The sequence below is a fragment of the Stomoxys calcitrans genome, chromosome 1, assembly GCF_963082655.1.
Source record: "Stomoxys calcitrans chromosome 1, idStoCalc2.1, whole genome shotgun sequence".
NCBI lineage: Eukaryota > Metazoa > Arthropoda > Insecta > Diptera > Muscidae > Stomoxys > Stomoxys calcitrans.
In genome coordinates, this window is record NC_081552.1 from 189,231,316 (window position 1) to 189,360,124 (window position 128,809).

Consider the following 128,809-nt stretch of genomic DNA (forward strand, 5'->3'; position numbering starts at 1 on the left):
AAAGTGAAATGAAAGGCATTCGCGAGTAAATTACGAATATGGTCAGGAAGGAGGTATAGGCTATGTAATTTGTTGATGTTCGAAGGGGGCGAATCCTCCCCCGTTAAAACAAAAACGCCACCCAAAATCAAAAGTTTACCGATGGGGACAATATGGGTATCAAATGAAAGATATTGGAGAGTAGAAAGCGAATGTTGTATAAAAACTTCGGTTCAAGTATCCAAGGGGTAGCCCAAGCCCGAAAACTGCTCCAAATAGACATATTGGACGTATATATCAATATAGGACTCAAATGAAAAGGTATATAGACTACCAATCTTATATATAAAAATCAATTTATGTTTGTTTGTTTGTATGTTTGTGTGTTCCTTATAGACTCAGAAACAGCTGAGCCGATTTTCTTGAAATTTTCACAGATGGTGCATAATGATCCCGTGGTGAAAAACCTTACCCCAATTTTCAGAAACGCCAGATCTCAGAGATGGGTGGTGCGATTTAAGCGAAATTTTATTTGCTCTCATATAGTACCCTAAAAATAAAAATTTGGTATCCAAATTTCGGATGGGGTACCTAGGGGGGCTGCCCCACCTTAAAACCTACCAATCATATATTTAGACCAATCACGACAATATGGGACTCCAATGAAAGGTATTAAAGATAAGAAAACGTATCTGATATCCAATTGTCGGACCAAGTACTAGGGGCACCACCCAAGCCCCAAAACACCCCTAAATCGGACATATTTACCGACCATGGCAATATGGGACTCAAATGAAAGGTATTTGCGAGTAGAATACGATTCTGATATCCGAATGTGGGACCACGTTTCCGGGGGTCCACCCCTTTCCCAAAACACCCCCCAAACAGGACTTATCTACTGACCATTGGAATATGGGGCTTAAATAAAAGGTATTTGAATGCAGAATACGAATCTGATATCCAAATATGGGACCAAGAGTTTGGGGACCGCCTCTCACCAAAAACATCCCCAAAAGGGGACAAATGTACGACCATAGCAATATGGGGCTCAAATGAAAGGTCTTTGGGAGTAAAGCACGAATTTTATATCAATATTCGGGAAAAGTGTCTATGGGGCCACCCCACCCCCACAACACCACCCAAATAGTAAGTATTTTCTGACTATTGCAACATGAGGCTCAAATAAGAGGTATTTTAAAGTGGAACACGAATCCGATATATATTTTCAAGGCCAACTCACTGATGGGCCCACCATCTCCCAAAACACCTCCCAAACCGGTCATGTTTGCCGAGTAAGGAAATATGGGGCTCAAATTAAAGGTATTTGGGAGTAGACCACGTATCTGATATCAACATTAGGAGCCAACTGTCTAGTGGACGTCCCACCACCATAACAACCCCCAAATAGGACGTATTTGCTCACCAAGACAATTTGGGTCTTAAAGAGAGTGGAACTAAATATTTATAGTTTCTAGGGTCAATACCCCAAACCGGACATATTTGCTGACTTTTGCAATGAGGAGTGTAAATGAGATTTAAAAACGAATTTGATATCAAATTTTGAGGCCAATGGCAATATGGGGTTCAAATAAATGATATATAGATATATGAGAATAGAGCACGTTGCTAATATATTTTCAGGGCATAGAATTTGGGGGACCACCCCACTACCCAAAACACCCCTAAATCGGGCATATTTACCGACCATGACAATGTGGGGCTTAAATGAAAGGTGTTGGGGGGTAGAGTAAGAATTGATACCCATTTTCGGGACCAATTTTCTGGGGGTCTACCCCTTTCACAAAATACCCCATAAACAGCAACTTTTTAGGGACCATCGCAATATGGGGCTCAAATAAAGGTATTTGGGAGTAGAATACGAATTGAAATCCCGGGCCCGGTTCAGCTAGTACTTACTATAATCGAACGACGATAGGAAACCTGTAAGGAAGGGAAGAGGTTTCCGATCGGATACTTGTGACGACACTTGCGGTCGTGTGCGAGGCACTGCTGCCATTGGCACAGTCTTGGATTGACGGAGTATTGCCATCTGGAAGATCATGTTACACGGATGGATCAAGGCTAGAGGACAGAGTGGGCAGGGGGGTTTACATTGAGAACCCAGGAACTGAGATCTGTTTTAGACTGCCTGACCATAATACGGTCCTGCAGGCGGAGATCCGAGCGAACACGAAATGCGTGAAGTGGTGTTGTGCTATCGCGAGGACGTCGAGTGTGAACATCTGTACCGACAGTAAAATTGCCATAAGGGCAATAACAACCTGGACGGTAAGGTCACGAACAGTCTTGCAGTGTTAGGATCCGCATCGTTTGGGTGCCGGGCCATAACGGTGTAAGGGGAAATGAAAGTGCAGACGATTGTGGTGAAGGCCAGAGGACTGCCGTCAATAAACTTGGTTAACCCGAAGCCTTTTGGGTCGACGCAGACTGTGTTAAGGGTGTGTGCGACGAATGCGCATGCAACATTGTGGGTCCAGATCGTGAAAAGACGGGGCTATTACTGAAAGGAAACAAAAAGCAGGTCAATATAGCTATTGGTATGATAACGTGATACATAGGACTACGAGCTCACTTATGTAAAATCGGTGCGGCAAGTGATAGCATGTGTAGGGCATGCGGGGAAGATGATGAGATGTTGGAGCATTTCCTTTGTCATTGCCCGGCTTTCCTTCTTTTGATGTAGTTCGATGGAGATTGCAATGGGCCATATAGGTTCAGATTTTAATATAGCTCCAATATAAACCGATCTCCCGATTTCACTTATTACGCCCCTGCAAGCCGCAATTTTCGTCCGATTTGGCTGAAATTGTGCCAAAAACTGTGCCAATTACGGTCCAAATCGGTCTATAACCTGATATAGCTCCCTTATAAACCGATCTGGCGATTTGACTTCTTGAGTCTTTACAAGCCGCAATTTTTCTCCGATTTGGCTAAAACTTGCACATATTGTTCTCTTATGACTTTTAATAACTGTGCTAAGTACGGTGCAAATCGATCAATAACCTAATATAGCTTCCATAAAACCGATCTCCCGATTTGACTTCATGAGTCCTTGCACGTCGCCATTTTTGTCCGATTTAGGTACAATTTTGTATATAGTTTTGTGGTATGACTTTCAACCGCTCTGCCTGGTACAGTCCAAATCAGTATTTAACTTGATATAGCTCCCATATAAACCGATCTCCCGCTTTGACTTCGTGAGTCATTACAAGCCTCAATTTTTGTTCGATTTGGCTAAAATTTTGCATGCGGTGCTCTGTTACGACTTTCAACAACTGTGCCAAGTTCGGTCTAAATCGGTCTATTATCTGATATAGCTCCCATATAAACCGATCTCCCGCTTTGATTTCTTGAGTCCTTACAAGCCGCAATTTTTGTCCAATTTGGCTAACATTTGGCATGCAGTGTTCTGTTACGACTTCCAACAACTGTGCCAAGTACGAGTTAAATCAGTCCATAACCTGATATAGCTCCCACATAAACCTGTCTCTCAGTTACCCTTGTTCGGTTCCTAGGAGCTTTAATATTTGCGGGTTTGACAAAAGTTTGGTATGTACAATAGAATAAAATTATGCCATTCAACTAAACATAGATTGTATACATTTTTAACATAATCCATTGTAGTGGTTTCCCAAGATTCGGCCCGGACGAACTTTGCACGCTTTTACTTGCCTGTGTATAACATTTTATAATGATTGTATTGTTGCCCTAAAACTAGAAATTCTTTCCCACTGTGCAGCCATTATTTAATCCAATAAGAAAGAAAACAATCCATTTAACCAACCTCACTTAGCACACACACACACAGAAGAAATTCAAACACAAATAAAATAAGAGAATATCATACACCAAATGTGAATACAGTAAGTCAAGGATATTTGTACTACGATAAACACAATGCTGAAGCCTGACCCGTCTGGCCCAAAAACAAAAAAACAAAAGATAAAAAGAAACGCTCATCCTGGGCGAAAGGTACACGAAAATTAAAATTTTATTGTTTTAGCAACCTCACACAAAAGCTTTCAACAAAAAAAAATATGTAAATAAAATCAAATAAAATAATTGAAAAAAGGAACTGAGGGACAGATGCGAAGGAAAAGCAAAAAAAAAAAAACAAAGAAAAAACTCCAAGAAAAATATTAAGTTGTCAGAAAAACGAGGGGAAAATGCGATAAAGGAAATAATAGAAAACAATGAATGCATTACCGTCGACATTCACTTCGCAATTATAGCGCACCGGTGGCATGGGGCCAAAGCTGTTGGGTATATAAGGATCATCACGTGCCACACACACAAGCAAACACATACACACACACATGGGCACATATAAAAACAAATTGGATGCCATTACCAACAATGGCAACAACAATAAAAATAAAGGAAATAAGAATGTGCGAAATATGGGCAGGAGAAACAGACCAACCACCGCCAAGCAACCCTTAAACGAAGGAGCTCTCCGAACACCAACACCAAAACACCAACACTGCTGCAATATGCCAGCATAACTGCTCAAACACACACCATGGCAGTAACACAAATGCGCAGCCACCTAATGCAGTGCTACATTCAAACACACACACACACTCAACACATCCTTCATTCGTTGAGAATATTCGCAATGAACTGAAACGGGTGGCCAAGTTCAGTTCGATTTTTGAACGATACGCGTCTACAAGTCACGCATTGCGGTCACATGTAAAGAAAGGACGAATTTTCAAGGATAACGTTTAGGTGGAAATAATATTGAGTGAATTGTAGAAAAAAAAACTAATTTAGTGAAAAAAAAATAGAAAGGAAGAAAGATAAAGCATCCAAATTAGTGTAGAAATTGTATTTGCAAATACTCTCCAAACTGTGATTAAAAAAAGTTCTTTTTTTTTGCTTAAAAATAAACAAAGAAAACCAAGCCCTTTAAGTCCATGATTCAGAATGCTTTTGAGTCGTAACTCCTCAATGACTTCTCATGAAGATGCGGCCAATGCCTTTGCCAATAGCGTAGCAGCGGCAGCCACACAAGCAGGTTCGAACTCCAGCAACACAGAACAACAGCACTTGACCTACGATAATCACAGCCACAACAATCAGCAACTGCATCAAAATCTCAGTCAGAGTCATCATCACCATCATCTGCATCATCATCACCATTTGAATCTGGCAGGACGTTTAAGTGAACAGCAGCAGCAACAACAGCAACAACAGCAACAGCAGCAGCAGCAGCTCCAGCAACGGCAACAACATACGGAAATGTGTTGCCAACAGTGTGGTGGTTATGTGCAAACTCTCAATGCCAAACGAAAATTCGCCAATATTGGCGATTCGAACTTTAAGTGTGATAAGTGCAAAAACATGAATCGAAAATCGCGGAAATCCAATTTAGTGAAAAATTCAAACACAAATCAATTGAATAGTGGTGGCCGCAATAAATGTAAAGTAACGCAGAATAAAGTCGCTGCCGCTGCTGCTGCTGCTTGTGCTGATGAAGATGCCGAAGTTGTTGAGGATGACAATGAATTGCATGACAACGACGATGGCGATATGGATTTAGAGGCTGATGGTCTTGCAAATAATAACGACGAGGATTTCGATGAGGATGACGATGACGAGGAAGAGGCTGATATTGGCATAGACGATGACATGGACATGGATGAGGAAATTATCGATCATGAGGATGAGGATGATGAAGTGGATTTAGTGCATGACGATGATGACGAATTGACGCGTATACCCAAAGTCGAGAATATATCTCCGGTGCCCAGCGCCACAACCCTCCTAAAGGACAGTAGTACCAAGCCCATTTTGAAATTTAGTGTTTCTGCGATATTGGGTGATACCCGAGAAGGTGTACGAGTGCGTAATGGTAAGTCTGTTGGTTATTTGAATACTGTTTTTTATGAGAGAATTTGTTAAGTTTAGAAATCTTTAGAAAGCAACAGATTTGGCATTAAAACAGGTCAAATATATTTGCCGCACGTCTAGTTTGGTGTTCTGATATGGGCAGTAGTTATCATCCTCCTACAAATCACATCTGGGAATTTCTGCGGAAATGTGTTAAAAACAAGTATTTCGTTATATTTCTCGGAGGCCAACCCTAGCGCAGAGGTTAGCATGTCAGCCTTTGACGCTGAACGCCTGGGTTCGAATCGTGGTGAGACCATCAGAAAAAAATGTCAGCGATGGTTTTCCCCTCCAAATGCTGGCAACTTCTCTCCGAAGAGAGGTCGCACTGCGGCACGCCGTTCGGACTCGGCTATAAAAGGGAGGGCCATTATCATTGAGGGAGGCCACCGTAGCGCAGAGGTTAGCATGTCCGCCTATGACGCTGAACGCCTGGGTTCGAATTCTGGCGAGACTATCAGAAAAAATTTTCAGCGGTGGTTTCCCCTCCTAATGCTGGCAATATTTGTGAGGTACTATGCCATGTAAAACTTCTCTCTTAAAGACATGTCGCACAGCGCCACGCCGTTCCGACCCCGGGTCACAAAAAATCTTTCCTGTCAAATTTACAGAGAATCAGTTAAGAAATGAGCACTTTATTCCAATATTTCAGCTATATCTAAATCTGAACCGATTTTTTCTAATTTCAAGGGGCTTTGCCTCAAAGCCAAAAAAAGTGTCTAAATTCGAAGACTATCGGATGAAAAATGCAAGCTGTACTTTGTGCACAATTTAACATGGACAGACAGACAGACGGACATAGAAAAATCGAATCAGAAAGTGATTCTGAGTCGATCGGTATACTTATCAATGGGTCTATCTCTATTACACAGTGGTTGAGTAGGGTATAATGGGTAGTAAAAATCAGGAGATGGATTTATATAAAAGGGTGATTTTTTAGCTATTATCTTTTTGGCAACACTGGTTTAAACAGCTCACGCACGTTTCATGTTTTATTTCACTGTCAAACATCTTCTGTTTGGTTTATAATTTAACCATTAATCGTCTAACAAACGAACAACGCATGCAAATTATTGAATTTTATTATCAAAATGCGTGCTCTGTTAAGAAAGTTTATCGCGCGCTTCTTCCATTTTATGGCCCACTGAAGCATCTATTCGGGCTATTTTCGCACCACATTTACATTGTTGGATATTAAACCACCAACACGCTTACGAAGAGTGCGAACTGATGAAAATATCGCAGCTGTATTGGCCAGTGTTAATGATGACCATCAATTATCGATTAGTTCCCGTTCGCAGCAATTTGGCCACTGTTACTCAACAACGTGGAAAATATTGCGGAAGGATTTAGGAGTGAAGGATTTACAGCTGGTGCAATAATTGAAGCTAAAGGACATACCGAAACGCAGAATTTTTGGTAAATGGGCTCTTGGAAAGTTGGTCGAAGATCCACTTTTTTATCGAAAGCTGTGTTCATTTTTGGCTCAATGGGTATGTAAATAAGCTGAATTGTCAATTTTGAAGTGAATATCAGCCAGAAGCATTGCCAGAGCTACCAATGCATCCAGAAAAAATCACAGCTATGTGCGGTTTATGGGCTGGTGGCGTTATTGGACCGTACTTCTTCAAAGATGATGCGAATCGTAACGTTACTACGGTGAGATAATATCCAACTTTGTTTTTTCCCAAAATCCAACAGCTTGACTTGCATGTGGTTTCAACAAGACAGTGCCACACGTCACATAGCACGCCTAACAATGGACTTTTTGAGAGGCGAGTTCGGTGAACATTTTATTTCACGTTCGGGACTGACCAATTGGCCGCTGAGATCGTGCGATTTAGCGCCTTAAAACTATATATTGTGGGGCCATGTTAAAGATCATGTCTATACAGACAAGTCCGCATCAATTGACGCACTGGAAAATAACATTGAACTATTTATTCGTAAGATAATGGCCGAAATGTTGGAAAGAGTATGCCAATATTGGCCTAAGCGGATGGATCATTTGAGGCGCATTCACGGTCAACATTTGCATAAAATAATCTTCAAATATTAAATTATATGGACCGTTCTATCGATTCAAATTAAGATTTCATGCATTTCTCTGAGTTTGATGTGCTTTTTTTTAACTTCCTATAGCTCTTAAAAAATTACCCTTTATGTATACTTCGTAGGGTCGGAAATGGATATTTCGATGTGTTGCAAACGGAAGGACTAAATGAATATACCCGATATCCTATGGTGGTGGATTTAATAAAGTCAGTTGGAATGCATGAGAGAAACCATTGTTCAAAAGTTTGGGCCAATCGGATGAAAATTGCGCCCTCTATAGGCCCAGTGTATATTAAAGGATATATTCAGTGCATATCTATGTTAAATTTTGCAAAAAATTTAACTTTGCCTATTTGCGCAAGGACAATCTATTAAGGAACAGGGGCAAACGCCTCACATATCTATGAGTGCTGTCCGATTCAAGTTTAAGCTCAATGCTAAGGGCCTTCTGATGATACCCGAGACTGAACAGCGTGCCACTTTTGCGGCACTTTTTTTACATGGCATAGTAAATCACAAATGTCGCCTGCATTAGGAGGGAATAACCAAAGCCAAAAATTCTTTTTTTTAGATGTTCTCGCCAGGATTCGAACCCAGGCGTTCTTCGTCATAGGCGGACATGCTAAACTCTGCGTTGCATCGGCCTCCTACGGATAGTATCGGTATGAAAATATATAAATATTTTGCTTGCTCTATTAACCCCCCTTCAACCCAAACAAAAAATTAGCTCCCCTAGAATTTTCAACCCAACTTAAACTTTTTTTTCTACCCATCACTATAGGATGGGGGGTAAACAATCCAAGTCATTCCGATTGTTATACCCACCACCATATATAAATATTGGGTTGCCCAAAAAGTAATTGCGGTTTTTTTTAAAACTTAGAATGAACTTTAATCAAATATACTTTTTTACACTTTTTTTTCTATAGCAAGCTAAAAGTAACAGCTGATAACTGACAGAAGAAAGAATACAATTACCGAGTCACAAGCTGTGAAAAAATTTGTCAACGACGACTATATGAAATATCCGCAATTACTTTTTGGGCAACCCAATATATTCTTGATCGACTGGACATTTTGAGTCGATTTAACCGGTCCAACTCATAAAGATAGTCCCTTGAAATTTTGCTCAGATTCATTTTATAGATGTAGGCCGTTGGGAATTGCAAATGGGCCATATGGGTTCAGATTTGGATATATCTCCCATATAAACCGATGATATGGAGTGCAATTTGGAAATTTTGTGATATGACATTTTCTATGACATTCAATATATGTGCCAAATATGGTACGAAACGGTTCAAAATCTGATATAGCGCAATCCTAATACGATTTGGTTGAACTTTTGCACACTGGCATCTAATTTGCTATCCAACATCCAATCCAAGTGTGGCCCGAATCGGTTCATAACCCGATATACAGAACATATATGCGCCTCCCGACATCCGACCTGAATATGATTTAAGACCGGATATAGACCGATCTGCCCATAAAGGATCTAAAGCCTATAGAAGCTTTATTTTTTTATCCAATTTCTCTAAAATTTGAAATAGTGAGTTTTTTTTAAGCCTCCCGGTTCAGATCGGACCATATTTAGATATAGCTGTCATATAGACCGATTTGCCGATAAAGGATCTAAAGCATGTAGAAGCTTTATTTCTTTCCAATTTCACTGAAACTTAAGACAGTGAGAGTTTCTAAGCCTCCCGACATCAGACCTAAATATGGTTCAGATGGAACTATATTTAGATATAGCTGCTATATAGACCGATCTACCGATAAAGGGTCTGGAAACCATAAAAGCTGCATTTATTACCTAATTTCGCTGATATTTTAAGCAGTGAGTTGTTTTAAGCCTTCCGACATCCGACCCAAATATGGTTCAGATAAGACTATATTTAGATATAGCTGTCACATAAACCGATATGCCGATTAACCTAAGACAAGCTTTACTTATTACCTTAAAAGCTCTATTTAATAACCGATTTCGCTGAAATGTGAATCAGTGAGATGTTTTAAACCTCCCGCCATCTGACCCAAATATGGTAAAAATCGAAAAATATTTAGATATAGCTGTCACATAGACTGATATTCCGATTAAGGGTCTGAGGCTCATAAAAGCTTTATTTATCACCCGATTTCGTAGAGATTTGAAATAGTGAGTTGTTTCAAGCCTCCCGAACCAAATATGAATCAGATCAGACTCTATAAGGCGGCCATATAAATCGTTCTTCCAGTTAAGGGTCTTAATCCCATATAAAATATTATCGAGACCAGCCTCTATTTAGATAAAATTATGGATATACAATAGTAGTAGAGTTACAATAAAATAGGATGATTATTATATCTTTAGTGGTGGGTATCCAAAGTTCGGCACGGCTGAACTTAACACACTTTTACTTGTTATACCCACCACCATAGGATGTGGGCATACTAATCTAGTTATTCCGTTTATAACACCTCGAAATATTCGTCTAAGACCATACAAAGTATATATGTTCTTAATCGTCTTGTCGTTCTGAATCGATTTAGCCATGTCCGTCTGTCGAAATCAAGATAGAGGTCGAACGCGCAGAGTTAGCCGCTTGAAATTTTGCACAGATACTTAATATCGATGTAGGTTGTTGGGAATCGCAAATGGGGCATATCGGTTCAGATTTAGATATATCTCCCATATAAAACCATCCCCGATTTGACTTCTTGAGCCCATGGAAGACGCAATTTTTGTCCGATTTAGCTTAAAATTTGCAAATCCTGATATAGCTCCTATGTAAACCGGTCTTTCGATCATCTTGGTTCGGTTCCTAGAAGTTTTAATTTTTACTGGTTTGATAGAAGTTTGGTATGTAGAATTAAATTATGCCCTACAACTTAAATTATAAAATATAAATTTTTAGCAGAATCCATGGTGTTGGGTTCTCATGATTCGGCCTGGCCGATCTTAGAACGCTCCACCATGAATCGCATTTGTCGCGGTATCTCTTTTAAGGCAAACAAAGAATATTGAATAAGAATATGCTATTGTGTATTATTTCAGTTCATTCGGATTAGAATTGCGAGAGATCGGTTTACATGGGAGCAGTATCAAGCTATTGATCGATTCAGACCATATTAGACACGGATATTGAGAAGGTCATGAGAGAAGTCGCTGTATAAAATTCTTCCAAATCGTTTGAGAATTGCGCCCTCTCGAGGCTCAAGAAATCAAGATCCCACATGGGTTTATATGGCAGCTGTATCAGGTTATGTACCGATTTGCGCCATACTTAACACAGTTATTCGAAGTCATAACAAAACACCTCATGCAAAATTTCACCCAAATCGGATGAGAATGGCGCTCTCTAGTGACTCAAGAAATCAAGATCCAAGATCGGTTTATATGATAGCTATACCAGATTATAAACCGGTTTGAATCATACTTAACACAGTTATTGAAAAAGATACCAAAACACCACGTGCAAAATTTCAGTCAAATCGGACAAAAATTGCTCCCTCTAAAGGATCAAGAAGTCAAGATCCAAGATCGGTTTATATAACTATGACTGAACAAGGCCTTTTTGTCCCGAATGAGACCACGTAAAACCAGCCAGTCATGGTGTTCAACGGGACTGAAGGTGCTCAGGAGGGAGAGCACAAGACTTTGTAATAAGCCCAAGAGGGAGAACGCGGCAGAGGGCTGGGACGAGTATCGTGACACCTTTGGCAAGTCCAAGAAGGAGACGAGGATGGCGAAATTTTGTGGGGAATTGGAAAGCACTAGTGAGGCATCTAAGTTGCGCAAAGTGCTCTCGAAGGATCCCAGCACACCTAGCTCCCTGAGGAGGGAGGGAGGGACTTACACTGAGAGTAGACCGGAGACGTGGAACTTTTGATGGAGGCTCATTTCTTAGGTGGCCAGGAAGAGGTCGGCGATCAAGACATCGCAATACCTACACATGTGGCCTATACGGATGACCTCATCAGGGACATCGTTGACGAGGAAAGGATAGCGTGGGCGGCCCGCACTTTTCGGCCATTTAAGTCGGCCGGACCTGACAGAATTATCCCGGCACTGCTGCAGGAGTCCCTTGGAGTCACCCTGCTTGAGCGGATCTTCCGAGCGAGCCTGACATGGTCCTTCATACCGAGGGCACGGAGGGAAGTCAAGTCGCTCTTTATCCCCAAGGCGGGAAGAATAAACCACATTACGACAAAGGATTATAGACCTATAAGTCTGTCATCAGTCTTTCGACTGATTGACCTGAAGGTGAGAGGGGGACTGACGCCGGAAAACTTTAGTGGGACACAATACGCATACCTCAAAGGCAGGTCGGTGGAAATGGCCCTTCACGAAGTGGTGCAGGAGGTCAAGACGTCTCACCGACAGAAGGAGAACACTTTGGCGGCCATCTTGGATATTGAAGGGACCATCAATAATGTGGAGATAGGGGCGATAGTCGCCGCATTGGACCGCTCGGGGTTCACCCCTAAATCTCCCAGTGGACCAATAGTTTGCTTTATGGCAGGATTATTAATGCGAACCTGGGAGATAGTGTGGATAGAACGCGGGTGCCCAGAGGAAAGCCCCAAGGAAAAGTGTTTTCGCCAATTCTATGGAACCTCGTGAAATCCTGATGGATCTCAGTGGGGACGGCACGAGGATTATCGCTTATGCGGACGACGTCGTGCTGCTGCTCCGCGGCAGGTTTCTGTCGACGATCAGCGAGATCATGGAAGGGTCACTGAGAAGGTTGTCGCGATGGGCTACCAGAAATGGGTTGAGGACCAACCCAAGGAAGACGGAGCTGGTGCTCTTCACGCGTAGGTATAAAATACCGGATTTCAGATTCCCGTCCTTGGAATCGAAGAAGTCGAAGTACCTACACCGAGGAAAGAAGCCGTTAGGCACTGTGCCCTTTTTACTAGTGCAGGAGGATGTTCGGTAGGAAGTGGGGGGTAACTACCGAGATGGTTTATTGGATATATACGGCCATCGTGAGCCTATGGGGCACTGGTATGGTGGAATTCCGTAGGGAAAAGGAAGCGTGCGAGGGAGTTCGAAAAGGTCCAGAGACTGGCCTGCTTCGGGATCACAGGGGCACTGAGATCCGGAGGCGATGCTGGATATGCAGCCCATTGGGACCTATATTTGGAAGTGCGCCGCCAGAGACGCGCTTAGGCTGAGGGAGCTCGGCATGCTGAAGGAGGATGGTTGCGGCCACAGTTCGATTCTAGGTGTTATGGATGCGAAGGGTAGACTGAGGAGGATCTCCGACCACCTGGCACCAGTGCCGACTGGAGTGAGGGCATTCGCTATTCGATTTCCTGAGAGGGGCAAATGGTGTACTTAAGGAGGATGAGACCTCGATCTACACAGATGGCTTCAAGATGGAATCAGGGACTGGATTGGGGGTCTGCTCTGATGCACTCAATATCAGTATGTCTCTGAGAGTGCCGGGCGAGTGCACGGTCTGTCAGGCAGAGGTCTGTGCAATTGCAGGGGCCACAAGAGAAATTCTGGTAAGGGACTTACCGCCCTAGAAACTCAGAATTGATGTGGATAGTATGGCGGCGCTCAAGGCCTTAGGGTCGAGGATGCTGAGGTCAAGATGCGTGGCGAATTGTTTGGAGTCCCTGGGTAGCTCCGGGCCCACTATGTGACGCTGAGGGGATTCCAGGAAATGAGAGAGCGGACGAGTGCTCCAGGAGGGGTTCGTCTGCGCCAGGCGAACCAGTCATCGGTCTTGCCTACGTGCGATTTGTCGAGCAACGAACACAGTATGGCCAAGAATGGCTAGGGCGGCGTCGGTGGCGAGGTGGGGCTTGATGGATGGTTCCCGGACTGCAAAGGCGCTATGGCCAGTCATCGACCTGAGGAGGACAAGGGACTTGCTGGCGTTCGATAGGAGGTCAATGAGTACCAAGGGTCATAACCCTAGGCAGCAAGGCGGCACGCATGGTGATGCCACACAATAACTTCTGTAGGAGTTGCCTCTATGAGGATAAGCACTTGCTGTGTTCTTGCCCGAGTCTGCAGAGACGTAGGCTCTCCTGTCTGGAGAGCCGTTTCTTCTGTGATCTGGGTGAACTTGCGAACGTACCGAACGTGCCATAAGCTCCGGCGTAGGTACATTCGTACTTGCGTGGGGACGGGCGTTTCTTCAGCCAAACTTAGCATGTTTCCACTTGGTTTTATATTCTCCACCATAGAATGGGAGTGTACTAATTTCGTCATTCCGTTTGTAACACAAAGTATTTATAGTCTTGATTGACATTCTTAGTCGATTTAGCCATGTCCGTCCGTCCGTCTGTCTGTTGAAAGCACGCTTACTTTCGAATGAGTAAAGCTAGGTGCTTAAAATTTTGCAGGCCGATTGGGATTGTAAAAAGGCCAAATCGGTTCATGTTTTGGTATAGCTGCTATATAAACCGATCTCAGATCTCGATTTCTTGAACCTCTAGAGGGCGCAATTCTTATCCGATTTGGCTGAAAATTTGACTTCCAACGATTCTGCCAAGTATGGTCAAAATCGGTGCATAACCTGATATAGCTCCCATATAAACCGATCTCGGATCTTGAAATTTTGAGCCTCTAGAGAGCGCAAATATTTTCGATTTGACTGAAATTTTGCATGAAGTGTTTTGGTTTGACAATCAACAACTGCGCCAAGTATGGTCCAAATCGGTTCATAACCTGATATAGCTCCCATTAAAACCGATCTTTCGATTATACTTCTTGAGCTTCTGAAGGGATCAATTCTTATCCGATTTGCTTGAACTTTTGCAGAACTACTTCTTGTATGACCTTTCACATTCGTATTAAATAAGGCCTGAATCGGCCCATAACCTGATATAGCTCCCATATAAAAAGATCTTCCAATTTTATTTCTTGAGCCACCATAGGGCATAATTCTTATCCGATTTAGCTGAAATTTTGCACAATGATTTCCACTTTGGACACCAACAGGTAAACCAAATACGGTCGCAATCGGTTTATAATTTGGTATAGCTGAGAGAGCATAGCAAATCTTATCCATTATCCTTTGTTTGTCTTTAAAGAGATATCGGTCAACGAACTTGACAAATGCGATCCATGGTGGAGGGTATTTAAGATTCGGCCCTGCCGAACTTGGCACGCTTTTACTTGTTTCTATATACGGGATGATTATGAGCGATACGGGATGACTATGAGCACCACACAGGCTGGAACTTTGAGCTCCGACTTGTGTGGTGTCCATCGTTATCACGGGAAGCTTAGCTGAAAGCTACCGGGCGCGTCCACAGGTTGCGGATGGTGGAAAGCTCCGTTTTTATGCGGAGTAGCTGCAAATGCGTCCGCGGGCAGTCAGCGATTTTCGAGAGGAGAGTCACAGTGAGGAGTCAGGTGCCACTGGCTCTTAACTAAATATTGAGTGACAAGGCGAGTTATTGGCGCCTTCAAATAACTAATGGCCAATATCAGCGTCTGTTCCCAGGTTAGGGGCGGCTGGCGGCGAGCGTCGGATCTTGGAGCAAGCGGCTCGCAATCCCATGCAATCCCACAAACCCATGCGGTTGGGGCGCTGGGCCAGTAACCCGCCCCCGGAAAACTGAGAACTACTATGAAAAACAAAGAAATAGTAAAAACGGACCCCCCCAACGTTGACGACCCACGCAAATGAAAAAAGGACCATGATTTGCGGATCTGCACCTGGAATGTCCGTACTCTTTATAGAGAAGGTGCAGTATACGCGCTGGCGGATGTATTAGAGAAGTACAAGGCAGACATAACCGCCTTACAGGAAGTGCGATGAACTGGGAATGGCGTCACTACAACACCAAACGGTGACGAACTATACTTTAGCTGCCATAACACGGGGCATGAATTTGGCTGCGGATTTGTGGTTAGTCGAAAACTGAAACACCTAGTCTCCAGCTTTACTCCGGTGGATGAGAGGCTAGCCACAATCCGCATAAAAGCCAAATTCTTCAACATCAGTCTTATTTGTGCCCATGCCCCGACGGAAGACAAAGACGAGCAGACCAAAGATATTTTCTACGAGCGCCTAGAGGGAGAATATGACCGCTGCCCCGCCCATGATATTAAAATCGTTCTGGGAGATTTTAATGCGAAAATAGGGAAGGAAGAAATTTTTGGTCCAACAGTCGGAAAGTTTGGCCTCCACGAGATAACGTCCAGTAGTGGGTTGAGGCTGATAGATTTCGCCGCGGCAAAAAACATGGTAGTTAGTAGCACCAGATTTCAACAAAAAAATATCCACAAAGCCACATGGCTGTCACCCGATCAAAACACGAGAAACCAAATTGATCACGTTGTGATAGATGGAAGGCATTGCTCCAGCGTGTTAGATGTACGATCGATCCGTGGAGCGAATATAGATTCGGATCATTACCTTGTTGCAGCAAAGGCTCGCACCCGTTTGAACATGGCGAGGAAAGTATGATCTGACACTGCACGGAAGCTGGACATTGAAAAGCTGCAAACACAACAAATGGCAGCGGCATACTCCACTCGACTAACCCAACTGCTTCATGGAAGCACTCCTTGTTCCGATGATATAATGGCGCAGTGGCAAACTATTGCCCACTCCATGGAAAATGCCGCGAAATCCGTACTTGGGTACCGAAAGCCTCCTACGACCAAGAAACCCATGGTACGACCAAGAGTGTCGAGATGCTACTGAAGCCAAGAATGCGGCATATAGAGCAACCCTGCAATCAGTAGCAACGCGCCAGATGAAGGAGAGGTATCGGGAGAAAAGGAGAGAGGAGAAACGTTTATTCCGCAGAAAGAAAAAGGAAATGGAAAGACGTGAGTGCGAGCGAATTGAGATGTACAGGAGTCAGAATGAAGTTCGGAAATTCTACCAAAGAATTAAACACCAAACCGATGGCTTTTGGTGCAGGCACATCCTCCTTCAGAGACAAAGAAGGAAATCTGGTAACTGACACAGACAACATGCTGAGGATATGGAAAGAACATTTTACCCAACTGCAAGTGTCCGATGTTGGCGGCGAAGAGGATACCGCAGAACCAATCCCTGATGATAGTATAGAATGTTTACCTCCTAGTCAGAATGAGGTCCAAGTAGCAGTAACCCGACTAAAGAACAACAAGGCAGCAGGAGCCGACGGGTTACACGCTAAACTATTTAAGACCGGAGGCGACACGCTGATAAGGCGTATGCATCAGCTTATCTGCGCAATCTGGCTAGAAGAACGCATACCCGATGATTGGAACCTCAGCATACTATGTCCCGTACACAAGAAAGGAGACAAGACGGAATGTGCCAACTACAGAGGAATAAGTCTCCTCCCCATCGCATACAAGATACTCTCGAGCGTACTGTGTGAAAGATTAAAACATAAAGTCAATGAGATAATTGGGACCTATCAATGCGGCTTTAGACCTGGTAAATCCACCCTAGACCAGATATTCACACTGCGCCAAATCCTGGAAAAGACCCGAGAAGGACAAATCAACACCTACCACCTCTTTATTGACTACAAAGAAGCCTTCGATACTCCTTTACGTTCAAAGGTATTTCAAGCCATGTCTGAGTTTGGTATCCCTGCAAAATTAATAAGACTCTGCAGGATGACACTTGCTGATACGCGTTCCTCAGTAAGAATAGGAAAGAATCTCTCCGAACCATTTAATACCAAACGAGGTTTCAGACAAGGAGACAGCCTCTCGTGTGATCTCTTTAATATCCTGCTGGAGAAGATTATACGAGATGCAGAAGTGAATAGATATGGCACACTAATCACAAGAGAGCACATGCTACTCGCCTATGCCGACGATATCGATATCATAGGTCGGTCGCCGGAAGTAGTAACTGCAGCCTTTGAAAGAATCGAAAGAGAGTCAGTGAAAATGGGTCTGGCAGTAAATGGAGATAAGACGAAATGGATGGTCTCCACTCCCAAAAAGCCTTGTACAACCGAGCAGATAAAGAACATGGAGAAAGTTGGGAACCACAACTTTGAGATAGTCAGTAACTTTATCTACCTCGGCACCGCCGTAACCGAAACGAATGACACCAGTTTTGAGATAAAGCGAAGAATAATACTGGCAAACAGATGCTACTTTGGACTAAGTAAGCAGTTTAGAAACAAGGCCATCTCTCGACAGACGAAGACTACACTTTACAAGACACTGAAACTACCCGTGCTGTTTTATGGTTCTGAAGCATGGGTACTTGTGAAAGCAGATGAGGCAGTGCTACGAGTATTTGAGAGAAAGATTCTTCGCAAAATATATGCACCAGTTTGTGTTAACGGGGAATATAGGCGACGTATGAACCACGAGCTGTATGACGACGATAGCATAGTTACACGCATCAAAATACAACGGCTGCGTTGGCTAGGTCATGTTGTCAGAATGGATGAAGAAGCTCCAGCAAAGAAATCTTTTGAAGCCAAACACGGTGGTACACGCAAACCGGGAAGACCAAAAGCCCGATGGAAAGATCAAGTTGTGGGAGACACCTCGAAACTTGGTGTCAGAGATTTTAAAATGAGCACAGAAGATCGAGGCGCTTGGAACGCTATTCTACGTTCGGCTAGTGTAAGAAATATTCTGTCATAGCCAATTAAAGTAATGTAATATGAGTTTTATTAGTCATCATCAAATGAAACCGTTTTTCGTGAGTTGAAAAAGTAGCCAAATAGCTTATACTTACACCAATACACACAATAAAAAAAAAAAAAAAAAAAAAACTAAAAAGACGTTATCGTATATAAAGCACCACCCACAGATTTTTTTGGCAACACCTTGAAAAACAATTCCCATTACAATGTAGTGAAATTAGCACGTGCCCTATACCATTACATAAATCACAAAAAAAAATCAAGTCGCTCGCAAAAAAACTACCATAAAATAACCCAAAATTGCTTTAATAAAAATCCACCAGAAAACTGGCCATTAATCCAATAATGCCGACGGCCCAATCTATTCAAAGGGACAAGAACAATGACAATCGATAGCATAGAAAAATAGGAAAAGGACTTCCTACTCATAAAAAATTGTAGCTGAAACTTCTAACATACCACAAGCACACATAGTGGCAGTGCAAAATGACAATGGAATGAATGACGGAATGAAGGTCTGCTGCTGCTGTTGTGTTGTGGTTCTGTTTCCAAGTGACGGATGGGCTATTTAGCTACGCCTCCTGCATGCATGTGTGCCTCCTTCGATCGGTAGCAGAAGACATAGGGGCGAAGCATAGTAGGTTTTCAATATAGCCCGGCTTGTTGATCCTTTGCCAGCAATTGGCAGTCAAATGCCCATTAAACTCACCCCCCTTACGATGAGCGAAAATTACAAGGAAACAATTTCCTAGCTCCTAGTGCTTAGCTCTGAAACTGGTTGGTCCCATTCTTTTTGGTTATTGTGTTATTCTTTATGGGATTTAGGGGATCTGTTTTGTTAAAAAGAAGCAAAAAAATTGAGTGGAACTCACCGCATCCAATAATTTAAACATGATTAAATTGAAAAAATTTTAAAAACACAGTGTGTCTGCTCACAAGGCGCTATTGCTTCACTCTTTGTTTTTACAGCAGCCTTTTAGGCCTGAAGGCTTAAAATTTTATTATGTTTTTTTTTTTTTTTTATTTCCAAACAGTTCCTCTCATTCTCTCTCCTTCTTTGCTAGTGTTTTGAAAAGCATTACAATAGCCAGAACAATGAAGGAAGGGTATTAACCTTCATTTTCCACCGTGGTACAAAACAAAGCAACTGATCTAAATCATCGGCTGATCCTGAGACCAAAACTAAAGTGAGCTTACTATGGGAGGGGTGTGATGCCCTACAAGGATGCAGCATAATGCTGTACTGTGGTGCCAGATTAAATGTTGCCAATTATTCCAAAAGTCTTAAATGATGTTTATCCTTAGAGTTGTTATTTTTATCATATTTTTATTCATCTTTTATTGTCTGCTATTAATTGATGGGGGGAGGGGAGGGCTATATGTATATTTGTGAATTGTCAATGGTTTGTCCTATTTTCATTACCATAATGATCCTCATACCATAATTTTAAAAGCAAATTTTCAATAAATAGCCTAGGGAAAACCTCCTTTATGTGCTATTGAAAGTAAAACTTGGAAAATTAATACATATGGAGGGTGTACCAGTACATAGGCCAATGTCACCCATATGTAGTTTTAACCTATCTAAACTTCAAGCTTCAAAAACTTTTTATGGTTGCCCAAAAAGTAATTGCGGATTTTTCATATAGTCGGCGTTGACGAATTTTTTCACAGCTTGTGACTCTGTAATTGCATTTTTCCTTCTGTCAGTTATCAGCTGTTACTTTTAGCTTGCTTTAGAAAAAAAGTGTAAAAAAAGCATATTTGATTAAAGTTCATTCTAAGTTTTATTAAAAATGCATTTACTTTCTTTTAAAAAATCCGCAATTACTTTTTGGCAACCCAATAGATCACTTGTTATGGGTTAGGTTGAGACTTACGTCCTTTCCACTCGAAACCATGGGATACCATGATACAGAGTAGGACACCCAGCAAACGGCTCCAATACAAACAGCAAGCGTATGTCCGGGTAAGGTTGGTGGAGATGCCCTGCACAAGGTTGTGCATAAAATAGAAGAATCCTTCGATGCCAAGTCGTACACATTGGCGGTATGCATTGACATCGAGGCGCTTTTAGCAATGTGCGGACCGACACACTAATACTGTCCTTACACCAGTACCGGTTGAACTGGGTCTTAGAGACTGGTTAAACCATATTCTAAAGAATAAACGCATAAATTGTGGGTCCCATGACATAAAGAAAATGGAGAAATGGCACAGGTGGGCATTTTATAGCCACTCTTATGAATGGCCACCATATATAACCTATTACCGATGCTGACTGAGGAGGGATTTGAGGATTTATTGTACTTCTTAGGGGTAAGGAACCGAATCAGCTGTACAGAAGGCCCGAAAGGGTCTTGGAGATGACTTATGACTAGGCTATTCCCAAAGTTCTCAATGTTAACGAGAAGAGAAGACTTAAAGTTCACGAGGAAGACGAAGATGAGCCAATTTGACGCACCACGATTAATAGAACGATTTCGATATCTGACAAGGTCAAATACTTAGGAGAGATTTTGGTCAGGAAACTGAATTCAAAGTGTCACATTTAGGAGCGTGCCTCGAAGGCTCACAGATGTTTGGCAGGGTCGTAGGTTCAAAATGGGGCCGCAATCGGAGGATATTCACAAACTCTACAGCTCCAATATTAGACCAATATTTACTTATGCCTCAGTAGTTTAGTGTACTGCGACGGAGAAAAAGAGCAAAGCAAAGTGGGATAGATTGGAAAAAAATTAGTAAAAGATATACCGTTTGAGAACAGTTTGAAATAAGTCTTTGAAATGGTTGAAGCTGAGGTGTTAACGAGATCATGGCCTTAGCTGGTGCGGGCTCCTCTGGGCAGGGCTCCAAAGTTGGGAACCTCGACATATCGAAAAATTGTTTGGGCTGCCAAATTTTTATTTGTGGTCCGAATTTCGATATCTTTTTTTTGCTGATAGTGCTCTTAAGTCCCCAAAAAAAGTCAGCTTGATTAATGCGATATCTCCACTTGTTCCACTAATTTCGTCATTCTGTTTGTAACACCTCGAAATATGCATCTAAGACCCCATAAAGTATACATATTCTTGATCGTCATGTCATTTAAGTCGATCTAGCCATGTCCGTCCGTCTGCCCGTCCATCCGTCTGTCAAAGCACGCTAACTTTCGAGGGAGTAAAGCTAGGCGCTTGAAATTTTGCACAAATTCTTTTTATTAGTGTAGGTCAGTGTGGATTGTAAATGGGCCAAATCGGTCCATGATTTGGTATAGCTGCCATCTAAACCAATCTTGGGTCTTGACTTCTTGAGCCTCTAGAGGGCGCAATTCTAATCCGATATGACTGAAATTTTGCAGATAGACTTCTGTTATGACTCCCAACTACTGTGCATAGTACGGTCGAAATTGCGCTATAACCTGATATAGCTTCCATGTAAACCGATCTCCCGATTTGACTTTTTGAGCCCTTACAAGCCGCAGTTTCCTTTCGATTTGGCTGAAATTTTGCACGTACCGTTCTGTTATGACTCCCAACAACTTTAAAAAGGAGGAGACCCCTTATCATTGAGCTTAAACTTGAATCGGACTGCACTCATTGATATGTGAGAAGTTTGTTCATGAGCAAAATTTGAAATTTGCCCGGACCACATGAGCCTGGAATAACACCATTTCAAATTTCAAAAGTTATCTCTTTACGTTCTTAAATGGGATATTCTTTAGTAGTTTTTATCGATTCTATCCCACATATGAATAAAACAACAAGTTCACAGAGAGCGGGCGATCAGGACCACGCTTTGGGCACGGTACTCAGGGCTTTTCTAGATATGCAACGCATATAAATCCATACAGATAAAGTCTGAGGCAGTCATTGCGGCTATGAGACTTAGGGCACTTGTCCCACTACCGCCGAGAACAACCAATTTACAGGGTTGGGCCTCAAACCGCACTTGCTCCCCACGAGCATGTGATACAAATACAATGCCGCGAAGTCATTTCTAATCCTCGAAAAACTTTAAAGTCACCTCCTAAGAGAGGGTAGCCTAAACAGACCAGTTCCGTTTTCCCCACATTCACGCCCAGCACAGTAAACTGGCCATCAGAGCAATAACAATTACGATGCTAAGACAACGAACAGTTTTGCAGTGTAAAAAGGTTATTAAAGCCTTCTCTGAGGATGGCACGATCCGCAACGCAAAACACATCAAGCAAAATTTCAGCAAAATCGGATAAGAATTGCGCTCAAGAACTCAAGATCCAAGATCAGAGTAAATGGGAGCTATATCAGGTTATAGACCGATTTGAACTATACTTGGCCCGACTGTTGGAAGTCATAGCAAAACCCTGCGTGCAAAATTTTAGCCAAATTGAATGAAAATTGCGCCCTCAAGAGGCTCAAGTAGTCCCAATCTGATGATCGGTATGTACCCAACGAGTTCATACTTGGGACTGCTTTCAGAAGTTAAGACAAAACACCTGATGCAAAACTTCAGTTAAATCGAGTAATAATCGCACCCTCTAGAGGCTCAATTTCAGCTAAATCGGATAAGAATTGCGCCCTCTAGAGGCTCAAGAAATCAAGATCCGAAATCGGTTTAAATGAGAGGTATATCAGGTTATAGACTGATTTGGACTATACTTTGCCCGGCTGTCGGAAGTCACAGTAAAACTCTGCAAGTCTAATTTTAGCTAAATCAGATGAAAATTGCGCCCTCTAGAGGTTCAAGTAGTCTAATCTGTAGATAGGTTTATATGGCAGCCATATCAGCTTACAGACCGATTTAGACCATATTTGGCATTAGTTTTAGAAGTCGAGACAAAACACTTCATACAAAATTTCAGCTTAATTGGATAAGAGTTGCGCCCTCTAGAGGCTCAATTTTAGCTAAATCGGGTAAGACTTGCGCCCTCTAGAGGCTCAAGAAGTCAAGAGGTCAGATTTGGATCATACTTGGCGCTGTTTTTAGTCAAGACAAAACACGCAAAATTTCACCTAAAGCGAATAAGAATTGCGCCATGTAGAACCTCCAACCGCCAAGAGATCAAAGATCGGTTTAAATTGGAACTATATCAGATTATAAAACGATTTGAATCATACTTAGCTCTAACAGCAGAGCTAAGGCATAGAAAGACGCTGCGTGCAAAATTTTAACCAAATCGGACGAAATTTGCGTCCTCTAGAGGCTCAATCTGAAAATCGGTATAGGCTCTAGTAGTCCAAACTAAAGAAAGGTTTATATGGCAGCTGAATTAGGTTATGGACCGATTAAGACTATATTTGGCTTTGTTTTAGAAGTCAAGACAAAACATGCAAAGTTTCAGCTATATCGAATATGAGCTTTGTAATGGACTTGTTGTACTTGAATGTGCATTTTGAACTGCAACGGTTTCTGCTTTGTTTACTTGTCATTTTTACCGCATGCGATTCTTTTGTGTCATATGGTGTGACAGCAATTGGGCTATAACAACAAGCAAAATGCTTGCTGAAAAGGCCATGTGTTTCATTAAGTAATCCATATTTGTGACTACTTGGTAGCTAGTACAGACTTCCTATACTCGAGGAATAGAGAAGACTTCCTCTTACGATTCGACCAGCCAAGTGAAGAAGATCTAAGTGGAAAAGATATCTCCCTTAATCTCATCAATCCACGAAATATTTTGAAGTGAAGGTGGAGATTATTTATTCTGGCTCAATTGGTTTTGATAAGGTTTTATAAGTGTTTCGAAAGTATAAAGCCACGTTATAGGATAATATTTTATTCAGACGTACTCTGAAAGACGTGTTCACCCAAAACTTCTAAAGTCCCAGGTAAGGGAATTATTCCAGAATTGGTTGTAGATATGCAAAGTGCTAGAAAATGTATTTGTCTTTTTGCAGACGGTGCTTAAATCTTACGCACAAGATTTCTGGGGTGAATCTCGTCACCCATGGAATACCTTGAACGCATGGTAGGCTTGGCTTAAAGTTCCGTCTGGCAACGAATTTTTGGGAATCAACACGGGAATCTGCTTTAGCCGTGTCCATTCTCTTTGAGACCCAAAAGAAATATTGGCATCGCAATATTTTCCGTGGAGAGCATAAACGTTTAATTTCATCTAGAGGGCTGAAACCCTCGTATATTACAGTGCTTTGGAAGTCTCAAAGATTGACTATTTTTACCCCGCCACTGTCCATTGGTCTACTTGGAAACAGAGAAAATAAAATAAAGAGGACGAAAACACAACCAGTTTGGGTCATTTCATAAATGTAGTTTTGCCGTTTTATGTCATAGTCCCATACACGAGCCTATGTCTAATCACCATACGGTACTCAGGCAAAACATCGAAAGACAGATGGGAAACGACATCAATGAAGATCAAGTCGCAGCTCGTTTAAGAATTAAAAGTTAAAAGAGTAAAATTTATTTTGAAATTTAATTAATTTTATCGTAAAGGAATTTTTGCGACACATCCAGCCGAAACGGAGAAAACAATGTGTATATGATAAAAAGTGTGTGAATTAAACATAAGTTACCAAAAATAAACAAAGAAAAAAAAATTTTTTTTCTATAGTTTAATCGAATGAGATCTTTTAAAATTAAAAAAAAAAAACTAGTAAAGAAATGTGCTACATTATTATTAAACTTTCGAAACCCCATAAAAAATAAAAAAAAAGAATAATTTAAAAATTAGTTCCAGTATAAAAAATTGTTTTTGATTTGCGAGTTAATAATAGAAATCCTCACTTTCTATCATATTCACCATGTTATTCTAAATTAACTGATTAAATTTTTCGAGTGTATATATACCATAGCAGATATTACCATTAAGCTAGATGCCCAATTGAAATTGACATAGCTCATATAAAAGCCCCGATAATGGATAAGACGAGAGTGGGTACAAAATCGCACCCATAAATTTATTTTAGTTTGCAGCATGAACCAACGGAGCTGATATTGAAAAGGCCTTCTCAACATCATCACGTTCGGTAAGTCTCTTGATTTTCTCTTTATTTTTTGTACTCTTGTCTCTTAAATCTCTTAAAGAAAGAGAATACAGCTAGGAAGAGTTTGCGTGGGCGGTAAAGCTGCTCTCATAATTTTTTTTTGTCTCTTTGATCGCCGTACTTGATTGCTTTATGCAGTTTTGATGTTGTGAGCTCTGTCATTTTTCATTCAGATTCAGAGAAACTCTTCTCACCCGAAGATGAAAGAAAAAGAATCTATTTTATTTTTGTTTTGATTATAAGATGCAATGGTAAAGTCTTTTACTTTTGTTTTGGTATACCCATGTACATAGTAATTTTTTGTTATTCCTTTATAGATATCTTAATTATTAATGGGTAACATCATTATCAAGTGCTAATTAAGTTTTTATTTATTTCATATAAGGCACCCTACACGCCTACTATGCTACATGCATCATTTATCATTATATCAAGTAATTTGTTTTCATATATTTATTTTTATCACGCGTTAGCATTAGTTTAAGATATTGAAATTTTTGTATTAGATTGAGACATTTTTCTCATATGAATATCAAAAGAAATTCTTGTTTATGAATACAAATACATAGAGATGGAATAAACGAAATCTTTAGAGTTTCTCTATGATGACGACAGAACTGATGGTATAATGGGGTAATTAAAGGTTTCGTTATGGGGTCCTATAATCTAATTAACGGCCATAAGGACATCGGAAAGGGAAGGGTAACGAGGCGTGACTCTCCCATTAACATCCTGGAGTAGTCAGAATATTTTCGTGACCAAGGCCAAACCAATATAGCTTGTGTTAGATTTCAATTCGAGTCGTTAATATCTGGGGCTTGTTTTTTTTTTTTTTTGTTTTGTTTGACGACTTGGTTTTAATAATTTTGTGGATAAAGTAATGCATTTTTCTTAAAAAAAAAAAAAAAAAAAAAAGGGAGTTAATTTATTATTGTAGTGGTTATCCGTATATAGGAAGGAAAGGACACGAACCCCCCCAGCCGACTGCTTTTGCTAGCTGACCAGAACTCCCACGTCCTACTCCGTTCTATTGAACAATATTCTACTGGAAATGAAAACATGATAATTTTAATAAAAATTATGCATTCCTAACCAAGGCTCATTACAATAATTGGCGCCCAACGTGGGGCCCGAGAAGGATATAAAAGTCCTTTGTTGGCTCAAAATTTGTTTATAGTTTTTAGAGTTCACATATAGAAAACAAAGTGTAGTCATCTTGGATTTAGCGAAGTCGCCAGAAGAACATTTGTAGCCACGACCTAGGAATATTAGCTATTTGAGGTTCCAAGTTCGAATAGGCTAACCATCTTGTAGGTTACACTTGATTCAATGGTAGGCTGATGAGTTTGAGGGAAACTTATCTTTGTTTTAACTTTTGGAGCTTGTTCGATTTTGTATCTATTGAACTGAGCTATCAGCATCTAATCGATTTATGGAATTACAGAGATTTTGCAGGCCGCAAGTTTCTGTCCTACTTCGTGTAGAGAATCTCAAGGATGAGAGGGTTCAGCTGATTTGTAAGATAGATATGACTGTATAACATCCCCCAAAGGTTCCATAGAATGGTCTTGTTATGCCTATATTGGTTGCTATGGTCCCAAATCCCCATTTCGGTTCTGTCGTCAGAGAGAGAACTCTTATAATGAATTGTATTGATTGAATTTTTGATAGTTTCTAAGTTACCACTTATATTTTATAGTACCTAATCCAAATTCAGGATTTGGTTGCCCAATTTGCGAATAATTTTGCAAATATTTTGCTATTGTTGAGATTTCACTAGTTTGAGAAGATGTCACTTGGAAGGACTCCACCTAGGGCAACCGCAGGTGCCACTGCGTCTGGTGTGGATTCCGTGAATCTATGTTCCATCTGCGTTGAAAATTTATTAGAGGATCAGAACTGTGTGATCCTACAGGAATGTGGTCACATTTTTCATAAGCCTTGTATAGAGAATTTTTTGTCTTCTAGTTCGCAATGTCCGATCTGCAAAAGGTCTTGCCAACTGTCAGAGTTACGCGGATATAATTTTAATATTTCTAGTGTTATAGCGCATAGTTTTGACTCTCCGAATGTCGATTCAGTTCCACCAGATGGACAAATAAGGAAACCTGGTGGTAAAGGGAAACCTAGGGGGGCAAGGGCGTATGCAACCCGCAGTTATAGTCGTGGCTTATTTAACGAAGGCCAGCTGCCCCGTGATGCGGCTCAGGAGCTGAGTAACCCCGAGAGTGGTTCGAGGCCTAAGGAAGCGATTGACCAGGAGGTTGCTCCGAATAGTAGCTCACATGACCATCAGACTAATAGGGCTGGTGTTGACTACAATTATATTAATCGTATGATAGAGGAGACTATGTCTAGGTTGTTAAATTCCCTTAATATATCTTCTGCATGGGGTGGTGGTTTGCATGCTAATGGACAACCACAAGCATCGAACATAAGGCATAGTTTTATGGCAGGTCGCCGTTTTAATCATAGTAATTCAGGAGATAGGCCGACTGAGAATAGAGGACGTGCAGGCTCGTCTGCTGCAGATCAGGTCCCGGATCATAACTCGAATATATCTTCCAATTATCGATTGCCTTATACCGTTGACAAGATATCCTCAATTATTCAGGGATGGAATCTTCGCTTCGATGGGACTCAAAATGGACTTAACGTCGAAGAGTTCTTATACAGAGTGAGAGCGCTTACATTGGATTATTTCGAAGGAGATTTGTCTGTTATATGTAGGAATTTGCAAATATTACTTTCAGGTCGAGCTAGAGATTGGTTGTGGCGATATCGGAAGCAAGTCCCCATTATTCAATGGGAGGATTTCTGTCATGCCCTGCGGTCGCAATATGCTGACTTTAAAACTTCGTCGGATCTTAGGGAGGAAATCCGCAATAGGAAACAAAGGCCTGGAGAGACTTTCGATATGTTTTTTGATTCGATTTCTGGTATAATAGATCGTCTAGATACGCCTATGTTAGAGACAGAGGTCGTCGAAACTTTGACCCGGAACTTGCGCCCCGAAATTCGGCAGGAACTCCTATATATCCAAATTCGATCAGTGTCCCATTTACGTCAATTAGTACACAGACGCGAGAATTTCCTCAACGACGAGCACGTGCGCAGGAATATGGCCATTCGGCATAACAATAACTTGACTGGCAGGAGACAGATATCGGAGATTGACCACGAAGGGGACGATTTAGGGCTTGAATCGGAGGGTGAGGTTAATGCCTTGCGAGGACCGTTGTCTTTGTCCCAATGCTGGAACTGCGATTGTAAAGGTCACCACTGGCAGGACTGTCTCGAGGATAGGCAGGTATTTTGTTATGGCTGTGGTGCCAAAGGGACGTATAAACCGAACTGTGCGAAGTGCAGGTCTAACTCTGGTACACCTTCAAAAAACTACCAACCCCTAGCTCCGACAAAGGAGCAATTATAGTTGTAGGCTCGACTCAACCAGACCATAGGGGGACGAATGAGAGAATTTCAGAGACAAGACGTTATTCCCCTGACATTCAGCAAACTATCACGATTTTACAAAGACCTTCCCAGACGGACTCTGGTAATTTACCCGCTCGGAATCTTTTATTTCCCCGTTTACCTTACCATAGAAGGTTAGCGAATTACATACGGAAACGTGATGAAATTTTCAACGTTGATTCTGTGGTGCGGCTGGATATTAAACACAGACGTTCGACTTTGCGACTGCGACAATATTTTAAATTGAGAAGACTTTCGAAGAAATTCCTTGTCTCTGCCATAATATCTAACCCTAAGGACATGCGTTATTACGCAAAAATATCGTTTTTAAATTTCACTGAGTATGGACTGATAGACACTGGGGCCAATATCAGTTGTTTAGGTTCAGATTTAGCTTTGTTCGATTTCCCGCATTATGCCAAATGTAAATCATCTGTTCGGACCGCGGATGGGACTCCACAGACTGTACTGGGTTGGATTGATGTTGAAGTTAGATTCAGGAATCGGTCGCATTGCATAAAACTATTCTTAATTCCATCGATTTCGCAAAGGCTCATATTAGGTGTCGATTTTTGTAAGTCCTTCCATTTGTTCGACAGTATTCTTGGGTCTGTGGATGTACTTAGTTGTGACAATTCATCGGGGGAGCCCCCGAGATTTACTGAGATTCCAGAACCGACTCCATTGCCTTTGAATGATGGTGACCAAGAGGAGATATCTTTTCCTTTGGTGGGGCAGGAAAGGGCTCAACTGGATGCGGTAATATCATTGTTTCCAAGCTTCGAGAGGCAGGGTCTGGGTCGCACAGGTTTGATTGACCATAAAATTGATGTTGGCGGGGCTACCCCCATCAAACAACGACATTACCCTGTCTCCCCGGCTATCGAAAAATTGATTTTCAAGGAGATAGACCGAATGCTTTCTCTTGGGGTAATTGAACCGTCATTTTCGCCTTGGAGTTCTCCAATGAGACTCGTGGTTAAACCCGACAAGATCCGATTATGCCTGGACGCGCGGAGATTGAATAGCGTGACGAGGAAAGATGCATATCCTCTCCCCTCGATTGAAGGAATCTTTTCTAGGCTGCCAAAGGCAAATGTGATATCGAAGCTGGATCTTAAGGACGCCTATTGGCAGATTGCCCTAGATGAGTCCTCTAAGCCCTTGACAGCTTTCACTATACCTGGGAGACCCCTTTATCAGTTCGTCGTGATGCCCTTCGGATTATGCAACGCGCCTCAGACGATGTGTAGGTTGATGGACCAGATCATACCACCGGATCTGCGTCATTGCGTGTTTGGGTATCTCGACGATCTGATAATTGTCACGGCCGACTTTGCGACTCATATTGAGGTGCTGATTCGTATTGCTTCTCAGTTTAGGAAGGCTAACCTGACGCTTAACATCAACAAGAGCAGGTTTTGTGTCACAAAGGTGAACTACCTTGGTTATGTAATAGGCAATGGAGGGATTACCACCGACGAGGACAAGGTTAGTGCCATTAATAATTGGCCAGTACCCAAAAACCTGAAGCAGGTTCGCGGCTTCTTGGGTTTGGCGGGGTGGTACCGCCGATTTATTAGTAATTTTGCTACAGTTGTTTTCCCCATTACCGAGCTAGTATCCACTAAGAGGAAATTCACCTGGACCGCAGAGGCACAAGATGCTTTTGACAAGATCAAACGACTTCTTACTACTGCTCCTGTTCTCATAAACCCCGATTTTGACAAAAAATTCTTCCTTCATTGCGATGCCAGTGATTATGGCATAGGGGCAGTACTGGTGCAATTGGACGAGGAAGACCAAGAGAGACCTGTGGCCTATATGAGTCGGAAGCTCAACTCCGCTCAGAGGAATTACAGTGTCACCGAGCGTGAATGCTTGGCGGCGCTGGAGGCAATCAAAAGATTTCGATGCTATTTAGAGATGCAAGAGTTCGAAGTCATTACTGATCATAGTAGTCTGGTGTGGCTTATGCGTCAACCTAACCTCACCGGTAGACTGGCCCGTTGGGCACTTCAACTTCAGGGTTATAGATTTACGGTTAGCCATCGGAAGGGTAGGGATAACGTTGTCCCGGACGCATTATCCAGAATTCCCGATGAGGAAATTGCATCTCTAGAGGCTGTAGCACCCGAAATTGATTTGGATTCCCCCCATTTTCGTGATGGTGATTATCAGGAATTGAAGGATAGGATTGTTAGTGACGGAAGTAAATTCCCTGATATTAAGGTAGTCGACGACTTTGTTTATATACGGACAGAACATTATTCTGGTGACGAGCTACAAGAGCAAAACGCTTGGAAGCTCTGGGTACCGAGTAATCTCCGACAGCAGATCATTTCTCGGGCACACGATTCGCCAGTTACGGCTCACGGTGGAATATATAAGACCTTGGATTTGATAAGGAGGAATCTCTATTGGCCTGGTTTGGTGCGGGATGTCAAGAGATATATACAGGGCTGCGATGTCTGTAAAACGACAAAAGCACCCAATTTTGTGATGAGACCGCCAATGGGAAACCACAGTTTTTCCACCCGCCCTTTTCAGCGCCTCTATGTAGATATTCTTGGTCCTTACCCACGCAGTAGGAGTGGTCACACGGGGATATTGGTCGTTCTCGACCACTTGACCAAATTTCACTGGGTCTGTCCGCTTCGGAAGTTTACAGCCAGCGCTATTCAGAAGTTTTTGGAAAGCCAGATATTTCACGTGTATGGAGTGCCGGAGATTGTGGTGAGCGACAATGGCAGTCAATTTAAGGCAAACGAGTTCAACGCCTTCTTGACCAAGTATGGGATTACTCATACCTACACTGCCATATATTCACCACAATCAAATGCCTCCGAGAGAGTGAATAGGTCGCTTATAGCGGGAATCCGAGCCTATTTGAAGAAAGACCATAAGATGTGGGACGAGAACTTGAGTAGTATTTGTTGTGCGTTGAGAAATTCGTACCATCAGTCATTGGATGTTTCGCCATATAGGGCAGTTTTTGGGTTCAACATGATTACCCATGGTAGTTCATATTCCCTTTTACGTAGACTTCAGATGCTAGATGAACCCATTGCGAATGTTTCCAGAGAGGACCAATTGCAGAATTTACGACAGGATATCCGAAAACAAATTAGGGATGCCTATGAGAGGAATAGGGAGACTTACAACCTGCGTAGTCGAGTTCCGAACTTTGATATTGGTGACGAGGTTTTCCGCCGCAACTTTGCGCAGAGCAACATGGAGAAGAACTTTAATGCCAAGCTGGCACCGATGTTTCTTAAAGCCAAGGTTGCACAGAAACTTGGTAGTCATTATTACGTCCTTCAGGATCCTGAGGGTAAGGTAATTGGAACTTTTCACGCGAAGGATATTCGTAAATAAGTCCTTTTTCCAACTAATTCTTTGGCTCAAAGAGCAAGAATTGTTTGGTTTTGTAATGGACTTGTTGTACTTGAATGTGCATTTTGAACTGCAACGGTTTCTGCTTTGTTTACTTGTCATTTTTACCGCATGCGATTCTTTTATGTCATATGGTGTGACAGCAATTGGGCTATAACAACAAGCAAAATGCTTGCTGAAAAGGCCATGTGTTTCATTAAGTAATCCATATTTGTGACTACTTGGTAGCTAGTACAGACTTCCTATACTCGAGGAATAGAGAAGACTTCCTCTTACGATTCGACCAGCCAAGTGAAGAAGATCTAAGTGGAAAAGATATCTCCCTTAATCTCATCAATCCACGAAATATTTTGAAGTGAAGGTGGAGATTATTTATTCTGGCTCAATTGGTTTTGATAAGGTTTTATAAGTGTTTCGAAAGTATAAAGCCACGTTATAGGATAATATTTTATTCAGACGTACTCTGAAAGACGTGTTCACCCAAAACTTCTAAAGTCCCAGGTAAGGGAATTATTCCAGAATTGGTTGTAGATATGCAAAGTGCTAGAAAATGTATTTGTCTTTTTGCAAACGGTGCTTAAATCTTACGCACAAGATTTCTGGGGTGAATCTCGTCACCCATGGAATACCTTGAACGCATGGTAGGCTTGGCTTAAAGTTCCGTCTGGCAACGAATTTTTGGGAATCAACACGGGAATCTGCTTTAGCAGTGTCCATTCTCTTTGAGACCCAAAAGAAATATTGGCATCGCAATATTTTCCGTGGAGAGCATAAACGTTTAATTTCATCTAGAGGGCTGAAACCCTCGTATATTACAGTGCTTTGGAAGTCTCAAAGATTGACTATTTTTACCCCGCCACTGTCCATTGGTCTACTTGGAAACAGAGAAAATAAAATAAAGAGGACGAAAACACAACCAGTTTGGGTCATTTCATAAATGTAGTTTTGCCGTTTTATGTCATAGTCCCATACACGAGCCTATGTCTAATCACCATACGGTACTCAGGCAAAACATCGAAAGACAGATGGGAAACGACATCAATGAAGATCAAGTCGCAGCTCGTTTAAGAATTAAAAGTTAAAAGAGTAAAATTTATTTTGAAATTTAATTAATTTTATCGTAAAGGAATTTTTGCGACACATCCAGCCGAAACGGAGAAAACAATGTGTATATGATAAAAAGTGTGTGAATTAAACATAAGTTACCAAAAATAAACAAAGAAAAAAAATTTTTTTTCTATAGTTTAATCGAATGAGATCTTTTAAAATTAAAAAAAAAAACTAGTAAAGAAATGTGCTACATTATTATTAAACTTTCGAAACCCCATAAAAAATAAAAAAAAAGAATAATTTAAAAATTAGTTCCAGTATAAAAAATTGTTTTTGATTTGCGAGTTAATAATAGAAATCCTCACTTTCTATCATATTCACCATGTTATTCTAAATTAACTGATTAAATTTTTCGAGTGTATATATACCATAGCAGATATTACCATTAAGCTAGATGCCCAATTGAAATTGACATAGCTCATATAAAAGCCCCGATAATGGATAAGACGAGAGTGGGTACAAAATCGCACCCATAAATTTATTTTAGTTTGCAGCATGAACCAACGGAGCTGATATTGAAAAGGCCTTCTCAACATCATCACGTTCGGTAAGTCTCTTGATTTTCTCTTTATTTTTTGTACTCTTGTCTCTTAAATCTCTTAAAGAAAGAGAATACAGCTAGGAAGAGTTTGCGTGGGCGGTAAAGCTGCTCTCATAATTTTTTTTTGTCTCTTTGATCGCCGTACTTGATTGCTTTATGCAGTTTTGATGTTGTGAGCTCTGTCATTTTTCATTCAGATTCAGAGAAACTCTTCTCACCCGAAGATGAAAGAAAAAGAATCTATTTTATTTTTGTTTTGATTATAAGATGCAATGGTAAAGTCTTTTACTTTTGTTTTGGTATACCCATGTACATAGTAATTTTTTGTTATTCCTTTATAGATATCTTAATTATTAATGGGTAACATCATTATCAAGTGCTAATTAAGTTTTTATTTATTTCATATAAGGCACCCTACACGCCTACTATGCTACTATGCTACATGCATCATTTATCATTATATCAAGTAATTTGTTTTCATATATTTATTTTTATCACGCGTTAGCATTAGTTTAAGATATTGAAATTTTTGTATTAGATTGAGACATTTTTCTCATATGAATATCAAAAGAAATTCTTGTTTATGAATACAAATACATAGAGATGGAATAAACGAAATCTTTAGAGTTTCTCTATGATGACGACAGAACTGATGGTATAATGGGGTAATTAAAGGTTTCGTTATGGGGTCCTATAATCTAATTAACGGCCATAAGGACATCGGAAAGGGAAGGGTAACGAGGCGTGACTCTCCCATTAACATCCTGGAGTAGTCAGAATATTTTCGTGACCAAGGCCAAACCAATATAGCTTGTGTTAGATTTCAATTCGAGTCGTTAATATCTGGGGCTTGTTTTTTTTTTTTTGTTTTGTTTGACGACTTGGTTTTAATAATTTTGTGGATAAAGTAATGCATTTTTCTTAAAAAAAAAAAAAAAAAAAAAGGGAGTTAATTTATTATTGTAGTGGTTATCCGTATATAGGAAGGAAAGGACACGAACCCCCCCAGCCGACTGCTTTTGCTAGCTGACCAGAACTCCCACGTCCTACTCCGTTCTATTGAACAATATTCTACTGGAAATGAAAACATGATAATTTTAATAAAAATTATGCATTCCTAACCAAGGCTCATTACAACTTGGCCCCCTAGAGGCAAAAAAAACTCAAGATGCAAATAGTGATCGGTTTATATGGAAGCTATAGCAGGTTATATACCGATTTGAACCATACATGGCACGGCAGTTAGTAGTCAAAACAAAACATCTAAAGCAAAATTTTAGCCAAATCGAATAAAGGATGCACCCTTTTGGGGCTCAAGATGCCAGGATCTGAGATCGGTATATATAGGCCGATTTGGACCAATTACAAACCCAACCGACACTAAAAGGTAGCATTTTTGCAACATTACAAGCGCTTAGCTTTGCTTTGAAGGTTCTCTTGCTTTCGGCAGACAAACAGACGGACAGACAGACAGACGAACGGACATGGCTTAGTTGACATTCTAAGACAATTTAGCCATGTCCGACCGTCTGTCTGTCTGCCAACACCTAGAATATATAGACTTTGTTGGGTCTCAGGTCAATAATTCGTTGAGTTACTAACGTAATGACGAAATTAGTATGGTAGAGGGTATAAAAGTATGCTAGTATGAATGCGCTGAAAAAAGTCATTGTACGTGAATGAGGCAAAATACCGGCAGATTACATTGGTGCATCTTGCAACTCGTTTTTCGACGGACTCAGAGCAACAGTCAAAACAAAAGGTGGTCGCCATATCGAGCAACAGTGAATGACTTTTAAAATTAAGATTATTTCAACACATATTAATATAATTTTACTTCCTTTCTTAATTAGAAAAGTCTGCGCATTTCAAAATGTCTGCAAGTGAGTGTTTATGTAAAAACTTTATTTTTCCCCATACACCAACCCACAGGCGAAAACTCAGACATATTCGCAAGAAAATTGTACGCATTTGAATAAAGTGAAATAATCCACACTTTGAAGTGTCAAAAGATTCACAATCATACGAATGTGAAGTTGAGTACTGTGTGCTGTTAGCTGCCATAACACATATAATTATTATAACAATTTAAGCAAAACCAACAAACAAAAGCAACACCATTAGCCATAATAATAGCAGTATTTAACCATCATCCAAACGATATAATCGCATACACACACAATAACACCCATACCCACACACTCCCACACTGAGTTATATTTAATTATTAAAATTCTTTTGAAGTCAAAAGTTCGCTTCCGGCAGATATGGGATATGCAAGAATGCTTAAATATGGCAAAGATTCATAAGTAAGTGCCAACAAAGGGAAGGGGGTATAAATAGATGGGTTGGTGGGTGGTTTTTACACTTCCCTATAACGGAGGTATATGCTTTTGTCCCTGTGTATGTGTTTGTCTCTGCTACTATGCATGTTTGTGTTTCCTTTTAGCTGTGGTGAAAAGTTTGCCAGTACCAGATTTTTGAATTTTCTAATTAAGGCACATCCGAAAATGGTTGGTTTCAGTTTCATTGTTCTTCTTCTTTATCGGAGCATTTACATCCTCCATGATTGTTATGTAGTTGAGTATTAAACAAATCTGTTTACATACACACACGTTGAAGCCGACATTTAACTAAAATGAACCGGATATTTGGTTTGATAACTTTATGCTCACACACTCCAATTGAAGAATAGGTTTTGGACATTCTTGTATATTTGCCTTTTGAACTGAATATCTGGGTTCAAAGCCTGTACGCGGGTAATGCCATCATTAATGCCGGCGCCAATTGTGACGTCTTCAACCATGTAAAACTGCTCTACTAAGCAGTGTCGCACTGCGGCAATAAGAAGGTGATCCCTTATCATTACACATAAAACTTGAATCGGACAGCACTCATTGATATGAGAGAATTGTCCCATGGAATGTTCATGTTCCAGTTCCTTTAAGCTAGAGATATTCTTGAAGTCATCAGACATGTTAGACTTTTCTACTACATGTATCTGCGGCATGGCATTACGACGAGACCATGAAAAAGAAGCCCCTTATCATCAAGCGATAAGGGATGTAAGGCCGCTTCGGCGAAACTTAAGGTCCTTCTGAAGGCAGGAGGTATTGATGAGGTTTTTATCTCGGAACCAAGGGTGTGTGGCGGAATGGTTCGTGGACTAAAAATTCGTGGATTTAAACTACTCAAGGGTTGAGAGAATGGAAGACACAGAGAGAAGTAGAAATTATAGAGTACTTAGACATAATGGTCAACCGGATCACTAAGACTTTAGAACCAAGACAGAAGGCAAACAACGACCCCCATGGTGGACGACCCCCATGGTGGACCTGGTTTGTTTAAGGAAGGGCTGCAGAAACTCTTCAAGAGGGTGAAAGCCACAAGGGTACCGCCCGATTGGGACGTCTATAAGGCCGAGCTAAGAAATTACAAGGCCGAGTAGAGAAAGACTCATAAAAAAAACCTGGATCGAATTCTGCAACTCCGTGGAGGATGCTCCAAAGGCCTCAAGGCTAGGGAAGATCCCATCCTCCTAACATATTACGGAGGGATATATTCAGAAGTCAAAGAATGTATGGACAATGCCTAGTGAGTAAACATTCCCGGGAAACTCTCCAGCGGACCGTGCGGCGCCAGAAAAGGTTGGTATGCATTTTTCGGAGATTATTAGGGAAATTGTGTGTCAGTTGAATACCTTTTGGGAGATAACAAGTAAAAAGCCGTTAAGTTCGGCGGGGCCGAACTTTGGTTACCCACCACCTCGGAAATATATGTAAACTACCTTTCGTCATAATCCGGTAATTTATGCCCCCATAGCAACTATATCGAATTATGATCCGATTTGGACCATATTTGACACGGACATTGAGTGGTCTAAAAAGGACAAGTCATTGCTCAATTTTGTAGAACCAAATATTGGTCTTTGTGGTAGCCATATCCAAGTATAGACCGATCTGAACCATAAACCACACTAATGTCGGAAAGTTTAACATAAGACACTGTATCAAATTTCAGCGAAATCGGATTACCAATGTGCCTTTTACAAGACCAAGACTTTAAATCTAGAGATCGGTTTATATGGCAGCTATATCAAAATCTGAACTGATCTGGGGCAAATTGAAGTGGGCTGACGAAGGGTCTAACACAACTCACTGTCCCAAAAGTAGACGAAATCGGACAATAAATGTGCCTCTTATGGGCTCAAAACCTAAAATCGAGAGATTGGTCTTTATAACAGCTATATCCAAATCTGGACCGATCTCGGCCAAATTGCAGAATGCTGTCGAAGAACCTAACACAACTCACTGCCCAAATATATCCAAAACTGGCCTTACATAACCCACAGTCCCAAATTTCAGCAAAATGGGATAATAAATATGGATTTTATGGCCTTACATAACCCACAGTCCAAAATTTCAGCAAAATGGGATAATAAATATGGATTTTATGGGCCTTAGACCCTAAATCGGCGGATCGGTCTATATGGGGGGCTATATCAAGATATAGTCCGATATAACCCATCTTCGATCTTAACCAGCTTATGGACAAAAAACAGAATCTGTGCAAAGTTTCAGCTCAATATCTCTATTTTTAAAGAAGAATGAATTTTATTACCAAAATCAGTGTTCGGTTCGAAATGTGTTCATTCACCGTAACGTTGCGTCCAACAGCATCTTTGAAAAAATACGGTCCAATGATTCCACCAGCGTACAAACCACACCAAACAGTGCATTTTTCGGGATGCATGGGCAGTTCTTGAACGGCTTCTGGTTGCTCTTCACTCCAAATGCGGCAATTTTGCTTATTTACGTAGCCATTCAACCAGAAATGAGCCTCATCGCTGAACAAATTTTGTCAAAATTTGAACACATTTCGAACCGAACACTGATTTTGGTAATAAAATTCAATGATTTGCAAGCGTTGCTCGTTAGTAAGTCTATTCATGATGAAATGTCAAAGCATACTGAGCATCTTTCTCTTTGACACCATGTCTGAAATCCCACGTGATCTGTCAAATACTAATGCATGAAAATCCTAACCTCAAAAAAATCACTCTTTATTTCTGAATTCAGAAACTGCCCTCGACTGTCGCAGATCTCTCAGCGAGATGGCAGAACAGCTTAAAATTCACCTGTTCTGGGTGCCGGGCCACTGAGATATTCCAAGGAATTGTAAAGCGGATGAGCTTGCGAGATTAGGAACTACCATACACATTCCATGGATACTGTAATCTGTGGGTTTGCCTCTAGCGGTAGCTAAGTTTTCAGGACCAGGCCCGAAGGACAACGAATGGCAGATGGTCACAAAGAGGGAGCAGTGAGCATTCCAAAATTGTATGGTCAAATCTAGACTTGGAGAGGTCTACCACTTTGCTGTCATTGGCTAGAACAGACGTGTAAGTCAGGTGACTGTCTAATCGGAAAACATGCAAAATTTCATACAAATCGGATAAGAATTCCACCCTCCAAAGGGTCAAGAAGTCAAGATCCAGGATCGGTTTATATGACATGGACCGATATAGTTCAGTTACATACCCAACTAACTTGTACTACTAAAACGTAGTTGTGCAAAATCAAGCGCCTAGCTTTATTCCTTCGAAATTTAGCGTGCTTTCGACAGACAGACGGGCGGAGAGACGAATAAACGAAGGGAATAGGCTAAATCGACTTAGAAATGCAAGGCGATCAAGAATATATATTGTTTGTTGGGTCTCAGATCAATATTTTGATGTGTCACAAATGGAATTACGAAATTAGTATACCCCCTCCCTAGGTGCAGGGTATAGAAAAAATCTCAATCTATGGTGTTGCCTTTAAAAATCCAATTTTAAATCATCTACTAATTCCTCACATTTGCTTTTTGTGTTATTTTTACAGAATTTATGCAACCACAACATATCTGGCCTTATTTACAACAAAATTTCATACATCATCCGCATTTTCCGCATCCAGCAGCGTTTCTAACGCAACATCACCATCCACATCACCATCATCATCATAATCAGCAGCAGCAACAACACAATGGCAGCAATAGTTGTCAACCGCAAACCACATCATCGTCGTCACCTGGCAGCACGTTTAGTGATAGTGACAATCATTCCACCTGCACCACAAACAGCATCAGCACAAATACCAGTAGTAACAATAATAGCAACAACAACAATGGCAACACTTCATCCGCCAACACTTTGGGCTCGAACAATAACAATGGCCCAAATGACAAGGATAACAGCAATGGCAGCAGTCAAACCCATCCAGAGACTGAGGATAACAATCGAAGACATATGATGCCGGCGGCGGTAACGGGTCAAGAAAAACAGACAATGCCTTTGCATAATCCTGGAGGTGGTGGTGGTGGTGGCGGCAATGGCATTGGACCTCCATTACACTCCCAACAACAGCAGCAGCAACCACAACATCCACAAGCCGTTATAGCCAAACCCCTGCCCAGTAGACCAACACCATTTCTGCCGCATAGTCTTCAGCATCCACACTTGCATTCACTGTTGGCACATTGTCGGAATCCCTACATGAGTGGTGAGTGGAGATACAATTTAATAGACGTACACTATAACAAATAACTGCAAATTTGCAAAATTTGATCATGAACATTCCCTTAAGGAACAGGGGCAACTTTCTCACATATCAGTGAGTGCAGTCCGCCTCCTTTTTATAGCCAAGTCCGAAAGGAGTGCGACACCTCTTTTGAGGAGAAGTTTTTCACATGCCGCCAGCACTAGGAGGGGATAACCACCGCTGATAATTTTATGATGGTCTCGCCAGGATTCGAACCCAGGCATTCAGCGTCATAGGCGGACATGGTAACCTCTGCGCTACGGTGGCCTCCAATAGGAGTTATTTGTTACTTTGATTTTGAACAGATTCAAGTCTATACAAAAAGGAGGTCCTTATCATTGAGCTAAACCCTCTTTCCATCTTCTATACCCTCCAGCATAGAACGGTTTTTTTTTTTTTTTTTTTTTTTTAAGTTCGTTTATTTATTTATTTCAAAATATTACATTAGATCTACAATAAACAATAGAATTTTATATATATGTATATATATTTATACAACGACCCAAGTATGGGTAACTCTAGTATAGTTTAATATAAGGGATTTCAGCTATTATTAGTCTTTAATAAATTTTCTTCATCCGTTGACGAATTATATAGAAATTGTTTGTAATGAAAATATTAAAAAAAACATTACACATATTATTTGGCGCTTAAAAACTGGTTGTCATGTGTTAAAAGAAAGAAAGACGGCTATTGTGGTTCGAGCCACCAAAATTTATGAATGCTTACAAGTTTAGCAATATTCTTATCTTTCTCAGATATAGCCATATCAAATCGAACATTCTGCAGATCATTTCTGTCATAATCAATTATCTTATCGGTTGCCCTTCTGTAGAGATGGTAAAATATGGGAATGCCATCTGTATTTTGGATATATTTATATCTGTCAAGGAATACAAAAGACTCCGGAGGGACATTTCCTTTTACGATCGAACGCTTTATATAGTTTTCATCAGTGTAAAATGGAGCCATAATAAGATTGTACTCTGTACATTGACTGCATCTATCAATATGTTTCCTGATTAAGCCTATGACAAAGTTGTCTATTCTAATTATATCTGCAGCCTTATAAAGCCTTTGGTTGGAATAAAATTTTCTGAAGTCGCTTCTCGGGTTCTTATACATTGATGTACAAGCTCTTAAGCATTTACGCTCAAATAAGCGAACTTTCTCCATGTAAGAAGGAGACACATTAAACCAAATTGGGCATCCGTATGTCAGTATTGGCCTAACAAACGACTGATACATTAAAATTTTTACACTGGCGTCTAAATGCCTTGAGTAAAACAATCTCCTGTAGGCGTAAAAAGCCCTTCTGGCCTTTTCTATTGAGTTGGTTACATGTTGATTATAGTACAGGAATTTATCCAAATGAATGCCTAGGTACTTAATGATCGAAACGTTGGGTATCTCTTTATTCTCAGAGTATGACCTCACTTTGAATGATTTCCAGTTCCTTCTTATGTCGGTGTTACATTTGCTCACTGTCGGCCGGAAAAGAATTGTCTCACACTTTCCCGCATTTATCCTCATGTGCCAGTCTCTAGCATAGTCTTCTATCAGATTAAAAGAGCACTGTAAACCATTGTTTATACATTCTATCGTCTGTCCAGGTTGATAGATCAATATATCATCTGCGAATGAGATCACATTTTCTATGTCCGAAATGAGGTCTAAGAGATAAAGGTTAAAAAGTAAAGGTGCATTAACAGTACCCTGCTGTAACCCATTGGACATCCTAAATTCCCTGCTTAACTTGTTCTTATGCGTAATGACAAATGATTTATTAAATATCATGTTATAGATTAATATGACGAGATGTAATGGAAAGTTATAGTTCATCAATTTGTAGACAAGTCCCTGTAGCCAAATAGTATCAAATGCCTTTTCCATATCTACTGAGCATGCCCCTGTGCACAACCTCCTGTTCCAATTCCAATTTATGTCAGACACTAGAACATTTATAGCATTTATAGTGGAGTGCTTGTATTTAAATCCAAATTGCCTTTCAGATACTAGGTTAAGTCTCTCACAATTTTGTCTTAAAATATTGTTCACACACATCTCAAATACCTTACTAATATTTGGCAATAAACTTATAGGGCGTAAATTCCTCGGATTGGTCGAGTCTTTGTCCTTTTTGGGTATCATAACAACCTTCGCCTTCTTCCACCCATACGGAAAATAAGAATTGTTGATGCTATTGTTAAAAATTGTACAATAGTGAAGTTTTATTTTGTCTGGCAAATTCTTCAATACAAGATTAGGGATATTATCCAGACCAGAAGATAGCTTTCCCCTTAAACTCCCGAAAATTCCTAAGATATTTTCCCGAGTAACAAAAATGTCATTTGCTTGCTCTTCAGTAAGAGCGTTAGCATTTTTGGCTTCCGTGAAAGTCGTAATTCTCATGTCATCACCCTCATATGCATTTTTAGCATCTAAAAATTCGTTGAACGCAAATGTAACATGGGTTTGCACATCATTATTATAGTCCACACTCTTCACAGAGTGAATCGATTCCAGATATGACCCGATAACATTGACTATGTCGTCATTATCTTTTATGATAAAATTCCGGTCAGCGTCAACTACCAATGATTGGCTATCTATTCCGGCGTTACTAATAATGTGTGAAAGGCTATTGGGAATTTTCAGGGTATCTATGTCTAAATCCTCAATTTTCTTGAAATTTTTCCTTATCTTCCTAAACATATCGGCAGAATTCCGAACTTTTATTGCACGTATACTCTTCTCATAATGCTTGTTCATGGCTATAACTAGATTGTCACTGATTAATTTCTTTATTCTTTTAAGAATAGCTTTAAGTAGAGCCAATCTGCTCTCAGAAATAGGATTCGTAAGCCGGTTGTTTTTCTTTATAATCGTTAGTACACGACTTTTCTCTCTGTGTAATCTCTCTATCACAGAGTTTGTCAGTATTGAGAATCGGGTTCTCCTAAATTTTGGAACTACTTCCTTTGTTGTCTCCTCTATTAAATCATGTAGTTGATTTAGGTAGTGATCAATCTCCTCATTTGCTAAGTTATAGCTATTCGGAACAGTCAAGTTGTCATTGGCTTTCTGAGTCATTCTCATTCTAAACTTTTCCCAATTAGTCGACCTGTAATCGAATATCATGTCTGGTAAGGCTTTCAAAAGATTAAATAACTCATTGTTGGTGTTCATCGATGCCGTAAAGATGAGGGCATTGTGGTCACTATCGTATGGGATAGTCTTAATACAGTTTATAGCAGTATTCTCAGCATGAACTTTTATCCTATTGTCGACTATAAATACATCCAAATATGATTCGGTTCTGGGGTATGAAGGTCTAATTGAAGGATAATACGCTGATATTATGAATAATATTTTGCGTTCCTTTAAGGGAACCTTAATTATAGTTACTTCTAAATATTTAAAATTTCTTATTATATTGTCACTATATACATTGTACTTAATATCGCTTTTTATCAAAATTGCGGTACCTCCGCCTCTGCTAGAGTTAGGTCTGTCAGTTCTGATCATATCATATGATTCAAAGGACACTTTATGCTTTTTATTTAGTTTAGTTTCGTTTAAAAGTACAATATCTGGTTTGTGATACTGAAGAAATTTGCTCAAATTGTATCTTCTGCTTATAAATATTATAGAATTTACATTTATTTCGACAATTTTTAATGTTTTTGATATGATTTCATCAGACATGTCCATCATATCTACACTCCTAACATAGAGAAAATTGTTTCGATCTGTGCAGATTGCATCTGCAGCTGTTGTTGCATATTAATAAGTTGACTTGATAAATTTGACATCATGTTTTTAATTTCTAAAAGGAATGAATTGGTTGGAATATTATTTACAGGTAAATGTTCATTATTTCTCAAAACTTTTGAGAAAGTTATGTTTTGATTAGTGTAATTCTTATACATATGACTATTATTTTGAGCTTCTTTTATGTTTTCTTTCTTATTTCGTAGTTTCTGCTGTAGATCTTTATAAACTTGACAGCCCTTGTAAGATGCTGGGTGCCCAAAAGACTTGCATAAAACACAGTAAAGGTTTTCTTTGGGAACATCTTTAGTCTCGCATTTGCCTTTCTCATGGCTGTTGTTGCATTTGACGCATTTGTGGGGCAGGAAGCAGTTTGAGGAACTATGGTTGAACCCCTGGCAGTTCCTGCACTGAGTTATCTCTGGTCGCTTTAAATGCTCCCAAGTAACAATTCTGTAATCAACAGATCGTATTGATTTCAGTTTATTAATATCACTTTCGGGGCTGATTTGCACTATAAAAATTGGTAGTTTATATCCGTCTGAAACAGACTTTTTTGTAGTGAATTGCCCCACTTTTATAAACTTTAAATCATCGGATTCGTGTATGCGTAATTCATTCAGAAGATCTGTAGGATTTGAGTCGGCTTCCAATCCTTTCAGAAGAAAAGTTTTATTCTTAAGGCTCTTAGGTGTGAAGGTAACGAAGTTTGATTTAGTTTTCTCTAGATATGTTTTTACTCTTATGTGGTCATTGAGAGAATTTAGATATAATGCTTTTTTACTCCGGAATTGTTTAATTTGGAAGTCTACTATTTTCAGACCATTTTTCAAAAAGTTTATCAGCTGTTTTGTATCAGTGTCAAAGATGTTAATTGGAGGTATTTTTTTATTGTTGTTTTCTTTATTATGGGGCACACTCCCATTAGATTGTCGGTTGTTGTTTTGGATTTGAGGTGTTTTAGTTGTTTTGTTTTGATCACCTTCATTTGGCGAATCAATTTTGTTGTTTTTGTAACCACTCACATGTTCCGCGAAACTCAGCAGAACTTCTCTGTCACAGTCATCTTCGCACTCAAGAGCAGCGAATCTGTTGCTTCGCATTACTTTGGGATCGACTCCCTCATCCATGTTGTTGCTTTGCCTTTTTCTTTGGTCTAACGATGAATATTCACCACGTGTAGTAATTTTTTCATTGTCTTTTGAAATGTGAGCTTTCTGCTCATGCATTTCGTGAATGTTTTAATCAATAATTATTGATTTTTAAGATGAAATTAACACTTTTCGAGTGAAAGAAAATAAGCCTCACTACTGGTGAGGTATAAGGCGGGGTATGTTTCCCGAATACCCAGATATTTATTAACTCGTTCTTTTTGCGATGCTTGATTTCTTCGACACGTCTATCACTCATCACAGTTGTGAACGAACTCCCAGCATAGAACGGGGGATATAACATGTGATTCCGTTTCGAACTCATCGAAGTATTTATCAAGGAACATGCATAGTTTATATATTCAATTGATCGCCTTGACATTCTAGGTCAATTTAGACATGTCCGTCCGTCCATCTATATGTCAAAATCTCTTTTGAAGGAGTAAAGCTAGACACTTCTTCTTTTTGGGGCAGACCGGTTAGGATTAACAAACTAAATTCAAGTTCTTTTCCCAGTATCTGTTTATAGAAAAACCAAGGATAATGAATAAGAATTGCTATGCCATTAAAGCTAAATCAGGTTATAGGCCGATTTTGGCCATACTCTTTCTTAGATGTTGGAGTAAAGTCGGAAGTAAAATCGGTTTATATGGGAGTTATATCAGGTTATAGACCAATTTAAACAATAATTGGCACGTATGCTGTAGATAAAAGTCGTTGTGTAAAATTTCAGCAATTTAGTGCAATCGGTTCAGATCGGTTTATATGGGAGCTATATCAGGTTTTAGACCGTTTCAAACTATAGCAGGCACGCATATTAGAGATTAGTAGAGAAGCCAACCAATTCGGATAAGAATTGCAGCCTCGAGAGTTCAAGTTGTCAAATCTGGAGATCGGTTTATATGGGAGCTATATCAGATTTTGACCCGATTCGGACCCTACTTGGCAATTGTGCTAGAAGTCATGAAAAACCTCATAAAACAAAATTTCAGCCCAATCAGAAAAGAAAAGCGCTCTATAGAGGTTCAAGAAGTATAATCGGAAGATCGATTTATATGGAAGCTATATCAAAACATTGACCGATAGGGCCCATGTACAATCCGAACCGGCATACACTAACAGGAACTATTTCTGCAATATTTCAAGCCGCTAGCTTTAATCCTACGAAAGTTAGAGTGCTGGCGACAGATTGGTCGAACGCGTAAAGCTAGCCGCTTGAAATTTTACACAGATACTTCTTATTGATGTAGGTCGTTGGGGATTATAAATGGACTATATCGGTTCAGATTTGGACATGAACACCATATAAACCTATCCCCGGATTTAACTTCTTGAGCCCTAAGAAGCCGCAATTTTCATCCGAATTGGCTAATACTTGGAAAAAAAACTTGTACTATGACTTCCAAAATCCATGCCATGTATGATCCGAATCGGTCTATAAACAGATATAGCCCCCATATAAACCGACCGCTGGATTTGAATTCTTGAGCCCTTAGAAGCCTCAATTTTCATCCGATTTGGCTGATATTTGAAACAAAGACTAAAGTTATGACTTCCAACATCATTGTCAAGTACGATCCGAATCGGTCAATAAACAGATATAGCCCCCATATAATCCGATCCCCGGACTTGGCTTCTTGCGCCCTTAGAAGCCCCAATTTTCATCCGATTTGGCTGAAATTTGGAACAAAGACTAAAGTTATGACTTCCAACATCCTTGCCAGGTATGATCCGAATTGGTCAATAAACAGATATAGCCCCCATATAAACCGATCCCCGGATTTGAGTTCTTCAGCCCTTAGAAGCCTAAATATTCACCTGATTTTACAGAAATTTGGCCCAAAACCACATCTTCTGACTTAGGACGTCAGTGACAAGTTTAATCTGATTCGGTCAATATGGTGATATATGCCCCTCTAAGTACCGTTATTCCGAGATATAGTGCACATTAACAATTGTCTTAAATTTGTGAATGTCATAGTTGGTGGAAAAAACATTAGCCGGAAGTCGATTCCATACACGAACGGTCCGGGAGAAATAAGAATTCTCTCTGTAATGCATTGTCCGGTCCGCTGGTCAATCAATTACAAACGATTGTGAGTTCCTGGAATTTCTAATTTTTCTGACAAACATCCTTACATCAGGAATAAGAAAACGAATCATGCACACCTTGAAAGTATCGATGGAACAGCGCCATTTAACTCACATTACGACGACGTTTAAGGCAGGCAATAGAGTTGGATACCCTACTGTCTCTTATCAACGCCATCGCTCTCCTCTGTACACGGTCCAGTAGCTCCAGGTGTGATTTTGAAGCTCCAGCCTATACATAAGAGTTGTACTTCATTTTCGGTCTTATGAAAGGAGGATAGATGTTAAGACGTTACACTGTTTAAGAAAGCCTAAGCACTTGAATGCTTTTTTCGACACTTCAAAAACATGTTTAGCCCAACGCACATCACTTTGTATTTTCATGATGAAAAATTTTTTTCTCGGTGTACACACGCACAACGCCTATCTAAACATGGGTTTAAACATTTGGTCATACATAGTTAGAATAGGACTAGAGAAACTAGAGTTAGAGGCCTCCGGATGTGCGTGAGTGTTCTAATTGTTGTCAACAACGACACTATGCACATTTGCACTGCATGACATGATTTCGTTTAGAGACTGCATGTGAGGTATGCAACAATTAAATGCAACCTCAATGGGCAATGGATGTGCGTACTGTGTTTTCTCTCTCACACACTCTCATTTAGAAGCTCTATTACCCGCTCCTTTCAATTCTCCTACTTTCAATTAATTGCAATTTTCCCACGCATTTCTCACTTCATTTACAGTTGGTGCACAAGTGTTCCCTCTGCCTCCAGGCCAAGGTTTCCCCTGGGCACATTCAACACGTGGCAAACCACGTAGGGGTATGATGCGTCGTGCTGTATTCTCTGGTAAGTGCTACTGCTGTGCTCGTTGTGGTCTGTGACCCACACCAATACACAAGTCTTTTAATTTATTGCTGTGGTTTGTGTGTGTACTACACATGCACATTCCATATCCATAGTGGATACAGTTTAACTTACTACATTGCAGTATTGATGTTGCTGCAACTGCAGTTAGTAACTCTGCTGTTGCTCCAATACATTGCCTTGAGTTCATTTTTGTTGCAATTAATTTTAATTAATCTTCTTGTAATGGGGTTGCGGATTAACGTTGTGGTTTCTCGCCCTGTTTTCATTTCGCTCGTTGTAGATTCCCAGCGTAAAGGTTTGGAAAAACGTTTTCAACAACAAAAGTACATCAGTAAACCAGATCGCAAGAAGTTGGCCGAACGTTTGGGTCTTAAAGATTCTCAGGTAAGTTTTACACATTAAAGTAATCACTTCACTGTTAATTTCGATCAATAAGAGTAATGGTAAATGTTTTTTATAATGCAATAAAACGCCGAGCCTCAACAAAAAGTATACATGTCCTTAAAATTTAAACTCGATCGCTTTTCTGAGAAAATCTTCAGAATTTTGTCATAGCCCCATGACTAGCAATTTTAAAGAAGTAAAAGCGTGCTAAGTTCACCCGAGCCAAATCTCGTGTACCCTCCGCCATAGTCCTGGTTATGGACCAATTCGGACAGTGCTTCGTTTGGATGCTGAATACCATAGTAAAAGTCATTGCGCAAAATTTCAGCCGAATCGGATGAGAATTGCGCCCTATAGGGGCTCAATTTTTATCGCCCTATAGGGGCTCAAGAAATGAAATCGGGCGATCGGCTTTTTTGGGAGCAATGCCAGTTTATGCACCGATTTATAGAATACTTGGCATAGTTGTTGTCAAAGCGAAACATTTTATCAGCCAAATCCGATAAAAATTGCGCACTCTTTAGCAGACAAGATTCGAGGTCGGTTTATATGACAGCTTTGTCAAGTATTGCGCCCTCTAGAGACTCAAGCAGTCAAGATTCGAGATCGGTTTATGTGGCAGCTATATCAAAACATGGACTTATATGGCACATTTACAATGCCAACCGACCTACACTAATAGGTAGTACTTGTACAAAATTTCAACGGCCTAGCCTAATCCCTTCGAATGTTAGTGTGCTTTCGACAATGTCTTATCGAATAAATGAAATCAGCATCGCATTTCAAAAGAAATACAAACAAGTAAAAGCGTGCTAAGTTCGGCCGGGCCGAATCTTGGGTACCCGCTTCCACAGATTCCGCCAAAAACTGTAACCTTATTAACTGAGTTTGTATTTGAATTATTTTGGTTTCAATAGGTCATATCGGGACATCAGTATTTAGGGGTCCTATATCACCATATTGACCGATTTGGATAAAACTTGGCACTGATGTTGTTAGTCATAAGGCCAAATTTTAGCCAAATCGGATAAAAATGAAATCTTCTAAGGGCTCAAGAATTCAAATCAAGGGATCGGTTTATATGGGAGCTATAACTGTATACAGACCAATTCAGATCTTACTTGGCAAGGATGTTGGAAGTCATAACTCCAGTCTTTGTTCCAAATTGTAGCTTAATCTATATTGATATGGACGTTCAATTTGTCTGCTTTTAGACATTTTGGGGTTAGGGCGACTTTCTTTCTGGGTTCTTGGACCCAATTTTTAATACCATATTCGTATTCTGCATTTCAATACTTTTCATTTGATATCTATGTTGACTTTATCGGTCCACTTGTGATTTTGGTTGGTATATTTGGGGTAACGGGGGAGGGCCCCCTCCTTCCGATATCAGCAAATTATAAAGCATATTTCTTCTTCCTGACCATATTCGTAATTAACTCCCGAATACCTTTCATTTGAGTCCCATATTGTCAAGTTCATCCAATGAACTTATTTTAGGCGGTTTTAGAGTTGGGGCGACCCCCCCAGTTATTTAGACCCAATTTTTAGTATGAAATTCGTATTCTACACCTGAATACCTTTCATTTGAATCCTATATTGTCCTGATCGGTACATTTTTATTTTTGGGTGGTACTTTTGGGGGGGGGGAGTGTCCGCGCCCTTCCGATATCAAAAAATTATATAGCCTATGTTTCCTTCCAGACCAACCAACACAATCTGTGAAAATTTCAAGGTAATCGGTTGAGTCTATACGGAACAACAAACAAACACAAATTGATTTGTATACATAAGATTTAGCGAAGAAACGTGGCCAATTCAGACAAAACTTGCGGCTTGTAAGGGCTCAAGAAACCAAATCTTGAGATCGGTTTACATGGAATCTATATCAGGTTATAGACTGATTTATTGGATAACGTAACAGAATACAGCATGCAAAATTTCAGCCAAATCGAAAAAAAATTGCAGCTTGTTACGACTCAAGAAGTCAAATCGGGAGATCTGTTTATTTGGGAGCAATATCTGGTTTTAGATCGTACTTGGTACAGTATTGGAAGTTAAAACGGAACACACCATTTTAAAATTTCAGCCAAATCGGAGAAATATTGCGTTTTCCAGAGCTCACGAAGCCAAATCGGAAGATCAGGTTATAGACCGATTTAGACCATACTAGGCACAGTTATTGAAAGTCGTAACAGAACACTACATCCAAAATTTCAGTCAAATCGGACAAAAATAGCAGCTTGTTGCGACTCAAGAAGTCAAATCGGGAGATCGGTTTATACGGAAGCTATATCAGGTTTAATACCGATTTGGACCGTACTACTACTACACTAAAGTTTCAGCCATAAAGGACAAAAATTGCGTCATTCAGGGGCTCAAGAAGTCAAATCGGGAGATATCTAAATCTGAACCAATATTGCGAAATATTCTTCTAAGACCCATAAAGAATATATATATATATTCTTTATCGTCTGAACATTCTGAGTCGACCTTGCCATGTCTGTCCGTCCGTCTATCGAAATCGCGATAGCGGTCGACCGCTTAAAGCTATCCGCTTGAAATTTTTCACAGATTCTTAATGTTGACGGGGCGCTACGGTAGCCAAGTTGGTAGCGTGCTTGGATTACCAGTGCAGGGGTCGTGTGTTCGATTCCCGCGAGAATCGTGGGTCTGTCGCTACTATAGTATCACAATGGACTTAAAAAAATTGTCTAAGTGAGTCTATAAAAGACCGCCACTCTAACCTAACCTAACCTAATATTGACGTAGGTCTTTGGGGATTCCAAATAGGCTATATCGGTTGAGAATTAGATATTGCCATTTGAGACGCTGAAGGCCGCAATTTTTGTCCGATTTGGCGTAAATTTTGCACATAATGTTCTATTATGACTTTCAAAAAATTGTGCTAAGTATGGTCCAAATCGGTCTATAACCTGATATTGCTCCCAGATGAACCGATCTCCCGATTTGACTTATTGAGCCCCTGGAAGCCGCAATATGTGTCCGATTTGGCTTAAATTTGGCATATAGTGTTCTGTTATGACTTGAAACTACTATGCAAAGTACGGTCCGAATCGGTCTATAACCTGATATAGCTCCCATATAAACCGATCTCCCGACTTGATTTCCTGAGCCTTTACAAGCCCAATTTTTGTCCGATTTGGCTGAAATTTTGCATGCGGTGTTCTGTTATGACTTTCAATAACTGTGTCAAGTCAGTCCATAACCTGATATAGCTCCCATGTAAACCATTCTCTCGATCATCATTGTTCGGCTTTAATTTTTGCAGGTTTGATAGCAATTTGGTAAGTAGAATAAAATGATGTCCTTCAACTAAATTTATTTTGTATACCTTTAAGGAGAATCCTTGGATTCTGCCCCACCGCACATAGCATGCTTTTGCTTGTTCAATATAGAAGCCATCGAAACCAGAAGCCAATATAGAAATACAACAAGACACTAAAACGGTTACCAGGATTCTCACTCCTAAGCATTTTTAGAAAAATGTTTGTTAGAATTTTTTCTATATAAAAAATTGCTGACTTTCGACAAGGCAGTTTTCCCCCAAAACATGACCTAATATGATGAGAAAAATTTTTTTAACTAGTTTCAGTCGTCCACTTTACTCCAATCCAAATTTCATTAGATTGCCTTTTTCCTTACTCGAGCTAGAATTTTTCTCTATTTTCTTCAGCACTATTTCTGGGTATTTTTCTACATATTCGTCGTTAATGGGTTAATATGGTCCCCATACACATCTAACTCCCGATTCATGATTTGTTTCACTCTCAAACGTCTTCAGTTTGGTCTATCATTTAATCACGAATCGTCTTATGCCATGTCAATATTGACTCGTTTTGCTTTTGTCGTTTTGAAACACATCTCAACCCTTCATACCAGTTTAGATGTTTTGGAAATTGCACTTTTTTACACTTCATCATAAATGTTATGATGCACTGTTGTTAATATTCATTTTTCTTGATTTTACAAATACTTTTTGGAAAAAAAAAATAATTTTAATTTTTTGACATTAAATACAGCCCCGATGTGCTTATTTACCACAATTTAGGCATTTATTTGGGCTCACACGCTTTGAATGACTCGTTTTTGCGGCAAACGAGTCGTTTTTCCCTTATCATTTGTAAAGGAAAAACGAGTCGTTTTCAGAGCATTATAAAGGGAAAACGAGTCGTTTACTCAAAACAGCTTTGGTCTGAACATAGTATTACAAACAAATAACGCCTGCAAATTATTCAATTTTATTATCAAAATGCGTGCTCTGTTAAGAAAGTTCATCGCGCGCTTCTTCCATTTTGCGACAAAGCTCGTTTTTGGGTCAAAGGGTACGTAAATGAGCAGAATTGTCGATTTCGGAGTGAATATCAGCCAGAAGCACTGCAAGACCTACCAATGCATCCAAAAAAAGTCACAGTTTGGTGCGGTTTATGAGCTGGTGGCATCATTGGGCCGTACTTCCTCAAAGATGATGCCAATCGTAACATAACTGCGAATGGTGAGCCCTATCGTAAGATTATATCCAACTTTTCTTTCCCAAAAATGCAAGAGCTTGACTTGCATGACATGTGGCTTCAACGAGACGGTGCCACATACCACACAGTACGCGTAACAAGCTACTTATTGAGAGGCGAGTTCGGCGAACATTTTATTTCTAGTTCGGGACCGGTCAATTGGTCGCCTAGATTGTGCGATTTAACAACTTAAGACCATTTTTGTGAGGCTATGTTAAAGCTCATGTTTATACAGACAAGCCCGCTGCGATTGAAGCATTGAAAGATAACATTAATTCCTGAGATACCGGCCGAAATGTTGGAAGTATGCCAAAATTGGACTAAACGGATGGACCATTTGAGGCGCAGCCACGGTTAACATTTGCAAGAAATAGTCTTCAAACATTAAGTCATATGCACCGTACTATCGATTAAAATAAAGATTTCATGCATTTTTCTGAATTTTATGTGTTTTTTTTTTTGTAAAACTTTTCTATAGCTCTTAAAAAAGCACCCTTTATGTATAGTATTTCTATGGTATTTTTATTTATATCTGTTCTCAGGGTTTTCAATATCGAATTACTATATACTCGCATGATTCAGCTTTTGAAGCCTTATTTCTGAAGTTATCTGCCAAATTTTCTTTCCTCATAACTGTGCAAAGTCATCTTATACGAGCTGTATAGAAACAACTTTTTGAGATATTCCAATTTTATGATTTACAAAAACAAGGATATCTCAACTTGTCTACAATCCCCATCTACTTAAAGGCTACAAAAAAAAAGCTCATCATATTCAATGGCTTGTGAGATAAAATAAAAGCAAAATATATGGCCATCGCATAAAGGACTCCGCCCATTGTTTTGCGGCTGTATTCTTCCCATTAATGAAATAAATAAAGAATCCAACCACTCTCAAGCACAGAGGACAAAAAGAAGAAAAAACAATGCCACAATAAAACAGCAATAAACACTGCACAAAAACAATTCAAGGGAATGGTCATTCGTTGGTAAATTTGAATGCCGACGGTAAAACAAGGACCTCTTAGTAAACACACACTTATACGCTCATACAACAAAAACACACAAGGGGTATTCGATAACCGAATACACACACACACATTCACATTGATACGATTACAAAAACGACTCACATTCTTTTTGTTGTACATAAAACAGACCCATTGTTGCGGAATGTTGTTGAGACTCCACTTGAGTTTTGGCCAGGACTCTCCATAAGAATAAGTTTACCTACACAACAACGAATATGAGCATGTATTTGTATGTGTATATAAACTTACACAATGCCCCATGAAAACACAAAAACAAACAACCAGAGCTGTATTGTTAACACCCCAGACTTAAGTGCGCAGTCTCCAGAGTTGAAGCAAACCAAACAAACAAAATAAACGAAAAGCGACTTCCAAAACATTCTTGTGGTTCAGAACCATTTTCTTTGGATTTACAGTCACATTAACATCAGCAACAGCAACCAACTTCACAACAATTCACTTTACATATTTTATTGGTATTGCTGAAAGAAAATTTCACAAAATACGAAAAAAGAGGAAATAACAAAAAAAAAAAAATAAATAAATAAATAAAATCTGGAGAAAATTTATGCATAGTCCTGTGGTGAATACAAAACACGCACACACAGTCACCTATGGTAATGCCTAGCTATGTGCTATAAGAGACATTTCAATTATTTTCATTGAACATTGTCCTCTAGCGAAGAGAGGAATGATTATGAAAGATTTCAATTGCCTTCAAGAGTAGACCTCTATGGGAGCCAATGATAAAATTTTAAATTTATTCATTCGCATGAAAAATTCGTTATACTGGAAATCAACATTTCCATTTATTTATTGGAAAATCGTTCAAGTCAACATAGAAAATCAATTTAATTAAGCCCTACACCACTACAGTAGTATAAGGTACTATAACTTATGGTGATTTCGATAGTAGAAAATAATTGTTACACTCATAGGAAATAACATTTTGCAAATTACGCCGCAATGATTTCAAAAGTGTTGCTTTTTCAAGCTTTCAATCGAGTAAATCAACAAATATAAAAGTAAACAAGTAAAAAGGCGTTAAGATCGACCGGACCGAACTTTGGATACCCGCCACCTCGGGTATATATGGAAACCACCTTTGTGCCCCCATAGAAGCTTTATCGAAATATGGTCCGATTTGGAACCAAATTCTAACGGATATTGTGTGGTCTAATAAGTACAAGTCGTTGTTAAATTTTGTACAACAAAATATTGGTCTTTTTGGTAGCCATGTCCAAATATAGACCGATCTAAACCATATACGACACGGATGTCGAAAAGCCTAACATATGTCACTGTGTCAAGTTTGAGCGAAATCGGATTATAAATATGCTTTTTATGGGGCCAAGACTTTATATGACAGCTATATCCAAATCTGGACCGATCGAACCAAATTGAAGAGGAATATTGAAGGGCCTAACACAACGAACTGTCCGAAATTTTGGCGACATCGAACAATCAATACGCCTTTTATGGGCCCAAAACCTTAAATCGAGATATCGGTCTATATGGCAGCTATATCCAAATCTGGACCGATCTTAGCCACATTGAAGAAGGAAGGGCCTAACACAACTCACTGTCCCAAATTTTGGCAAAATCGGTCAATAGAGGCTCAATAAGACAAATCGGGAGATCGTTTAATATGGGAGCTATATCAGGTTATAGACCGATTTGGACCGTACTTGACACAGTTATTGGAAGTCATAACAGAATACTACATGTAAAATTTCAGCCCAATCGGACGAAAATTGCGTCTTGTAAGGGCTCAAGAGTTAAATCGGGAGATCAGTTTATATGGGAGCTATATCAGACTATAGACCGATTTGAACTGTACTTGGCACAGTTGTTGGAAATTACAACACTATGTGCAAAAGTGAAGCTAAAACTTACAAAAATAGCGGAGTCCTAGGGCTCAAGAAGTCAAATTGGGAGATTGGTTTACATGGGAGCTATAACAGATTATAGACCGATTTGGACCGTACTTGGCACAGTGGTTGGAAGTCACAACAGAACACCACGTCCAAAATTTGAGCCAAATCGGACGAAACTTGCGTCTTGTAAGGATTCAATAAGTTAAATCCGGAGATCGGTTCATATGGGAGCTATATCAGGTTATACACCGATTTGGATCGCACTTGGCACAGTTATTGGAAGTCATAACAGAACACTATGTGCAAAATGGCAGCCATTGCGGCTTTCAGGGGCTCAAGAAGTCAAATCGGGAGATCGGTTCATATGGGAGCTATACCAGGTTATAGACCGATTTGGACTTTAACACAATTGTTGTAAATCATAAATGAACACCACATGGCATATTTCAGCCAAATCGGATTTCAGCCAATGCGGCTTCCGTGGCTCAAGAAGTCAAATCGGGAGATCGGTTTATATGGGAGCTATAACTAAAACTGAATCGATATAACCCATTTGCAATCCCCAACGACCTACATCAATATTAAGTATTTGTGCAAAATTTCAAGCGGCTAGCTTTACGCATTCGATCGCTATTGTGATTTTGACAGACGGACGGACATGGCGAGACGATCCAGAATATATATACTTTGTGGGGTCCCAGATCAATAGTTCGAGGTGTTACCACAACACATTGTATTAAACATTAACCCTTTAAAAACTGCACCATTTATGGGGCTAAGACCTTAATTCGGGCGATCGGTATATATGTGTATGACAGCGATATCCATATATGGACCGATCTGAACCATTTGAATACGAATGTCGAGGAGCCTTATACAGCCCCCATGACTTGTCCTGAAGAGCTTAAATCGGTACATATGGCAGCCATATTCATATATAGCCCGATCTTGACCATACTCGGTACAAATTTCGAGGGGCCTAACGCAACTCATTTTGTCCAAATTCAACCTAATCCTTTAATAAATTCACCTTTTATGGTTCTAAAACCATAAATCGGGAGATCGGTATATATGGCAGCTATAATCAAATCTGAATCAATATGGGCCGTATTGAACTGGTATTTCGAGGAGCCTAACACAACTCACGGTCCCAAATTTCGGCAAAATCGAATATGCACCTTTTATGGGCCCAAAACCTTAAATCTTCCTTTTTTTTTTTTTTTGGAACAAATCAGTCCATATTTTTATAATCTGCCATATAAACCGATATTGAGTCTTGATTTCTTGAGCCTCTAGAGGGAGCAATTCTTATCCGATTTGGCTGAAATTTTGCATGGCGTGTTTTGTTTTGATTTCCAACAACTGTGCCAAATATGGTTCAAAACGGTTTTTAACCTGATATAGCTGCCATATAAACCGATCTTGAAACTTAACTTCTTGAGCCACTAGAGTTCGCAATTCTTATCTGAATTAGCTGAAATTTTGCATGACGTGTTTCATTTTGATTTCCAACAACTGTGGCAAATATGGTTCAAATCGGTCTTTAACCTGATATAGCTGGTATAATAACAGATCTGGGATCATGAGCCTATAGTGGGCGCAATTATTATCGAATTTGGCTGAAATTTTTTGCAACGGCTGCTGCCATGACCTTCAATATAAATCTCAAATTTGGTCTACAGCTCCCCTATAAACCAATCTCCCTATTTTACTTCTTGAGCCCCTAAAGGACCCAATTCTTATACGAATTGGCTGAAATTTAACACAATGACTTCTAGTATGGTCTTCAACATTCAATGCAATTCCTTTTTTTATCCTTTGTTTCCCTAAAAAGAGATACCGGGAAAAGAACTCGACAGATGCGATCCATGGTGAAGGGTATATAAGATTTGGCCCGACCGAATTTAGCACGCATTTACATGTTTTATAAAGGCCGATTTTTAAGCTACTATCTATTCGGCAATACTGGTTTAAACATCTCACGCACGTTCCGTGTTTTGTTTAACTGTCAAACATGAATCGTCTTACAAACGAACAACGCTTGCAAATTATTGAATTTTCTTATCAAAATGCGTGATCTGTTAAAAAGTTCATCGCGCGTTTCTTCCATTCAGCGACGAAGCCCATTTTTGACTCAATGGGTACGTAAATAAGCAGAATTGTCGATTTTGGAGTGAAGATCAGCCTGAAGCATTGCAAGAGATACCAATGCATCCAAAAAAAGTTACAGCTTGGTGCGCTTTATGGGCTGGTGGCATCATTGGACCGTACTTCTTCAAAGATGATGCGAATTGTAACGTAGCTGTGAATGGTGAGCGCTACCGTTTCTTGTGCCCAAAATTCAAGAGTTTGACTTGCATGACATGAGGTTTTGACATGTCCTTGCCACATGCCCTACAGCATGCGTAACAATGACGAGTTATTGAAAGGCGAGTTCGGTGAACATTATATTTCACGTTCGGGATCGGTCAATTTGCGGCCTAGATCGTGCGATTTAACGCCTTTAGACTGTATTTTGTGGGGCTATCATCACATCACATCGAAGAGTTTTTTCGCCAGATAACGGCCGAAAAGTTGTAAAGATCATGCCAAAATTAGACTAAGCGGATGGACCATTGGAGGCGCAGTTATGGTCAACATTTGCATGAAATTATATTCAAACATTAGATTATAGGGACCGTACTATTGATTCAAATAATGATTTCATGCAATTCTGAATTCTATGTGTTTTTCTTTAAATTTCCTATAGCTCTTAAAAAATAAGTCTTTATATGCAAAACTGAGCCGATTTTCTTGAAATTCACCATGTCTTCTCCAAAGTATCGGCAACATCTGAGACAACATCATCGCAATCGGTTGTTTATTGTAGGTGTTATAGCGTTAAAGAAGTAAAAGCATGCTAAGTTCTGCCGGGCCGAATCTTGGGAACCCACCACCACGCAGGTAAAAATAATTTTGAAAAACAACAACTTTGGTCGAGAGAACAACTTCGAAATTTGTTAATTTTCCTGCAACAGTATTGAATTTTAACGACCCAAAGTAAAAATTTGTTGTTGAAAGGTACTCTTTGCAAGCCATCATTTAACAATAACAACAATGTATATAAGCTATAAGCAAGGCTAAAAACCATCTAACCAGCCAACGCATGTGCTTTGCTTCGGGTGGTGGTGATTTTGTTTTCTTTGTTCGGCTCGTGCTGCTTTGTCTCGTTCGTTCCAAACTTCTGTCAAACCAGCAAAAAATAAAGCTTCTAGGAACCAAGCAAGGATGATCGAGAGACCGCTTTACATGGGAGCTATATCAAGTTATAGACTGATTTGAACCAAATTTGGCACAGTTGTTTGAAGTTGTAACAGAACACCTCAGAACATGTCATGCCGAATTTTAGCCAATTCTGATAGGAATTGCGGCCTCTAGAGGCTCATGAAGTCAAGACCCCAGATTGGTTTCTACGACAGCTATATCAGGTTATGGACAGTTTTTAACCATACTTAGCACAATTGTTGCAAATTATAACAAAACGCCTCATCAAAAATTTCAGCGAATCCGGATGAGAATTGCGCCCTCTAGAGGCTCAATAAGTCAAGATCCTAGAACGGTTTATATGGCATCTATATCAGCTTAGGGACCGATTTAAACCATACCTAGCACAGTTGTTAGAAATCATAACGAAACACATCATGCCAAATTTCCACTGCCTATTCGGAAAGGAATTGCGCCCTCTAGAGGCTCAAGAAGTCAAAACCCTAGATCGGTTTATAAGGGAGCTATTTTAGGTTATTGACCGATTTAAACATTGCTTGACACAGCTGTTGGGAGTCATAACAGAACACTATGTGCAAAATTGGATGAAAATAAAGGCTTCCTGGAGCTCAAGAAGTTATATCGGGAGATCGGTTTCTATGGGAGCTATATTAGGTTATAGACCGATTCGGACCGTACTTAACACAGTTGTTGGATGTCATAAAGAAACACGTCATGCCAAATTTCATCCAATTCGAATAGGAATTGCGCCCTCTAGAGGCTCAAGAAGTCAAATCTGGAGATCGGTTTATATGGGAGCTATATCAGGTTAAAGACCGATGCGGACCGTACTTTGTACAGTGTTCATAACGGAACACCACATGTAAAATTTCAGCCAAATCGGATGAAAATTGCGGCTTCCAGGGGCTCAAGAAGTTTAATCGTGAGATCGGTTTATATGGGCTCTATCCATATCTGAACCGATATGGCCCATTTGTGCTCTCCAATGATCTACATCGATTATTTATTGCCATTTATTACGCAAGGTCTTAATTTGCATTGGCCTGATAACGTGGCTGTCACTGTTGAGTCTTCCAATTCAGATAAGTGCTACCTTTAAAAGCCCCAAAATTCTGGATTACTACCAGGTATTGGGAGATATAGCAATAGATCGCTATTTTCCTAGATTAGTTGGAATTTAGCTGCAGTTTAGGAAATAAAGGACATTATTGTTACACGCCCATTATGTTATGCCTTAGAACCTAACAGATCTAACTACATATATGTCACAAAATTTAATTAGGAAGCCATATAAAGCATTGTTCACTCCACTCAACTGATAGTTGGTGGTTTTATTCTAAACGACCAGTGTTGGCAAAATTTGTATCTATGACATTATCAATATTCATTGCTTTCAATTAAATGAATTCTAATGCAGTGCATTGACCAAAATTCTGGAAGCAATGAATATAGAAATGAAAGAATAATCTGCATATTTATTTGCCTTGTTATAAATGCAACCACAGAAATGTATGATATTTCATACATTTTAAACAACGTATGCGTTTTGTGCACAAAATGCATGCTACAAATGCTGGCTGCAGCCTTTCGGATGAATGGTTTCGATAATTGTTCTAAATTTTTAACTCACATACAACACATCGTTACACAAAATTATAACTTCATTAGTCAAAAAATAAGTGAGCAGCAGAAAAACGGGATTTGAAAGAGAAGTTTTTTTTTTCTTGATCGATTGCTGTCAAAAACTAATTAGTTACACTTTCTGCGTAATTATGGTTAGCGCATATTGGCCTTTTGCGAGAAAAAAAATGGTGGATGAGAACTCAAAAAACAAAGCATATCTACATTTGTATAAATGTAGTGCTCATAAACAAAGAATTGTACTAATTTGGCGTAACATCAGTGACATCACATCAGTTGCTGATAAAATGGAAATATCAGGATATCATGTGGTACCACAACGTGTGTGTGTGTGTGTATCTGTGTATGTGTGCTTGTATCCCATCATTCATGCAAACCAACATATGTTGCTGATGATGCCTTTATGATCCTGGCAAACGCCTTCGAATGGCTGTTTGCCTGTGTGAGAGAGTCTTTGTGGTGGTAATTGAATACTTTTCAGAAAACAAAAAAACCGTTTGTGGCAACTGCTGCTATTAAGCAGTGATTTCAATTTCAAGTCAGTTGTGTGAGTTTTTCTATGATTGCCACAAATGATAATGATGTTGGCAAATATTCGATGACTGTTTTGTTGTTAGTCACTGCTCTATGCTATGTAATTGAGCTGTGATCGATTACATTTTGACTTTTGTTAATTTGTTACGCAAATTTTCCTAAAATTACACATTTGGTGCTGCTGTTTCGAGCATGTCATGCCTTAAAGAATGTAGCGTAGGATATTTTTGTCAACAATTTTCAAAACGTAATTTTGAACATAATAATTACAGCCACGATTACATCGAAGATGATTTTAAACATGAGTTAATTGTGAGAGTAAAATGTATAGACATACGAAAACGAGATACTTCGAAGATGGTTGAAGTGATTTTTACAAAATTTTGAGCTATGACTCTAAAAGTACACGGTGCGCTTGAACAAACTTTAAATAAATAGGTCTTACACATGGAAAATTATTTGCGATTCTGAAACTTTAATGCTCATAGGCAAGAAAAACAAAAAAATAAAAAAAAAAATCTGTGGAGAGATTTTTAAATAAATTTACTCAAGCTCAAACTCAAATTGAAAGACGAATAAATATATTTTAACGATTTTTTCTGCGTTTTGCACACATAAACATAAAAGTGTTCTTAAACAAGTAAAAAGGTGTTAAGTTCGGCCGGACCGAACTTTGGATACCCACCACTTCGGGTGTATATGTAAACCACCTTACGTCATAGTAACAAATACAAGTGATTGTTCAAGTTTGTAGAACGAAATATTGGTTTTTGGTAGCTATATCCAAATATAGATCGATCTGAACTATATACGACACGGATGTCGAAAAGCCTAAGATAAATCAGTGTGTCCAATTTTAGCGAATTTGGATTATAAATGCGCCTTTTATGGGGCCAAGACTTTAAGTCGATAGATCAGTCTATATGACAGCTATATCCAAATCTAAACCGATCTGGGCCAAATCGAAAGGTGATGTCGAAGTGCCTAACACAACTCACTGTTCCAAATTTCTGCCAAATTGGACAATAAATGCCAATTTTAAGGGCCCAAGTGCCTAAATCGAGAGATCGGTCTATATGGCAACTATATTCAAATCTGGATCGATCTGGCCCAAATTAAAGACGGATGTCGAAAGCCCTAACACAAATCACTGTCCCAAATTTCGGCGACATCGGAGAATAAATGTGCCTTTTATGGACCTAAGACCATAAATCGGCGGATCGGTCTATATGGCAGCTACAATATATCCAAATATGGACCGACCTTAACGCTTAACGCAACTCATTATCCCATATTTCGGCGAAATTGAACAATAAATGCGTCTGTTATAGGCCCAAGACCTTTATTCGAGAGATCGGTCTATATGGCAGCTATATCCATATCTGGAACGATCAGGGCCAAATTAAAGAAGGAGTGGCCTAACACAACTCACTGTTTCAAATTTCCTCAAAATCAGATTATAAATGTTGCTTTTATTGGCCTAAGACCTTGAATCGGCTGACCGATCTATATGGAGGATACCTCAAGATATAGTCCGATATAGCCCATCTTCGAACTTAATCTACTTATAGATAAAAAGAAAGTATCCGTTCAAAGTTTCAGCTTAATACTTCTATTTTTAAAGACTGTAGCGTGATTTCAAAGGCAGACGGACCGACATGTGTCGGTAATGGATATTTCGATGTGTTGCAAACGGAATAACAAAATGGATATACCCCCATCCTTCGGTGGGTATAAAAATAAAAAACAAACTAAATCATGCTAAATTCGGCTGGGTCGAATTTTATGTAACCTCCGACATGGATCAAATGTGTCAAGTTTTTTGAATGTCTTTTTCAATATATAAAGGATCTATATCAAGTTATTGACCGTTCTTACCATGTCTGTTAGAAGTTATAGAAAAATACCAACTCCAAAATTTCAGGCAAATCCAGTAAGAATTGTTCCCTCCAGTGGCTCGAGTATCAAGTTGGAAGATAGGTTTATATGACAGCTATATAAGGTTATGAACCGATTTAGACCATACAAATTTTCAGCCAAATCCGATAACAATTGCGCCCACTATAGTCTCAAGAATCAAATTTCAAGATCGGTTTATATGGTATCTATATCAGGTTATGAACTGATTTGAACCAAATTTGGCACAGTTATTGGAAGTCATAACGAAGCACGTCATGTAAAATTTCAAAAAAATTGCCAATTCGGATATGAATTGCGCCCTCTACAGGCTCAAGAAGTCAAGGATCCAGATCGGTTTATATGGGAGTTATATCAAAACATGGACCGATATTGTCCATTTACAATCCCAACCGACCTACACTAATAGGAAGTATTTGTTCAAAAATTCAAGAACCTGGCTTACTGCTTCGAAAGTTAGCTTGCTTTCGACAGACAGGCGGACACACAGACAGACATGGCTAGATCGACATAAATGTCAGGACGATCATGAATATATTGGGTTGCCCAAAAAGTAATTGCGGATTTTTCATATAGTCGGCGTTGACAAATTTGTTCACAGCTTGTGACTCTGTAATTGCATTCTTTCTTGTGTCAGTTATCAGCTGTTACTTTTAGCTTGCTTTAGAAAAAAGTGTAAAAAAGTATATTTGATTAAAGTTCATTCTAAGTTTTATTAAAAATGCATTTAAAGGGTGATTTTTTTGAGGTTAGGATTTTCATGCATTAGTATTTGACAGATCACGTGGGATTTCAGACATGGTGTCAAAGAGAAAGATGCTCAGTATGCTTTGACATTTCATCATGAATAGACTTACTAACGAGCAACGCTTGCAAATCATTTTCAGTGAATGGGCCCTAGAAAAGTTGGCAGAAAATCCGCTTTTTTATCGACAAATTTTGTTCAGCGATGAGGCTCATTTCTGGTTGAATGGCTACGTAAATAAGCAAAATTGCCGCATTTGGAGTGAAGAGCAACCAGAAGCCGTTCAAGAACTGCCCATGCATCCCGAAAAATGCACTGTTTGGTGTGGTTTGTACGCTGGTGGAATCATTGGACCGTATTTTTTCAAAGATGCTGTTGGACGCAACGTTACGGTGAATGAACACATTTCGAACCGAACACTGATTTTGGTAATAAAATCCAATGATTTGCAAGCGTTGCTCGTTAGTAAGTCTATTCATGATGAAATGTCAAAGCATACTGAGCATCTTTCTCTTTGAAACCATGTCTGAAATCCCACGTGATCTGTCAAATACTAACGCATGAAAATCCTAACCTCAAAAAAATCACCCTTTACTTTCTTTTAAAAAATCCGCAATTACTTTTTGGGCAACCCATTATATACTTGGGTATTTGTTGGGTAAATACCCAATAAATTTAATCGAAATAGGATGAAAATGCTCCTTTTATAGGCTCATTACACCATATCGGGAGATCGGTCTATATGGTAACTATATTTAAACATGGTCTGATCTGGACCACATTTGACAGGAATGGGTAGGTAGCGTTAGAATACACTGTGCCAAATTTTATCGAATTCGGATAATAAATGGATCTTTTATGGCCTCAATACCCTATATTGGGAGATCGAGTGGTCGTTCTATAGGGCAGCTAAATCCAAATATAGTCCAATCTGAACCACTCCTCAAAAATGAGTAGGGGTCTACCAGAACTCATTGTGCCAAATTTCAACGAAATCGGATGAAAAATGATCAATTTCTTGTCTCAAGTCTTTAAGTCTGGAGATCGGTCTATATAGCGGCTATATATAAATCCGATTTTATGAGGTCAGAAGATCAGGTATATATACAAATCATCAAAAATTGTTTGGCATAAAACATCTGCGAAATTATGTATACCCAGCTTTTGGGTATAAATGAGAAAATACTCGGGTATTTACCCAATTTACCGGGTAAATACCTTTGGGTATTTACCCATCTCTAGTCATGACGATCAAGAATACGAGGGTTGCCTTTCATATTTGGGGATTGGACAATCCCTATGTTAAAATCCGCCAACTGACAGTTCTATCGTAAAGCTTGACATTTTTGAGGTTATACGTATTCAGAACATTTTGACATACGAGCGCTATTTGTATTGTTTACAGTAACTCAAAAGATTCATCTCGCCCAAAAAATGGAATTAATTCGTCAAATTTTTTATAACTTTCGACGTGGATTGACTCAACAACAGTGCATCGGTGAACTTAATTCAATTTTTGGCGATGAAGCTCCATCAAGGACCAGTATTTATCGATGGTATAGTGAATTCAACAGAGATCGTAGTTCACTCCAAGACGAATTTCGTAAAGGTCATCCGAAATCAGTTGTTGTTCCAAAAACCATTGATGCTATGCGCCAACTGATATTGCAAGATCGTTATATGACCTATTGTGAGATTCAGATAACCTTAGGCATTAGTGGGACCAGCATATATTCAATATTACATTTGACCGTAAAAAAAAGTTCGCCTGGGATCCCACTCAATTTGTCAATCGCTCAAAAAAAGGCTCGTGTCGATTGGTGAAAGAAATGCTCCAATAGAAAGACCGCGGTGCTTCGAAGCACGTCTATGCCATCGTGACAGGTGATGAATCGTGAAATTTTCGCGTATTAGCCCGAAAGTAAACAGCAGTTGACAGCAAGGGTGTTTAAAGACAAGCCAAATCCAACAAAACTAGTTCGCGCACGAAGCACTTCTAAGCACAAATGATCGCCTATTTTTTCGGAAAAACTGGGCATGTCGCATCATTTGAACAGTCAATTCTGGGTGGTACACAACCATTTGTTTGCACGTTGTCTTCCCAGAAATCAAGAAAACCAACCGCAGAAGACGGGCCACTCTTCACTACGACAATGCAAGCTCTCACACATCGGCTCAAACAACAGCAATTTTTCAACACTCAAAACATCGATGTGATGAGTCATCCGCCGTATTATCCCGACTTGGCACCGAATACGCAAAAAATAAAATGAGAGGTCAACGTGTTTCGACACCTTAAGACGCTGTTGATGCATTCAGAATGCACTTTTATACCCACCACCGAAGGGTGAGGGTTTATTCATTTTGTCATTCCGTTTGCAACTCATCGAAATATCCATTTCGGACCCTATAAAGTATATATATTCTTGATCAGCGTAAAAATCTAAGACGATCTAGACATGTCCGTCCGTCTGTCTGTTGAAATCACGCTACAGTCTTAAAAAATAGAGATATTGAGCTGAAACTTTGCACAGATTCTTTTTTTGTCCATAAGCAGGTTAAGTTCGAAGGTGGGCTATATTGGACTATATCTTGCCATATAGACCGATCGGCCGATTTAGGGTCTTAGGCCCACAAAAGCCACAATAATTATCCGATTTTGCTGAAATTTGGGACAGTGAATTAGGTTAAGCCTCTCGACATACTTTTGCAATATGGCACAGATCGGTCCAGATTCAGATATATCTGCCATATATACCGATCTCTCGGTTTTAGGTTTTGGGGCCATAAAATTCGCATTTATTGTCCGATATCGCTGAAATTTGAGACAGTGAGTTTAGTTAGGCTCTTACGCCCTCCGTGTTACGCCCTCCGACATCCTCCTTTAATTTGGCCTAAATCGGTCCAGATTTGGTGTAGCTGCCATATAGGGCCGATTTAGGGTCTTAGGCCCATAGAATCCACATTTATTATCCGATTTTGCTGAAATTTGGGACAGTGAGTTGTGTTAGGCCCTTCGACGTCCTTCGTCAATTTGGCTCAGATCGGTCCAAATTTGGATATAGCTGCCATATAGATCCTTCGATTAAGGGTCTTAGGCCCATAAAAGCCACATTTATTTTCCGATTTTGCTGAAATTTGGGACAGTGAGTTGTCTTAGGACTTTCGACATCTTTCTTCAATTTGGACCAGATCGGTTCAGATTTGGATATTACTGCCATATAGACCTATTTCTCGATTTAAGGTTTTGGGCAAATAAAAGGCGCATTTATTGTCCGATTTCGCTGAAATTTGAGACAGTGAGTGTGTTTTTAGGCTCTTTGACATCCTTCTTTAATTTGGCCCAGATCGGTCCAGATTTGAATATAGCTGCCATATAGACCGATTTCTCGATTTAAGGTTTTGGGCCCATAAAAGGCGCATTTATTGTCCGATTTCGCCGAAATTTGGGACAGTGACTTGTGTTAGGCTCTTCGACATTTTTCGGTCCAGATTTGAAATAGCTGCCATATAGACCGATATCTCAATTAAAATTTCACTGAAATTTGACACAGTGACTCATGTTAGGCTTTTCGACATCCGTGTCGTATATGGTTCAGATCGGTTTTTTTTTAGATATAGCTACTGTACTTTCTAGTATTTGGTCCAAATCGGAACATATTTCGATATAACTGCTATGGGACATAAGGTATGTAATATTCACCGGATTTTGATGAAAGGTGGTTTATAGATATACCCGAGGTGATGGGTATCCAAAGTTCGGCCTGGCCGAACTTAACTTTTTTACTTGTTAGAGATACCTTAATCAGAGTTGGAAAAGTGCTTTGACAATTGGTTCAAACGCATGCAAAAGTGTATAGATCTTAATGGGGAATATTTTGAAAAACAATAAAGCAATTTTCTATGATTAATATTTGTTTTTGTTCTCTAATCTGGAAACGTAAAAGGCAACCCTAGTATATACTTTATGGGGTCTTAGACGAATATTTCGAGGAGTTACAAAAATAATGCCGATCTTAACAGTGTGAACGATTCTTATCTTTGCATCTATTTTTAAAACAAAAATATTTTTAAGTAGTCCGACAGACAGAAAGACCTATAGGCGGACAGAAAGACCGACGAAAAGACCTGCAGACGGACAGAAAGGCTGACAGAATGACTGACAGGTGGACAGAAGACCAACAGACGGACAGAAAGACCGACAGACCAACAGACGGACAGAAAGACCGACAGACCGACAGGCGGACATAGCTAAATCGCATCAGAAAGGGATTTTGAGTCGATCTCTCTCTCTCTCTAGCTCTCTTCCTTTTGGGTGTTACAAACAAATTCACTACGTTAGAATATCTTTTACCACTTTAGTGATGTAGGGTATAAAAATATGTCAGTATAGATGCGCCCAAGAAAGTCACTATACAGGAATGGGCCAAAATACCTGCAGATTACATTCATGCAGCTTGCAACTTACTTTTTGACCAGGGCAATAGTCAAGGCAAAAGTTGGTCACAACGGGCAAAAGATTATCTCCACACATTTTTGCCATTCAAATCAAAATGTGTCAGTTACACTGTCTATACATACATATTTGTACAAATCAGATATAAATTGAAAAAATGTGTTTAAACTACTATTTGGTACTAGTTTTTTTTAATAATTTTTTTTGCGATCAATATCAAAGATATCAAAAATTGTGCCAAACATGCCACAATATCCAACAATTGAAAGGCCATACATTGACCATTATTCATCATTTGTCAAAAGCATTCGTTTGACTGACTAAAGCTTGGTGACAAGGGCAATTTCTATTTTTTTATATCTCTCTCACCCAACTATAGAGTTTAATAATTCTATAAATTTGGATCAAATCAAAAACCAATAACAGCAACAATATTTGTAGAATGTGATTTAACAAACACAACAAATGAAGAAAACAAAACACCAGAGACCTCAATATATTAAAGTCATATACAGCGAATATATGTATGTGCAAATGTTCTCACTTTCCAAGGGAGTATGGGCAAAAGGACAACAATTGACCACTGGAATGAATGGTGGCCATACTAGCCATTGGCATGAGGGTTTTTTTATGTTGTTGTGAAATAAGGACCTTAAAAAAATAAAACGAATGCAGTGAAAAGTGTCAAAAAAATGTTGTGAAATTTTGTGATGTGATGGCGTTTTTGGCCATATATGACCACAGCAGGAGACAGCGTTTTATTTTTGTTGTTTGGACTGATGGTTGCTGTTGTCCCCTTAGCCAGAGTCCTTTTTGTCGCACACATGTTTTGTCCGGGCCCATGGGTGGCCAAACGGCACAAAAAAACGCCGAAAGGTATATTAACGGCTAGCCTGCATGGCGTTAGCTTTCACACTTGTGCCTGATGAAGCATGGGTTTCTGGCCTGGAATAGAGTGGAATGAGAATAAAGGACCCCAATCGCCAAAGGCAAAGACTTCAAAGGACACCATCAACAAAGTGTCAAAACGAAATGTCATTTGAATGTGTGGAGAGGCGGCAACATGCCTGTTCTTAAAGTTGAAAAATGTTGGACAGTCAACCTGTTTTTAGAAAATGCAAAAAAATTGAAAAAAAAATCCAAAAAATCTATTGCATATAAGCGTTGTGCATCTTTGTCTGCAACATACACAAAAGATGGCCATAAATGTTTTTGGTCCTTAGCTAGGCTAGCAAGGAAGCTTTACATGCTGCAACACTAGTCCATAAATATTGTCGATGTGCATATGCCCGATGAGTGGATGGATGGCTGGATGAGTGCCTTAATGGCTCAAGCATTGCATTTTGGCCTTTATGCATTGTGGTTATATTTATTGGATGATTGTTGGCTAGCCCTTCATTCAGTTTCTGAAGGTCCATGCATTGTTTCATTTATTTTGTAGGCTGTGAAAAGTCCTGCAATGCTGTTCTAGTCTAAAGTCACAGACATTCTGGCCTTACATTCCTTGTTGACTGATTGTGGCTTGTGGATGGTGGCTCGAAATGACAAACGGTGCATTTCAGGTGCAATCCATCATCTGAAGTATTATTGCAACCATTATTGTCGCGTTAAATGACATTTTCAACAAACGCACTCAAAGTGAACAACAACGCAATGGCATTGGGAGAAACAGCCACAACGAAAAATCTCAGTGAAAAAGAAAGAAGGGAGAGTAGAGACAATACTTTCGATGACCTGTGAAAGAATTTGTCTTTAAACAATAAAAACTATTATACATGGTTTCTTTTCAGGGAAGCTATAAAAGTAGACCTATAGGGACAGCCAACGACGCCATATTTTTTCCCGCTCTTTTGACATTTTGCCATTTTATGATGAAAAGATATACGAGCCTACAAGGAGTCGGAATTATTAAAATTTACTGTTGTAAGTCAGTGGCTTCAACATTAAGAGCTTAAACGACGAGGCTCATTTCTGGCTGAATGGCTTCGTTAATAAGCAAAATATTCGTTACTGATCAGACAACAATCCACACGTACTCCATCAATCATCATTGCATCCCGAAAAAACTTCGGTGCGGTTTATGGGCCGGCGGCGTCATTGGGGCGTTCTTCTTCCATGAGGATTAAGACCGGTACGTTACTGTAAATGGCAATCGTTATCGTTCAATGATAACTAAATATTTTTGGCGCCAATTGGATAATATATACTTGGAGGGCATGTGGTTCCAACAGGACAACGCCACAAGCCACATAGCGAATGCCACAATCAATTTATTGGAAATCAAGTTTGGAGAACGTATTATTAAAATTTACTACCGAAATTCGGAGTCAGTGGCCTCATAGTTAGGAGCTTCAGCGACGAGGCTCATTTCTGGCTGAATGGCTCCGTTAATAAGCAAAATATGCGTAACTGATCAGACAAGAATCCACACGTACTCCACGAGTCATCTTTGCATCCCGAAAAAATTTTAGTTTGGTGCGGTTTAAGAGCCAGGTGGCGTCATTGGGGTGTACTTCTTACATGAGAATTAAGACCGGTACGTTACTGTGAATGGGAATCGTTTTCGTTCAATGATAACAAAATATTTTTGACGCCATTGGATGATATGTACTTGGAGGGCATGTGGATCCAACAGAAGGGTGCCACAAGCCACACAGCGAATGTCACAATCAATTTATTGGAAACCAAGTTTGGAGAACGTATTATCCCACAAAATGGTTCAGTCGATTGGCCGCCTCGGTCGTTGGATTATTTCCTGGTGGGCTGCGTCAAGTCTATGGTCTATGCCAACAAGCCAGCGACGATTCATAAACTTCGTACGAATATCGATGACGAAATTGAAGCAGTATTGGCCTATTTATCCTTGAAAACTGTCGATAATTGACGTCTGGGCTTCTACAAGCGTACCCGTGGGGGTCATGCAAAAGAAATCGAGTTCGATACGTAATGGCATTAAAAGCACTTTCACAGATATAAAGAATTTCGTTGATATCTATGACCGATTTCAATAATTAATACCCGATATGAAAATGAAAGTGTTAACCTTTGTTTGTTTGTTCTGAGTGCAATTTTCACAGAGTTTGGCCCCCCGGTAAATACAGGGTACTCCATTTTGTGAGACTTACACGAGAGAGACTTACCCTCCCCCAACTCCAATTTTCAAACACGCCAGTTCTCGGAAATGGGTACATTTAAATAAAATTGTATATGTTCCTAATGATAACCAAAAACACAAAATTGGTATAAAGCTTTGGGGTCAAGTATCCGTGGGGAACGCCCTACCACAAAACTCACCCAAACGGACATGTTTACTGATTGGGGCAATATTGGTATCAAAGTAAAGGTAATTGGAAATAGAATACGAAACTTATATAAAAATTTGGGTTGAAGTCCTTCCCTACCCCAAAAACCACCTTAAACGGACATGTAGGCCGATCCGGACAATATGGGATTCAAAAGAAATGTACAATACAAAATTTGTACAAAAATTTAAGTCAATTCCCAGGGGATCTCCCAAAACCCAAAATTATGCACCAAGTGGACATGTATGCCAAACGGGACAACATGGATTCTATGGTCTCTAGAAGTCATATCGGGTATCGGTATTTAAGGGGACTATATCAGAATATAAACTGATTCGGATCATATTTGACACGGATGCTGGAAGTCATAGTAGAAGTCTTTACGCCAAATTTTACCCAACTCGGGTGGAATTTGTGGTCTCTAGGAGCCCAAGAAATATAATTCAGAGATTGGTTAATATGAGGGCTATATCAGTATATAGATCGATTGGGATCATATTTGACAAGGATGCTGAAAGTCATAATAGAAGTCTTTGTGAAAAAATCAGGTGCAAATTGAGGCCTTTATGAGCTCAAAAAGTCAAATCCGTGGATCGGTTTTTATCGGTATATGGACCGATTCGGATCAAACTTGGCACGGATATTGAAAGTCAAAGCAAAGGTTCTTGTTCCAAATTTGAACCAAATAAGATGAAAATTGAGGCTTCTAGGGGCTCAATAAATGAAAACTGGGTCGAATTGTAGAGCTGGGAAAAAAGATTTCCTAATGAGGTCGAATATGGCCATTTATTAAAACATGATCCTGGACTAATAACCTACATAAACTGTTTGCGGACCAAATTTGGAAGGGCAATCTTTTTCTATGTGGCCAAGGTGGCCACATTTCTCTCCAGGATATATTTTTTTTAAGAAATGACCACATTCGATCTCACATGACTGGATAGGGCATCTCGAGACTTGTCTGCTGACCAAATTTGAAGGGCCATCTTTTTCCAGGTACACATTTCACTCCATGATATTTTTTTTAGCAAATGGCCATATTCGATCTCATTAGGAGATCTTTCTGGGCTAATATCCACATGACTGGATAGAGCATCTCGAAATCTGTCTGCTGACCAAATTTGAAAAAGCCATATTTTTCCATGTGCCCATGGTGGCCACATTTTTCTCCAGGATCATTTTTTTAATAAATGGCCATATTCGACCTTGTTAGATCTTTTTGGGCTCATTGGAAGATTGCCTTTTATATTTCGGGCTTGCACAACCCTTGTGTTGCAATCTGCCAACTGACAGCTCTATCGTAGAGCTTGACGTTTTTGGGGTTATACGTACTCAGAACGCTTTGATATACGAGCGCTATTTGTGTTGTTTACAGTAACTTAAAAGATTCATTTCGCGCAAGAAATGGAATTAAATCGTGAACATTTTCGTGCGATTATTTTTTTACAACTTTCGACGTGGATTAACTCTACAACAGTGCATCGATGAACTTAATTCAATTTTTGGCGATGAAGCTCCGTCAAGCACCAATGTTTTAACCGAGGTCGTAGTTCCCTCCAAGACGAAATTCGTCCAAAATCAGTTGTTGTTCCAAAAACCATTGATGCTGTGCACCAACTGATATTGTTAGATCGTCATGTGACCTTTCGTGAGATTGAGGCAACCTTAGGCAATAGTGGGACCTGCACATATTCAAAATTGCATAAACATTTGACCACCAACAAAATTTGTTCGCGTTGGATCCCACACATTTTATCAATCGTTCAAAGGAAGGCTTGTGTCGATTGGTTGAAAGAAATGCTTCAAAAATACGAAACAACTACTTGTTGAGCACTCAAAACATCGATTTAATGAGTCATCCACCGTATAGTTCTGACTTGGCACCGAATGACTTCTTTATATTCCCGTACCTAAAAAATAAAATGCAAAAGCGGTTGATGCGTTCAGAATGAATCTTTTCGAGATACCTCAATCAGAGTGGCAAAAGAGCTTCGACAATTGGTTCAAAAGGATACAAAAGTGTATAGATCTTAATGGGGAATATTTTGAAAAACGATTAAGCGATTTTCGATGATTAGTATTTGTTTTTGTGTTCTCTAATCTCGAAATATAAAAATAAGATACGAGGGTTGCCGTATCTTATTTGACTGGATAGAGCATACCGAGAACTGTCTGCTGACCAAATATAAAAGGGCCATCTTTGTCCATATGGCCACGGGCGACACTCATCTTACATGTTGGGGGCTTTGGTGGTTTTTGCCTCGGCTAGTTATGTTCGACTTATATTCAAAGAATAAGAATTACTATGCTACTGGAGCTATATCAGGTTATTAACCGATTTGGGCCATACTTGGCTTGGATGTTGGAGAAGATGCCATTGTGCAAAACTTCAACTAAATTGAATACAACTTGCGCTTTATGGAGACCAAAGAGTTAAAATCAGGAGATCGGTTTATATAGGAGCTATATCAGGTTATGGACAGATGCAGATCATATTTACCACGTATGACAAAGGGCATGCAAAATTTCAAACAAATCAGATAAGAATTATGCCCACCAGAGACTCAAGAATAATTATAAATTATCAGGTTTTGAACCGATTCGTACCATACTTGACACTAAATGCTAAATTTCAGCCAAAGTGGATAAGTATTGCGCCCTCTAGAGGCTCAAGAAGTCAAGATCCAAGATCGATTTAAATGGCAGCTATAACAGGTTATGAACCGATTTTGACCATACTTAGCACAGCTTTTGTAGGTCAAAATAAAACATCTCATGCAGCTATATGAAATCATATAGTCCATTAACAATCCCAGCCGACCCGAACTAATAAGCAGTATTTGTACAAAATTTCAAGCGCCTAGCTTCAGTCCTTCGAAAGATAACTTGCTTTCGACCGACGGACGACCATGGTTCGACTTAGAATGTCAAGACGATCAAAAATATAAATACTTTGTTGGGTCTCTGATCAATATTTCGATGTGTTACAACCGGAATGAGGAAATTAGTATACCCCCATCCTATGGTCAGTATACCATATCAGCCTTACCGATATGGCCCATTTGCAAAATTTCAAGCGTATATCTTTATTCGTTCGAACGTGATTTCAGCAGACGGACAGATAAACGGGTGGATGGACGAACATGGATAGATCGACTCAAAATGTCAGACGATCAAGTATGTATTGTATATATGTATACTTTATAGCGTCTCAGATAAATATTTCGAAGTATACCCCCATCCCATGGTGTTGGGTATAATGATAACATCAGCCAAATCGCCACCACGACCACGTTTACACAACCATCCTTTAAATAAAATGTTCCATAACCAAATCACAAAGTTAATGCCCTATGTCCTAGACAGCCTCACGAATTCTATCTTTGAAGTCCTGAATTGGCGCTGGGCTGTTTGCGTACTCCTTATTTTTCACGTGACCCCAAATGAAGAAATCACAAGATCCCGTTCGCCAATTGGGGTCATTTCTTCCTGAGCTATGGTTTCGTAGCTGGTGTGGTACGAAGCGCCGTCTTGTTGAAAGTATACCTTGTCCAGATCAATACCATCGAACTCTGACCATAAGAAATCATTAATCATCTCTCGACAGCACAATCTATTCACCATAACATCGAATATGAGGTTGGATCAACACCATACCATAAAACATAACCATAAACCGGAGGCCACTGTGGTGCAGAGGTTAGCCCCCTATGATGCCGAACGCCTTAGTTCAAATTCCGGAGTCAACATCAATAAAGTACCCCCTTACTAATGCTGGCTACATTTATGAGGTACCTTGAAGTAAAATTTCTACACCAAGTGGTTTCGCTATGCGGCCCGCATTTCATACTCGGCATATAAAAAAGAGGTCACTTACTATTGAGCTTAGGAATCCATAGGACTGCACTCATTGATGTCCCTGTTCCTTAATGGAATGTTCATGGGAAATTTAGTTAGTTTACTAAACCGCACCAAATAGTCACACGTTGGCTTGTCATCAATAAATCTTGGGTTGTCCAAGCCCAAGATGCAAAAATTTTGTAGTATTGCGGTCGACAAGGTGCTTCACGACGACCCAAAAGGATTCTATTTGACAAAAGTGTTCTTTTTTAGATATAGCTTTCGGATAAACCGATCTCCTGTAAATTTCAATTTGTATCCGATTTGACTGAAATTTGGTATATAAGGTACGCTTATGCCCTTCAATACCCACATCGAATACCATTCGCACAGGTCTATAATTGAATATAGTCGCCAACTTTTAACCCTTTAAGTGTCACTTATTTACCCCATTCCCTGAACTTATAGAACAATCTGGGTCGATTTCAAAATGTATGGATATTAAACGGTTTTGTGAAACATATTTTAATTTGCTGTCATGATATAAATCTTGCTCTCTCTCTCTCTCTCTCTCTCGCTATCGCCACTTTGTAAATTCGTCCAATTATCCTTGTGCGTTACTACCACGAAATGTCATCAATCAAAAACATACTCGCAATAAATACCAAAATTCCATTATAATCACTTAACAACTTCACAAACAACTACAACATCATCATCACTCCATCCACTTCCACTCTCACCCAAAGCTCAAATAAATCCCTTGTAACCATACCCCGCAAATCCTTTAAGATACCAACAAACATTGGTGAAAAAATTCGGTGGGGTAGAAATTCATTTAAATCGATGACAAATGCACGAATAACTCTGCAGCAATAACACTTAGGGCAAAAAGAGAGCTCAGAATACAAACAAAGCGGAAATCGAATGGGAAAAAGCCCAGCCAGTCAGTCACCCACTTGCCAACAACCACAATATTAGCAGTCAAAGGACTTCAGGCAATAAGCTCAGTAAATGGTTCATTTGAATATTTAATCGAGATTTTTTCCAGAGCCTAAATAAGAAAGGTAGAAAATACCAAGAAGCATCGCCAAGATATTGAACTACACAACAAAGAACTAAAGCAATAACAGCAGCAAGGATAACATAAAGTGCTATCACCATTTAAGAAAGAGATGGCACTTCTTCTTCTTCTTTCATTTCATCGCACCAATATTTTTGTACATGAAGGTATCAAGTCAAGCGATACTAAAACGCAACACGCGACACACGTGGCGTGGGTGAAGTGTGTCATTTGGTTCAGGCCGCGTGCCCCGCCCCTAACGGTAAAACGCGGATGCTGCAAATAAAAAGTAAACATAAAAACCACACTCTGCAGATGCGGTCGATAGAGTGGGAGGCCACAGTGGTGCAAAAGTATAGAAGGAACTTATTTAACAAAATTAAAAATAGACTTAAAGTGATTTTTAAGAAATAAGATCTAAAGCAGCATATAGACCAATGTGGACCCTTTTTGACAGATAAAGGGTTTTCCAATAGGAACTTGACAACTTTGAATTTAATTTGTGAACGCACTCTTACACAAATCATCGAACTGTCGTTGGCAAATTATTCCGTAAACGAAATTCAGAGTCGGTGACCGCTACGAACGAAATCATAGCAGAATCATCTTAAGTGACGTAGCTCATTTTTGGTTTCATGGGTTCGTCAATAAGCAAAATATGCAGGTGAAAATTCATAGATCAGGTCAAAATCCACAAAAAATAACAGTTTGGTGCGGTTTGCATGCCGGCCGCGTCATTGAGCCATACTTCTTCGTTGACGATGCCAATCGTCACGATACCGTGAGTGGACAACACTACCAGCCCATGCTCATTGATTATTTTTGGCCTGAATTGGGAGATATGAACCTGGACGAAATGTGCTTTCAACAAGACCGTGCCACACAGCACATATTAAGGCTCTATTACACGGTATGTAGGTTTCTTATGACGTCTTAAATTTACCACATGTAGAGTTGTACATGTCGTGCGACACTAGCACATCGCATTTTTTGTTGTAGAGCGTGCTCTATTCCTTCGGACAAAAACAACGGCAGTTTTTGTTGTCAGTCGCAAATTTTTGATTTAAACACGTTTTCACAAATATTTTGATTAAAACACCTTTCTCACAACACTTTTCTTACAAGTTTAACAATTTTTACCCATAAACCAGTGAGAAAAGGCAGAAGTCAGGCGGAGCCTAGTCTATGTACTTCTTTTAAGATATATGACTTAAGCCCAAGTCTAGTCAGTCAGTAATTTTGCACACCTATCCTAAATATCGAATAGAACCTTGCAAGATTTTCTTACGATAGAACAAAAATTTTTGATTTCTACAGCCCTAAAAAGTCATCTAAATCTGGAACGTCAAATATAATATGTCACGCCCAATGTTGTAGAGATTTGAACAAAAATGTGGTCTCTACTGCCTTAAAAGTCCATATCGGATGAAAGTTTATAAGTGGGAGTCATGTCTAAATCAGGACCGATTTTATTGAAATAATGCGTGCGTATTGGGAAGCCTAATAAAACATCTCATGCTGAATTTTGTTAAAATCGGACCAAAATTGTGGCTGGTAAAGCCTTAACATTCCATATCGTATGAAAGTTTATATATGGGAGCTATATCTAAATCTGGACCGATTTTCACGAAATTTTGCACACATATGTGGACGTCAAATAAAACACCTCGTCCTAAATTTTGTAGAGGTAGGGCAAAAATTGTGACTGTTACAGCCTTAAAATTCCATATCGGATGAAATATATATATGGGAGCTATATCTAAATCTGTCCCGATTTGGTCGAATATCAGATGAAAGTTTATATATATGAGCTATATCTAAATCTGGACGGATTTTGACGAAATTTTTCACACGTATTAAGACGTCAAATAAACACCTCATGCTAAATTTTGTAGGGATAAAAGATATATATGGGAGCTATATTTAAATCTGGACCGATTTTTACGAAATTTTTCACATCTATGTATTCAAAATGAATAGCGTTCGTCCTTGGGGCAAAGAAGTGACGTGCAAAATTTCATGACAATCGGACAATAAATGCGACCTGAAACTTGATCACAAGAACATAGGACATAGCTAAATTGAATCAGGAAGTGATTATAAGCCGATCGGTACGATTAACAATGGGTCTAACTCTTCTCCTTCTTAGCGTTGCAAACAAATCCACAAACTTATAATACCCTGTAACTCAATGGTGGTGTAGGATATAAAAATACGAAGATAACATACAGGTGAGATAGCAAAACTGATGAATCGTATGTAAATTGATAATTTCGACAAACATTTTAAATAACATATGAATACAAAAGGTGACATATCATAAGACAACGACATGTGATGTAATAGACTTAACAACCTATTTGGTGAAGAGGATGGGCGTTTTATCTCAATAAATGGCCCCATGCCCGTCCGTCTGTCGAAAGCACGCTAACTTTCGAAGGAGTAAGGCTAGGCGCTTGAAATTTTGCACAAATACTTTTTGATATAGCTGCCATATAAACCGATATTGGGATTGACATCTTGAGCCTCTAGAGGGCGCAAATCTGATTTGACTGAAATTTTGCAAGTGGGGTTTTAGAGTCACTTCCGATAACTGTGCTAAATATGGTTCAAATCGGTTCATAACCTGATATATTAGCTGCCATATAAACTGATCATCGGCCTTAACTTCTTCCGCTTTTAGTGGTTGCAATTCTTATTCGATTTTGCTGTAATTTTGCACGTGGTATTTTGGTTTCACTTCCAACAACTGTGCTCGATATGGTTCAAATCGGTTTATAACCTGGCATAGCTGCAATATAAACCGATTTTGGATCTTGACTTCTTGAGCCGCTAAAGGGCGCAATTCTCATCCGATTTGGCTAAAATTTTGCAAGAAGTGTTTTGTTATGTCTTCCAACAACTGTGCGTAGTATGGCGCAAATTTTATAGAAATTGTACACAACGACTTCTTTCAGGACCTTCAATATATGTGTCCAATATGGTCTATATCAATCTATAGCTTGATACAGCTCCCATATAAACCGATCTCCCGATTTTGCTTCTTGATCCCCTACAAGGCGCAATTCGTATCCTAATGGGCTAAAATATTACACAATGACTTCTAAAATGTTCAGCATTCAATTCATTTATGGTCCGAATCGGACTAAAGCTTGATATAGCTCCAATACCATAACAGTTCTTATTCATTTTTCTTTGTTTGCCTAAAAAGAGGTACCGCGCAAAGAAGTCGACAAATGGTATCCATAGCATAAGATACGGCCCGGCCGTAGTTAGCACGCTCTTACTTGTTACTTCTCATTTTTGTTTAAAATATAGGTGATGGGAAATTAACGATAGTATCGACACTATCGGTATTTTATGTTATAAATATCAACTCTATCGAGAACGAAAGTTGGGTCTTAAGTTGAAATTGTAAATTTTTAGCATCAAAAATAGTTTTATTGTTTCTCAAAGTATCCTCCAACATGATTTATATACTTTTCCAAACTTTTTCGCTCAACTAGTGCTAGCAAATCATAGGTAATTAATAAATATCGCTAGTATCAATTGATATTCAGAAAAAAATCGATAGTTTCGATAGTCCCATTGATATTTCGCCAGCCCTAGCTCAAACCGATTGGGTAGGAACTTTTTGCCACTTCGATTGAGACACCTCTGGAACATGGTTATGAAAATGGTTGACCACGCATTTCTTCTTAATGTGCGGGAATTTGAAGAAGTTATTGGGAGCCGCTGCTTCTGTTCCTAAATGGAATGTTCATGGGCAAATTTGCATTTGCATTGGGGCCGAGGTCAGGGCTGTACGACGGATGACCCATCGATTCGACGTTTTTGCCGGTCAAAAATGTGCTGGTTTGAGCCGATGTGTGAGAGCTCGCTTTGTCATGGTGAAAATTGTTATTCTTCTCTTGTTCGTTTTTCAAATTTCTGCCAAAATTTCAGGCATTGGTTACCGACCACCTCGGGTATATATGTTAACCACCTTACGCCAAATCCGGCGAAAAATGCATCATTTATGAACCCATTGCAGCTACATTTCAATGTGATACGATTTGGACCAAACACGGTACGGACGTCGAGTGGACTAATAAATACAATTCACAAGTTGTTAAAATAGAATATTGGTCAATATGGCAGCTATATCCAACTATAGACCGATTTGAATCATATAAGGAAAGGATGTCGAAGAGCTTGACATAGCTCCCTGAAATCGGATAGTAAATTCGTCTCTTTTGGGCTCAAGACCTTAAATCGGGAGATCTGTATAGAGGACATTGGTAGTGAAAGGGTTACGATATGAAGTAGCCAATTGCCATTAGAAGCTCAAACTTTATATTCTCTGCAAATTTCATAAAAATCGGTTCAAAGGTTTTATATTAAATGAGGAATGAATCCACAAACACTTTGATTTTTGTGTATCAAACGAAAATGTAAAACGAAAAATAAATTTTTTACTATTTCCATTCATCCATTATATGCCTAAGAAAGCCGATATGATAAACTTCTCACCTTAATCGGCTATAATTTTTTTTTTTTCAATGACTCTATTCGTTGGTTCATTACTTTCCATTCGTCGCAAATGGCATACACCTATGAGCGTATTAATTTTGAAACTCTCAAAGACACAAATTTAGTAAAATTTTCACTTACCGTTTATTATATGCTGCAAATTACAAAACAAAGTCCTTTCCAACTGCAACACTTTGTCCATTGTCGGTATTCTTCAATGTCATATTCGCTAAAAGAATTGCATGTGTACTTTATAATTCTTATGTAGTGTTACCAAATCACTAAACATTGACATTACTTTGCCTCTCTTAAACATTTTATCTTAATTCACACCACAAATACAATAACTCTCGTTCCAATGTTCTCAATTTTTCCTTTCAATTCAACATGCGTATAGATTGTTGCTTACCAAAGCATTGTTAGTGCTTTTAGTTCTTCCTTTTCATTCGCACTCATGCATTCTCATACATTTGTATTTGTTTGTTGACAAGTTCACCACGATCTGTTATTACGACGCACACACATAGTTTCCTCGAAGGAATTTGCAATCACTTAAAACACATTTTTTATGATGTTAACGACTAGTTTTTGTAAATATTTTTATATTATCCACTTAATTAACAAATAAACAAGATTTTAACACAAAATTTGAAACAAATTGAGCACCTTAAATGCTTTAATTTAAAGAAAAGACTGCAGCGATTTACAAACCGACCGACACAAGTTAAAGAAATACGGAAACTGAAGAAATAAAAGAAACAGAGTTACCATCGTCTGTGTTTTTGCTAATTGTCGGTGAGGAATGAAAGGTAAACAAAGGGCGTATAAAGGGAGCTGCTGAGGGCGTTTTTTAAAAGAGAAGCAGACATTTACATATTAGAGAAAAGTTATGCAAAAGATTAAAAAGGATTAATTAAAATCTTAATTTGGTGTTAATTAAATATGTAATTACTAATCATGGCGGGTTTAATTGGTTATCTATCTACAAACAAATGTCGAACTGATGAAGCGTAGTAATGAAAATTGCCATTACCCAACATGATTTGCCAAGGCCTGCGTATACAAGAATCATTCTAGGGGACTTTAAAAAGCTTTGTAGTTAGGTAAAGGGAAGAAGGGTAAAACGAAACTAAAGCGGGAGCAGGAAACTTCCACACAGAAAAAAGTAACTCTAAGAAAGAACAAAATACCAATTTTGCATGTGAAATTTAAAATTCTCTACGAATTTGAACATTGAATTGAAGACTTAATTTGTTGAAGAACGTTTGAAGAGACTCGACTGGTAAAATAATTAAAATTTTGTGGATTATCAACAAATTCATTTGTTGAGTTATTTTTAAAATACGCGTACTACCATGCAAACCCGGTTCGAATCCTCCGGTCAGTCAAACAATTTTTTTTTGTTATTTTTTCTTTAAACATATTTTAGAAAACTCAGCTAAAGCAAGTAAAACCATGCTAAGTTCAGACGGGCCGAATCTTGGCCCTAAATCTTCAATTTAGTTGGAGGGGATAATTTTCTTCTACATTCTAAACTTCTGTCAAACTTCTGTCAGCAAAAATTAAAGATTCTAGGAACCGAACAAGGATGATCGAGAGACCAGTTTACATGGGGCTATATCAGGTTATAGACCGATTGTTGGAAGTTTTCACAGAACACAACATGCTTAATTTCAGCCAAATCGGACAAAAATTGCGGAGCTATATTAGGTTATAGACCGATTTACACCGTACTAGGCACAGTTGTTGAAAGTAGCAGAATACTACATGTGAAATTTCAGCCAGATCGGACAAAAATTTCGGCTTCCAAGAGCTCAAGAAGTCAAATCGAGAGATCGGTTTATATATCTAAATCTGAAGCTATATCTAAATCTGAACCGATATGACCAATTTTCCATCTCCAATGACCTACATCAATATTAAGTATATGTGCAAAATTTCAAGCGGCTAGCTTTACGCGTTCGACCGTTATCGTGATTTCGGCAGATATTAATATTGCACAGATAATTAATATTGAAGCAGGTCGTTGGGGATTGCAAATGGGCCATATCGGTTTAGATTTAGATATAGCTACCATATAAACCGATCTCCCGATTTGATCTCATGAGGCCCTGGAAGCCAAAATGTTTGTCCGATTTGCCTGAAATTTTGCGTATAGTGTTCTGTTATGACTTTCAACAACTGTGTTAATAACCGTCCAAATCGGTGTTTCACCAGACACAGCTTCCATATTTTAGCAGAATCCATGGTAGTGGGTTCCCCAGATTAGGCCCGGCCGAACTTAGCACGCTTTTATTTGTTTTGTCTTACTTATAGATTTATTGTTGTGTTATATTTTGGCTTGCAAAGAGTGCCTTTCAGCAACAAATTTGTACTTTCGGTCGCTGAGATTCCATATAAATTGTTGCATGAAAATTAACAAATTTCTTTGTCGTTTTTTCGACAAAAATTGTTGTATTTCAAAATTATTTTTATCTATGCAGAAATAATATCCCATTGTGAAACATATGATTGTGCAAAGCTGTAAGGTGCATGCAAAAAAAAAATAAAACGTTTGGAATAACTTTGCCTTAAACAAATCTTTTTAAAATTAAGTACGCAACTCAAACGAAATTTTCGGTAGCAGTAACAACATTGATGTCTCCACTGGAAAATAGATCTGAAAACTACAAGATGGCGACAGTTATGATTTATAATTTTACCCGATTTTTAATCATATTTGACAAATAAAATACATATGTATGTACTGAAATTAAACGTTTTTATGTGCAAATAATTTTTGTTCATTTTGAATGGACCTATCACAGCATACATTTTCATTGGTAATTGCAAAAAAATCTCCAATGCCGTCTTATGTCACCCTGTTATGCAAAGAAAATTTCATTTGAGCTGCGTACCTGCAAGCAAAATTTTCTCTTCGATCTGGGTAGATTAATTGCCGACTCCCCTGATTGACGACTTTGTTGATAGCCATCACTGATTGCCTCACAATTGATCACTGTACCCTCTCGTATGACTTTGATAAAAGAACAAAAGACTTCAATCATCCTTGATTCATTCCTCTAAATCCTCCAATGCCTAAAAGAAAAAAGAGCCCAGTATCTTATTCCTGCTATGACTTAAAATGATAACTATCTTCGGCGGCGTCAGTTCCATGACACCAGCCACAAATATTATCATTCCTAATGCCAATGCAAGACATATGTGTACTTAGCTTATTGTGTCCTGATAGAAATCCTGTGACTGTTCCTAGGCGGATCCTTGCCATCGATAAAAGCGCATCTATGTTACGGCTGAAGCGTTCGTCCCATAGTTGTTTCGTATGCTCACAACTTATAGTTTCGTTCCATCTGCTTAACCACGTGCCCTTAAAACGCAGCCGGAGCCCCTAATAAATATGTGAGAGAGGCAGGTGAAGATTCGCACCCTCTCTCGCAAGCAAATCCGCCTTCTTGTTACCTGTCACATCCTTGTGATCAGGGAAAGGGTCACCCTGTGGTGCCTATGTAGTAGCTCCAGAGAAAGACATTGACATTGATACTGCGCTCTAGATCCTATGCTCGCACCCATAAGAGACTTAATCACTGCCTGACTATCGCCAAATATGCAAATATCCGACCGGTTAATGTTCCTTGACTAGCTCCGCTGCCCTGGCAATCGCAAAAACCTACGCGTGATAGATTCTGAAATCGTCCCTCATCCAATGAGAGACATCTAATTGTAGTTTCTCGCAGTGTATTCCACAACCGGTCCCACTATAAATCTTCGATCCATTTGTAAAGAGATTGAAATCCCCAAGCCTGACCCTCCCTTTCTACAACTCCGCCAAGGTAGTTATTATCACTTGTAACCTGCTGTCCACAGTATCCACCCTCGTCATGTAGTCAGTCCGCAGGTCTGCAATAGCCCCGACAAGTATACCCGAGTGGCTGGCCGGCAGACTTTGAAGTTGATAGTCTTTAAAGTGTCTCTCGGCCGATATGCCAACGTAAAAGTCAATCGCAGCGTAAAAGTCAATCGCTGTATACCTAGCAACACCTCGAAGGACCTAGTCGCAGTTGTACTCATAGCCCCACTTATAAATCTCAAAGCCATCCTATTCACCCTATCCATGTTCAGCACATACTACGCATACTCAGTCACCGGCATATGTCAGAACCGGCCGCACCACCGCCTATTAAAGCCAGTGCATCAATCAAGGCCGCAGACCCCATCTACTGCCAACGAGCCTCTGACACGAATAAAGAGCAGCGAAAGCCTTCCTTATCCTAGCCTCTCTATTGAAGCCCCAATTAAACTTACTATCCAGAATAACCCCAATAAATCTAGCCGACCTGGATAGTCCCAAAGACGTTTCCTGCAACCTTGGCAGTCTGAACTCAGGCACCTTTGTCCTCCTTGTGAAAAACTCCAATTCGGTCTTCCCGGCGTTAACCCCTAGACCACAATCAGTAGCCCAAGAAGCCGTGGTCCCAAGAGCAGCATGCAGAACCCCAGAATAACCCCGAGAAGTCTAGCCGGCCTGGTCAGTCCCAAAGTCTTCCCTGCAACCTTGGCAGTCTGAACACAGCCACCTTCCTCATCCTCGTGAACAACACCAAATACAGTCTTCCCGGCGTTAACCCCTAGACCACAATCAAAAGTCCAAGAAGCCGTGGCGCCAAGAGCAGGGTAGGGTATCCAGGAACTTCCCGGTTACTAAAATAACTAGGTCATCAGCATAAGCGCATACCTTGACCAGTAGGGTCTGAAGTCTCCACAGAATATTGTCGACCACAAGAATCCAAAGCAAAACACATGCTTTTCGCCTATGCCGAAGACATTGACATCATAGGTCAGTCACCGGAAGTAGTAACTGCTGGCTTTGAAAGGATCGGAAGAGAGTCAGTGAAAATGGGTCTGGCAGTAAATGGAGATAAGACGAAATGGATGGTTTCAACTTCCAAAACGCCTTGTACAGCTGAGCAGATAAAGAAAATAGAGAAAGGTGGGAACCACATCAATGAGAGAGTCAATAACTTTATATACCTCGGCACCGCCGTAACCGAAACGAATGACACCTGTTTTGAGATTAAGCGAAGAATAATACTGGCAAACAGATGCTACTTTGGACTAAGTAAGCAGTTAAGAAACAAGGTTACCTCTCGACAATCGAATATTTCACTATACAAGACGCTGATACTACCCGTGCTGTTATATGGTTCTAAAGCATGGGTACTTGTGAAAGCAGATGAGGCAGTGCTTGGAATATTTGAGAGAAAGATTCTTCGTAAAATATTTGGACCAGTTTGCGATAATGGAGAATATAGGCTACGTATGAACCACGAGCTGTATGACGACGATAGCATGGTTACACGCATCAAAATACAACGGCTGCGTTGACTAGGTCATGTTGTCAGAATGGATGAAGAAGCTCCAGCAAAAAAGTCTTTTGAAGGCAAACACGGTGGTACACGCAAACCGGGAAGACCAAAAGCCCGATGGAAAGGTCAAGTGGTGGGAGTCACCTCGAAACTTGGTGTCAGAGATTTAAGAATGAGCGCAGAAGATCGAGGCGCTTGGAACGTTATTCTACGTTCGGCTAGTGGAACAAATATTCTGTCAAAGCCAATTAAAGTAAAGTAAGTAAATTAATCCAAAGCAGTGGAGAAATAACCCCACCCTGTACCCTGCTTACATTCACCTTCACCGAAGTGGCCTCAATGACACGGTCTTAAACCTCATATAGCTCACATATAAACCGTTCTCCTCTAGAGGTCGGAATTCTTATCCGATATGGTTAAAATTTGGTAGGATGACGTTTTGTATGATATGATGTACCAAGTATGATCCGAATCGGTCTGAAACCTGATATAGCTCCCATATAAACTGAACTCCCAATTATACATCTTGAGACTGTAGAGGTCACAATTATTATCCGATTTGATTGACATTTTGCGCTATGTCGTCTCCTTTGACATTCAACATACGTGCCAAGTATGGCTTGCATCGGTCTAAAACCTGATATAGCTGCCATATAAACCGATCTCCTGATTTTAATTCTAGAGCTTCTGGAGGGCGGAATTCATATCCGATTTGGCTAAAATTTTGTACGATGACGTTCTCTATGTTATTAAATAGATGTGCCTAGTGTGACCAGAATAGGTCTAAAACCTGATACATATAGATCCCATATAAACCGATCTCCCTATTATATACCTTGAGCCTCTAGAGTGCTCAATTCCTATCCGATTTGGCTGAAATTTTGCGCAATGTATCCTTTGACAATCAACATACGTGCCAGATATGACCTGAATCGGTCTGAAATCGGATATAGCTCCCATATAAGCCGATCTCCTTATTTTAAATCTTAAACCTCTAGAGGGCACAATTCTTATCAGATTTGATTGACATTTTGCGCAATGTCATCTCCTTTGACAATCAATGTACGTGCCAAGTATGGCCAGAATCGGTCTAAAACCTGATATAGGTCCCATAAAAACCGATCTCCCGAGTTTACTTCTTGAGCTACCAGAGGGCGCAAAACTCATCCGATTTGGCTTAAATTGTTCAGAAGTCATAGTGCAACATCCAACATACATGACAAGTTTGGCCTTTATCGGTACATAACCTGTTATAGTGCAAACATAAACCGAACTCCCGAATGCATAATTATTATCCGATTTGTCTAAAATTTTGCACAATTACTTCTACTATGGTCTCCAACATCCAAACCAAGTATGCCAAATGCAATCCATGGTAGAGGGTATATAAAACCCCAGTGTATCTTTAAATCCGGATTTAATGGCTCGTTCATCTGTTTTTCGTTTATAAAATCAGCTGACGAAAGCCTTAAATCCGAATTTAATGAGCAGTGTAACGGGGTTTAAGATTCGGCCCGGCCAAACTTAGCACACTTTTACTTGTATAACATAATCCTTGGTGCTGGATGTCCCCGATTCGACCCGTTCGATCTTAGGCCATTTTTACTTCTTTGAGTTCCCATGAGTTTTCCAGTTGTCCCAATGTAAGAGTTTTCAATGTTGATGGAGCTGATGACACAAATGAAAATGTCAATATATTCAAATATTTATATGCTGTTTTTTTCACCATTCCTGTGGTTGTTTGTATAGGGATTTTCTTGCATAACGCTCATTCATCACCACCCCGAGGCTTGAGAGGGGGATTTAGCAAATCCTGGTATTTACTTAACAAATCATAAGAACATACATACGTTTATCGTTGTTTCCCCCTCTTCCACCCTCTCTGGGTATATTTATTTATGTATATTTGATTTTTTTTGTCCACCCACCAAAGTGTTTTGTGTCAAATGCAGACTTTATCTGTTTTTGATTTGCTTAAAGAATTAATGTCCTGGCATAGCGGCGTGCCATCATGCAAACCAACATAAAAAAATCATACAAACATACATACGTAAAAAGGAACACCAAACATAAGTTTGACAAATAAACTTTGTCTGAACTCGAACATATTGTTGGTGTCCTCGTTTGATGTTGATGATGTTGTGGTTGTCGCTGTCGTTATCCTTCAATTCCCAGGATAAAAATAAATAAAATGTTTATTTGCTTGACTGCCTCTTAATGGAAATCTGTTTGATTTTCGATTTTTGTTCCCAGTTCGTTCGTTCCGTTTGCTTGGCCGCAAATACGATTAAGGGTTATAATGAAGGCTATGATAACGATGATGATAACGATAATGGTGAGTTTCGTCTGATTTGAAGGAATTGTTTGAAAAAGTAAAGCAAGTAATAGAATCAAATGGCCATTTATGGTTATTGCAGTTTAGCATAAGGCCCATATATCTGTTTTGATGTTTAAAAAATCCTAAGAACCATTAAGGATTATTTGGATCTCATAAAGTATTAGCCTAGTAATATGATTGAAGAATTATTTAGTGTTGCGAGCCCCCAAGACTAGTTTTTTTCTGCAGACTTTGGGGAGAAACCTGTTTGAAGGAAACTTTGTTGCTGTGTTTTTGGCTCAAATCTCGAGTTGAGCTTTCGTTTAGTGTGGAGTCTGGTAACACATAAACAAACAAATGACAAACCTTTCCAATGGGGAGTCGTACAGACTAATCTCCCTTCTTTCACCAGTAGCCAAGACGCTTGTGGGACTACTGCAAAAGCATTCTATAGGTCCAGTGCCACGCAAACACCTCCCTCCATCCAGACCTGAAAAGCTGGGTCACGAATTATGTGTGTGGTCGCAAGTCGTTTGTGGAATTTAGAGATAACAAGTCGAAACCCAGAGTTCCCCAGAATGGGGTGATATCTCCGGCACTGTTTAATCACTCAATTCCACTCCCCCCAGACGGCATAGAGATCGTATCGAATGCGGACAATTGTACGATCATGGCATAAGGCCACCCAGTCACTAATGGGTAGGAAGTTTTGAGCACTAGCGAGCGAAAAGAGAATTTGGCCTTAAACGCTGGGTCTCAATTATCTATGTGGTCGCCAGTTGTTTGTGGAATGTAGAGATAAGAATTCGAAACCCCGTAGAGTGAAACAGGTGTAATATCTCCGACACTGTTTAACCACTACCTATCCTCAATTTCACTCCCTCCATACGACATAGGGATTGTATAATATGCAGACGATTGTACGATCATGGCATCTGGCCCCCACCCGTTGATGACATCTGCAATAGGTTAAACGTCTACCTCAACGAACTTGCCTCTCATTTCGTTACCACTTTTATAATTTTGGCCAAGTTGGATAGTAATTTCGCCACAAAGTCAAATTTAGAGATCGGTTTATATGGGACCTATATCAGGTTATGGGCAGATTCAAACCACAGTTTTTGGAAGTCATAGCAAGATGCCACTTGCAAATTTTCAACTACATCGGTCTATAATTATGCCCTCCAGGGGCTGAAATAGAAATCGGGAGATCGCGATATATGGCAGCTATATCAGGTAATACCCGGCACAGTTGTTGAAAGTCATAGCAAAACGCCACCTGCGAAATTTCAGCCACATCGGTTAAGAATTGCGCCCTCTAGATGCGCAAAAGTTCCAATTGGGAGATCGTATTATATGGCAGCTTTATCAGGTTATAAACCAATTTGGACTATACTTGACACAGTTGTTAGAAGTCAAAGGGGAACACCTAAGCCAAATCGGATAAGAATTCGAGCGCAATTCTAGAGGCTCAAGAAGTTGAGATTAGAGGTCTGTTTATGTGTCAGCTATATCAAAATAGTGGACCAATATAGCCCATTTACAATTCCAACCGACCTCCATTGCAAATAGCAAATTTTGCCCATAAACATTTCACTAAGAAACGGGGGCAAACTTCTCATATATCAATGAGTGCAGTCCGATTCAAGTTTAAGCTCAATGGTAAAGGGCTCCTTTTTATAGCCGAGTCCGAACGACGTGCCACAGTGCGACACCTCTTTGAGAGAAGTTTTACATGGCATAGTACCTCACAAATGTTGCGAGCATTAGGAGGGAAAAACCACTGCTGAAATTTTTTTCTGATGGTCTCGCCAGGATTCGAAACCGGGCGCTCAGCGTCATAGGCGGATATGCTAATCTCTGCGCTACGGTGGCATCCAATAACAGGAAGTATTTTGCAAGCGCCTAGATTTACTCCTTCGAAAGTTGGAGTGCTTTCAACAGACATACGGAGGGGCGGATATGGCTAAAACAACTTGGTACGCCAAAACGATCAAGAATATATATGCTTGGTGGGGTCTAAGATCAATATTTCCAATGACGAAATAGATACGGAATGACGAAATAGATACATCCCCATCCTATGATGGAGGGTTTAAAAAGTATCCTCAAAAAGTCTAAATCAGGAATTCTATGCTGCTAACAAAATCCTTGATTGTTTTCCATACCACGCCCCTAAAGGCGATTCATCTCTGGTATTGTGTCCCCACCTAAGTGCCGGTACCTGTTAGCCACGAAAGCCGGGCAATGACATAGGAAATGCTCTAAGTCAGGAGTTATATGCTGCTAACAAAATCCTTGATAGTTTAGGCGATTCATCTCTGGTGTTGCTTCCCCACCTAAGTGCCAGTATCTGTTAGCCGCGAAAGCCGGGCAATGACATAGGAAATGCTTCAACGTCTCATTATCTTCCCCACATGCACTGCATATGATATTACTTGCCGCACCTATTTTGCATAAGTGAGCTCATAGTCCTAAATATCCCATTATGATACCGAAAGCTATACTGACCATCTTCTTACTTACTTTCAGTAATAGCCTCGTCTTCCCAGGATCCTGATCTCCCTGTCGATCGTTTCGTAGTGAGCGTTCTTCGCCCACGCCCTTAACTCGGACTGTGTCGCCCCGAAAGGCTTCGTATTAACCAAGTTTATTGACAGTAGTCCTCTGGGCTTCCATGCAAAATCATCTAGTCTTTGATTCTTCCTATTTCGCTATGGTCAGGCATCCTATCGATGCGGATCGTAGCATCCGATAAGGCGCTAATCCCCTTCTTACACTCCAGGTTACCGTCCCGGTTGTTATTGCGCTGATGGACATTTTACTGTCAGTAATCGTCGGGATCTCCGCTTGCAGCACCGTATTATGGCCAAGCTGTCAAAACAGATATCCGACCCTGGATTCTCAGTGTAGACCCCCAAGCCACTCTGTCCTCTAGTTTTGATCCATCCGTGCAACATGAACTTCCAATTGGCAATACCTGAACCGCTAACTGTCCTATTTAATCCATATGTACCTGCTTTTCTAACAGTCACGTAATACGGAGGCCAGCCACGAATTGGTCAGGCATCCAAACAATGCGGATCGTACCATTCGATAAGGCGATAATCCCCTTCCTACACTTCTGGTTACCGTCCTGGTTGTTATTGCGCTGATGGCCAGTTAACTGTCCGTAATCGTCTGGATCTCCGCCTGCAGGACCGTATTATGGTCAGACTGTCAAAAACAGATATCCGTCCCTGGGTTCTCAATTCAGACCCCCAGGCCCACTCTGTCCTCTAGCTTTGATCCATCCGTTCAGCATGAATTTCCAAGAGACAATACCTGAACCGCTAACTGTCCCATTCAATCCATCTGTACCAGTTTTTCTAGCGGTCACGTAAAACGGAGGCCACGCCACATATAGATCACGTCTTCAGAACTGGTATGGCAGTCACCATATGCCATTTTAAGTTAAACCACAAGCAAGTTCCGTTTCCATAACAGAAGGAGATACCGACAGGGTGCCTCTACCTAGCTCATTTTAACCATCTGTTTCCGTTTGCGTTACGAACAATTAGTGCTGGGGTCACGTCATGCGTAAATTACTTCTTACAACTGTAGTAATCAGCAAGTGGCTCGGCGTCATATCCTTTTCTTTGCTTTCTCACGCTTACACTCTTCTATCCCTTCGATCACGTCTATCTAAGCATCACTTAGTCTAGACACAGTAGCTTGCCTCTCGGTCACATCGTAATGGCGTCACGTCCCGTGTAAATTACGTTTCAGAAATATAATGGCTAGCATATTGCCCGTGGTCATAGATATAGGAGTCACAGACTGTTCTCTTCTATCCCTTCTATCATACAGTAAGTCCTAACTCCAGTGACTTTTTCCGCTCCGCTACGGATTTTTTTTTTTTTTTTTTTGAATGCGCTCCACTCTCCGCTCCTGCTCCTTTAATTTTAAATTGACTATTTAATATATTAATTTTATCATAACGTTTACAACATTTGCATCGATATTCAACACCGATTATATGTTTTCTTGATCGCCTACTATATCGGGCTATACCTTGTAAAGCCCTTATATAAACCGATGTCTTGAATTGATTTTAAGGCTCTAGAGGGCGCAATTCTTATCAGATTCGGATGAAATTTTTCAAACCGGTTTTTCTTATGAACTCAAACATTTTTGTAAAGTAAAATCTCAATCGATACATAACCGATTATAGCCCCCATATAAACTGATCTTCCGACTGTACTTTTTGAGCCACTAGAGGGCGCAATTCCTATCCAACTGTCATATAATCCGAACTCCCGATTTTATTCCCTAAGCGTCAAGTAGGGGCAATTATTATTTGATTTGACCGAAATTTTGCACAGTGATCACTGCTTTAACCTCCAACATCCATGCCAAGTATGGTCTGAATCCGCGTCTATTGTATAAACAGATCATCCTAATTTACTTCCTAAGCATATACCGAAAGCATTTCCCAACCAAATTTTAAAAAACAAGAAAAAAGGCATTCAGTGCAGCCGTGCCGAACTTTGGATACCCACCATGTATATATTTATTATCCAATTTTATTTAAAATCGTCCCATACTTGGTCATTGATATAGATCAATATCCAAGTATGGGGCGATTTGGATCATATTCGGTTCAGGTACCGATAAGTGTATTTAAGTCACAGTTTAAAACTTGAAGGAAATCAGGTTATAAATGAGAATTTTTTTGGCTTAAGATCTGCAGATCGGTCCATATGGCAGCTATATCCAAACACGGTCTGATATGGATCATACGCGGTTCGTATATCGGGTGGCCTAGTGCAACTCAATGTTCCGAATGTATATCAAAGTATGATCCGATCTGGACCAAACTTGGTTCGAACAACGGGAAATCTAGTCCAACTCAAATGCAAATGCAAATTTTGCCCATGAATATTCTACTAAGGAACAGGGGCAAACTTCCCACACATCAATGAGTGCAGTCCGATTCAAGTTTAAGCTCAATGTTAATGGCTCTCTTTTTTATAGTCGAGTCCGAACGGCGCGCCGCATTGCGACACCTCTTTGGAGAGAAGTTTTACACGGCATAGTACCTCTCAAATGTTGCCAGCACTAAGGGGGGAAAACCACCGCTGAAGATTTTTTCTGATGGTCTCGCCAGGATTCAAATCACTTAAGACTTAAGACTCTAAATCGATAGACCGATCTATAAAGCATCTATCTCCAAATTTGGTCCGATCTGCACTATGTTAAGGTCCAATGCAACTCACTGTTTAAAATTTCAGCGAAATCGGGTAACAAACGGGGCTTTTATGGGGCTTAAAGCTCTAATTCGGCGGATCGGTCTATAATACAACAATATCTAAATATGATCCGATCTGGACTATGTTCAAGTCGGACAATTAGAGGCCTAGTGTAACACATAGTTCCAAATTTAAGCGAAATCGGGTAACAAATTGGTTTTGTTTTTTGGGTTTAAGACTCTTAATTGGCAGATCGGTCCATATGGCAGCTATATCTTAATATAGTTCGATGTGAACCAAACTGGTTGCGGATGTCAATAGGATATCACTATTCTAAATTTCAACAAAATCGGATGATAATCGCCCCTTAAGGTCGGTCTATATGGCAGTTATATCTAATTATGGCCTGATATGGACCATTTTCGGTTCGGATATCAGTGGCCTTAGTACAACTCCCGACTTATAATTTCAACAAAACCGGTTTTGTACGACGATCCAGAATATATATACTTTATAGGGTCGGAAATGTGTACTTCGATGTGTTGCAAACGGAATGACTAAATGAATTTACCTCCTTTCCTATGGTGATGGCTTTAAAAAACCATGGGGTTTGTCGCTTGATGCTTTTTAATTTCCACCTAGAAAAAGAACTTGACAAATGCGGTCAATGGAGGATGGATATATATAAATCTGAACCGATTTTGATAAAATTGTGGACACATGTTGGTATATTAAGAAGAATGTCTTGTGCAAAATTTTGTAAAGATCAAACCAAAATTATGGCTACTAGAGCCTTAAAAATGTCATATCGGATGAAAGATATATATTGGAGCTATATCTAAAACTGAACCGATTTTGATCAAATTATGCATACATGTTGGATCATTAAAAATAACGTCTGGTGCAAATTTTTTGAATGGAGTATGGTTGCGGCAACAGTTCGATTCTGAGTATTATGTATGCGGAGGGTAGACCGAGGAGGATCACCGACTACCTGGCACCAGTGCAGACTGGAGTGAGGGCATTCGCGATTCGAGCTCCTGAGAGGGACGAATGGAGGGCAAATGGTGTACTTGAGGAGAATGAGACCTCGATCTACACAGATGGCTCCAAGATGGAGTCAGGGACTGGATTGGGGGTCTACTCTGATGCACTCAATATCAGTATGTCCCTGAGACTGCCGGACGAGTGTACGGCAGTGGCCGCAAGAGAAATTTTGGTAAGGAACTTACCGCTCTCGAAACTCAGAATTAATGTGGACAGTAATGGGCGATCAAGGCCTAAGGGTCGAGGATGGTAAGGTCGAGATGCGTAGCGGATTGCTTGGAGTCCCTGCATAGGTTCCGGGCCCACGATGTGACACTGACATGGGTTCCTGGGCATGAGGGGATTCCAGCAAATGAGAGGGAGGACGATTGCGCCAGGAGGGGTCGTCAGCGCCGGGCGGACCAGTCATCGGTCTTGCCTACGTGCCGTTTATCGAGCTACTGAACACAGTAGAGGGGATGGCCAGTGCGGCGTCGGTGGCGAGGTGGGACTCGGTGGATGGTTGCGGGATTGCAAAGGCGCTATGGCCAGTCATCGACCAGAAGAGGGAGAGAGAGTTGCAGGAGTTCAATAAAAGGTCGATGTGTACCTTGACAGGGGTCATAACCGAACACAGTGCCATTGGCCGCATGGCGACGCGTATGTGGATACCGCACAATGACTTCTTTAGGAGTTGCCTCGATGAGGATGAGGAGGAGACTATTGAGCACTTGCTGTGTTCTTGTCCGGGTCTGCAGAGACGTAGGCTTTCCTTTCTGGGGAGCCGTTTCTTCCGTCTTCTGCCTTATCGGATGAAAGATATATATGGGAGCGATATCTAAATCTGAACCGATTTTGTTCAAAATCAACAGCGTTTGCTCTTGAACTATAGAAGTGACTTGTGCAAAATCTTAGGATAATCGATCGACCAATGCGACCTGTACATTGATCACAAGAATATCAAATATAAAATATCGGTGGGTCTTCAAGGCAGTGGATATCGATATTGATAGTTTTTGGGACCCATACCCCAAACTGGACGTATTTGCTGACTTTTGCAATAAGGGGCTTAAATAAAAGGTATTTGAGTTTAGAAAACGAATTTGATATCTGAGGTTCAAATCTTCTTATATATAAAATGCAATTTGTGTTTGTTTGTCGGTTTTTTTGTTTGCTCCGTATAGACTCAAAAACGGCTGAACCGATTACCTTAAAATTTTCACAGATTGTGTAAGTTAGTCTGGAAGGGAACATAGGCTATACAATTTTTGATATCGGGAGGGCAGTGGACCCTCCCCCTTACCTCAAAAGTACTGCCCAAAAATAAAAGTGGACCGATCGTGACAATATGGTATTCAAATGAAAGGTATTCAAAAGTAGAGTACGAATTTCATAATAAAAGTTGGGTCCAAGTACTTGGGGGCCGCCCCAGCCCGAAAACACCTTAAAATAGGTTCATTTGACGATCATGACAATATGGGACTCAAATGAAAAGTATTCGGGAGTAGATTACGAATATGGCCAGGAAGTAGGAATGGGCTTTATAATTTATTGATAACGGATGTGGGCGGACCCTCCACCGTTACCCCAAAGACACCACTCAAAATCAAAAGTGGACGGATGAGGACAATATGGGTATCAAATGAAAAGTATGCAAATTCATTTCGAATTATAGAGGGTCGCCCCACCCCCACAAAAACGCCCAAACTGGTCACATTAGTCAATCACTGATATATGGGACTCGGTTTGTTTGTTCCGTATAGCATGAAAAACGGCAAAACCGATTTTCTCGAAATTGTCGCATATTGTGTAGGTTGGTCTGGAAGCAAACATAGGCTATATAATTTTTCGGTATCGGAAGGGGGACGGACCCTCCCCCTTACGCCAAAAACACAAACCAAAATCGAAAGTGGATCGATCGGGACAATATAGGTATCAAATGAAGGGTATTGGAGAGTAGAATACGAATATGGTATTCAAATTTGAGTCCAAGTTTCCATCGGGCCGCCCCAACCCCAAAACTCCCCCAAACATACATATTGGACGTTCATTTCGATATGAGGCTCAAATGAAAGGTATTCGGGAGAAGAATTCGAATCTGGCATACCAAATCAGTTCGAAGTATACTCGGTCACGTCACCCCTCAAAAACGCCATTAGACTAATTATGACTATACGATACTTGGCTGAACCGATTTTCTTAAAATTTTCATGTATTGTGTACGTTTGTCTGGAAGGAAACATAGGCTATATCATTTTTTGATATCGTGTGGAGGCGGACCCTCCCCCTTGCCCCACAAACGCCACCCATATCCGAAAGTGGTTCGATGGGCTCAATAATTATTGGAGACCATAAATCGAAATATGGTATTAAAATTTGGGTCCAAGTACCCAGCGTAGGATTCGAGTGCGTTCAGCGTTATAGGCTACAATGGCACGAATTCGATATCCGCATTCAAGGCGAAGTGAGAGTTTAAGAAGGCGCAGCGGAGCGGGCCCGGTTCACCTAGTATTTTTATATTGTTAGTCAAGCGATATGCCTAAACTATTTTCGTAGCATGGCATTTCACTGAAAGCTCTTTTCTTGTCGAAAATAAATATTCAAAAGATAATTTTGTTCCATATAAAGTAAAATAAGGGGCAGCGGAACGGGCCCGGTTCAGCTATTATCTCACATCTCTATTTAAAATTCATCGTCAAGCCAATTAATTTTTTCAACTAAGGTTATTACTAAGCGTTCCATTGTCAAAACCACTCTCAAATATGGGATAGGACAATACTCCTTGGTGAAATCAATGGTCCCGCCATCCAATATGAAAAATAAAACAAATCGTTGCAAGCTAAATTTTTCCATCATATATAATACTTTAACCTATTTGACTTTCTGTTTGTTGGATTTTCGAAAAACCCTCCGCATATTTATATGGATGATTTCCTTAGGAAGCCTGTATGCGGGTGCTTAATGGCAACATTTGGACACAAACCAATGTTAACAAATTTATTTGTAAATATTTAACCACAAATCTAAACTAACTTGTCGAACCATTTGGCAAAACCCCACTCCTCATCAACACACTCACTGTAGTGCTAACCATGAAAATGGGGGAACCACAACACCACAGTCTCCAGACACTATTTAAATTGCCATTTGGACCATGCCACTAACTAAGTGTGCATAATATCGAATAACAATCAAAAGCATAAACACATCTCATACAACATCAACGAACTATTCAATTTCATAGCCATGGACCAATGTAGCCAGCCATCAGGGACTCACCCTGTTTTGCAGTGAAAGTGTTTACTTTTTGGAATCACGGCACAAGAGTATTTAGAGACTCATTAGTGAAACATATGTTTCAAGGATATAGCCTGAAAGCAGCAGAGCAAAAACAACCCTCATCCACAGTAGAATAGCATTCAGCCTTAACCTCAGCTACTTTGGTTGTTTACCCCCCTTTCCACATCCCAATTGGGAAAGTCATGAAGTCAGTTGATACTCTTTTTTTTTCAAAGACGACTTACAACCCAACACCCACTGCTTCCTCTCGCAGGCCCCGCATGGGTATGGGCCGAGAAAAAAGTCATCTTTCATGCCAAGGCAATTTGTTAGTTTGTCTGCCACTTCCTTAAGCCTTAAGGGTGAGTGCTTATATTAAAGTCCTTTGGCACTATAGCTAACAAAAGCCAACGAAGCGAAGGCATATTTGTTGCGGCCCTAAAAACGTTAACGGCAATAATGTGTCAGTTAAATATGTTACACCAACTTATAATAATTTAATTGTTTTTATGAGTCAGTCAGTCAGGCAGCCAAGCAGTGAGTTAGAGAGCGAGTTAGTGCTATTCAGGCTTTCAATTGCCCTTGTGGTTGGAAGTTGTATGGAACCTTTCTCCCACCACTTGAGCTCTATTTAAATGGATCGTCACTTAGTTTTGTCCTTTCACAGCTGTTTTCAGCCTTTTTGGCGATTTCCTTACACAAAAACGAATACCTCAATTTGGCAACATTTGGTAGCGTTTATTTTCTTATTTTATTTCATACCCTTGGCAAGAGCTTTATACAGAGAGAGAGAGAGAGAGAGAGGGGACAAGGTCTGTTAGTTTTATAGTCCCTTGATTATTATTTCTTGTTGATGATTTATTTATAACATTTTAATCAGACTTATAAATTGCCAAAGGATGGATCAACAATTAACACACACACACATGACTTTGTGTTTGGTGAATTGTGAAATAATTGAAGTGAGGGAAATTTAAACGTATGTACATATACGAAGGGTTTTGGAAGAAATTATGACGCCATGTAATACGCTTACTAGTATAATCGTATCGGGAGGCCACCGTAGCGCAGAGGTTAGCATTTCCGCCTATGACGCCTATTCGCCCGGGTTCGAATCTTGGCGAGAACATTAGAAAAAATGTTCAGCGGTGGTTTTCCCCTCATAATGCTGCCAACATTTGTGAGGTACCATGTCATGTAAAACTTCTCTCCAAAGAGGTGTCGCACTGCGGCACGCCGTTCGGACTTGGCTATAGAAAGGAGGCGCCTTATCATTGAGCTTAAACTTGAATCGGATTGCACTCATTGATAGGTGAGAAATTTGCCCCTGGTCTTAAGTGGAATGTTCGTGGGCAAAATTTGCAGTTTGTATATGTACGCCAAATAATTTAGAAATCTGTGATTGCAGCTGATGGTACTTCAAAGAAAACAGACATTTCAGGACTTGCTAGTGTTACCAGGAACGTTGATAAAACCATTTGACATAGATTTTTTTTTTTTTGTAAAAAAAACAACACTTGTGCATATAAAATTTGTATTCTAATAAATACTAGCTGAAGCGGGTCCACTCCGCTGCACCGTCTTTAGGTTCGGTTGAAAAGAGGGTGCAGATATTAATCCGCCCCATGTCACTATGGACATACACCTAAGCCAGTAATAGCCTAAAAAGGAAATTTTAAGTTAGGAATTCCGTGCTACTTACGAAATCCTTAATTGTTTTCAATACCACTCCCCTAAGTTGGTTCATGTCTGGTAATTGCCGGCATCTGTTAGACGCGAAAGCCGGGCAATGGCAAATGAAATGCTCCAACGTCTCATAATCTTCCCCGCATGCCCTACACATTCTATCACTTGCCGCATCGATTTTACATAAGTGAGCTCGTAGTCCTATGTGTCCCGTTATGATAGCAATAGCTATACTGACCCTCCTTCTTGTTTCCTTTCAGTAATTGCCTCGTCTTCTCACGATCTGGATCCTCCCATAGGATTTTCGCCGTCCTACCGACCGTTTCGCTGTTCCACAATGTTGCATGAGCATTTGTCGCCCACTCCCTTAACTCGGATTGCGTCAACCCGAAAGGCTTCGGGTTAACCAAGTTTATTGATGGCAGTCCTGTGGCCTTTACCGCCACACCGTCTGCCCTTTCATTCTCCCTTACTCCGTTATTGGCCGGCAACCAAACGATGCGGATTTTGCCATCCTCAGAGAAGACTGTTCGTGACCTTACCGTCCTGGTTATTATTGCCGTTATATCAATTTTACTATCGGCAAAGAAGTTCACACTCGACGTCCTTGCGTTAGCATCACATCACACATTCCGTGATCGCCCGGAACTCCGCCTAGTGGACCATATTATGGTCAGGCAGTCCGAAACAGATCTCAGTCCCTGTGTTCTCAATGTAATCCCCCAGGCCAACTCTGTCCTCTAGCTTTAACCCATCCGTGCAACAGATGTTCTAGATGGCAATACCAGGGTTCCGACAATCCAAGACTGTGCCGCTGGCAGCAGTGCCTCGCACTCGACTCAAAGGTTCATCTCAGGTATCCGATCGGAAACCTCTTCCTTTCCATCCAGGTTTCCTATCGTCACCTCAATTATACCGCAATGGAATGAGCTGATCCCATCCCCAATCCATTCTCACATCCCCTTAAATCTCAAAGCCACAGTGGCTGCCTCACACTTAATCTGTATGTCAATGGGTCAGATATCTAGAATAGTCTCCAGTACCCTAGTGGACGTGGTTCTCATCGCTTCGCCTAGGCCAAGACAACATCTTCTCTGAACCTGTTGTGTGGTCCCTATGTTGCAGTTTTTTGCCATAGCAGTCCACCAAACTACTGAGGCGAAAGTAAGTATTGATCTAATCACGCTACTGTAAAGCCTATGGACTATCCTCGGATTCAGGCCCCATTTCGAGCCTACGGGCCGTCTACATAGTACCCAACATCCGTGAGCCTTCTCAGTACGCTCCTGAATGTGACACTTCCAATTCTGTTTCCTATCCAAGATCACACCTAAGTATTTGACCTTGTCAGATATCGAAATCGTCTTATTGAGGAAATGTGGTGCGTTAAATTGGCCCACCTTCGTCTTCCTCGTCTTTAATTCTCTAACATTTTTTTAGGGTGGAGACGCTTCGCCATGAATGTGGATATTGAATTCGTGCCACTGTAGACTAAATCAAAAAGTACTCATTGATGTGGGAGAAGTTTGCCCTTGCTCAGTTCCTGGGCAAATTTTCATTCTACTCCCAAATGCCATTCTTATGAATCCTATATTACCGTGTTGGTAAGTGTTTCCGGTTTAGGGGATTTTTCGGAGGTGGGGTGGTCACCCAGTTACTCGGCCTTCAAGTAAATATAAGCTTCGAGCTCTACTTTCAAATACATTTTATATGAGCCCCATAATAGCAGGATGGGAAAATAAGTTCTGTTTGAGGGTGGGGTGAACCTCAGGGTCTTTGTCCCGAAAATAAGCTTCAATATCCAGAAAATCGATTAATTTCCACCCTAAATAGCGTTTATATCATCATCAAATTCGTTTTTTTTTCTCTCAAACACCTTTCGTTGGAGCTCAACATAGAGCTCAAAACATGTTTTGTTTTTGGGCCCAACACAACTCACTGTCCCAAATTTCGGCAACATCAGACAATAAATGCGACTTTTATAGGCTCAAAATTTTAAATCGAGATATCAGTCTATTTGGCAGCTATATCCAAATCTGGACCGATCTGTGCCATATTGCAGAAGTATGTCGAGAGGCTTAACTTAACTCACTGTCCCAAATTTCGGCGACATCGGTCAAAAAATGAGCCTTTTATGGGCCCAAAGCCTTAAATCGAGAGATCAGTCTATATGGCAGCAATATCCAAATCTGAACTAATCTGGGCCAAATTGAGGAAGGATGTCGAAAGGTCTAACACAACTCACTGTACCAAAGATGTCGAAGGGTCCAACACAACTCACTGTCCCAAATTTCAGCAAAATCGGATAATAAATGTGGCTTTTATGGGCGTAAGACCCTAAATCGGAGGTCTATATGGGGAATATATCAATATATAGTCCCATATAGCCCATCTTCGAACTTATCCTGCTTTTGAACAAAAATGGAACCTTTTCAAAGTTTAAGCTCAATATCTCTATTTGTAAAGACTGTAGCGTGATTTCAGCAGACAGACGGACGGACATGGCTAGATGGTCTTAGATTTTTACGCTGATCAAGAATATATATACTTTATAGGGACTGAATTGGATATTTCGATGTGTTGCAAACGGAATGACAAAATGAATATAGCCCCATCCTTCGGTGGTGGATATAAACATTTCGAACGAGTCACATTACCATTCTCTGAGATCTGGTTTGTTTGAAAATTAAGGTAATGAGAAGTGCTTTTTAGGGGAGGGATGACACCTCATATATTTCGACTCAAGTATGGGTATCAAATTCGTGATCCACCCGCAAATCCCTTTAATTTGAGCCCAATATTCCCATGGTCGGTAAATATGAACCATTTGGAGCTGGGCGAGAAACGGCATTCTTCGATTCCAAATTCGTTCTTTTCTCCCTTTATTCTCTTAAGGGCGCACCCCAAACACTTGGCTCCAAAATTGAATATCAAATTAGTTTTCAACTCTCAAATACTTTTCATTTGAGTCCCATAGTGTCATAATGGGTCAATACACATATTTTACGTATTTTAAAGAGGAAGAGCGCCATCTAGACTTGAACGCAAATTTTTATGTCATATTCGTAATCCACTTCCAAATACTTTGCCTTTGAGTCCCATATAGCCATGGTCGGCTAATATGCCTAATTGGGGTATTTGGGTGTGGGGCGACCTCCCATTGCTTGGATCAAATTTTTTATGCCATATTTGTTATCTACTGACGAATATTTTTCATTTGAGTCCCATATTGACATGAACGTCGAAAAAATCGTTTTAGAGGAGTTTTGTGGTTGGGACGGGCCGCACGTTACTTGGACCCAAATTTTAATACGATATTCGTTTTCTAGTTTCCAATATCCTTCATTTGATATCCATATTGTGCCTACCGATCCACTTTTGGTTTGGGTGGCGTTTTGTGAAAGGGAAAGGGTCCGCCACCCTCCGATATCCACAAATAATATAGCCTATGTTTCCTTTCAGACAAACCTCCAGAATTTTTGAAAATGTTAAGAAAATAGATTCGGCAGTTTTTGAGTTTACGGAACAAACAAACAAACCGAGTCTCATTTAGTCATGATGGGGTCATATGCCCATTTGGGGCGTTTTTGGGGGGTGGGGTGATCCCCTACACTTCGATCTGATTTTTTATGCCAGATTCGTAATCTACTCTCGAATACCTTTCAATTATGCCCCATATTGATATGGGCGTTCAATTTGTCTGCTTTTACAAGTTTTAGAGTTAGGGTGACTTCCTGGGTACTTGGACCCAATTTTTAATACCATATTCGTAATCTACTCTTCAATACATTTCATTTGATATCCATATTGTCCTTATCGGTCCACTTTTGGTTTTGGATGGTGTTTTCAGGGTAACGAGGGAGGGTCCGCCCCCTTCCGATAACAACAAATTATAAAGCATATTCCTTCTTCCTGACTATATTCGTAATCTACTTCCGAAAACCTTTCATTTGAGTCCCATATTCTTATGCTCGTCCAATAAACCTATTTTAGGATGTTTTGGGGTGGAAGTCATAACAGAAGACAAATTTTAGCCAAATCGGACAAAAATTGCGGCTTCTATTGGCTCAAGAAGTCAAATCGAGAGATCGATTTATATGGGAGCTATATCAGGTTATAGACCGATTTGGACCACAGTTGTTAGAAGTCATAACACTACACCACAAAATTCGTCCGTCAGTTGTAATCATGCTACAGTCTTTCAAAATTGAGATACTGAGCTGAAATTTTGCAGAGACTCGTATTTTTTCATACGCAGGTTATGTTATTGGATGAGCCAAATCGGACTATATTTGGATATAGCTGCCATATAGACCAATCTACCGATTTAGGGTCTTAGGCTCATAAAAGCAGCAATTATTACTCTATTTCGCTGAAATTTTAAATTCTGGGTTATTCTAAGCCTCCCGACATCCGACCTAAATATGATTCAGATCGGACTATATTTAGATATGGCTGCCATATAGACCGATTGCCGATTACGGGTCTTGAGCCCATAGAAGCCGTAATTATTACCCGATTTCACTGAAATTCTAAATGCCTCAATTATTATCCGATTTCGCTGAAATTTTAAAAAGTGAGTTGATTAAAGCCTCCCGATATCTCAATCGAATATGGTTCAAATCGGTCTTTTTTCAGATATAGCTGCCATATAGACCGATCTGCCGACTTAGGGTCTTAAGCCGAATTTGACACAGTGACTTTTGTACTGAGTCTCCCGTCCCCCGACCAGCATATGGTCCAAATCAGACTATATTTACATATAACTTCCATATAGACCGATCTTTCAACTTAAGATCTTAATCCCATAAAAAGCGGATTTGTTGCCCGATGTCGCTGAAACTGTGACTTTTATAAGAGATCTCGGGACCAGAATGAAATTTTATCTGAACATTTACATATTACTATGGATATGGTACAGAAGTACAGGAGGAGGAGAGTTCGGCACGGCCGTACTTAACACGTTTTTACTTGTTTCATTTAGGGTTTTTTATATGGAGTTTGACAGTTGTTCACGTGAAAAACCGAATGGTATATCAACCCAAAAAGCGTGTTAAGTTCGGAAGGGCCGAATGTCGGAAACCAATCACTAGGGATTCTGTTAAAAATTTACACAAACTGAACTTAAGCTGTTGTTACCCTATATGTTCTTGTCTTATGACATGTCACTTTTTATTTATCATTGATATTTCAATATTGGTATTTTGTGTCAAAATTGCCAATTTACATTCGATTCACCATTTTTGCTAATACTGAGTGTAGATCTTATTTTTGATGACCTCACCTAAAAATTTAACAACAGTCCATATTTTAATGCCAAAAAATTGTTACAATTCTGCGAAAGTTGGTCACATCATGTTACGACTTCCAACAACAGTGCCAAGTACAATCCAAATCGGTCTTTAACCTGATTTAGCTCCGTTCTCCTGATTTGAGATCTTGAACCGCTGGAATTCGCAGTTGTTATACGATTTGTATGAAATTTTTTACTTAGTGTTGCGTTATGACTTCCAACATCCGTGGAAAGCATGGTCCATACGTAACCTGATATAGCTCCAATATAAACCGATCTCCCAATTAGTCTTCTACGGCCCCAAATAGATTCAATTTATGTCTGAATTGGCAAAAATGTTGTACGTAAAGTATACATGTGCCCTTGAGCTAAGTTCGTTTGGGTAAATTTTTAGTGCAATCCATGGCGGTGGGTTCCCAAGCATCGGTCTAGACCAACTTATGATACGTGTATCATTTTACTTGTTAGTACCTTGGTAGAATTTAAGGACTTGATTCTTATCTTCTGAGCATGTCGATTGACTTACATTCAAGTCTTTCCATTTCTCTCGCCATTCTGCGGAATAGATCTTCCTTCTCCTTCCTCATCCACCTATACCTGTCCTTTATTTGATGCGTATTCATTTGTTGTATACTTAAAGCCAAGATTTCAGCGTACAACTTAACCACATACATCTCCATCACCTCCTGACGTACTTATGTGAGAACTCTTGTTATGCCAAAAATGAGCTTCTCGTGTCTTAAATTAAAAACTCCTATTTCATTTAGCCGTTGAAGCGGAAACACCAACTTAACACCATTGACCAAAAATCCCACCATCACTCACTAGGAGGGATTTAAAGGCTAATTTTGATTGTTCCCAGAGTATTAGAAACCAATAAAGCGTAAAATTCTATTAACTGCTAAATCTTGGGTAAATTGATGTTTTTCCAACTGGTCTTTATAAACGTTTATGGATCTCCCAACCCCACTCCCCTGTGTGTGCCAAGCACCCATGAATACATACTTGTGCACGTGCCTCTGTTTTGGCCTAAGGCTTTTAGGTTGGAAAAACGTCTTATTTCCTGTTTGCCTCGCTAATGGTTGTTTTCGCTTCCGGTCATTGAAATGTTACGTTCAACATGACCATGGGCATAGCTGCATAGTTGCGTTAAACCGCAAACATGGCTAGTCAGCAAAGCATCGTTAGAGAGCAGATCTGCTGCCATCAACAGTTCCCATGACTGCCTTCATTTCTTGGTATTCTTTGATTCTCCAATGTTGTTACCACAGGTTTAGAGCTTGTGTTGCCTTTTCAGAAACTTTTCTCGTTTTTCTCCATACAGTTGGCTGCCTGTCATTGTGCATTGTTGTTGTTGTTGTTGTGCCAACGACAATTGAAATAATAAGCCAAGGCGGCGATAAGATTAATGATTATGGCTTTTTACTATGCTCCCCCTCTCCAAGTACCAGGAGGAGTATTGCCTTACTGTTCTGACAGCAGTGAAGAGAATATATTTGTTTCCTTTTATTGTGCCTGCCTTGAAGTGGGTTGCATTGGGTTTTCCCTTTTCTTGAGGGTTTCTGGTTCTAGTGGTGGTAGTGGTGGTGGTGGCGGTGGGTGGTTACTGATGATGTCTGTTTTTGATTGAAATTAATTATAAAGTGTGCAATTTAGTGAAATGTTATTGTACATTATGAGAATTTGGTTTTATTAGGAGACTATCTGGACGGGGCCCGCTCCGCAGCGCCTTCTTTTACTTTATATGGAACAAAATTATCCCTTGAATATTTATTTTCGACAATTAGAGAGCTTTTAGTGAATACCATGCTACGAAAATAGTAAATGTATATCGCTTGACTAACAGCATAACAATGTGGAAGGGGTAGACCCCCAGAAAATCCCGAAAGTCAGTATCAATTTCGTGCTCTACTCCCCAATAACTTTCATTTGAGCCCCACATTGACATGGTTGGTAAAAATGCCCGATTTAAGGGAGTTTTGGTGAGTGGGGTGATTCCCCAAACACTTAGCCCTGAAAATATATCAACATCGTTCTCTACTTTCAAATATCATTTATTTGAACCCCATATTGGTCTCAAAATTCGATATTAAATTCGCTTTCTTATCTCAAATGCCTTTCATGAAAACCCTTTAAATCAAAAGTCAGCAAATATGTCCGATTTGGGGTATGAACCCACTGTCTTGAAGACCCAAATTGTCTTAGTGTGCAAATACGACCTATTAGGGGGTTGTTATGGTGGTGAGATGTCCCCTAGACAGTTGGTCCCGATTGTTGATATCAGATTCGTGGTTTACTCCAAATACCTTTCATTCGAGCCTCATATTTCCATAGTCGGAAAACATGACCAGTTTGGGGCATGGGGCAGCAGTTCAGGGACTTGTTCTACTCTAAAATACCTCTTATTACAGCCCCATTTTGGAATGGTTAGCAAATACGTCCTATATAAGTGGTTTTATGGGGGTGGGCTTTATGGTGAGCCATAAACTCTTTTCCGAATATTGATTTCAAATTCTTGCTTTACCCCATATAGCTATGGCCGTAAATTTGCCCTTTTTTGAGGGGTTTTTGGTTTTTGTGCGGCCCCCTATATTTGGATATCAGATTCGTATTCTACGCTCAAATACATTTTATTTAAGCCCCATATTGCCATGGTCATTATATTAGTCCTGTTTGGGGAAAAAGTGGACCCCCAGAAACTTGGTCCCACATTTGGATATCAGATTCGTATTCTACTCACAAATACCTTTCATTTGAGTCCCATATTGTCGTGATTGGTCTAAATATATATTTGGTAGGTTTTAGGGTGGGGCGTACCTCATCCGAAATTTGAATACCAAATTTTTCTTTTTAGGTTACTATAAGAGAGCACACAAAATTTCGCTTAAATCGCACCACCCATCACCGAAATGGGAGAACTGAACAAGGATAATCGATAGACCGGTTTATATGGGAGCTATATCAGGTTATAGACTGATGTCGATTGTACTTGGCACAGCTTTTGAAAGTCATAGCAAAACACTTTGTGCAAAATTTCAGCTAAATCGGACAAACTTGCAGCTTGTAAGAACTCAAGAAGTCAAATCGGCAAATAGGTTTATATGGGAGCTGCACCAGGTTATAGACCGATTTGGACTTACATAGTACAGTTGTTGAAAATCATAAGAGAACACTATGTGCAAAATTTCAGCCAAATCGGACAAAACCTGCGGCTTTCAGGGGCTCAAGAAGATTTAATTATTTTAAACCGTACTTGGCACAGTTTTTCGAAGTCATAACACACCACCGTAGCGCAGAGGTTAGCACGTCCACCTATCACGATGCACGCCTGGGTTTGAACTCTGGCGAGACCATCAGAAACAATTTTCAACGGTGGTTTTTCCCTCCTAATGCTAGCAACATTTGTGAGGTACTATGCAATGTTAAACTGCTCTCCAAAGAGATGTCGCACTGCGGCACACCGTTAGGACTCGGCTATCATTGAGCTCAAAATTGAATCGGACTGCACTCATTGATATGTGAGAAGTTTGCCCCTGTTCCTTAGTAGAATGTTCATGGGCAAAATTTGCATTTCCAACACACCACTACATGCAAAATTTGAGCCAAATCGGATAAAAATTGCGGCTCTTGAGGGCTCTAGAATTCAAATCGGGAGATCGGTTTACATGGAAGCTGCTTTAGGTTATTGACCAATTTCGACCGTGCTTTCTTGGAAGTCGTAACACATTACCCCATGCAAAATTTCGGCCTAATCGGACAAAAATTGCAGCTTCCAGGAGTCAAATCGAGAGATCGGAGTATATGGGAGCTATATCAGGATATAGACCGATTTCGACCGTACTTGGAACAGTTCTTGGAAGTCGTAACAGATTACCGCATGTACAGTTTCGGCCAAATCGGACAAAAATTGCGGATTCCAGGGGCTTAAGAAGTCAAATCGGGAGATCGTTTTATATAGTCGTCTTCTCACGATGCGGATCTCTCCATAGGATTTACGTCGTCCAGCCGACAGTTTTGCACTTCCACAATGCACAGTACATGTAAAACAGATGATGTTGAGGGCTTGTACAGTGGGATAGAATCGAAAAAAACTAGTAGAAATATACCGTTTGAGAACGGAGAGAGAGTTCGTCACTCGCGCCCTCCGACTCGGACTGTGTCGCCCCGAAAGGCTTCGTATTAACCAGCCTTATTGTCGGCTGACCTTTGGCCTTCACAGAGAAATAAGTCTCCTGCCCATCACACACAAAATTCTATCGAGTGTTCTGTGTGGAGTACTACATCCAACGTCTTCGAGATAATTGGACTTTCGAACTGGCAAATCTACTTTAGACCAGACATTCACACTTCGCCAAATTCTGAAAAGACCGGCATTTATCATCTATTAGTTTACTACAAAACCACTTTCAATTCTGTGGATTAAATGGAAACCTCTCTTAAGCTCTGTCAGTGGTAGCAGTAATTTGCTTAGCAACAATGTGAGTGTTCCCCCACATTGTATAAAAGTTTCCTTTAAAGATAAACGAACTGCAACATCTCCATTATCTTTAAATGAAGTTCTGGCCTTAATTTCACTTGTCGCAACTGCAAAAACAACATTTCAAGTGTTAAAACTCCTGCTGTGAGAATTTTTATTCATCTTAGCACTTGGCGGCATAAAACCATGCTACTGCAATGCAGAGAAAGGCCACGAATATCAAAAGCAACAGCTACAACAGTGACAATGAAGGCGACAGGATACTTTTCCTATACCAAATTACCACGTCCAGCTCATACACACGCACACAGCCACACAAAAAAGGGGACACACCCTTATCTGGATGTGTCATGGCGAAAACTTGGTTAACTGAATACCTTCCTTAACTTTGGGTAGCCAACACCCATTTAGCCAACTCTGCACCATGGCATGATGGCCATGTAGTTGTTCAATGTGTGCGTGTGTGTTAGCCTGCACTAAGGGGGTCCTGCTGGTTCTGGTGCTGATGCTACTGCTGCTGCACACAATAATTCAAAAACAGCTTTGGTCGAAAGTTGCCGCCTTTTCTCGTAGCTGTCACTCACATGCCCCGTATACTTCTCAAACTTTAGAGCAACATTTTCATTCGTCTCTCAATACAAAAGTAAAAGAGTTCGTGAGTGTATGGGAGTATTTCTGCCTGGTTGTATGTGCAAGCAAACCATTTTTGCCTTACCATCAAGTCCATCGTTCAATGTGTCCTTTAACGTTACTTCTACTAAATGAAGCCACATCAGCGAACTATGCGAAAGTGCAGAATGGGAAATGACGGACGGCTCTTCGATGATTGTATCAAATAACCATTTGTATTTGTTCTGCAATCAATTTGCAACAAATTATCCTTGTTTTTCCTCATTTCACCATGGCCAAAGTAAGCGTCTAGGATATGGGTTTTCATGCAGGCGGCACTCATACACTCATAGTCTGCGTGTGTTTGTCTTATTTCTTGTTTTAAGTCAGCTCTTCCATGTACAGAACGAAGGCTATCTGGCAATGATGTAGCCAACAGACAATTTTGAGCCTTTCAATAGAAGGCTGATAAATTTCTAGTTATATGAAATTGACATGTAAATGGTAAGTAAGAGCGTGGTAAGTTCGGTCGCGCCGAATCTTATATACCATCCGCCATGGATCGCATTTGTCGAGTTCTTTGAGCGGTGACTCTTTTTAGGCGAACAAAGAATAATGGATAAGAATTGTTATGCTATTGGAGCTATATCAAGTTATAGTCCGATTCGAACCATACATAAATTGAATGGTGAAGACCATAGTGGAAGTCATTCGGATAAGAATTGCGCCGTGTAGGAGCTCAAGAAGCATAATCGGGAGATCGGTTTATATGGGGTCTGTATCAGGCTATAGATCCCTTCAGACCATATTGAAGAAGTATGTTTGGAGGCCACCGTAGCTGAGAGGCTAGCATGTCCGCCTATGATGCTGAACGCCAGGGTTCGAATCCTGGCGAGACCGTCAGAAAAAATTGTCAGCGGTGGTTTTCCCCTCCTAATGCTGGCAACATTTGTGAGATACTATGCCATGTAAAACTTCTCTCCAAAGAAGTGTCGCACTGCGGCACGCCGTTCGGACTCGGCTATAAAAAGCTCATTGAGCTTAAACTTGAATCGGTCTGCACTCATTGATATGTGGGAAGTTTGCTTCTGTTCTTTAGTGGAATGTTCATTGGCAAAATTTGTATTTGTTTTTGTTGTATATTGAAGGTCATGGGAGAAGCCGTTGTGCAAAATTTCAGCCATATTAAAGTCAAGCAGCCAAGATCCGTTTATATGGCAGCTATATTAGGTTAAAGACCGATTTGAACCATACGTAACACAGTTTTTGGATGTCATAACAAAACACTTCATGCAAAATTTCAGCCAAATCGGATAAGAATTGCGCCCTCTAGGGGCTCAAGAACCCACCAACCTACACTGATAAGAAGTATTAGTGCAAAATTTCAAGCGCCTAGCTTCACTCCTTCGAAAGTTAGCGTGCTTTCGACAGACTCATTACTATCAAGAATGACGAAATAAGTATACCCCAATCCTATGGTGAATACTAATTGTGTTGTGAAGTTCCATCTTTAAAATAAAGTCTTTCTATTTGAGTACTACATGTCCATAGATTAGGTAGGACACACCATCAAAGAGAGTTACTCAAAGACCCGTTTGGTACTACAGAGAAAAGAAGTGTAAGTGAGAAATTTAAACAAGTAAAGGTCGAATATCAGTTGGCTTTAACCAACTCACTATTTAAAATTTCACCGAAATCTCATAATAATTGTGGCTTTTATGAGCTCAAGACCCTCAAGCTGCACATCTCTCTATAAGCAGCTATATCTGAATATAGACCGGTCTGAATCGGATGTCGGGAGGCTTAAAAAAATCTTTTTTTTTCAATTTCATCGAAATCGGATAATAAATGCGCCTGTAACGCGCTTAAGACCCTAAATCGCCAGATCGGTCTATATGGCAGCTATATCTATATATAGTCCGATTTGTCCCATTCTAGAACTTAACCTGCTTATAGAAGAAATACCCACCACCATAGGATGCTAGTCATTCCGATTGTAAGACCTCGAAATATTCGTCTAAGACCCCTAAAGTGTATATCGTCTCGATTAAGCCATGTCCGTCCGTCTGCCGAAATCAAGAAAGTGTTCGAACGCCTAAAGCTAACCATTTGAAATTTTACACAGATACTTAATATTAATGTAGGTCATTGGGGATTGCAAATGGGCCATATCGGTTCAGATTTAGATATAGCTCCCATATAAACCGATCTGCCGATTTGACTTCTTAAGCCTTTGGAAGCCGCAATTTTTGTCCGATTTGGCTGGAAATGTTTAAATGTACTGTTATGTTACGAATTCCAACAATTGTGCCAATTAAGGTCCGAATTGATCTATAACCTGATATAGCTTCCATATAAACCGATCTCCCGATTTGACTTCTTGAGTTCTTAAAAAGCCGCAATTTTTGTCCGATTTGGCTGATATTTTGTATGATATAGCTCCCATGTAAACCGGTCTCTGGATCATCTTTATTCGGTTCCTAGAAGCTTTAACTTTTGCAGGTTTGACAGAAATTTCGTATGTATAATAAAATTATGCCCTTCAACTAAATTTATTTTGTATAAATTTTTAGCAGAATCCATGGTGGGGGTTCCCAAGATTCGGCCCGGTAAAACTAAGCACGCTTTTACTTGTTTTAAATTTAACAAGTAAATAGGCATTTAGTTCGGCCTGGCCGAACTTTGGCTACCCATCACCTCGAATATATATATTAACCACCTTTCGTCATAGTACAATAAACAATACATCAATTATGAACCCTTAACAGCTATTTCTAAATATATTCCGATATCCACCATATTCAGGAAGACAATGTAAGTCTCTAACACAACTCGATGTAAAAAATTCATCGGTCCAAAAATGCACCTTTTATTGGCCCAACAACTTAAATCGGCATCTTGGTATATGTATATTCCAGCTGTATGCAAATATAGACCGATCCGAACCATATAGACCGATCAGGATAATATAAACCGATCTGGAACACGAATGTCGAAGAGCCTAATATAGCCCACTGTGTCAAATTTCAGTAAAATCAACCAATAAAAGTGCTTTTATTGTCCCAAGAATTTAAATTGAGAGATCGGTACATATGGAAGCTATATCCAAATATAGCCCGATCTTATCCATACTCGGTACGAATGTCCAAGGGCCTAACAGAACTAATTTTGATAAATTTCAGCGAAATCAGTTAATAAACTCACCTTTTATAGGCCTTAAACCCTAAATCGGGAGATCGTTATACATGCTAGCTATATCCCAATCCGGGCCGTATTATCGAGGAGCCTAACACAACTTGGTGTACCAAATTTCTGAGAAATCGGACAATAAAAGCGGTTTTTATGGGCCCAAAACCATAAATCGACTGATCGGTCTATAAAGCCGCTATATCTAAATCTGGACCGATAATTATACAAGGATGTCGAAGGGCCTAACACAACTCACTGTCCTAAATTTCAGCGAAATCGGGCAACAAATGCGTTTTTATGGGGTCCAACCCCTCAAATCGGGAGATCTGTATATTGGGTTGCCCAAAAAGTAATTGTCGGTAATATAGTAGTAATATAGTCGGCGTTGACAAATTTTTCAGCTGTTACTTTTAGCTTGCTTTAGAAAAAAAGTGCACGAAATTTTGTTTACATTTGTTTGTTTGGCGTCAATTTTAATATGGGTACCACATGTATTGAAAGAAATTCATTTAACAAACAGAATCAACGCTTGTGGTATGCACCTTAAACGCAATGAATTCGATCCGTTTTTAAAACGAATTATAACTGGAGATGAAAAATGGATTGTTTACAACAACGTTAGTCGAAAACGATCATGGTCCAAGCATGGTGAACCAGCTCAAACCACTTCAAAGGCTGATATCCACCAAAAGAAGGTTATGCTGTCTGTTTGGTGGGATCGGAAGGGTGTGGTATATTTTGAGCTGCTTCCAAGGAACCAAACAATTAATTCGGATGTTAACTGTCAACAATTGGACAAAGGCCAGAAGTTCTATGAGCGTGGAATGTGGATGGCAAAAGGTTATCGAACAAAATGGCAATTATATATTTGATTAAAGTTCATTCTAAGTTTTATTAAAAATGCATTTACTTTCTTTTAAAAAATCCGCAATTACTTTTTAGGCAACCCAATATGGCAGCTATATATCTGGACCGATCTGGGCCAAATTGAACAAAGATATCGAGTGGCCCAAATTTTAGGGAAAATGGGACGAAAAATGCGCCATTTATGGGCCAAAGACTTTAAATCGAGGTGTCGTTATATATGGCATCTATATCCAAATCTAGAGCGATTTGGGCCGTATTGAACAGGGATTACAAGAAGCCTAACAAAACCCGTTATACTAAATTTCAACTGAAACTGACAATAAATGCGCCTGGTATGAAGTCAAGACCTCGAGAGATCGGTTTATATGGCAGCCATATCCAAATCTGGACCGATCTGGGCCAAATTGAACAAGGATTTTGATGGACCAAACATTAGTTATGTTTGGTCCATCAAAATCCTGCCCTAAATTTCGGCGAAATCGAAAAATAAATACGCCTTTTATGGGCCCAAGACCTTAAATCGGGAGCTCGGTCTATATGATAGCTATATCCAAATCTGGACCGATCAGAAAACCGAAATTGAAGAAGGATACCACTGTCCCAACTTTCAGACAAATCGGATAGTAAATATGGCTTTTATGGGCCAGGCCCTAAATCGGCGGATCGCTCTATATAGGGGCTATATCAAGCTATAGTCCGATATAGCTCATTTTCGAATTTAATCTGTGCAAAGTTTCAGCTCAATATCTCCATTTTTAGAGACTGTAGCGGACATGGCTAGATCGTCTTAGATTTTAACGACTATATATACTTTATATGGTCGGAAATGGATATTTCGATGTGTTGCAAACGGAATGGTGGGTATAAAACCCAATATCAATTTTATTTATTTTCTATCAGAAAACGTTGAAATAAAACGTTTTTTTTTTAATTAGAATTTCACAGGAAGTTTTTTTTTAAATTCTGCTTGCCATTACGGGAGTTGTCAGTACTATAAAATGGGGTCCTGTTAATGTCAGACTTTTATACAAAAAAATCATCAATACTTAATTTTGAAAGAATTTTCATTTAACTTTCATTTCTGAAGGACATTCCTCAGAATATTATTTAAAAAAAAACTTTTTTTCCGAAATTTTATTTTCAGAGCAAATTTACATGCATCCAAAACTTTGCATAGTTAAGACTCCATCCTTAATTTTTTTTTTAAATTCACACATTTTTATTCACCTTCCTCTTCGCTTTTCTTCCGATTCCAGGTTAAAATATGGTTTCAAAATCGTCGCATGAAATGGCGCAACTCCAAGGAACGTGAACTCCTGGCCAACGGTGGTTCTCGTGATCAAACTCTACCCAATAAGAATAATCCCAATCCCGATTTGTCGGATGCCAAATGTGATCGTCCCCTTACGCCCTTGTCTCCCCTGCAAATGTCCCCAGAACATGGACATAATCTCTCATCTTCGCCGCTTCAATCACCTTCGAATTCCAAGGATGACTTACAACAATCAGCAATCAGTCACAATTCACGATCATCAGCTTCTACAACTCCCAAACCTGCCAATTCACCAAATACCAACAACAATTCCATGCAATCACCGCCACCACCCATGGCCAGTCAAACAACGCTAAACATGCATCATTTGCCTCATCCTGTGAGCAGCATAGGACAGCATGTGGGAGGATCATATGGTGGGGCCCTGCATCAGATATCATCACCTCCTCCCCTGCTGACAGTGGCTAAATTGCCCACACAACATGATCAATCATCAGCCTCATCGAATGCTTCTTCACCGCCCAACGGTGCTGGTGGCAGTGGCGGGGTAGGTGGAGTGCTAATGCCCATGACTAGTGCCGAATTTCAAGCAAAAATAAATGCTGAGATGCATAAGCATTTGGTGGCTGCCGATTTGAAAATTAAGCTGGAATCCACACTCAATGAGGCCAAGCAGCGACGCATGACCATGTTGAATATTAGCGGCAATGGGCCTGAGGCCATGCATCATATGGGTCTACATCCAGGCCATCCATTTTTGGCCATGCAGCATCATTTGCAACAACAGCAGCAGCAACAACAACAACATCTGCAACACCACCCCCATCAGCCACATTCTCAGCTGTCATCACAAACCCCTCCCACTGCCTCGCTACTGGCCCCTGGTCCCCCATTTGCAGCCCATCAACAGCAGCAATTTCAAAATTCTGAATTCATGAAAATGTACTATGACGACTATGACGATTCGAATTCAGACAGTGATGAAGAGATCAGTGTAACGTGACCGCCTTAAAGCGGTAGCCGACTTGCGGAACGTTTTCAAATAAATCCTTTCCATTATTAATTTGTATATATAGAGTACCATAAAGTAATTGGTCCACAAAATTAGTCTTAAGTTCAATACACTTTGGCCATTTATTTATTAAATTATTTTTTTATTTAGTCCTAAGCTGTAATGCCTGGTCTGTATTTCCGTTTAATGTCATATTTATGCCCTTCTATACTAAAATTAAAATTGATATTAATAAAATTTCCATAATTGCAAAGTTCATATGATAAGACACTTGGTAATGATATTTAAAAGTTTAATTAATTCATAAATATTTTTTTTCGAATTTAAATTTAAAAAAAAAAAATTGATATAAAATTTCAAATAAATGCACAGAAAATAAACATGGATAAATAGAAATGTGTTTGTATCGTCGGCTGAGGTATACCAGTAGGTATACTCGTAAAGGCTTTTTTTACTCATTAACACAACTTGGTGGCCCAAATATCAGCGAAATCGAGCAATAAATGCGCCTTTAATGGGCCCAAGACCTTAGATCGGGTGATATGGCAGCTATATTCAAATCTGAACCGATCCTTGACCAAATTGAAAAAAGATTCCGAGGGGCCTAACACAACTCACGGTCCTAAATTTCCACGAAATCACACTAAAAATGCGGCTTCCAGGGGCTCAGGAAGTCAAATCGGGAGATCAGTTTAAATGGGAGCTATATCCAAATTTAAACCGATATGGCCCATCTCCAACGACCTATATCAATATTAAGTATCTGTGCAAAATTTCAATCGGCTAGCTGTGACCCCTATCGTGATTTCGACAGACGGACGGACGGACATGGCTAGGTTGACTCAGAATACGGAGACGATGAGGAATATATATACTTTATGTGGTCCTAGATCAATATTTCGGAATGATTATACCCATCCCATGGTGTATACACCCATCGTGGGTATAAAAAGGATATCGATGGGCCATACACAACACGCTAAACCAAATTTCTGTGAAATCGGACAATAAATGCGCCTTTTATGGGCCCAAAACCCGAAAGCGAGAGCGGACTATATGGCAGCTGTATCCAAATCTGAACCTTTCTAGGCCAAATTCAAAACAGATGTCGAATTGCTTAAAACAACTCATTGACCCAAAGTTCGGCGAAATCGGACATGCTCGACAGCTGCCAAATTGGAGAAAGATACCGAGTGGCCAAACACAACTCACTGTCTCAAATTTCAGCGAAATCGGACAATAAATGCGCCTTTTATGGGCCTTAAACCTTAAACCAGGAGATCTCTATATATGGCAGCTATGTCCAAATCTGGACCAATCTTTGCCAAATTGAAAAAAGATTCCAAAGGGCCTAACACGAGTCACAGTCCCAAATTTCGGCGAATTCTGACATTAAATGCACCTTTTATGGGCCCAAGAGCTTAAATCGGCAGATCGGTCCATATGGGGGCTATATAATTAATATATAGTCTTCAAACTTAACCTGCCTATGGACCAAAAAAGTTTCATGAAAAGTTTCAGCTCAATATCTTCATTTTTAAAGAGTGTAGCCTGATTTCAACAGAGAGACGGACAGATATAAGAAAGGCTAGATCGTCTTAGATTTTTACAACTATCACGAATATATAAACTTTATAAAGTCGGAAATGGATGTTTCGATGTGTAGCAAACGGGGTTACAAAATTATTGTAATATACCCCCATCCTTCGGTGGTGGGTACTCGTATAAAAAGTAGTCGTGAAAAGAGAACATAGTGCCAGCCAACCAGGGAAACGAACGGATCGCGTCAGAGAAGTAGTCGTGTTAGCGATGTAATCGCCTTAGTGAAGTTGTCGGATCAACGAATTAGTCGTGTCAGGAAACGAACGGATCGCGTAAGAGATGTAGTCATGTTAGCGATATAGTTAGTGAAGTTGTCGCTTTAACGAATTAGTCGCGTTGGAGAAGCGGCCACGTTAGCGAAATAGTCGCGTTAGTGACGTTGTAGCGTTAACGAAGTAGGCGCGCTAGCAAAGTTATCCCGATAGCGAAGAAGTGGCGTTAGCGAAGTAGTCAGGTTAACGAAGTTATCGCGTTTAGAGGCATTGGCAAAGTAGTCACGTTAGCAAAGTAGTAGCGTAAGCAAAGTATTTGGTCGCTTATGCAAAGTATATAGTCGCGTAAACAAAGTAGTCGCGTAAAAAAAGTAGTCGAGTAAGCAAAGTAAACGCGTAAGCAAAGTAGTCGCGTTAGCAAAGTAAACGCGTTAGCAAAGTTGTAGCGTTAGCGAAGTAGTCACATAAGCAAAGTAGTCATCTTAGAAAAGTAGTCGCCTTAGCAAAGTAGTCACATTAGCAACGTAGTCACGTTAGCAAAGTAGTCGCGTTACAAAGTAGTGGCGTTAGCAAAGTAGTCGCGTTAACAAAGTAGTCGCGTTAGCAAAGTAATCGCGCTAGCAAAGTTGTAGCGTTAGCAAAGTAATCGCGCTAGCAAAGTTGTAGCGTTAGCGAAGTAGTCACATTTAGTCGCCTTAGCAAAGTAGTCGCCTTAGCAAAGTAGTCGCCTTAGCAAAGTAGTTGCCTTAGCAAAGTAGTCGCCTTAGCAAAGTAGTCACATTAGCAACGTAGCCACGTTAGCAAAGTAAGCGCATTAGCAAAGTATTCGCGTAAGCAAAGTCGTCGCCTAATCATAATTGTCGCGTAAGCAAAATATTCGCTTCAGCAAAGTTGTCGTATGGGGAAAATTGTCGAATAGGCAAAGTAGTTGCATAAGCAAAGTTATTGCGTAAGCAAAGCAGTCGCATAGTTGGAAAGCGAACGGATCGTTTTAAAGCAGTGGCGGGCAAATGCATACATACTAAAGGGTGATTTTTTAAGAGCTATAGAAAAGTTTTTCAAAAATAAAAAACCATAAGAATAAAAAAAATGCATGAAATGTTTATTTGAATCGATAGTACGGTCCATATCATTTAATGTTTGGAGATAATTTTATGTAAATGTTGACCGTGACTGCTCCTCAAATGGTCTATTCACTTAGTACAATTTTGGCATACTCTTTCCAACATTTCGGCCGGTATTTCACGAATATATGCTTCAATGTTGTCTTCCAATGCGTCAATTGAAGCAGGCTTGTCTGTTTCAGACCTCTAGCTCCATCTATGAAGAAAGTACCAAATGGTACCAATTTTGGTACAAAAATATTCGAATGGTAAATAGATCATTAAGCCACCCATCATATATTTCTTAGTTGTAACTACATGCCAAATTTCAGACCTCTAGCTCTATCTGAAAAGAAGAACCAAGTGATACCAAAATGTACGAATTTGTAATAAAACACTAAGTCACTCATCATATATTTCTTAGTTGTACCTACATGCCAAATTTCAGACCTCAAGCTCCATCTGAACAGAAAGTATAAAATGGTACCAATTTTGGTACCAAAGTGTGCGAGTTTTGAATAGATCATTTAGTCATCCATCATTTATTTCTTAGTTGTACATACATCTCAAATCTCGGACCTCTAGCTCCATCTATAAAGAAAGTACCAAATAGTACCAATTTTGGTGGCAAAATGTTCGAATATTGAAAGAATCATTTAGTCGCCCATCATATATTTCTAAGTTTTACCTACATGCCAAATTTCAGATCTCTATTTCCATCTGCACAGAAAGCACCAAATGGTACCAATATTGGTACTAAAATGTACGAAATGTAAAAAGATCATAGTCACCCATCATATTTTTTCTAGTTGATCCTACATGCCAAATTTCAGAACTCTAGTTCCATCTGTAAATGGTACCAATTTTGGTACCAAAATTTACGAATTCTGAACAGATCATTTAGTCACCCATCATAAATTTCCTAGTTGTACCTACATGCCAAATTTCAGACCTCTTGCTCCGTCTGTAAAGGAAGTACCAATTGCGGTGCTAAAGTACGTTTTGTGCGGTTACCAGTATTATTTTTTCTTTTCACCCTCGTCCTTTTGCACCAGATGCCTTTTAAGTCAAATTTAAAAATTCTACCTCTATCCCTTCGCCCTGTATAAAGTTAACCCATTTTGTACCTTTGTGGTGCTTTTTTTTAGTACCAAAGTACCAATTTCCAAAAACTCTTACAGTCGCACAATTAGGTTTGCCGAAGTGTTCCTAAGTTCCAAAATTCAGAGCTCTAGTTCAATTTAAAAAAGTACAAAATGGGGCACTAAATGTACTATTTCTCCCACTTCCGGTACGATTTTCCAATATTTTTTTACCAAACCATATTTTTTCGAGACTCTCTTTAATTTGAGCCCAAAAACATAATTCTAGCCCTTTAAGTTCGCGCTGGGCAATTATGTACCATTTCGTACTTTGTTGTACTTTTTAGTATTTTGTAGTACCTAAACGTACGAATATCACCAAATCCAGCCTTTTCCCGTGCCTATGTCCCAAGACCAACATTCGCACATTTTCACGATTCTAGATTTAGCCGCTTGGACTGGGCGATGATCTGCCAGTCAATCGGTCACTTAGCTCTTTAGATATACAAATTATCAGCTTAGATCAGTTTCTTTGTTTTTTTTTCTTTTTTGTGACCAGACAATCTTTCAACTATCCTAGTTACATAAGAAAATCTAAATAAATCCGCAACAATAAATATGTGTATATTTTACACTTCTACAAAGAAAATATCATATACAAACCAATACCTACCATTATTACCTTTCCCACGAAACCATAACTACTAAACGAGTTGGTAACCCTTTAACTCTCATTTCCTTCAACTTCTTCAGTTCATGCATTTTTCTTCTTCGTGTCGGTTGTAACGCAGAGCGGTCTTAGGTTTTCGTCGAAATTAATCAGTTTTAATGCAGCAAATAACCCAAATTTAATACGAAACTGCGGGGAATTAGTTTGTTCATTTAAATATCTAAAAAGTTATTTCGAAAACGGGTTAGTCTTTGCTTAAAAATATATAAAAGTTCTTGAAAATAGATTTGTGTTGCGCGATAGGCTAATCGTGGTGAATTCAAAAACATAAACAAACAAATACATCGAAGAGAATGCAAAATTGTGTAAGGTGCATAAGTGGTGAATTCAAAATGTAAAGTGGTAAAGTTCTAAGGAGCACCATTGTAAAAAAGTGATTTTGTTTGATTATTGGTTACAAATGGTGAAGGGGATGGTGAGGCAAAATAAAAGTCATTGATTTGGAATTGCGCAAAGCACTTATGGGGTTTAATAATGGTAAGTAAATTTAACTTATTCTTTATATGTATGTTATTGCAAATTGTTTAACAAGAATATTGGCAAAAGAAAATAGAAGAACTAAAAGTTGAAACGATTTATAAATATTATAAGTATTAACTTATTTACAAATGTTTTCAACTTTTAGTTTTTCTATATATCAAAAGAACTGAATCCATTGGCTTGATTATGTACAAATCAATTAAAAATAAGGATAAATGCACAGAGATAAGGTACCTTCTTTGAAAACCACAGTGGCTCATAGGGTATCACTGCTGTCTGCAGTGATCACTAATGTTGGCGATAGTTGTTAAACTTCTTTACGAAGAGGTATTTATATTGTTGCAATCGGCCTATTGGTCCATTTGGGTGGATTTTGAGGTATACCGTTCGCCAAGTTGCTTTGCTACAAATTTTTTTGGGGAGCAGGATTTTGGGCAATCGATTACTACTCTACTTCCAAATACCTAACTAGTCCCATATTGTTGTGAAAATTTCAAGGTAAACGATTGAGCCGTTGTTGAGTCTTAACGGAACAAACAAAACTATATTACACAGAGGCCCACGGATAAACCCATGACATTTTACGTAAAATTGACAAACTAATATATAATATGGTTTGTGTCTTGAATATTTATCATGATTTTATTTGTGTATACAATGTGACAGAAATCAATTCATTTAGTTGCAAGCCACCATGTGTTTGCATTAATACCAAGTTTTATACAAAACCAGTAAGGAAAGACAAAATGCTATATCCAACTCTGAACTAAATTTGATGGACCTCGGCTGATGTTTTTAGATGGGTTATTAAACAATTCGTATCAAATTTCGAGCAAATATGTTCAAACTGTAATAACTACGGTTGACAAATGACAACATTATTGCAAATTACTTAAAATCTGACGAACTCTCACCACATTTCGTGGGGTAGTACCAACACTAATAAGCGGAGCCAAGCCCTGGCAGAGTTCTTGAATACTAACGACCTAATAACACTTAACATTAGTAACACCGCTACCTTTGTTAATAGGATTAAGGAGGAGGTATTAGATGTGACGATATGTTCGCAAAATCTAATCGATGAGATTCAGCCCAAGAAAAACCCTAGATGACCGGGGAGATTCGAAATATTGGGAAAGAGGTCCGCAGACTTTTTAACAGAGCACGTCGTAAAAAAGTGGAAGTTTATTGGGATGTGTATTACACACGGCTCAAGGAATACTATAAGATTACCAGAGCGGCAAAACGTGCCTCCTGGAAGCTTTTCTGCGAACAGGACGATAGCGTTAATGACACCGCCAAGATAAAAAAGTCTCTCTCAAAAATCTATGTCTTAACTGAAACTTTAGTAGAAGACATGGGAGTGAGAGCAGAGACAACGGAGGACATGTTGAGGCTTTTGATGAAAACCCATTTTCCACAGGATACGAAGGGACTCACGGAGACACCGGAATCTTGGAATAATGACGCTGATCGAAGGTTTATAATTACGGAATTTATGGTGAAGGAATCCTTGAGGAGTTTCAAATCATTTAAGTCACCCGGACCTGATGGAATATTTCCGGCATTACTACAGAAACAGGCAAACTATCTGCCGCCTCGCCTGGCCAAAATTTTTACAGCGTGCCTAGGACTTGCATGTACTTCGAAAGCCTGACAGGAGGCCCGGGAAGGCAAGTTATGCGACACCAATTCCCATTCTACTCAAAACCAAGGAACATATTGTGGACACCATGATAAAGGATAGGACATCCAGCGAACTGCTTAACTACAAACAGCATGCCTACATCAAGGGAGACTGCCCTGCACGAGATTGTGCATAAAATAGAAGAATCCCTCGCTGCCAAAACGTACACACTGGTGGTATGCATTGACATCGAGGGGGCTTTTGACAATGTGCGGACCGACACACTGATCCAATCCCTGGACCAGTACCGGGTGGACCCGGTCTTTAGATACTGGATTAAACATATGCTAAGGAACAGGTGGATACATTGTGTGTCCCATGGCATAAATATAAGGTAGAAAGTGACACAGGACACGCCACAGGGGGGCATTTTATCGCCACTCCTATGGGTGACCACTATATATGCCCTATTACGGATGTTGACTGAGAAGGGATTCGAACCCGTCGTCTAGGCAGATGATGATATAATACTTCTAAGGAATAAGGATCCCAACGAGCTATGCAGAAGAGCCGAAAGGGTCCTGCAAATGGCATATGACTGGGCTAGACCCAGAGGTCTCAATGTTAACCCAGAGAAGACTGTTCACGAGGAAGACAAAGGTGGGCCAATTTAACGCACCACGTTTCCTCAATAAGACTATTTCGATATCTGACAAGGTCAAATAATTAGGTGTGATCTTGGACAGGAAACTGAATTGGAAGTGTCACATTCAAGAGCATACTGAGAAGGCTCACAAATATTGGGCACTATGAAGACGGGGCGTAGGCTTGAAATGGGACCTGAATCCAAGGATAGTCCACCGGCTCTACAGGAGAGTAATTAGACCAATACTTACTTACGTCTCAGTAGTTTGGTGGACAGCTATGGAGAAAAAGTGCATCATAAGGACCATACAACAGGTTCAGAGAACATGTTGTCTTGGCATAGGCAGAGCGATGAGAACCACGCCCCCTAGGGCACTGGAGACTAATCTAGATATCCGACCCATTGACATACAGATTAAGTGTGAGGCAGCCACTGTGGCTATGAGACATAAAGCGATGGGAGAATGGATTGAGGATGGGAGCAGCTCATACCAGCGCGGTATAATCGAGGTGACGATAGGAAACCTGAAAGGAAGGGAAGAGGTTTCCGATCGGATACCTGAGATGAACCTTGAAGTCGAGAGCAAGGCACTGCTGCCATCGGCACATTCTTGGATTGACGTAACCCTAGTCTTGCCATCTGGAAGATCATGTTACACCGATGGATCAAAGATAGAGGACAGATTGGGCCAGGGGGTTTATATTGAGAACCCAGGGACTGAGATGTGTTTTAGACTGCCTGACCATAATACGGTCCTGCAGGCGGATATCCGGGCGATCACGGAATGCGTGAAGTGGGGAAGTGCTAACGCGAGGACTTCGAGTGTGAACATCTTTACCGACAGTAAAATTGCCATAAAGGCAATAACAACCATGACGGTAAGGTCACGAACAGTCTTGCAGTGTAAGAAGGAGATTAATGCATTCTCTGAGAATGGCAAAATCCGCATCGTTTGGGTGCCGGGCCATAACGGAGTAAGGGGAAATGAAAGGGCAGACGATTTGACGGTGAAGGCCAGAGGACTACCGTCAATAAACTTGGTTTACCCGAAACCTTTCGGGTCAACGCAATCCGAGTTAAGGGAGTGGGTGACGAATGCGCATGAAACATTGTGGAACAGCGAAACGGTCGGTAGGACGGTGAAAATACTATGGGGAATCCAGATCGTGAGAAGACGAGGCTATTACTGACACATAGGACTACTAGTTCACTTATATAAAATCGGTGCAGCAAGTGATAGCGTGTGTAGTGCATGCGGGGAAGATGATGAGACGCTGGAGCAATTCCTTTGTCATTACCCGGCTTTTACGTCTAAAAGATACCTGCACTTAGGTGGAGACACAATACCAGGCATGAACCAACTTAGGGGAGTGGTATTGAAACTTAGGACTGATATTTGTAAGTAGCATGGAATTCCTAACTTAAAATTTCCTTTTTAGAGGTTAATTTGTAGTTTTTAGAGCGCACAACAAGCCGATTACTGGCTTAGGTGTATGTCCATAGTGGCATGGGGCGGATCAATATCAGCACCCTCTTTTGAACCTAACCTAAAATCTGGCGAACATATAAAGGGTGATTTTTTTGAGGTTAGGATTTTCATGCATTAGTATTTGACAGATCACGTGGGATTTCAGACATGGTGTCAAAGAGAAAGATGCTCAGTATGCTTTGACATTTCATCATGAATAGACTTACTAACGAGCAACGCTTGCAAATCATTGAATTTTATTACCAAAATCAGTGTTCGGTTCGAAATGTGTTCATTCACCGTAACGTTGCGTCCAACAGCATCTTTGAAAAAATACGGTCCAATGATTCCACCAGCGTACAAACCACACCAAACAGTGCATTTTTCGGGATGCATGGGCAGTTCTTGAACGGCTTCTGGTTGCTCTTCACTCCAAATGCGGCAATTTTGCTTATTTACGTAGCCATTCAACCAGAAATGAGCCTCATCGCTGAACAAAATTTGTCAAAATTTGAACACATTTCGAACCGAACACTGATTTTGGTAATAAAATTCAATGATTTGCAAGCGTTGCTCGTTAGTAAGTCTATTCATGATGAAATGTCAAAGCATACTGAGCATCTTTCTCTTTGACACCATGTCTGAAATCCCACGTGATCTGTCAAATACTAATGCATGAAAATCCTAACCTCAAAAAAATCACCCTTTATATGGGAGCTGTATTTAAATCTGAACCGATTTCGAACAAATTTCTTACATATTATGGTAGTCGATGTACAATATTTTGGCAAGATTGGTCAATAAGTGCGTTAGCAGTGGCTCTAGAAGTGAAAATCGGGCAATATTCATATATATCGACATACATATATGGTGTCATAACGGGACACATAGGACTACGAGCTCACTAATGCAAAATCGGTGCGTCAAGTGATATATGTACTCACAGATTCCAGTATCTCTGGAATGTGTAGAGTAGTTCCTAGTCTCGCAAGCTCGTCGACTATACAATTCCCTGGGATATATCTGTGGCCTGGCATCCAGAACAGGTTAATTTTGGACTGTTCAGCCATCTCGTTGAGATATCTGCGACAGTCGAGGGCGGTTTTTGTTTGTTTTTAGAAATACGTTCTCCTGGGACTTAATGGCTGTCGGAGAAGATATTTATGCCAATCTTCGTGATGACATTATATCTTAGCCATCATTCCACCACTTCCTTAATTGCAAGGATCTCCGCTTGATACACACTGCAGTGGTCGGGTAACCTTCACGATATGACCAGTTCTAGATCTTTAGAGTACGCCCCAAAGCCCACCTGGTTGTTTAGTTTAGAACCATCCATAGAGAAGTCCAAGTAACTTCTATTACCAGGGATATCTTAGTTCCAATCAGTTCTACAGTACTTTTTACCAAAAAGCGTCTCAGGTAGGGTGTAATCCACACTGCCTGGAACATCTGATATTGTATCAGCATTATAGGTCTGACAACTGCAGTAAATACCCAATGCATGATGCGCGTTCTAAACCCCCCAACTTTTGCCAATGACTCTCTTGCAGGTGTATAGGGCAAGGGTTGCTTTTCTTGCCCTTTCCAAAATGTTGGATTTGAAGTTTAATTTCCTGTCCAGCAAAACACCCAGGTATTTTGAGCTTTCTGTAAATGCAACATTCTCTCCTTCCAAGGAGACAGGTGCCACTGTAGGCAACTTGTGTCTCCTGCTGAAAATAACTACTTGTGTCTTGCACGGATTTATACCTAGACCACTTTGGGTTGACCACTTCGCTGTTGCACGGTGAGCTTCCTGAAGTATATCTCTTAGGGTGCTGGCAAACCTTCCCCTAACCGCAATTGCCACGTCATCAGCATAAGCGTCTAATTTTACGCCTTTTTCTTCCAGAGACAATAATATAAAGGTAATGGAGGCGCAGAGGTTAGCATGTCCGCCTATGACGCTGAACGCCTGGTTCGAATCCTGGCGAGACCATCAGAAAAATCTTTCAGCGGTGGTTGTCCCTCCTAAAGCTGGCGCCATTTGTGAGGTACTATGCCAGGTATGTTCATGGGCAAAAATATGCAATTTGCAATGGCTATCTTCCAAAGTAGAGGAGACAGCACACCTCCTTGAGATGTTCTTCTGCTAATCCATCTTTTTAGATCCACAGATCCCAAGACTGCCGTTATGCATCTTTTAGTAAGTAAGTTATTAAAAAACTTTCTTGCGGAAGAGTTAATTCCTAGAAACTCCAACTCCTTCATGATTGACGTTGGTTGTCCGTTAGTGGCAACACCTTCAATATCAAGAAATTATGTAGCCGAGTAGGTCGTGAAGGGCTGTTTCAGTCGATTTGCCTTTGCTATACGCTTGCTGCCGTCGCGACAGGCGATCTTCAGGGATTTTTGACCTAAGATATGTTTCTATCAACCTCTCAAGAGACTTCAGCAAAAAGGATGACAGATTAACTGGAAAAAGAATTTCACTTAACCGATCCTATTTTTAAGTGAAAATAACGCATAAGTAAAACAAAATGGGCTTAATTTAGCGTTTCACTTACCCGGTTTCGCCTGCCGCATATACCAATCTCCCGATTTAAGGTGAAGGTCATGTAAAAGCCTCACTTATAATCTGCTTTCGAAAAAATTTGGAATAATGATTAGTTTTGGTT

General features: G+C 39.9%; 1 protein-coding gene across 1 annotated transcript; it reads left to right on the forward strand.

Annotated features, from left to right (window-relative positions):
* The first annotated feature begins 4,719 nt into the window (after positions 1 to 4,719).
* LOC106086170 (probable serine/threonine-protein kinase DDB_G0267686) lies at positions 4,720 to 117,363 on the forward strand. Its single transcript, XM_013250725.2, has 5 exons — positions 4,720 to 5,857; positions 39,891 to 40,550; positions 48,355 to 48,459; positions 48,761 to 48,864; positions 116,171 to 117,363. The coding sequence occupies exons 1-5, from the start codon at positions 4,930 to 4,932 to the stop codon at positions 117,188 to 117,190; spliced, it is 2,817 nt and encodes a 938-aa protein (XP_013106179.2). The 5' UTR covers positions 4,720 to 4,929; the 3' UTR covers positions 117,191 to 117,363.
* The last annotated feature ends 11,446 nt before the right edge of the window (positions 117,364 to 128,809 follow it).

Coding starts and splice junctions, on each gene's coding strand:
- LOC106086170 (XM_013250725.2), top strand. CDS start 4,930: ATGCTTTTGAGTCGTAACTCCTCAATGACTTCTCATGAAGATGCGGCC. Junction 5,858..39,890: donor AGGTGTACGAGTGCGTAATG/GTAAGTCTGTTG, acceptor TTATTTTTACAG/AATTTATGCAACCACAACAT. Junction 40,551..48,354: donor TCGGAATCCCTACATGAGTG/GTGAGTGGAGAT, acceptor CTTCATTTACAG/TTGGTGCACAAGTGTTCCCT.